We start from the raw sequence: 144,179 nt of genomic DNA on the forward strand, positions 1-144,179 counted from the left end.
CTCCCTCTCTGCCTCGGTGCTTTCATGCCGCAGTTACAATGCCCCGCCACTTCCCCATCACCGCCAAGTCTTCGCAGATTCATCAAGTCATCATCAACCTTACCAGTCTCAGCAGAAGTCATCATCCCCCACCAGAACCAGTGACTGGACTCCATGGGGGGATTTATCTTGCTGCTGCTCAGGACTGATGTCCCTCGATTACAAAATCTCCTTGTAGAGTCGAAGAGTCGAAAGACTTTTGACAAGACTTAATGATCAATCAATCAATATCAATATCATCTGTACAATAAATAATTCTTTTTGCTTCACTTGTCTCTCCTGATTGAAATAAGTGACAAAGGAGCCCAGAATCTGTATTTATACACATTTACTAATAAATTACTGTGATACTTATTTTATTGATTAATGCTTACATATATTAAAGGGACTTTGGAATCTTCAAAAGGAAACAAACACCAAACAGATAATATTAAAACCTAATACAGTTAAAACCTCCATTGTAATTTGATTGAACATGTTTATCAGCACTCCCAGACACCTCAATGTGTGCTTAATTAAAGCTAATTGGATTTTTTGTGACATGAGTAACAGGTTTTAGTAACTAAATGCGAGGGTGTGAGTATTTGTGGGCCTCCTTAACCACTTCTTCTAATGTCACATATCGTCATGTAAATAACATTTTGTTTTCTTTTGTGTAAGTTTTGGCAGCTCCTTCTTTAAAGCTTTATTTTATGAAGCTGTGAGGCTCAAACTTGTGGCCACATTTTAACCACTAACAGCCCCTACACACACAGACATGCTGCACAGTTATTTGTATTACTACCGCCATCATGTGGCTGTAGATGGAAACTACAAAGACCACACAAACATCACTGATGCATGCATTTGCGTAAACAAGAGTAAACTTTATTTATAAAGCACTTTTTTCAAGGACGAGAGACATTTCATCCCAACCATCAGCCACCCCTCCTTTTTTAGATTAAAGTTTTCAGCAGTCCTGAGTTGCAAGTTATGAGCTCTCTGAGAGGAGTCTAGAGTCACTGGCTTTCAAAAATCAAAAATAAAACAAGCATTGTGATTGGATAACAGCTCTGCAAAGTCAGTGAGAAGAACACCAGCATTTCAGGCATGTTTTTGGACCCCTACCCAGTTTAAATATCATTATAAAGCCGATGACAGGAAAGGCAGGCGACTGTTTGGAGCCTCAAAGGGTCAATGACTCAACTCCACAGCAACATCTCAAAACACAGATACCCTCCTCCCCAACAAAAAAACAACAAAAAACACTGTCGGAATAACATCATCGTGAGAACCTCCCTAAAGCGGCCTCATTATCTTCTACACTTCCTGTCGACTGTGACTGTGAGGCTGTTATTATGACAGAAGCCCAAAAGTCAGGAGGTGCTCTGCAGGAGGTTTGCATGTTTTGCAAGTTGGCATAACCTTCAAAAATTAAAAAAATTTCCAATAATTACATAAAATAATTACAGCCCAGTCACAGATTTAAGTCACTGTTTTATCAAAAATAAATATGCTGTTTTGAAATTCCCGAAAGAACGGATGATTCTTTTATTAATCACCTTGCCCAAGGCAGCATCCTGATGCAGTGCGTACTGATGCCTAGGTTTTGGGTGAGGGGTCAGAGGTCAGAGGTCAGGTCATGGAGGGTTTGGGTTGGTATTTCACTCTGTTGAAGTCGTCGACTGTTGTTTCTACTGGAGGTGTCTTCCAGTATTCCTCCAGACCCAACGCCAGGGACAGAGCTATGGCCGCCATCTTTAATTATTGAATTAAAAAGTCAAATCAGAAAATTTGCAACACATTCTCTAATCAAGGCAACTTCTACAAACTCAAGTCTTCAAGAACATCTGAAACTTGTTTTGAATCTAATTAACTATTCCAAAAACTCAGAACTCCTCTTGAAACTTTTAATAATTCTGGAAACTCATGTTCTTTTCAAGAAACTGATAATGCTTTCAGACATTTATAAACTACTCTAGAAATTCATTGTAAAACATGCAAACTTCTCTCTGTTCTTATCTTATATTATACTTCATCATAAACTCAGATACTTCTGGAAACTCATAATAAACTTTTCTACAAACTTGTAAACTAGAAAATATTGAAGAACTGAAGAAATAAATATGATATTTTTGTTTTTTAATTAATAAAATCTGCAGTGTGAAGACAAAATATTTCTCAACTTCAAAAAAAAGAAGATTATTAATTAAACAAAGAGAAGGTAACTAGAGTTCAACTGAGAATAGTGAATATTAGTGTACCGCAATGGTGGCGAAGGCTGAAATAATTCCTATCCTGAGTTTGATGGGGAAGCTCAGGTAGCTCTTCAGGATGGGACCACATGGCTGCAAGACACAGAGGTCAAAGGTCAACATTCAACATTAAGAAAAACAATGTTTCTTACCACAATAGATGGACATTAAGTGACCTGTCCTCTTGTAGAGAGAGGAGTGTTAAGACATCTATTGAAAGTAGAAAGGAAACAAGGAAAGATGAAAAAATAAAACAAAGAATGAAAGGAATGTGATAGTGTAATTACCTTGGAGTGAACCCACACTTTATTTGTGTTTTGTGGGGTCAGAGGTGAAAGGTCATTATCCACCAAAACACAGGGCTCCTGTGAGCTGGAGTTACCGGCCTGAGAGCTGTAAGACAAAGAGAAGGAGTGTATTTATAAGTCAAACCTATTCAGAAGCTCAAAAGCTCTTTGGGAATTTGATCAACTCCTCTATAAATCCAGAATGCCTCTTTGAGAAGCTAAAAAATGTTTCAAGAAAATCCAGACATTCTTCTAGAGCCTCAAAATCTCTTTGAGAAAATCAAAAAATCTTCTCCAAATCCAGATATTCTTCAAAAGATCAAAAGCTCTTCCAGAAGCAAACTGTTTTAGAAACACGTCGTCTTTTCTAGTGTTTTAAAAGCTTTAAGAGAAACTCTTCTAGAAATTAATTCTTTAAAAGGTCAAAAGCCATTTTTAAGAAACTTAAAAACTCTTCTAGAAATCCAGAAATTTTAGAAAATAAAAAGCTCTCCCAAAAACTCAAAAGCTTTGTAGAAATCTAGAATTTTCTCAAGAGCCTTGAAAGCTTTTTGAGAAAATAAAAAAATCTTCTTTAAATCCATAAATTCTTCTGGAGGTTCAAAAGCTTTAAGAGAAACTCAAACTTTTATAGAAATTCATAAATTCTTTAAGAAATTCAAAAGCTCTTTTTGAAATCTAGAAATTTGTCTAGAAACTAAAAAAGATTTTTGAGAAATTTAAAAAGTCTTCAAGAAATCTGGTTCCTCTAGAGTCTCAGATCAGCATTCTCAGATCCCTTTTCTGAGAAAGGTGAAACATATGTAAATGCCTGTATTTATTGACAATTGACGTAAAATGAACTCTTTCTGTTCTGTGTGATCATAAATATGTTTCTCATTCACATTTTTTTTTCTGTTTCTGTTGTCAGACAACAGAAGTATGAAATCTGATTGTGGCTCATGAGTACCATGTTAACCAGCAGTCATTACCAGGCTGCTGAGCTGCAGATATAATCATTATGTTTAGATCACAACATCATCAGACAAACAAAAACACAGGTTAATAAGCCTTATTGACGATCACAGAGAAAATTGAAAGCATCTGTTATCTCATCTAAATGAGCTGTAAAAGTGTGTTTACGCTTGTAAAACATCAGAAATGACAGCACAACTCTACTCTAAACTACACTACACTATATTGTAAACGTGGTTGCTGGAGAACAGACTTTTGGCTTCTGAAACGTTTCCAGTTACAATTGAAACCAACGGAGCAGTGATTGAACATTCACCACAAAATAAACCAGAAATATCAACATCTAACAGGGACATGATGTTTTTGTGTTTTTCTGTCTTACCTCAGCAGGGTGGACGGGTGGGATGAGGGAGGCGTGCAGATGCAGGAGGGAGGAAGATGAGTCTCCCAGTCATCAAAACTCCTCAAACCACAACAAGAATCCTGAGAAACAAATTGACAAAAACACAGACATAAGCTGCAGTTCCTCTGATCGCCACTAGATGCTGGCTGACAGAAAACTATATTGGAGTGAACAGGAAAACAACTTCTCTGTAGAAAAAACAAAAGTTAATATTTGTTTTGTCCACCACAAAACAGCAAATTTCAATCATTGTTGCATTAATAAGAAATCCTAAGAAGACGTGTTAAATCATCTTATTTGACAGATATCTACAATTCATTCATGAACTGCCAGAACAGTAAGATACCTCTAATAACAATTTTGACTGTCAAAATTCAAATTTAAGATATTAATAAATACACTATGGGAGGATCAAATTAAATATCTTACAACAATTACAAGTTTTTACCATATGAAATGTGAATCTCAGATATCTCAGATAATTATGAGTTGGCAAAACTTAAAGGAAAGGCTCACAATTTTTAAAGTTTGTCTTAAAACAGCAGTCAGGTGTCCAAATGAACAGTGAAAGAGGTTTTCCTCGCTGTAATCATTCCTCCTGTTCATACTGGATATTCAAAGATCCCCTTCAAATGTGCTTTTGATGTGAGTGATGGGTAAAATGTTTAGTCCAACAAACTGGAAGAAAACTCCTTGTGACACAACTTCCCTGATATTTTGTGATTCTCAACTAGTTGCTTATGTGTTTGTCTGTAAAATGCATTTGGTGCATCGTTTTCATGAATTGAACTTGCATTTCATCGTTCAGGTTAACATCGAGCAGCTGAGAATAACATGATGTAAGACCTCATAGAGAATATTAAAAATGCAAAGAAAAATCTTATGAATATTTAACAGAGCTAAGTGGGAGGGCTTCTCACACACAGACATGTTTCCTTCTGGATTAAATCAGATCCGGTTTCGTTTTTACTGCTTAAATCTTTATATTTCTCCGTCTCTCTTACCGAGTTCTGAAGTTTTATTAGTTCTTCCTGGATGCCAAGTTCTGCTCTGTGAAGAGGAGTGTTGTTGAGAAACACCTCCTCCACTTCGCTGTCCATCTGCAGAACAGAGTACCAAACAGTAGAAGAGTGATGGAGACAGTAATAGGAGTTAGTCTAAAGAGCAAAAAACTATTCTTTTTATGAACAAGTCATTTCTAATCATTGAATTTAATATGTGATGTGTTTCCTGTATCCACATGAAAAAACAATACTGTACTGAAATTTATAAATTGCTCATTTTGTTTGTTTGTGTTTGCTTAAAGATCCCAAAATGTTAAAAAGTTGACATTTCTTTTACAGATGGTCACTATTCTATATCAAAAATAAACAGAAACTCTTCAGTTAAAAATCAAACTTGGGGCTTTTACATAATCTAAAAGACCTGGATGTTTACCAGGGAGGGAGGGTTTTATGAAAGACACGGTTGAATTGCATTATGGGCATTCTTGGACCTTGACCTGTATAAGGGACTTATAAGTCAGGATATGTCAGACTCTGTTGCATCAGTTTTGGCCATTGCTTTTCTTTTTATTCATTCTGATTTTTGCAAGGCCCCCAATATTATCTGTTTAGAAGTAAATAGGCAAAATACAGGCATGTCATTATTTATATATAGGCCATAAAGGGCTCCTTTTATGCTATTTGTTGGGGCCATGAGGTTTTTGGCAGCTACAAATATGGGTGTGCCAACCATTTTTATACATTTTGACCTGACAAGGATCCAACTTGGATCAACATGTTGTCTATTTGAATACATTTTGTGGCTCAGAGTCAGTGTGCAGGTGTTTTTTTCATTGATGCTGCCTTTTAAACAGCCTTACAATTACACTTCTGCAGCTACAAATAAGGTCACAAGCAAGAAACGGGTGAGAAACTGCACTCTAGGAATATTTGTCCTATCTAAAACTTTCATAATTGCAGCCTCTAGGGGGCGACGTGGCAGCAGTGACAGACACACAGATGGGTAGAGAGAGACAGACAGGTAGATTCACCTGAGCTTGAACCTGAACCAGCGGTGAGGCAACAACCATCAGAGCCACAAACTCCACGAATATCAGAGCAGAAAACTGGAGAGGACAATCACAGGTTAGTATGTGTGTTTGTGTGTGTGTGGGTGTAATTTAAGTCACTTTCAGGGACACACCAGACTTAAGACCAGTTGATTGGGGACGGCTTGTGCAACTGAGTGTGTGTGTGTGTGTGTGTGTGTGTGTGTGTGTGTGTCTCACCACCAGCAGAAGAGGTTTGAGGTCCAAAGAAGCAGCGCAGACGCCCAGAACAGACAAAAGCACGGTGAGCGGGCCAAACACCTGCAGGACCAGTAAACCATCGCTGCTGGACAGCTGGTCGAACAGCTGAGAGAGAAACAGAGAGAGAAATGATCAAATACTTCACACATAACTGTAGCTTGAACACTCCTCTCACATATTAAAACATGTATATTTAGTTTAACACTTTAAACTTCACTAATGTTGGCTGCACACTTTCAATTTGTCTTTTTGAAGTAAAAAGAGTTGTGTATGAAAAGGATTTTGAGGAAAAAATATTTAAATGAGAACATTTTTTTGTTATATCGAGTAACTGAGAAAATATTTTATGTATTTTTTTGTATAATGAGAAATTTTTCTCTTTGTAATGAGAAAATGCATTTCCTCATTATGAAAGAGTGAACAATATCCTTAATAACAACCCCGTCTACCTCTGATTGGTGTGAAACAAAACGCTTGAAATGTATCTGAACTGCCATTAAATCCACCCTCTGGACATTAACTGTCAGGGCGTATAGGGGATGGGAATGTGACATCATCAGCAAGTCGGCCATTTTTGGAGGATACCGTCACCTGTACACCTTCACCACCCATCCAGCTGGGTAGTCTCAACCTGTTCAACTCTGTGTAAGTCTGTTAAACTTCAATTTGCTGCTGAGTCTCTCCAGATTTATTTACTTTATCATCTTGCTAGTTAACTTGGCACTATTTGTGAGCTTTATCAAGCTTTATTTGCCTCCTCCTCTCTTTCTACACAGCTAGTGAGCCAAAATAAACATCTGTGAATGTTCATTAGTTGTCAGATCCTGTGTTGTTATGTTGAACATCCTCACTGACAGTCAGAGCACAAAATTAAAGTGAAGTTAAAGTGAAAAGCAGTTAAAATAACTAAAAATATGATGATAAAGGCTCCTCTTCTTCATCCTGTCTGCTGTTAATATCATCATTTCATCAGGAGCTCTTGAGCACATTAAGAGCAGCATTGAGCTATAGATAACTTGCATAATATAACAAGTTGTTTTTCAAGTTATGAGAAAAATGAGAAAATGTTCTCATTATATCCAGTTGTGGGTAATGAAAGTTTTCTCCTAATAAGGAGAAACTAAGCAAATATTTTTTTGTCCTGGTGGCAGGAACACGCTGCTCTTGATTAATGAAATTGTAAAAATTTTATATTTAAAAGTACCGCCATATTTACAGTTGCAAAAAAAAAAAAAAAAATGATTTATGTCTTTGAATACACATTTCATTGCTTATTCTGTTTTCATTTGTTGTCAGTTTTACTTAATTTAATGAGAGATTTACAGTAATTTAATGATAATTTAAATAATTAAATAATACAGTCGTAATTTAGAGTTCATTAATCAGTGTTAATTAATTTATAATTTTACATTTATTTATTTAATTATTTTCTTATTGATATATATTTAAGCCTATCATGCATGAATTATTAAATCACAGAGTAACATTTTTTTTTATTGTTTAGTTTTACTCTTAAACAAGTGAAAAATCATGTCAGTAACTTTTTTTTTTAATATATTGAATTTTGAAATGTGTCGACTGTAGTGGACACCATGCATCAACGGAGTAAAAAGTGATTTATGGAAATCAATATAGTCAATATATATATATATACATGTTTATATATATATATTATTTTATTACTAAGAGCAAATGGTATGAATACACATAGGAACATTGGATAACAACAACAATAGAGAGGATATTTGAAAAACAAGACCTAGGCCCAATTGACAGAATGTACCCTTTGTTGCATGACGTCCACTGGAGCGGACAGATGTATTTTCAGTCACAGAAAATAATGTACAGGAAAAATATTATTAAAAACTTGATAAAAGTATTTCAAACATCTTATTTCGTTGAAAAATATACTTTTTACCTGTTTTTTTCTCTGAAAATAAAAGTATTTAACAGATATTCCTGAGCTACTTGGTCCCTTTTCTCCACTCTCCGCCATGTTGAATTTATGATTCAATATCTCAAAATCACAGAGAGAGTCAAAAATGATATTCAGATGGAATTGTAGACAACACTTTGGGGGTTCACCACCTGATAGTTGGGACATGGTACTACAACTTAAATGGTTCAAGATGGCTTCCAAATATCTGTCCACTGTAGTGGACACCATGCATGAAAGGGTTAATCACTTGTGTATTCACATTTTTCTAAATTTAAAGTAATGTAGTCACATCTGCTCTGGTGAAAAGTTTTAAATGGACGTTTAGTCTTCTGTGTGGTGACGTCAGAGTTACCTCTGGTATGCTGCTATGGATGGTGGAAAAGCCGACGCCGATCATGACCACACCAGACACCTGCAGAGATGATGATGAGTGGAAACATTAGGACAGGAGTTGGATCAAAGTGCTGTTTGTTGGGTTTGAGCCTGCGTAGGAGGAAGTCTGTAACAGCAGCGACATTCCTCTCAAACTACTGCACCTCCCCAGAGGGACGCTCATCAGACTCCCATCAGCTGGGAACTCTGACGGCTCGGAATCACAAACCTCCACTTTGAGAAACTCTGGCTGCAGTTTAAAGTTTCCAGTAGAAGCAGCTTCAACAAAGTTTCTCATGATGAAACATTTTCCTGCAGCTTCATCTGAGGATCATCAGTGTTTATAGTTTGATGCAACAGCAAATAAAATACTGATTAGATTTTTTAGTTTTGGTATGATTATCTTCTTATTATTTATTTTCTTTTCCTTTTCCTTCTTCTTCTTCTTCTTCTTCTTCTTCTTCTTCTTCTTCTTCTTCTTCTTATTATTATTATTAGTGATATTGTTGTGGTTGTTACAATGATGATGATGATGATGATGATGATGATGATTATTATTATTATTATTATTATTATTATTATTATTGTTTCTATTATAACATCTTTCAACAACAATGCAATTCAAAGTCAGAGTTTATTTGTCAGTTTTTTTGTTTTTGAAATAGTCATAATAAATATTATTATTTATTATTAATTATTATTATTATGTTAATCAATTTGATTGATTTTATATTTCTCATGTGCATGAGTCTCAAATTGTTTTAATGTTTACATTTGTTCCATTTTATTATTGACTTTCAATCGCACTAACCTGTATGAAAGGAACTCTACAAATAAAGTTTGACTGATTGATTGATTGATTGATTAATTGACAGTGTTAAGAAAAAATACTGATTTAATCCAACACTGACAGTATTTGTAACTTATTTGGGTTGAGTTCAACTACAGCTTACTAATTACTGTAATCAGCTGATGTAGTGCAAACAACAACAACAACAACAACAACAACAACAACAACAACAACAACAACACAGAAGCCAAAACAGGAAAACACCATAATGTAGCATTTAAGAGTTTGTGCAGAACTAAAACTGGCAATATTACAAATGAAACGCTGTTTTCAAGCTTATTGTAATAACATTGATCATTATCATTTCATTAGATAAAGTGAATTTTTGCACTTGATACTCTTTTGCTAAAGGCAAGAAACCAGGAGATGGATGAGGAAGAAAGGAGACGAGGAAGAGAGAAAACAGAGAGGAAGAAACAAAGAAAGGATTGAAGGGAGGAAGATAAAACAAAATATTATGCAGACTAATCACAACTAAACACATATTACTTAATAATATTTTATTCACTTTTTATTTCACAAAAACACTAACAGAAACAAATATTTTTGATGAGGATTTGTTGAAGTAGTATTAATAGATTATTTTGGTAACTTGGAGGCAGCAAACCTGAGCTGTCAACACAAACATGACTTAATAAAGCTAACATGTTAGCAAACAGTAAAGTTGTGAGCTATAAAAGCAAAACAATGAGCTGAAAGATGCTAAAAGCAGCCTGGTCTCACCAAATGGTGTATGAATAACTCGCCAGTTTATTAAGTTATCACTATGTGTTTTTTTTTGCTTTTGGTGTGGGTGGAGGGCTAGATGGTTACACAGCAAAATGGCAAAAAGTTACAAAAGTAGCAGGAGCCAATTTTTACATTTTTACCGCATTTTACTGAGCATTTTAACTCAAACCATGATCTTTCCCTATCCCCAACCAAGTGGATTTTGTGCCTAAACCTAACCAATGGTGTTAAATGACACACGAAATGTCCTTAAAAGTGGCGTGCTATTTATACGCCATCCCATTGGCTGAAAGAGAGCTGAAGGGGAACTGATACAATGTGTTGAACTTGTTAGCAAACAGTTGCTTATTTCCACATCCAGAAGTTACGGAGCAACATCATCATTCATTTGGAGTCGTGTTTCTGTCCAACTGTTGAATGTGAGTCCAATATTCACTCTCTTTTAGCTCTGTTTTTGGTCTCTACCAACTCCTGAGGGAAATATCTGGCTCTTAGCTGCTAAATGCTTCACAATGTTCACCAGCTAGTCTACAGCTAACTGTGTCTGTTTGCTGTTTGGTGCTGAGCAGGTAGTGTACAGCGGCTTTTTAGAGCTTTTACTCTGAAAGCGACACTATGAGAGCACTGAAAGCTAAAACTCACTATAAAGCTCCGTAAAGCCGAGAGAAGCTGCAGAGTCACTGATAATTCTCTGTAAGTTCATCACTATGAGCCACGACCAACACATTACACACTGAATATTACACTTTCAGTATAAACTCTATATGGTGGTTTCTAAATGACATCCAATAAATCTTTTGTATCTCTGTGATGCAAATTTTTGTTCATGTGCTGACATCGATATATCTGTGATAAGCTTATTTCCCAATTTATCACGCGGGCTCTATGTAATTGTCACTGATGTATCTTCATGTTGTAGCTGGTGAACGGGTCCCATGTCTCACATTCTGTCGAGTATATTAATCTATAACAGTGCATCATATTGTCTCAGTTGATGATGTAATTTGTTTTGTATGTAACTAATTACTTTGCAATGTTGTAACTATCTACAAGAACTCTTTTAAGCCTCTTCTTAAAACATACTTTTATCTGAGATCCTTTTGTGATTCACTAGAGTTTGTATTTTCTTTGAACTTTCTTTTATTTCTGTTTTTATTTCTTTTAAATTGTCTCTTTGTTTTATTTTATATTGAACTGGTTTTATCTGTTTTTTAAAACCTAATCATTTTATGATTTGTCTGTTTTATTTTGCTGCCTTTGTGAAGCACTTTTTAAAGCAGATTTTGAAAATCGCTCCTTAAATAAAGATTATTATTATATAGTGAAGTAAAAAATACATATAAATAAGTACATTGAATATTAAAATACCAGTTGCTCAAATATACACAAAACATTAGATAGAAGTAATGAAGCCTGGAGTTTGCTACCAGAAATATAATATATAATTATAAACATTTTCAATTGTTAATTATAATTGATTAATAAATAAAATCATTACAGATTAATTAATTAAGTATAAATTTACCGTATGAAGCCAACATGGACAAGAAGTCTTAAAAGTGCTCCCAAAAAAAAATGGAGATTTGAACATCTGCAACAACAGTTGGACAAACATCTGATGATGATCATGTGGTATGAGTGAAAGCTCCAGAACATCTACTGAATGGACTTTGTGGTAAGATTATTTTCTCAACTGCTGTTGTCAAAGTCTTAGTTTCACAAAACAGCAAATAAAAAAAGTTCAATTTGATTATACATATACATATATAAATATAGATATAAATATACTGGTATTTTTTGCATTTATGTATTTTTTTGTATTATTGTATTTATACTTTTTATACTTTTTTATTATACTTTATATACTTTTTATTTATACTTTTTATACTTTTATATTATACTTTATATACTTTTTATTTATACTTTTTATACTTTTTAATTTGTACAGCAAAGTCAAGAATAAACTTTGAAACTCAGTTTATGAAAGTATTGAATATATTTTCAGTTGTTAATCAAAGTTTTTTCTAAAATGATCAACAAATGTGTTAATATTCATGTAAAGAGAAGCATCATTGAGCTTCATTCAGATCCTCACATTCTGGTTATTTGGCTTATTTACACATTACATTTATTTTGTCCAAACTATAAATCTCCAACGATGGAAAGTAAAGACGGTGTTGAATAAAACTTAATACAATTTAAAAGACAAAAAAAAATCTGGTGTATTTTAAGGAATTATTACATTTTATTTTCCTTATTGTTATTTTCCTCAGTGATCAATCTAACGCCTCTGCCGCTGAAGTTTCCAGCTGCTCATCATCACATCCATCACAGCCCAACACAAACATGCTGCTAGCAGTTAGCAATTAGCGGTTAGCTTACCAGTAGCAGCACAGTGACACAGATGTCGAGTCCTCGCAAGTAACTCCTGCAGCGAGCCATGACCGCCGCCCGAGAGAGTCGAGCTAAAATAGAAACAGAGTAAAGACCAGAGCCGACTGTGTGTGTGTGTGTGTGTGTGTGTGTGTGTGTGAGTGTGAGTGTGAGTGTGTGTGATGGATGTTGTTTAAAGCTCAGAGTGTTTGGCTGCAGAACGAAGAACATGACCAAGTTTGGAAGATCAGCTGTAGGAGAGGAGAGGAGAGAAGAGGAGAGGAGAGGAGAGAAGAAGGAAGCAAGAGTGGAAAGGAAAGGAGGAAACAAGAGAAGAGAGGAAAAGAGACAAGAGGAAGGAAGGAAACGAGAGGAGAGAATGAAAGGAAACAAGACAGGAAAGGAGAGAGAAAGAAACAATGGAGGAAAGGAAAGAAGGAAACAAGAGAGGAAAGTAGAGGTTACTGCAGGTAACAATTATATCTAATTAAGAGGAGAGGGAGGAGAGGAAGAGGAGAGAGTGATTGAGACGGAGATATGAGGGGAAGTGAAGAAAAACAGAGACAAGAAAGATTGAAGGTAAACAAGTGCGAGAGAACCTGCAGAATATCTGCGGTACAACAACATGTTTATTCCTACAACACGTCTCATAAACACAGTGCCAAAGTTCCCCACAGAACAAAAACAATGTGTGCTAAAAAACATGGCAACAGCAGACTCAACAAAGCAGCTCAGACGCCCTTCTGCCTAACTACTTCCTCCAGCTTTTCCTGCTCCCCTCCCAACTGGACGTGACTGGAAAAACCACTGATCAGATGCCAGAATCACCACAACTGACTCCTTTCTAAGTGAGAGAGCCGAGGCTCAACTGTCAGCCGCTAACAGGTGTCTGAGCTCCTCATCCTCTCCTCAAAGGTGAGTTCTGACACCTTGTGGAGGAAGCTGATTTCAGAGGCTCGTATCTGTAGTTTCATTCACAACCTGAGTCACTACGAAGCAGCAACTACTACGGTTTGAGGCTGAAGCCAGTGTGAACACGGCAGTGGTGTGATGCTGGTTCCAGTGGTGGAAAGTAACTAAGTACATTTACTCAAGTACTGTATTTAACTTCTCACATGCTTTCATTTCAATAAATGTTCAAATGATCCAGTATTTCAGCAAAAATCAAAGTTTAGAGAAAAAGTCCAAAAACTGAAAACAGATTTGTGTATCAGAACTTTGTTTTTTCTTCTTTCCTCTCCCATTAATCATCTCACCACCCCTCAGATTTATCTGCTGACCCTTTGGAGGGGCCCGACCCCTAGGTTGGGAACCAGTGGACTAAACTAGCTAACTGTATATAAAGTAGTGTAAACTAGCTCCACCTCCAGCAGCTACAACAGTAACATGCTGCTCTAACACTGATGCTTCACTATTAATAATCTAATGATGTCATATATAATAATATATCAGTCAGAGGGACCAAACCACTACTTTTACTGCAATACTTTAACTACATCAAGCTCATAATACTTATGTACTTTGACTGCAATACTTTAACTACATCAAGCTCATAATACTTATGTACTTTTACTGCAATACTTTAACTAAATTTTGCTGCTATTTTTACTTAGGTGGGACTTTTCATAAAGGAATTTTACTTGTAAGGGAGTGTTTTTGCATTTCTATGTTGGTACTTTTACATAACTAAACAATTTGAGTACTTCTTCCATCAACCAAGGCGTGGCGCAACACAACATGGTCAAAGTTCCAAAACTTGAGGTGAACGTATGTAGAAATGCTGCCAGCCAATCAGAACAGAGCGGGCTCATCAGGAGGCGGGCCTTAAAGAGACGGCCTGTTTCAAACAGAGGCTGAACTGAGGGGCAAAAACAAGAGGTAGAAGAGAGTGAATATTGGACAGGTGGACAGAAACAAAAAATCAAAACATTAAGATAAATTAAAAATAAGCAAATAAAACATGAAAATACATTAAAATTTAGACATTTTAGTGCAATAAACATACATAGATGGATGTTAATTGAAGGCCAGTTTATGTACCGTGTCATGCCAGTGAACCCTGTTGGATAGATATATTAAGATAAAATAGAGCAGAGAGGAATTTAACCACAGTGCTGTGTTGACATTAGACTAAAAATAACCGAGGGGGACGGACCGACTGTCTGGGTGTGTGTTTATGTCCATATGTGTGCATGTGTGTGTGTGTGTGTGTGTGTGTGAGCAACAGTCATAAACAAAGTTCTTGCTCTCTGCTGGTTTCTCAACACATGTGGTGTTTCTGAAACTATCTTTAGAATCAGAGACATTAGCCCACACCGATAATGATCATACACAGTGACCGACTGGAACTATTTCATCCATCACTTTCCATCATACAGTATGCAACAAATGTGTAAGAACATAGTTACATAAACACTTCACAAGGCTTCAGCTCCAGCACTTACATTTGTTTCTATGTGAGTTACATTACAGCCTCCAGATGGCGCTTGTAAGACTTCATCCTGTTACCAACAGCCTTCAAACCATAAACAGTGTATAAACACAGACGTAGTAAGGTGTGACGTCACCCGTTGGTTTGCACACTGAAGCACAGAGTTGCAGTTTTTAGTCAGCATCTTCTTTTCTTTTTGGAGCCAGGACCCTCCAAATAAGGAGTGCAGGGTGTAGCTACTTTAGCTAAATGGCGCTAACAGGGCAGGTATTATAATCAAGTAAGATTAGACTTGACAGACAATGTCACTACAGTAATTTGACAGTTTTGTGTGTACATTTTCTTGTTGTTTTAAGTTGTTTTTTTTTACATTATCTTTGGTCTTTGCCCCCCAGTGTGACTATTTTCAAGTATTTTTTCAGGTAAGTTGTTCAGCTTTTTATTCTAAAGACATATTTCAATTAAGGTAAATACAGTACAGCACCTAACAATGTACTATTGTCCTACACTTTATAAGTATTTCATCACCTACAGAGGTCAGTGCAGCACTCTTTGTCCTCCATACAAGATTTAGTGTGAATTGGCTCTTTAACAATGAACAGAATATATAACATTATAATCTAAGCTAAAAGGACAACTTACTGGGAAAATGGAGCCGGCTCAGGTTTCCCTGAAGTGTGGAACGTTTGTTATGTGATCACAGGTGGTTGAATACGTCTCTGGTGTCGAATGTGAATATCCTCCTTGATCTTTCTCCGGTCGTCTACTGAGTCCTTGTCGATGACCTTTCACCCCTTCCCATGTTGTCTGCTTTTGGTGTTCATTTTTCTATTATGCCCAGGCGCCTTCCTCCAAAAGAAAGTAACCTTTGAGTTTATTTTGCGATATATAACAAGTAACTTGATTGACTACATGCTGAAGAGTGAACTTTAGTTACTTGAGCGTTTTTATTCCCGCAATAACAGAACAGCTTAGATTTATCTGAAGGAGGAGGAGGAAGGAGGGAACTGAGTCCTGGCATTTATCAGAATTTCAACATTTAACCACTTCACCTGTGACACAGACAGAGAGCCAGACAGCTGCAGGCAGAGCTTCCCTTCATCATTTATTGTATTTAGACAGCTGGAACAGTGATAAAACCATTTTAAACAGCAGGCTGCAGACGCTCACACAGGAACACATCAGGCTCAGTATGTCAAGATAGCGAACAAACAACATCCTCTGTTATATTTCATTACGACATGCAGATTAAGTCCTTCAAAGTTTGGTCCAGGGACCCTCGGAGGTCCTGCTTGGGGTAGAGGGGGTCCACAGCAGAGGTTTCTTTCCATCGGTAATTTCAGTATACTGTTTTTGAGTTTTCAAGTATACTTTTACATATACTTTTTTTTGAATATGGAAGTCCTTTAAAAATTCAAATAAAAATAGAAAAATAGAAATAAAAATTCAACTCAAGCATCCCAAAATTATGACTTAGCACCTTAAAATTTTAAAATATATATATGTTTATATTTTTTTAACTAACTAAATATAACATTAACATCATAATAATTATGAGATACTCACAGAAATTTCTATTTTAATTACTCTTAATCTGCTCAAATGTTTATTTCCCTGGAACAGTAGCAGTGGAAAAACAAAAAAGATATAAATGATGGAGAACCTCTTATGTAGTATGACACTTATCCCAAAAAGGTTAAAAAAAATACACAAAAATAAACACATACTGGAGGACTTCAACCAGTGCCAGTAAAAAAAAAACTAAAATCCAAAACTCATTAATAATTCATAAATGCGACAGCAACAAGATTCAGAGTGCAAAAAAAACAAGTTTTGTTGCACAAGATTAAACCACAGCTCTTACACAAAATATGATAGTAATAAAACAATGTGATCTCATATATTAAATCTGTGCAGCAGTGTCCCATTGAAGGCGTATTGATTTATAATATCAATATTCTGTATCTTTATTTCTGAGAAGTTTATGGAACAGCGAGTTTAAGATGAGAAAGTTGTACATTTTACAGAAACACCACAACTTCAGCTACCTGAGACGATGAGTATTTTTGAAATATTTTCCAGGCATCATGACAGACAGTTACAGCAATAAATGGTTATGTATAAAGTATGGAAGCCCATTCCTGCCAAAAAAGAAATTAAACATATACAAAAAAATGAAATAAAGCAGAAATACTTCAGAACTATGGCCTAGTATCCGAGTATCTTTTTTGTCATAATTAGGAGAAAATATGTAATTATATTGAGTTAATTAATAATTCATATGAGATTTCCAATATTATCACGAGATATTCATTTTTATACATTTCTAACTCTTCTGTTTTATTTTTGGGCAGTAATGGGCTTCCGTATATAATAAAAACCACACAATATGAAGAAGACAGAAACAGTGTTTCTAAATTTTGTTCCTTCAGGCCTCAATGTGAACGAAAACACTGAGTGCAAAGTAATCACAGGTTTATCTGTAATGTTAAAGGGACACTCTGATATTTTGATATTTAAATTCTGTAAATTTTAATTCACTAGAAGATCAGTATCAGTTTCATTTCTGTGCATGCAGTACGGAGATAATTAAAGCTTTCAGTTTCATTGATTAATCAGTTAATTAAAAATATATATTTATTTTACTCTCCCATTTATATTTTACAGCTTGATTTAAAACCTCCTCTTATCACTTTTCTTGTTTTCTCAATCCAGGAACACAATTAAAAATCATCTATATTCCTCATTTTGCACTTACCATGTTTGCCATAAACATTTATATATATATATATATATATATATATATATATGTATTTACATTTATTTGTCACTTCTAGGACTCCATACACATTAGGCTGTTTATTAATGGGATACAATTTTGGTGAAAAATCTGTTTATTGATAAAGCTGATCAGCCAAAATATCAGTGTGTTCCTTCTCCATAAAAGCGCAGGTTAAGCTACAGTAGCACTGAGGTTAGGTGGATGTTATATGGTGGGTCATTTGGACACTGCTGATTGGCCATTGCCAGACATGGAGGGGTCCTGGCCATGTTCAGGTGTTCAGGCAGTGGTGGCGGCGTCCTTCCTGCCGATCTGACAGTAGAGAATCATGGCGAAGACCATGCCGGCGATCTGCAGAGAGACGACACGTCAGATAACAGAACACTGAAACACTGAATATTATAATTATGTTTGTTTTGTATTAATCTACTTCTGTTTGATGGTTGTATGAGTGCTCATCATAAAGTGGTTCCCAACCACAGCCTCAAAAAATCACATAATGATGAAGTAGACGTTGCCTCTTAGTAGATGTTACCTTTTTGTCTTGGGTCACAAGACAAAAAGGGTGGGAAACTCTACTTAAAGCAACTGAAAAGATATTAGAAAATGTTTGATTAAAGAGTCAATAAATGTATGTCTGTGGACAAAAAAAACTTAAATAGAGAAGTTAACTACAACTCCCAAGGTGCATTTCAGGAAAAAACCATCAGACCTAAAAAAAAAAAAAAGCAGAAACCTGATCAAACAAACCTTTAAATATGTTTATTTTTGAATTTGGGGGCAATTAAGCATGAATTTGGTGACTATAGCGTCATGTTTTATTCCCATGGCAACTGACTGAGCCAAGACTTATTGGTATTGTAGTGATTAAAATCATTCAAAATGCCAAACTGACAGAAAAATCCTGATTTCTGGCAAAGTTTAAACATTGAAAATTTGTAGTCATAACATGAATCTGTATAAATTCTACGTTTCTACGTTAATTCAGGAGAACATTAAAGGGAAACTTTGCAGTGGGGAAATAATTCTTCCAGAACCACCAGCTCCCCCAATTTTATAATTCAGTAATTTATCATATAAACAGCTTCAATTTTGTAATCAACTCTAATGCTAGGCCCCGCTGTAAGACTAACCTGAACTGTCTCTAATGTAAAAAACGGCTTAAAAAACGAGTTTGTCTGCAACAATTAGTCGATTAATCGATCGGCAGAAAATTAATCAGCAACTATTTTGATGATCAAAGAATCCTTTCAGACATTTTTTTAAGGAAAAATACCAAAAATTTGCTCCTCCAGCGAGAGGATTTGAAGTTTTTCTGTGTCGTACATGATAGTAAACTAGTAAACTTTGGGCTTTTCACTGTTGATCAGACAAAACAAGACATTTGAAGACGGCTGTGAGAAACTGTAACGGCTGTTTTTCACTATTATCTGACATTTTATAGAGCCGAATAATCAAGGAAACAATCAGCACTTTAATAAGTAATGAAAATAACTGTTAGTTGCAAAATATATACTGTATGTACAAACATTTTTAGCAGTGTAAAACAGTGTTTGCATGTGTGTGTGTGTGCTGACCAGCAGGATGGCGATGGCGAATGCGATTCCCACCACCACCTCCATGTGTTTCTCCATCAGACGGATGATTTGGGTGGCGCAGGGCTGCAGGATGAGACCATGACATCATCATTACTGTGCATCACATGCTTGTACGTTTTGTCCACTTTAACATCATTTCATTAAATGTGATTAAAGAAATTCCATCTCTCTGCAGGTTTGAAACTTAAGGAAGGACATAAATCTAAAATATTCAAAAACATGAGAGACTGTAGTTGCAGTTTACAGATGGGTGTCTGTGGACTACAGTGATATTTCAGTCTCACCGTGGAGTAGACGCCAGACTTGCAGTCTGTATCGGTGGCGTTGCAGCGACAGGAGTTAGGGACTACGTCCCAGTCTGACGCTCCGTTCACAAGTCCACAACACTTCAGCTGCAGGGACAAAACAACACATGAGACTCAGCTGTTCAACAGACTCAACAGCAGCTACTCATCAGCTGTTCATGTATACAAATAAGGTCTTATGTGGTATTTTGTGTTTATGGACGTTACGCTGTTCAGTGAAATAGTGTTTTATTTATTGACTGCTCTACTTGAAGGAAGCGGTGGATACTGTAGGAATAATAAGCTCTGGCTTCAGTCTGCACCTTTTTGTTCTTATCTAAGAGGATTTATTGACATTTTTATGGTATGTATTCTGATTTGATAACATTTACATTTTTCTTTATGTGCTACAGACTGAAATAAAGCTTGATGATGATGTGTTAGTTCCTGATTTGCTTCCACATTTCTCAATAATTTTTTTTTTTAACTTATTTTATTTCTTTTTCTCAAGTGCAGTCGTACAGTACAATCAGCTTTTCAAATATTTACATTAATACAGGTGTAAATGAAGCAATGTTAAGGGTCCGTTCATCCATACAGCCATTATCAGTGCATAAGTGAATAAAATGAATAATAATAATAATAAAAAAGGTAAACAAAAAAAATAAATAAACAAACTTTAAAAAACAAAGCAAAACAAAAAAAGTTACAAATACATACATACGTATATATATACACCAAAAAAAGGAGTAAAACTTCAAGTAAAACTTCACATTTCTCCATAATGTTAAAAAACAGTTGTTTATCTGTTATCACATCTAAGTTAAAAGCCTATTTTAAAAGGCTTGTCTAGTTAAAAGTCTAGTCTGTTGTTTATCCTTTATTTATGTATATTATGTTTGAATTGATCTTGTGTACATATATATAAATTATATAATGTATAAATGTATAAATAAACTTGCTTTGACTGTGTTGAGGTACTTCTGTCTCCTGATTGGTTTGTTCACAACTAATGAAACAGCTGCACTTTTTCACTTGTAGATTTGATCAATGTGATGTATATTTATGTAGTATCTGTATTGTGTCAGTGTCTATGAGACAAACGTGGTGGCAGCCTGATGCATGTGCGCCCTCTAGTGGGTTTCCATGGTGACTACAGTCTGACTGATACACACATGACTCCCCCTAAAGCCACATATGTTTACGTTGACTGACAAGCTTTAGAGGTGCTGGTAGGTGTGTTACCTGACTCCAACTTTGCATTCACACAGAGATGAGAGCTGGTATCAATCTACTAATCTACTAATCTAATTGAATACGTGTATTATTATATTTCCCAAAAATGTTGAATTATCCCGTTAAGGTGCCAGAATCTAGTTTTATTTCATGTGATACTACAAGAGTATCTGTGACATCACAGGAGGGAAACATAAAATGTCCAAAGCACTGAATCTCCCTCAGAGTGAATCATAAAAAAGGGAAAAGAATTTATTTATAATACTATTAAAAATACATTTTTATAGAAACTATAATTCTGTCTGACACTGTCTGCACATGATGAACACTGCAGATAAATGAGTCACACAACTCACTGATTTATGCCCTTAAATAACAAATCAATCACTCGGGTTTCATATTTTGATTACTAGAGTCTCCAGGAAATTAATGTGAGTCAATGTAATGTCCCCTGAAGTGATGGAAACACGACTGCGTGTGTGTGTGTGCGTGTTTGTGTGTGTGTGTGTGTGTGTTACGTTCTGCTGCAGATTCTCCAGGTCTTTCTTCACATCGTCTGTTTGCTTGGACAACGGGGTCAGTTTTTCCAGACGCTCCTTCACCCAATCCTTCACCTGCATGACAAAAAGCAACGTAAAAGCTTCAAGCGGTCGTCTGAACAAACTGACGAGACCGCAGGTGACACGAGGACACTCAGCACTTCCTGTTTTACCTTCTTCTCGCCCACGGCTCCCAGGATGCCCGCCGCCAGCAGGAGGATGAAGATGACGAGGAGGCTGATGAAGAACTGAGGGATACAGACGGAAGACATTTTTCATAGTTCTGTTATCTTTGACAAAACAGCCTCTAAACACATTATTACATTATATTAACAGCATGAAAACACATACTAGGATGTTGTTTTAGAAAAATTATTACTGTAAATTCTCAGATTGTTGCTTTTCTTTAACTCAAATGTAGAGAGTTAGTGCCATAATGTTGGTTTAGCAACTAAAACTAAAACATTTCTAACTTTTGCTTAGTCTGTCTTTATTATGGGAAGTACAACTTCATCAAAATATGTTGCTACATTGATATAAATCTGCATTATTTCTGTAAGCGTAAGATTTCAGATCTAGTTACAGGTGAGACACAGTCCAGCAGGAGGAGCTGCCTGCAAGGCTAAACTCAGGGAAGAATATCAAGTTTTGGTTTCACTAATTTCAGCCAGAGACGAATATATATTTATATATATTTTTAAATACAGAAACTGGTTTCAGTCTCAATACTAAAACAAGACTTTTTTGTGACTTCTTACTTTGTTGTTTCTACAAAAACCTGAGAAAAACCTTCGCAAATGCATCTGTGTTTGTTATGTTGTCTGAACTAGAGCTGCAACAATAACTCAATTAATCAATTAGTCGACTGACATGAAATAAATATCCTTCTCGTAATTCTTTTAAGCAAAAAAAAAAAAAAGAAAGAAAGAAATGAAAGCAAACATTTGCGGGTTGCAACTTGTCAAATGTGAGGAATTGAAGCTTTTCTGTGTCGTACATGATGATAAACAGAAAATCAGGAAAAAAATGGAAGATGTCATCATGAGCTCTAAGAAATTATAAGAGACATTTCTCACTGTTTTCTGACATTTTGTGGACAAATTTTGTGGATCAATAGATGAAAATGATCGTTAGTTGTAGCCCTAGTCTGAACATGAAACTTTTTATAAGATAATTCAGTATGAAATGAAAACAAAATCATAATTTAAGTCAGAAAATATCCAAATAACAGATAAACAATAATGTGATGATCCTCACCAGCAGCAGCATGCAGCGGTTCTCTCTGATGGCGCCGCAGCAGCCGAGGAAGCCGAGCAGCATGATGATCACTCCGATGGCGATCATCAGGTCGATGCCGGGAAGAGATTCATTGGTGATCTGAAGGAGGGAGACGGTCAATCAATGTTGAAATAAGAGATTACTGAGAGACAGAAAGTTGGTTTCTTAAAAAATGTTTTTTTTTTCTGAGGTGTAGGTGAAGATTTATACGGGTTTAGAGGATGAAAAATCCTCCAATCAGGCAGAGTTTTGAGGTTTATATGCAAGCAGAAGGTGCATTCATTCAAATAAACTCTCACCCGGTTTCCATCCTTGCTGACTTTCAGGTAGATGGACACACCCAGGATGATGCAGCCACTCACCTGCAGAGAGACAGAGGAGATTTAAATTACAAAAAGGTGCAAGAAGCGTCAACATGAGTTTATTGGTGAAAATCTGGTGACACCTGGTGGAGAAAACCTGCATCAGCTGAATCTGGAAAAATGTCAACTTTCACATAAATAATGAATCCAAAATGTTCTAGTGTGTGAGACACTTTCAGCTGCACAGAAAGGAGGTTTCAGTTTCTACAACACGATGCACACGAGTTAATCTCTAAAACTCCAGATACATAGATTCTAAACAACATCAAATAAACTACATGGACAAAAGTATATGGACACATTCACATTCAACCTGGCCAGGGTTGTCCACATTTTTTTGGATGTCCACATTTAACCAACAACCATGAAAAACTACTGCACACTAAATGATTTAAACAGCGCACCAGATCTCACCTGAAGTGCACTAAAAGAAACTAGTGCTCACTATGACATCGTTTCTAGGGTTCACATGAAAATTTCTGCCTCACACAAGATTGTTTGTGGTGCCCTCTAGAAAAATAAAGAAGTGCAAACAACTCTACGGCACACAAGTAACCAGAGCTGCAACGATTAGTAATTAATGGGCAACTATCTTCATAATCACTTAATGATTTAAGTCATTTTCAAGCAAAAATTCAGAAGATTTGATGGTTCCAGATTCTTAAATGTGAGAATTTGCTGCTTTTCCTGCTTTTATATGATGGTAAACTGTATATTGTCTTTATCACACAAAACAACACATTTAATGACATCACCTTGTGCTCTTGGATATTGTGATGGGCAGTTTTCACTGTTTTCTTATGTTTTATAGGCCAAACAATTAATCCATTATGAAAACAATCATTAGTTGCAGCCCTACAGGTAACCTGCAAGACCACCAAGACTGTTCGTTCAGTAGTTTTTCTGACATGTTGTAGTTTCTAGCGTGAACAAGATAGTTTCCTGTTCAAAGGAAAATGCTTCCACAAACTGTTTTTGCACTTTATATTAGCAGCTCTGTAAAAGCCAACAGATGAAAAGTCACTGTTTTATATCGAAGAGCTTCTCTTATCATGTAACTAGATGTCTCAAATTTATTCCATTAATTTGAATTTTTGTTTTGTCCGATTTGTAAAATACCTAAATTATAAAATTTAATGAAATTAATTGTAAACTAGGTCAATTTTAACCCAGTGGTTTTCAGTGTGCAAGCCTGAAAAAACTTGAGATTACATTTTTTGGCCGTATCACCCCGATCACCCAGTCCCACATAGTTTTTGTATGTAATAGACAGAGAAGTGGAAAAAAAAACTTAAAACACTAAATTCTGCAGAACTTTCATTTTTCTGACCAGGTTCTTTGTCCAACAATAAACCAGTGATGGAAGAAGTACTCAGATGCATCAATGTAAAAATACTCCATTACAAGTAAAAGTCCTGCATGATAAATCCTCCTACAGTAAAAGTACATAAGTATTATGAGCTTGATGTAGTTAAAGTATTGCAGTAAAAGTACATAAGTATTATGAGCTTGATGTAGTTAAAGTATTGCAGTAAAAGTACATAAGTATTATGAGCTTGATGTAGTTAAAGTATTGCAGTAAAAGTAGTGGTTTGGTCCCTCTGACTGATATATTATTATATATGACATCATTAGATTATTAATAGTGAAGCATCAGTGTTAGAGCAGCATGTTACTGTTGTAGCTGCTGGAGATGGAGCTAGTTTTCACTACTTTATATACAGTTAGCTAGTTTAGTCCAGTGGTTCCCAACCTAGGGGTCGGGCCCCTCTAAAGGGTCAGCAGATAAATCTGAGGGGTCGTGAGATGATTAATGGGAGAGGAAAGAAGAAAAAACAAAGTTCTGATACACAAATCTGTTTTCAGTTTTTGGACTTTTTCTCTAATCTTTGATTTTTGCTGAAATATTGGATCATTTGAACATTTATTGAAATGAAAGCATGTGAGAAGTTTAGAGGGAAAAATCACTATTTGGTGGAGCTGTTAACAACTCATAGACATGTGAAATGTGACCCCGACTACACACTGCTTTTTGTAAGACGTCAAAAGACAAAAAGGTTGAAAACCACTGGTTTCATCTTTAACAATGTGTTGTATTTTAAAAGCTTGTTATATTATCCATTGTGCCAAATATTCATCTGAAAACTAAAGCTGTTAAATAAATGTAGTGGAGTAGAAAGTACAATATTTCCCTCTGAAATGTAGTGGAGTGGAAGTATAAAGTAGCATCAAATGGAAATACTCAAGTAAAGTACAAGTACATCAAAATTGTACTTAAGTACTTGAGTAAATGTACTTAGTTACTTTCCACCACTGCAATAAACCAAACTGAGAAGACAGAACCACCAGCTGATCCTGATCAGGACTCTGGTGGTTTACAGGAGGGCTGCTGAGTGACTTGCATTATTCAACACTCAGACAATTAGCCGACACAAACACGCTACTGTGTGTAATCGTCTGCCATCAATATTTCATCCTCTGAGCTGTTGACACGCAGGAGAGAAAAGACAGAGCCATAAAACAGAGACCAGACCACAGCGTTTCCATGGAGACTAAACTAGAGCTAATTACAAGCTGATGTTGATGACATGGATGAAGACAAATAGAGAGATACACTCCTCCGGCCTGAGCATACAGGCAGTTTTCTGTGTATTTATCAGAATATAAAAGATGTTTTTTTGTCATTATTTGTACAAATATACTTTTTAAATGTGTTTTATTGATTTTATATGTTTTTTAAATTAATTTAATTTTCAGTTTTTGCTGTTTTCTTTATGTTAAGGGTCCTTGGGTTACGTGAAAGGCACTTCAAATCAAATTTGTTATTATTTACAAAAAAGCTTTAAACTGCACATTACAATGCAATAAGAAAAATAATAATTCACCATAATTTTTTTTTAAAAACCTCTCTCTATATTTTATCATCTGGGTAAAATGAGATGAAAGTTTACAATTCAAAGTTAAATTTCTGACCTTTAACTTTCCTTCTGCTGTTTATCTTAATTATTTACTTAATTATGTAACAACATAATAATAGTTATTATATATATATAATTATAATAGTTATACAGCACTTATCAAAATCGAGCCATTATAAAAGCTGTACATGTTATAAGAAAACTAAGAAAAATCAAGTAAACAGTTAATATTTGAATCAAACAAAAAAGGCCAATAATATACCAATATACATGAATTCTTTTGTAAATGAGAGATTTCACTTATTGATTTTTAATAAATTTGAAAACATATCTAAAATCATTTTGTCATTATGCATTATTGAGTGTAGATTGATGGGTAAAAAAAATGGTAATTTTATCCATTTAAAATTAAATCAACTACAGAATAAAGTGTTGAGGGGTCTGAATCCATTGTAAATATATGTGAATGTATAGAAAGATACACATAGATATGTTTAAGAATTATATATTTTGTCCAGATTTTATTCCTTTTTTTTTTTTTTGTCTCATACGTCTAAAATTAAATTAAATATCTTTAGGTTTTGAAATGTGATGACAGCCCCTCAGGCTTTTAAACTTCTGACTTTAAGACAAAATTTGTACTATTGTGACACTTTTTATAAACCAATTAATCACCAGATCAATCGATAATGAAAACACTTGTGATTTACCTTAAACATTACCTCTCTATCATACTTTAAAATGTAAATCATGTTGTGCTGCAGTTGTACATGAAGTGTTTTATACTCTAAATAAACACTGAGGTTACATTTAAGGAAAAGTGATAAATCATTCATTCCACCTCTGAATGAACGGAAACCGATGTGATAAAGAAAAAATGGACATGACCTCTGTACTCTCAATGGTAACACACACACACACACACACATCATGCCACCACACCCTCAGACTATTTATACTCTTATTCAGGCTGAAAGGCTGATTGAGTAATGTGTTGAGGTTTTAACGTCCTGAGTCACACCTTCACATACACACACACACACACACACACACATGACCAATGAAAGTGTGCAGTCACAGTCTGATGATGTTTTTGACCACTCACTAAAGGTCTCCATCTAAATCCTCACACACAGTTTTCAGCATTTTCATTTAGATACATTTAGGAACTTTTATAGAGCAAATTTTACGGACATAAATAATGAATGAATAAAGCTAAAACTTCAAATAAAAAGTCATAAAAATATCAATTATTCAGTAATGACAGTTTCAGTAACACCCTGGCCTCTTATAAATGGGGTCAAGATTGACATTCTCTGCAGTTTTATTTAGAAATTGCATTTATATACAACTGATTCGCAGCAGAGAGCATGTTTTGTAAGGCATTTAATTCCATATATCCCATCATAATGAAAGGAAAAGTCGCAAAATGTTCATACTGACCAGATCCGAGGCTGGATTAACAAACATGCAAAACACAGGTTTACCTCAGATCATTTGGGTTTAAATAATAATCTGATTAATCACAATTTGTTGTAAATTAGCAGCACTGATGTCCAATCTGAACTCTGACAGGTCCTCCATTTTCCGTCTTGTGGTCCTGGTCTTGAAGAGGGATTCTGTGTCAGTATCTAGTTTGAAGACTTTAATAGTTTTAAGTTTCTATTGAGCTCATTTGTTGTGAAGTTGTGTTTTTACCAAATTGCACAAAGAAAACTGAGGGACAGAAGCGCTGTAAGGCTGCAACCAACTATTGATCCATTAAATGCTGATCGTTAGTCCCTAAAAGCTCAAGTGAACATATTCAGAAGTTTTGTCCGACCAACAGTTAAAAACACAAAAATGTTGAGTTTACTATCATGAAAAACTGGAAACAAGCAAATATTCACATCTGAGAAGCTGCTACCAGAGAATTTTTAGCATTTTGTGTTAAAAAAAAAAGACTTGAAGGATGAATCAGTTATCAAAATGGTTGTTTTGGCATAATTTCCTGTCATACATTGACTAATCACCTAATCATCTCAGCTCTAGAGTACTACCATGTGTAATGGGGGGTCAACAGGGGAACCAACAACAAACTTTTGCCTCAGGGCCTAATGAATGGATCAGAATAATTAATGATTTGTTTTCCTACAATATCCACTGTAGCGACTACTTTTCAAAAAAGGTTGCTAAGAGACTTAGTAGTCTCCCATATGTGACACGTCCATACAAAACCATCCCCAAGTCCAGATGACGTTTTACTGATGTTTTATTGAAAAAATAAACAAAAATGAAAGAGTCTGTCAATCAGCTATTGCACAAAAAATGCAATCTGACTGTGAAAATAAAGTGATGAACAGACGATGGTAATGATAGTAATGATGGTGACAATGGTGATGGTCAACAGAAAATATCAGAGCTCTACCAACTCCCTTTGTCCAAAAACTCCCGCCACCACCTAAGTGAACAGGTTAAATAATAGGAAACCACACCCATGTGTAAAGCAACATAAGTGACGCAATACGTGATGCCCACGTCAATATATAAACAGAAATAACAACATATTTTGGCTCCTACATCCACTCTTAATCAAAAATCTAGTCACAGCAACTGAAGTATGAATTTTTATGGCTCTGTTAATGTCCTCACAACAGGCCGGATAATAAAATAAAGTTGTCACAATATAAATGTCCTTTCTTGGAGGCGGTTGACTATTTTCACTTGAGAGAGAGAACTGCTGACATTCAGGTTGGTTGAACGACAAACACAAAGACAAACAGCTTGTTGGTGGTAACATCGCCTGAGAAAAAAAGACAACCCTCATAACTCTGCTCACACCAGCTTTGCTGCTGCTGAGACGTCGGCCCTCATACAGAGTTTAAAGATAACAGAGAAACTGCTCCGACTGCAGGATCAAACCTGTTTCACGACAAAGTAAACACAGCTTCTTTCTTTTTCTGTCAGTCATCTGTTAACACATGGCGAATTGTAAAGATATTAAATATATTAAAAAAAACAGGTAAATGAAAATGAGTGTCCTGTCTTTGACTGGAAACAGGAAACAGTCTATTACTGGACGTGGGAGGAGTGATTTCCTGCTTTGCTGCTATTACCTGCTAATATGTTGTACTATATTTTTAAACTCTAACAGCTCTTTTCATCACTTAAAATGTGTTTTTTTCCAGTTTTATTTATATATTTATGATCACTTGTTTTTTGTGTTTTTTTACCTTCCATTTTTTGATTGTAATGCACCACAACAACAAGATAAATTCCTTTTATGTGCAAACCTAAATGGCAATAAACCTGTTTCTGAATCTTTATCAGTGGAAATAAAAAAAACACACCCACGCAAAACGTTTTTCTTTCTCATTCAGAGTGGTTGCCAGCGGTTACAGGCGGGTCACGCCAGAGCGAAAAAGAGCAACGCAAACATTCAGAGTTCAGTACGGAGTTGTGGACCTTTGTTATCACCCAAACATCTGGCAGGTTTAAACTGAGAGATTAAAACCTGCATCACTGTATGGCTCAGAAACACAAACACACACAGAGCCAAACCTGCAGAGCTACATAGCAATCAGAGGTCAACGGGTGTGAAAAACAAACACACCCTTTTGCACTCACAGCAGTTTTATAGACTGAATCAGAGCAAATTATTAGAAAGCAGGATTATATCTGATCAGGATTATTTAAGATTACAAATAATCAGGATTAGAGTTATTTGGGACTACAGTAAATCTGGATTTCTGTTAATGACAATAACAGCTGATCTAGTTAGCCAGGATTACTTCTGATCAGAAGTTAAATTAACCGAGATTACGGTTAATCAAGATTTCATGTGATCAGGATTAAAACTAGTCAATATTACAACTGATCAGCAATACATTTATTTGGGATTACAGTTGTTTAGGACTACAGTGAATCAGGATTACAGTTAATTAGGATTCGGTTTCTAGTTTATAATCAGATTTACAGTTTATCATTCTTACAGTTGATCATGATAACAGCAGATGAGGATTAATCAGATTCACAGTTCATGGGAATTAAAGTTAATTTGAATCATGGTAAATCGAGGTTATATATAATCAGAATTTTAATTACTCAGGATTATAGTTCATCAGGATCACAGGTATCGAGATTACACATGATCACAGTTAATCAAGATTACACGTGATCGGGATTAAAACTAGTCAGGATTACACTTGATAATGACTACAGTTGTTCAAGATTACACCTGGTCAGGATTATAATTACAGTTGATCAGGATTATAATTACAGTTGGTCAGGATTATATTTACAATTGATCAGGAGCACTTTTGAGCAACATCACAAATTGATTAGGATTAGGTTGCAGTTAATCAGGATTACGTCTGATCAAGATTAAAGTTAATCAGGATCACAGCCAATCAAGATTTTACCTAATCAGGATTACATCTGAAAAACATCACAGTTAATCAGGATTACCTCTAAATACTGTTACAATTGATAAGGATTACATCTGATCAGGATTACAGTTAAAAAGCATCGCAGTTTATCAAGATTCCATATTATCAGGATTAAAACTCGTCAATATTACAATCGATCAGGATTACAGTGGAAAAGAATTATAGTTTAGTGGGATTACTTCTGAACAGAATCACAAATTGATCAGGATTAGGTTGCATTTAATCAAGATTATGTTTGATCAGGATTACATCTAATCAAAGTTAATCAGGATCAAAGCTCAAGATTCCAAGTGATCAGAATTAAAACTAATGTTCAGTATTATAATTTATCAAGATTACAGTTGACAGATCAGGATTACTTCTGAACAGTATTACAGTTAATCAGGATTAAGTCTGATTAGTATTACAGTTAATCAGGATTACACCTGATCAGGATCTGGTTGCAATTAATAATTTCTGATCAGGATTACGGCTAATTACAATAACAATTCATCAAGATTATGTAAATCTGGATTCCAGTTGATAAGAATAACAATACATTAAATCAAGATCACATCTAATTAGAATTACAGCTGATAAAAAATGTTTATAGTGTTTCAATATATGGGAAATTGGGAAACAATTTATAAATACCATAGTAACAATAATGATCACAAAAGTCAATCAGATCAGATCAAACCGGTTCTGGGCAGTTCGTTCCTCAGCAGTGACTCACAGGCAGTCAGTTGTAACTGAGATACAAACTGATCTACTGGATTAACTTGAAATCCACCAAGCAAGCGAGCTGACGAGATGGTGTCATTACACAATCACCCCCCCCCCCCACACACACACACACACACACACACACACACACACACACACACACACACACACACACACACACACACACACACACACAATTACAGCAGAGACGCAGGTAATAACCAGTTAGGTGTGTACAGTCACAAACCCACCAAACCTTACAAAGTCATCCCACAGTGTTTGTGCCCTTGTTGAAGTCTGGTTGACTCATCAGGTATTAACATCATTCAGTAGGTTGTACAACCTACACAAATATGCACTTTTCCTTCACCTGACACACACTAGCTGGGCTCTAATGTTCAAACTGGAAGAACGGAGCAGGACTTCTTTATTTAATCAGCACCCTGTTGCATCAAAGCTCAACGTTTCGACTTACGCCTTCATCAGAGGCTAAACAGGGTTGAAAACCACATTTTATACATTTCCAAATGTCACAAAGCATCCTGTTGGATAATCAAGCCATCATCTGTGTAACCTGCTTTGCCACCTGTGTTTGCTTTACACCAATCCAGCAAGAAAGAACAAACCAAAAATCAAATTCCAATATAATTTCCAACAAACTGTATCAAAACTAAATAATAACAGTTAAACTCAGCTTGAAAGGAAACACCTCAAGTCTTGCTCTTCATTCAGTCCATGTGGCAATAGTGTGTTTAATTTTTGTATCCAAAATAGATCCAGATTGCCACCTAATATTCTGGAAATGTTGTCTTTCTCTTAAACTATCCACCAAAATCAGTTTATGAATCAATCTAAGGTGATACAGGCCATGCAGCTGATGAGTCAGGCTTCATTTTACATCTAAACCATCTCACATAAATAGTTTCCGACGAGGTTCAACAGTTTGAAGATGCAGCAAGTTACATAATCACGGAAAGGTTCTCTATCTGGTTTGTTTCTGTGCTGAATCCGTAGAAGGAGTTATGTTATAGGGTGTTTTCAAACTTATAGTTCAGTTGCTCTTGGTAAACTTGTTGGTTTGGTTCATTTTCACACAGCTTCTGGCTATGGGAGCCTTTTAGCTCAAACTTGCAGTCTTGTAGTCGGTCAGATGGAGGTCAAATCATGTTCCCACCACAAACAAACCTCTCCAGGGCTCATTTGTGACTGGACCTCTAAAGGGTCTCTGTGCAGTTGTTTTGGTCTGAGTATAATTGTTCTGTTCAGATCTACCCAAATGAATCATACAGAGGATGAAAACCAACCAGAACGTCAAAAAGTCAAAACCAATTTACTGATAAGGCGCCAAAAAACAAGTTTTTGAAGTCTGCTAATCTTTTGATATGTTTAAGTATTTTCATCAAAATTGGTTTCTGACAGGAACAACCACAACATACATGGACCACGTCAGTCCTGTACTGCTACTTCAACTATAGTAAATGTATTTAGTTACTGTCCACTGTGGTTTGCTGCAGAGCTAAAACATGCTTTCTTTCTGTTTGTATCATCTCTTTCCTCTGCTGGGATGGTCCCTGAACACAGCATCTATTATTCATGGAGGATATGAGCACTCTGCACTCTAACAGGCGTTAATGTACAGAGGAAGAGCTGCAGATAATTGGTTATCTCTCTTCTCTCGCAGGATGTAAATCAACACTGTTTGTTTGTCTGTATAGTGCCACAGAGACCACTGATGGTGAGGCCATAAAGATGCCAAGGATGGAGCTTTATATCGAGTTTCAGCTAATTGTTTAGCTGTCCAGCTGCAACTTTACTGTTCTGGTTCACTCTCAATGCTCTCATAGCGTCATTTTCAGCTCTAAAAAGCCACTGTACACTACCTGCTCAGCACCAAACGGCAAACACACACAGTTAGCTGTAGATTAGCTGGTGAACATAGTGGAGCATTTAGCTGCTAAAGAGCTAGATATTTCCCTCAGGAGTTGGTAGAGAGTAAAAACAGAGCTAAAAGAGAGTGAATATTGGACTTACATTCACCAGGTGGACAGAAACACGACTCCAAATGAATGATAATGTTGCTCCGTAACTGCTGGATGTGGAAATAAGCAACTGTTTGCTAACAAGTTCAACATATCAGCTTAAAAGCTGATGATATGTCAGTGTTGCATCTTGTTTCTGCTGTGCCCAAGTGGCCAAAAAATCTGTGATTGCACATTTAAGCATACAGTTAACAAAGGAAAATAGATTTTAAGCATAAACAGTCATTTTTCTGCTGTTTTTAATTCAAAAATCCACCAAATTCACATGATCTTCTTCACAGCATTCGCATTTGATTCCTGTTCATCTTTTAGGTTCATGACCATGTATTTCAGCAGATGGGAAGCATCACTTAGCAACTAAAAGCTACTGTAGAGTCACAAGTTAAAAACTATGGTAAACAGGCTTTATAGTAAACAACAACCCTACTCCACCCTCACTATCATCATCATCATCATTAGGTAAATGCATCATGTCCACCATGTCCACTGAGTGGTTAGAATCAAGTTAACATTGATCTAACAGCACTTTTGGGAACATGAGACGGACTGAGATGATCTCAGCAGGCAGGAGGGCTGACTTTATTTTAAACAGAAGACAGAGCTAAAGCTGGACTTTTGATTTGTTTGAATTATTTCTGGCACACTCCCTCCTGACAGAAAAACAGGAAGGATGTCATTTGGTATTTTGGAGAATGTTTTGAAGGCTAGAGTTTGGGTTTTACAGCCTCACCTCCATCTCTGTCAGTTACAAATTTTAATTTTGGGTGGTCAGGGAGGTGAGATGAGAAGATCAGCAGAACCCCAATTAGAGAGCTAACATGAACCAGGACTTTCCAGGTTTTGTTCCAGGAGTATGAAAACCTAATTTTAAATTAATGTAATTTATGAATGAACCTTGTAATCAGTGGAATTTGTCTCTGGTGTGTTGTGGTCCAGATTTTGCAGTACATGTAAATGCTGGTGTAGAGTCTTGAAATCACAAGTCTGAACCACACCCAACAAATTTCAGCACCCATAACTGCTGAACAAAGACATGTATCTGTGATGAAAAGTCCTCCTCCATCCATTCAGAAATGGAGGAGAATGATGATTGTACAGAGACACTAGAAGGCTGTTTACACATCCATCTGCTGAAAGTGGTTTCCAATCTTTTTCCTTAAGGGACCCCTATTTTACCATTGAGTAAACTGATGATCCCTGACAAACTAACATATTTTTTGAATGTTTTAATATTATGTTCAATGCATAACAACAACTGTACAGAAAAACTGTAAAATTAACCCAAATAGTGAACTTAATAACTGCAGGAAGTTTGTGTAAAACTAGTAATTTAGATGAATTTTGAGAAGATTATTTCCTGTGAATGTTGCAGCGCATCACGGATGAATTTTCCTTATATTTTAGCAACTTTCTATACAATTCTCTGTCTGTATTATTTATTTATTTTATTTTTAACTAACATACATAATTAATAGGCTTCTTTCGGACACATTTGCTGTTCTCTTCCCCCTGATGCTTGGCCATTGATCTATTAGCTTTTGGGTGTTTTAACTGCGTACCTTTTCTGATGTAAGACGAGGCTATTTAGCAGAGAGTGGAGGCTCTGTGAATACGCTGCCTGTCTACACCACGCCCTGAACCTTGTGGGAGCTTTTAAAGTTTATATCTTAAATAACAATATAAACTTTAAAAGTAACAATTACATATTTAAAACCCCTTAACATCAAGAATGCCTCCCGTGAAGCATTAGCGGTCAGGACCCCCAGGTTGGGAACCAGTGGTTTAAAATAACGCTATTTTGTCTTTGAAGGAGAAATAATATGAACAACAATATATAACTTCACGCCGGGTTCGGGTCCCAGTTTTAGGCCTGTGCAGAACTCTAAGACACACTCACTGAATGTTCCTACATTTCCCAGGATGCTCTCAGTTCAGTTGCTTTAATGATGTCATCATCAGGTGCATTATTTGACTAAGAGCGAGCCAAACAAGACCAAAAGCAGGAAACGACAACATCTCCTGTGGTGAGCTACGGTATTTAGTTCCTCTTTTACTCCAGTAATAAAACCACTGGTATGTGCATGTTTGATGCTCAAACATTGTGTAATACTAGTCAGCTGCCTCAGTAATGTCACTTACTCAGCAATATGTAGCCAAATATGGGTAACGTTTGCTATTAGTCACTATTATCTCTGGGTTTTTTTTTATTAATTCATTTTTATCAGTAAGGGAAAGAATATGCTATTTCAATACTATCATCAATACGCAAATTTTACACTTTTACACTCAGATGCATCAAGATGAGATGACAGATATCGAGTTCATCTCAGTATGTTCCGTATAGAAGGAGGTCATCCAGGAAGTGTTTCAACAGAAACTAGGCAGCACGGCCACATCTAAAGGCCAAAGTGAAGTCATCCTGTTCTGAAAGTTCAATATCAGATTCAGCAGAGTGAAACCAGGCTGCATCACAACTGCTTCCCTGATCTCACCAACAACTCTGTCTTTGTTGTCTCGTACAATGTGAGTCAGTAAAAACACTCCATTACAAGTCCTGCATGAAAAATCTTACTACAGTAAAAGTACATAAGTATTATGAGCTTGATGTAGTTAAAGTATTGCAGTAAAAGTACATAAGTATTATGAGCTTGATGTAGTTAAAGTATTGCAGTAAAAGTACATAAGTATTATGAGCTTGATGTAGTTAAAGTATTGCAGTAAAAGTAGTGGTTTGGTCCCTCTGACTGATATATTATTATATATGACATCATTAGATTATTAATAGTGAAGCATCAGTGTTAGAGCAGCATGTTACTGTTGTAGCTGCTGGAGGTGGAGCTAGTTTACACTACTTTATATACAGTTAGCTAGTTTAGTCCAGTGGTTATCAACCTAGGGGTCGGGCCCCTCCAAAGGGTCAGCAGATAAATCTGAGGGGTCGTGAGATGATTAATGGGAGAGGAAAGAAGAAAAAACAAAGTTCTGATACACAAATCTGTTTTCAGTTTTTGGACTTTTTCTCTAATCTTTGATTTTTGCTGAAATATTGGATCATTTGAACATTTATTGAAATGAAAGCATGTGAGAAGTTTAGAGGGAAAAATCACTATTTGGTGGAGCTGTTAACAACTCATAGACTTGTGAAATGTGACCCCGACTACACACTGCTTTTTGTAAGACGTCAAAAGCCAAAAAGGTTGCAAACCACTGGTTTCATCTTTAACAATGTGTTGTATTTTAAAAGCTTGTTATATTATCCATTGTGTCAAATCTTCATCTGAAAACTAAAGCTGTTAAATAAATGTAGTGGAGTAGAAAGTACAATATTTCTCTCTGAAATGTAGTGGAGTGGAAGTATAAAGTAGCATCACATGGAAATACTCAAGTACAAGTACATCAAAATTGTACTTAAGTACTTAAGTAAATGTTCTTAGTTTGATATGTGCTATACAAATAAAGTTATTATTATTATTATTAGTATTCAGGGTCAAGACAGTACAAGGCACCTTCCTGCAACTCAACAGTTGTGTAATTGAGGATCTCTTAAGCGGTTATTGGGGAACAAATACTCCATGAAACAAATAAAACCACCATGTTTCATTTGGTAAACTCCCTGCAGCACCTCCACCTTTTATTATAACAACAACGATATGTGCATTTCTATTCAACTGTTCTGCCCTCCCTCAAGAAGAAGCACCATGAGGTTTGTGTTGAGCAAAAGCTGAATCCAAAATGACCAAGCAGAGCTACTGATTGACCGACCTGGAACATTTGGTTAATGGGGAACCTCCCAACATGAAGCCAACTCAAACTAATGCAAATACTGACTACATTAGGAAATACTCCAAACAAAATGTTTGTTGATTTTGTCCAACAATGACGTTTACTGCAACCTGAACTCTAAACACAGGTGGAGGAGTGCTATGAGTGATATGATGCGTAGGACGAGGCCGAGTGGTCGACCACGCCCTGAAACTGAGACCTGAGTGTTTGTTTGTGGAGGGAGAGGCAGAGAAGAGAATAAGAAGCCGACACAACCTGTTCTACACTTCTGACAGGATTACAGAAACAAAAAAAAGTGCAGGAGGGAGACAGATGGTGGTCATACCAGAGCAGCTGCTCACAGAAACAACTAAATTAAATACAATTAAAGTAGTTTAAATAACTAAACACACATATTAAAAAAGATAAAATACAGAAACACCTGTTTACCATAGACAGACAGATAGAAAAATGCATAAAAGAGAAAAAAAGATGTCAAATGTAAAAAAAAAACTGAATCAAAAACATGTGGCACAAAAACAGACAAAAAGGTAGAAAATAACAAAAAAGAATTAAAAATAGAATTACCAATGACACTAATATGTCACTTCTGCAATTAACCCTCATAATTAGCCTAAAATCTACTTTTCATTTACTAAATGGGTGATTAATCCATAATGAAACTTTAAGAGAGCAGAGAGAGTATTCTTTAGGGTTTACACAATTTGTTTATGGAGTGAAATATTCACAATCAAACTATATTATGGTTCTTTGTTACCTAAAACAGGCGAACATAACAGCCATGATGATTTAAATGAATTTTACTAAATATGAAGGATGCAACAACAGTGATTTTATAATGTTTGAATATATATATAAGGGTCAAATTTAACCCAGACTAAAAAAGCTTACATATTTCATTTTTTCTATATTCTGGGTCACTTTAGGAAAAGTTTCAGGCTAAGGAAAGGTAGAGACACCTCTCAAATGTACAAAATTATTCAAATGCAAGGATAAAACACTGAACAAGAGTGAAATAAATGAACTCTGCATCAAACTGTGGCAAAATTAAAACAATTTAAGTGAGAAAATAAACAGATTCAGACTCAAACATAACCTCACAGTCAGAAACATTCCTAATAATGACACTATTAGACATTTCTGTGTGACTTTAATACTTGTGTTAAGTAATAGAAATACATTGTTATAGTGATGTGTTTTTGTTTTTTTTTTCAGACTCACCCAGAAAAGGAAATTGAAGAAGAAGAGAAGGTATTTGATGCACTTATTAACAGCCATGGTTTTCTTTTTCCTTTATTCGCTCCTGCTCAGCAGCTTCTAGCACTCGCCTCGCTGTCCTCTGCTGATGGAGGCCTCCTGCAGAATGAAGGCAGACAGAAACCAGCTGCCTCAGGCTAGTGAACAGACCAGCCTGCTCCTCCTGTTTCCATTCATGGAGGGTGTAGGACACACCCTCCTTTTTCTTCTCTACTTTCTGTTTCCCTGTCACTAAATTTTCCTACCCCTCCTTCCTCTTTTCCCTTTTTATTTCTTCCTTTTCTTACCTACATTTTATCTCTAGAGTCTCTTGTTTTAATTGTATGACACTTCATATTTGATATTTAACTGTCCAAATGGGTGATCACTTGTTGCATTTACATGTTGTATTTTTATCCTTAACCTCTCTTGCTTTCTGTGAGGTTTGTTCCTTAGAGTTCAGATTAAGCAATTTAACTCTTAACTGCACAAACTTATTGTAAATCTCTGGTTTCAGCCTCATAAATGTCACCTGTTCTCACATTTGCGAGGTTTTACTATTTTTGTGGTCACAAACATAGGCTACATAGGCTTTTAAAACACATAACTTTTGCTACGTTTACATCTAGCGCCCATACTACTTCGGCATGTTCAAATCCCTAAAATGGAGACGTTTGAAAACACTGCTGACTCATTTTAGGTTGAAATTTTGGTCTGGACAGGCGGAAACTAAGACTTTTGAAAACCATGCAGACACCCCACATTCTTCGTGATTGGGTCTTGTCAGTCATGATGATTTGTCACACCCTTATCACGTGACCCATCTCTGGAAGAAAACAAACAACATCAGCCTTACAACCAGTGATTAATTCAACATGCATAACGAATTACAGGCGTCGCTGACCTTGTTTTCTATGCTAGCAGCTGTCTGTGCAGTTAAATTCTGCATTTTATAATGCTACTACTGCCTACATGCGAAGGAGGCAAGTTATCATTTGAGCGTTTCGTGACAATAAACCTCAAGAAGAAGAAGAAGTGCCACTCAGCTGTAGTGATAACAGTGTCAAAACATTGAAAAGTGCAGTCGTGTCAACCACAGTTTGAGGTATGAATAATTTATCCAAGCTCACGCCAAATAGTTTGACTTTATTGCAATTAATTTGTAAATGACTCAGAGCTTCAGAATTTTCGCATCAGTAGTTTTAACAGTTACAAGTATGAAGCCAAATGTTTTGTCAATTTGAAAGACAAAATGTTAAACAAAAAGATAACATTTTAAACTGAAAGATGAAGTATTAAACCCTGAAAAGAACAGCAACATAACCAAACTTTTGTTTGATTCTTGGGAGATTTTGTTCAATTATTGTGATACAAATTTGGCCCCATATAATTAGGGGAGAATGGGGTAACATGAGTCACTTTTTACATTTGATGATTTCACCACAAAATAAAAGTGTATTTGTTTCAAATAATAGTTACTATAAATGCCTCAGGTTGTTGTGTGTCCATGGAAATTAAAACAAGTTATCTAATTATTATGGTTTTAGAACAATGACCCCTCAAAAAAAGTGTAAAATGAAAAATAAATAAATTGAGCGCTCTAGGTGTAAATTGTGCCACCGTTAAATACTGATATAAAAATTACACAAAATCAAACAATTTTGAGATAATTTTGAACTTTATTAATACCATCAATTTAACAAAGGCAAACACTCAGACTTTTAAGTAAAATCCTACCTAAACATTTTCAGTAAAGATTAAACTGTGTGTGCGCTACAGAAATTATGTGTGTAAATGTGCTTTTGTGTAAACAGACAGGTGACAAATTAAAGGAAAAACTGCTCCAGGTCTGAATGTTTCACCCCTACAGTCAATCATCTGTATGTACAGCATGTTTGTGTTTGGCTTAAACTTAACATTAGTCAACAATTAGGTATTTATTCATCAACATTCTAACATTTGTAACAGTGATCAAACATTAACATGAACAGAGTCTCTAGAATGTCAGAAAATAATACTTAAACACACAGGTTACTCTGTTCATATGTAGCCATTTTAAACTTTTAGCGGTAAATTGAACCATCGACTCAACTTGCCCCAACATTACAGGCATGTTTTACCCCACAACCTCCATTTTGACAAAACTGGGAGCTCAGATCCACAATTATGCTTAGTTCATGACCTTGTTTTGTAGCTTACATTGCCTTAAATTAACGTGTAATAATGTCCAAAATGTATCTGTTTTAATTAAGATACAAGACTGAGAACTTTCGTAACTCTCTCACTCTCTCCATGTGCTTGAGTCCAAGATGTACTGAGCAATGTGAACTACACTTCCTTAATTTGTGGTCACATGATTACTTTTGTTTATGGTTACCTAGATACAGGGGGTGGCTCATTTTACCAACTGGCTCGACTCACCCCGTTCTCCCCTACTGCTGACATCTTGGTTTGGTGTGAACATGAGCAGCATTATTCCCCTCAATTGAATGCATGACACCCCCTCTTTTATCCAAAGTGTTTTACAATTTACCATGCAGGGCACTTCACCATGTGGACAGGAGGAAATGGGGATCGAATCACCGACTATGTGATTTATAGACAAGCAGCCCCATGAAGCACCATGACACTATGATCATCAGACTATACATTTACTGTCTTTTCAACTTGTCACAGAATATGAGCACATTATGTAAACATGTATGAAAGATCAACTGGTAAAAACAACAGCATCAACACAATGCCATGTAACATTACAATCTGTGAAATATGACTCTCTGTCACCATCTAGTGACACTTGTATGAAACTACAAGACAATCAGCAAACATCTCCTCCCCTTTACAGTCCCTTCCTTATTTTTTATTGCTTTATGGTCTGACATGCAAAGTTTCCATCTTACCACCTGTTAGCTGTTAACAGAGAAAACCAGCTGAGCATATGTTTCTACCTGACATCTTATTCAACACAGGTAAGTCTCCACATCTCTTATCACAGTCACTGAAGCAATCAGCGGTGACTTACTGACATTAAAACCCAGCTTGTTAAAACATTATTTGTGGCAGGTCTTATTTTTACACTGTTTGTCCAGCCAGTGATTATGAAACTAACTTGAGCCAATTGTTTGAACAGCTTTACTGTTTGTTCTCCATTTGCTTGTGAGTTTTAAGTCACACGTTGTCGAGCATAGCAAAATTACGCAAAGCAGCTTTTTAAGTTTTAACATCTTTCCAAACTTAAACAGTTGTTGTGTCACTATAACATTATACCTGCAGTATAGAAATGACAAGCACACTTTGACTGTAGAAAGAGTTCAAAACAGACATAAAAGAACCTTGTCATGCATTTTATAACTAAAGATATATAATTACAACTGTTTTACTATGCTAACATGAATTCATTAACTGTTTATACACCAGTTATCAATGCTTCATAGGAGGAGTTATAATTGTTAACAAAGACATTAACACTTAAAAACGTCCTTATATCTGTTTACAACTACACTATAATGTGTTATAGTGTGTTAAAAAAACAATTATTAATTGATTATATAGTGTTAATAAAGTATAAATAGGTGAGGGATGGTTGCTCTGATTAATGACCACAAAGCAAACATGTGCTGAGATCGATCTAGAGCTTCAATGATTAGTTGATTGACAGACAATTAATCACAAACTATTTTTACATGATTCTTTGACAAAAAAACCTAAAATTCTCTGATTCCAGCGTCTTAAATGTGAATATTTTCTGGTTTCTTTAGTCGTCTATGACAGTGAACTGAATATCTCTGGGTTGTGGACTGTTGGTCGGGACAAAACAAGACATTTTATGTTGCACCTTGGGCTTCGAGAAACAGTGATCAATATTTTCAACAATATTCTGATATTAGTAGGATAGGATAATTGCTAGATTAATTGATGATGAAAATAAACATTAGTTGCAGCCCTAGATTGGTTAATTATCGTCACCTGCTGATGCATCTCGGCTCTTCTCAATTTTTCAAGTCTGTCTTAAATCAACAGTCAGGTGTCCATATGAACAGTGAAAGAGGTTTTCCTCGCTGTGATCATTCCTCCTGTTCATACTGGATATTAAAAGATTAAAAGTGATGGAGGCCAAAATCCAGTGTGTCCAGTGTGTCCAGTGTGTCCACATAGTCATTTAAAAGTTGATGTGAAGCTTATATGAGGCTTCAGCAGTCTGAGTTAGTCATATCAAGTGGATATCTGACACATTTACAGTCTTTTTAGCATCAAATTCCCTCTTTGTGTGTCCTTGGACAGTGTTTCCCGGTTGAGCTGTGGTGGAAGTATAGTAACAAAAAGAGGAACTTTGGTACTAAAAAGACTGTAACATTGAAATATATCTACTTGATTTGACTCATTTGGATGCTGAAGCTTCATATTAGCTTCAGATAAACTTTTAAATACATTTTTGCACAGAAGGAGGACTGTGGATTTTGTCCCCCTCCACTTATATTGAAAGTCCATCATGAAGGGATCTTCTAATGGTCAGTATGAACAGGAGGAATGATTACAGCAAGAAAAATGTGTCAGTGTTCATATAGGCATTTGACTCTAAGACTCTACTTCCTTTAATCCTCGATGCCACTGTGTTCAGCCATTCATGTCTGTCAATATTCTGTTGTATCCTGTCAGCCTGTGACCTGCTTCCTGCTACCTGCCTTTGAATAGTTGCTGAACTGTAAGCCGTTTTTGATCATAGTTTCCAGTAAAGTCCTTTTAATTCAACCTGCTTGGCCTACATTTGTTTTGTGGGTCCACTACCCTGTTGCTATTTAAAGTTGCAATGATTAGACAATTAGTCAAACTAAAGAAAATTAATCTGCAACTATTTTGAAAAATGAATAATGGTAAGTCATCAACAAGTCATCTTTAAATCAATAATGCCACAGATTTGATAGTTCCAGGTTGTTAGAACACTGAGAATGTATTACTTTTACTACATGATAGTTAATTGAATATTTTTGGGTTTTGGGGCTGTGTGTTGAAGACGTCACTTTGTGGACATCCTGATAGAAGTTTTCCACTGTTTTCTGATGTTTAATAGACTAAAAGATTCATTGAGAAAATAATCTAAGGGATTAATCGATTATGAAAATAATTGTTGCAGCTATATTGTCTTTTGTACCTGAACACTGACATTTTAAGGTGGACCCAGTTTTTCATTATCAAATTATTTAGTTTAAATATTGACTCTATCAAAATTACTATCAGCCTCAAAACTTCAAACCCAACTGGCTGTCTGCTCCACACAGCTCCATCCATGCTTTATCATCACTCTTTTGTAATTTAATTTCCATGCTATTATTATGGAAGCACAGCTCATAGGTCAGTCTGGTCTGATGTCATACTGACGTTTTAGGTTGTGAAGGTTTGAGGACTCAACTGCAGTAGGACACCTAACGCCTGAGAAGCCGCAACGTCTGTCGGAAGAAGGAAGAAAGTTGCTGTGACCTCATCTGGACGAGTTTAACAAGTAAGATTACCTCAAGGAAACTAGACACTGTTGAAGAAATGTCATAATTCATTCTGAGTATAAAACATTCTCCTATATGAACACTGATGAATTTCAAATGTTTATTAATTATTAAGTTAATTGTGCTATAGTGTGTGAGCAAAAACAGAGCTGATCTTAAAGGTTTGTGTATTAGATTTTTTCATTCTGATCTCACCACAACTATTTTCTTGGGTGGGATCTGGCATGTCAGAACTGGTCTCAGAATCCTTTTAAAGCGGAGATTTTTTCGTTTCTTTTGACTAAAGTTGGTCCAGTTTTCAACTTTTTGCTCAGTCTGCATACAAAACATTACATAGACCTTTGATTTATAACCACTTCCAAATGTATTTGGTCACTTACTGGATTAATAGATGTCAGACATGAGGCTGCTGTTGTATAGTACATCTTTTCATTTGTCAGACTAATGTCAGAACTAATGACTCATTTTGTGATAATTAAATAAAAGTGAGTTCTGTAAACGTCATTCAATCACATGTCTTAACCTGTTTTTTACACAACTGAAAGTTTTCTCAAGACACCTCATCAGGGTTACTTTATGTTTAGTTGGCAAGCTTAATTAAATCTTTATAAATATTTTTCATTGGATTTTTTATTTCAATGTTTATGGATAATTTGGAATTACTTTACTGAAATTTTTTATGTTTACAAGCATATTTAATATACGTTTCCACCATATTTACGATCGATATGGTAACATAACTTGTTGGCTGTTCTTTACTGGTTTAAAATACTGTATTACAGAATGCCTTCTGTAATGACTTCATAACTCATTTTGCTTTACAAATGCAAAGACAAACTCAGTCTGGTTGGTTTTTCCTTTAATTTGTTTCCAGTCCGTACATGTAAACATCACCGCACTGATGATATTGATATGCAATGTAAATCTCCAACTGAACAAACTGAATATATCAGTATTCCGTAATTTAACCAGGGAACCAAGATGACAACACTTAAAGAAGACCTTTGGAAAACTCTGGAGGATTTGACAGATGAGCAATTCAAGCAGTTCAAGTGGTGCCTAAAGGAGAATGACATCCCCAAAGGCTTCTTAGCCATCCCAGTGGCCCAGCTGGAGAGGGCAGACAGGCAGGATACAGTGGATCTGATGGTACAAAAATACAGCTGCCCTGGAGCCCTGGAGATTACCATAAGGATTTTAGAGAAGATCAGCAGGAATGATCTGGTGCAACATTTGTCAAGCGCCAACACAAGAATGAATGGTAAGCTGAGGGAAGGTAAAATCAGGAGTATCTGAACAGCAAAGATGTTTCATCTAATAAATTCCTGTTGTGCTTTGTTTCAGGCCTAAAGACCACTGACTCTGTTCTTCTCAAAAATCAATATGAAAGCGAGAAGGCCGTGCTGGTGGAGACAGAGGCTGAAATTAAGCTGATGATCCAGGAGAGACAGATGAAGATCTTGGAGGTCAAACACTCAGCAGAGCTCAGCAAGAAATCTGCACACAAACAGATCGCAGATAGTGTGCGGGTCTTTACTATTTTGCAGCAGTCTGTAGAGAGTAGTCTGGCCAATCTCATCGATATTATTGAAGAAAAGCAGAAGAAGACAGAGAAACAGGCCGAAGGATTCATCCAAGGGCTGGAGCAGGAAATCTCTGACCTAACCAAGAGAAGCACTGAGATGGAGCGGCTCTCACGCGTCAAAGACCACCTTGACTTCCTCCAAAACTTCTCGTCACTGAATGCTATCCCACCAACAAAGAGCTGGACAAAAGTCAGCATCCCTCCTCCATCATATAAGGGAAATGTTAGGACAGCTGTGGATCAGCTGCAGGAAAAATTCAGCAAAGAGACAAAGAAGTTCCTTGCTAAATCTGAGCTAATCAGGGTCCAGCAGTTTGCAGTGGATGTGACTCTAGATCCTGATACAGCAAATCCCTACCTCATCTTGTCTGATGATGGGAAACAAGTATACTGTGGTAATAATGTAGTAAATCGAAAGACACCAGACAAGCCAGAAAGATTTAATCCTGCTACCAATGTCTTGGGAAAGCAGGGTTTCTCTTCAGGTAGATTTTATTATGAGGTTCAGGTGAAAGGGAAGACTGCCTGGGATTTAGGTGTTGTCAAAGCGTCAGTCGCTAGGAAGGGATCAATCAATGCAAGCCCTGAGCATGGCTACTGGACTATATGTTTAAGGAATGGAGATAAGTACAAAGCTTCTGCTGTCTATCTTAGTGTAAAATGTCAGCCAAAGAAGGTTGGCGTGTTTGTGAATTATGAGAAAGGTTCAGTCTCCTTTTATGACGTAGACACCGGAGAACGTATCCACTGCTTTACTGACTGTTCCTTCAATGAGAAACTCTACCCATTCCTCAGTCCCAGTGTTCATCATGGTGGTAAAAACTCCACCCCTCTGATCATCTCTCCTGTCAATTACACTGTTTAGATTTGATGCATCATCTCAAAAATGTTATGCGGTAATTTAAGAATTTAAGTAATGTTAGTGTCTGCTAATGATCTGACTGGCAAAAATAATGTTTACCAACAACAAAGGAGATGAGGGACATACTTTACCTGTTTTTCCACTTAATGAACTTAACTCCATAACCTGGAGCCTCCCATACCCTAAACCTAATGGAACTTAAAGGGCTTTGATGGTTGCTTGTGTGTTGCTTTTCCATTTTATTTTACAAACCAGGAAGGATCGGGAGTCATTGTTAGTCAGTGTTAGACATTGTAAAAGACATATCAACTTTATCCATAATTACAGTTCATGGGGGAAATAACAAGATCATGAAGAGGAAAAATCTTTTAAATAAATGAAGAAAGTTGTTTCTGGTTCTTTTGTTGATCAGACCAACAATTAACACATATTTTTAACTAGATGATGAATCAGAAAACAAATAATTTATAAAACTTGCAAGTGATATGCTTAAATTTAATCTGTTATCTGTCTCCATGTTGGTATGAAACTGCAGCGATGTTGTGATGTATTAGATCAGTCCGGTCAGCTGCAGTGTCCAATCAATCACTGATATCCAATAAGGAGGCATGTCAGCCAGCGTGAAGGCTGCTCTAGTGTTTCCTCGCTCCTCGATCCTCGGAGCAGAAATGAAAAACTTGGGATGCCCGTCAAAATGATGGACCAGAACAGCTTCTGGTTCAGGCAAGGAGAAACGAGCAAGGAAAGATCAAATGAGAAACTTGGGATGTACCCATAGCCTTGGTGGAGGCCTACCCAGGTGTCACCATATTACCTTAACGACCCTCCCTGACTGCCAGCTCCTGCAGGAAGTGGCCAGTTGAACCACTGCAGGCAGAAAGGGAGGGGTCGTAACAGTAGGTTTTCCAAGTTAGCTAGCTAATGCTATACTACCAGCTGCAACCTAACAAGCCCAAAACAGGTCCCAATACATGCATCCAAATTTTGGCAAATAACACAAAAACCTTTTTAAAAATAATTCTAGAAAAGAGAAAAATAGTACAAATAATACAGCACATCCCAAAATAGTACAAAAAGGTGGGTGAGTTTTTTTTTTTGTTTTTTATTTACATGTCTAGTAACTGGTGGTCTTTAAGGTAAACACTTAGTCCTCCATGTCTCTGCCTCATCTCTGTCAGTGAAGTTGGTTTTTTTCCTATATTTTGGGAAGATTACTTTTTTCAGTTGTCTCTGTAATATTGTGTGAGTTTTAAACAGTTCTCAGTAATAAGTCATGCTACAAAAACAAAAATGAAAGTGAAGAATCGTTAGAAATGTTTACACATCAGCTGCTGGTTTCTTGCGGTGTAGATCAGGGTTTGTCTTCAGATCATTACTGATAAAGCCATAGTTTCTACCATGTTACTGCCAAAATGGGCCCACAAGTCACAGCTAGCACTATACCCAGTTTAACCAGTTTGAAAGAGTACACATAAAAGAAACTTTAATCACAATTAATGAAAAGACATAAACAGCATTTTGTTCTTTATCTATGGGTCTATATATTTGTAATACTTTCTCTCTTTTATTGTGTGTAACACTCCTATAGCTTGCTTATTCTCCCTCACACTGATATCTGTTCATGCTTTGTACTAGTGGAACATGTTGCCACACTTTCTTCCCCCTGTGTACATTATGTTCCCGTCAATCTTTGTGGTGGCTGATTGATCCCTGAGTGACCTGGCTATGAAATGAGGGATCTTGTTCCTCTGCAAATGTGATTCACATTCAGGCCCTCCACACCCAGCTGTTATCTTTGCTCCAAAACCAAATACATGTCAAATGTGTGGCATGCAAAGTGTGTTTTAGTAGAGAGCTGTTAAGTAATGAAAGTTTGCCGCTTTGAACAGTGGTTCAAAGTTCCATTAAATGACTGTAGTTTCAGCTATTATTTTATGAGCTGTTGACTGTGTGAGGTTTTAGTAATTATTATTATTGAAAACTTATGGGGTTTTATTTATGTCTTTGCTTTTTGCTGGCAATATTCTGGGTCTCTTAAATTCACATGTAGACCGAATAGAGTAAACTTAGTCACTAAGTTTCACTAAGAATATGAAAGAAAGAAGGCCGATCTGAAGAGCGTCCAGCAGTTTGCAGTGGAGGTGACTCTGGATCCTGATACAGCACATCCCAATCTCATCCTGTCTGACGATGGGAAACAAGTACATCATGGAGATGTGAGGAAGAACTTACCAAACAACCGTGAGAGATTTAACAGTTGTGTTAATGTCTTAGGGAAGCAGAGTTTTTCCTCAGGAAAATTTTACTTTGAGGTTCAGGTCAAAGGGAAGACTGCCTGGACTTTAGGAGTGGCCAAAGAGTCAATCGACTGGAAGGGACAAATCACACTGAACCCTGACGATGGCTACTGGACTTTATGGTTGAGGAATGGAGATGAGTACGTGCTAATGATGAGCCTTCAGTCAGTCTCTCTCTGAAGAAATACCCTCAGAGGGTGGGAGTTTTTGTCAATTATGAGAAAGGTCTCATTTGTTTTTATGACATAGATGCTGCAGATCCACAGTACTGTAGTACAGGAGATGTAGAGGGAGGAGCAGCTCTGAAGGGAGGAAACACTGGAAGTGAAAGTATGCAATCATTCAGTTCAGACTTCATTTAACAGCCAACAGAGCAAAAGGAGGAAAACAGGACATATATGACAGGGTGAGTGTTAATACTACATTACTATTAATATTCAAAGTGTCTGAGTCAGTGTCTCCCTGAGGACTGTAGAGAGAAGACGTCTGTTGGAGACATTTTTGTGTTTGATTCAAAGAACATTTTCAACATTTGCCACGCTGTTGAGAGAATGTAAAACTTTCTTTTGACTCATGAATTAATACAAAATTTAAAAAAAATCTATTTTGTGCTTCATGTTTGAGTCAAGATGGCAGAGTTTAAAAGCTGTTTAAAGCCAAAGAGAACTTCCTGTTCTCTCACTACTGGGTGTGACACTGTGACACAGACTTGTTTGTCTTGAATCTTGTGTTCTGAGTTCAAAGTCAGGATTACTGGTTTACTTGTGCTGTTAGTATTACTGTTACTATTATATCGCTGTTAGTGTTACTAGTGTCACTGCAACTGTTGCTATTACTGCCAGTATTATTCTTACTGCTACTGTTAATATTACCACACAACTGGGGCTATTTAAAACAATACCACAGTGTATAATTAAATGAGGCGCCAATTGATGTTCCTATCGCGCAATGAACGCATCAGATTTGAAATGCCAACACCACAGAAGCAACACGGGTTTGTCCTTTTGTTCTTTGAATTGAATCAACCGCTGCATTTTAGTTGGATGTGATGAATGAATGTGCAGAGGAGGGAAATGAAAGTGAAACTTTGATGTCACTCCCGCTCGCTCTCCCGGCACGACCACCGGGAGAGCGCCCTCCTTCTCTCTCTCTCTCGTATCTTGCACTAGCTCTCTCTTTTTCGGCTGCAGAGAAAAACAGCTTTGGTCGCTGGGTCCGCATTTGACGCTCCAAAATCGAAGCAAAGTCGGAATTGGGGCGTCGAGACAGTTTGACGCGCCTCATAACGCTTTTTGTGCGAATGACAATAGTGAAGTTTAGTATCTCATCATTATTATTTTCCCTTCAGGTTTTCGCAGGACAAACAGCTCCTCTCAGCGTCCAACGTTATCAGCTGAACATTCATGAACTCCTGTAGAGGTATGTGAGGTAAAAATAGAAAAGTTTATCCTTAAATGTGCTGTAATACCAGCAGAGGGCAGCACTTCATAAAAACATGACACTGTCCATCGATAGTGCAACAATAAAAATGAGATATACTCATTTGATATGAAATACAGACACCAAAAGCCTCACACTTTGAACGTGGCTGCAGAAAGTTAATTATTTTCTTACTCACTGAGGATGAAAATGTATTCAGCTGGAATTCATGTGATAATGTTTGAATGAAACTATGAAAATAACCAAAGTGGTGTGATCTGTTTGTTCAAGCAGTAGATGATTTACATTTAACATGCACATGTACAAAAGTCATACTGGTAAAGTGTCATGAGATGAGAACTGAATAAATGTCCTTCCTATTTAATAAAATCTCTTATTTTTAGCAGGAGGCCATAATGGCAAAACTTATAGAGAAGCTCTGGAAAACTCTTCAGGAATTAAATAAAGATGAGTTCAAGGCTTTCAAGTGGTTCCTGAAGCAGGATGACATCCTGGAGGGCTCTGAAGGCATCCCGGTTGCTCAGCTGGAGAAAGCAGAAAGGCAGGACACAGTGGATCTAATGGTACAGAAATATCCAGGTCGTGGAGCTCTGCAGGTAACCATCAAGGTTTTAGAAAAGATCCACAGGAATGACCTGGTGCAGCGTTTACAAAACTTCCACTCAGGACCAAAAGGTAATTAGGGGAAGGAATCTGAAAAGCAGTGTCACATACATTTCATAAACTATTACATGAGTTATGAGTTACAGTATTCTATTAAAAGTAATGTGTTAACACAAAATAATAATAATAATGTTAGAGATTGATTTGTCATTCTTTATGGTACCACCTTCATCAAAAAGAAAAAGAAGCAGGACAAATAATATTTCTTTAATGATTCACAAGCTAAAATAAATTTGGTTAACTGGCTCACAACACGAAAAAACTACCACTCCATTCCCCTTTTTTTTACCTGCCACATCCTTGTTGCTCGCTGCAATCAGTCATCTGTTAGTCTCTCTCCATCTTACCCTTACTGGGAAACAAGACCCCAAGATACTTGCACCTCCTCACTGGGGAAACTCCAGACCCAGAAGTGTCCCTGTCACTGGTGGAACCATGCCACTAGATGTTTAGAAATCAATTTCTAAACATCTAGTGGTCTGACACCAGCAGACCAAAGGTACCAGTCAAAATTTTTGGACACAGATTATGTGTTACCACATGTAACATGTTGCACATGTTAACATATAACATTATAACAGCTGTTTTGCAAAACTAACCATGTGTGCTCTACCTTGTTTTAGACCTCAAGATACAATTTTTTTGTGCTCAGAAAGAAGAAGATACCAGAAAGAAGATACCAAAGCTAAAGTGGGTCCAGCAGTTTGCAGTGGAGGTGACTCTGGATCCTGATACAGCACATCCTAATCTTATCCTGTCTGATGATGGGAAACAAGTACATCACGGAGATGTGCGGAAGAAACTACCAAACAACTCAGAGAGGTTTTACAGATGTTTTAATGTCTTAGGGCAGCAGAGTATCTCCATTGGTAGATTTTACTATGAGGTTCAGGTTGAAGGGAAAACTGCTTGGTATTTGGGAGTGGCCAAAGGGTCAATCAAGAGGAAAGGAGATATTACACCAAGACCCGAGAATGGCTACTGGAGTATAAGGTTGAGGAATGAAGATGAGTATGAAGCTAATGATTATAATCATCCGGTCTGTCTCTCTTTGAATCAGCCTCCTCAGAAGGTGGGAGTGTTTGTGGATTATGAGGAGGGTCTGGTTTGTTTTTATGATGTAGATGCAGCAGCTCTTCTCTACTGCTTTTCTGGTTGCACCTTCACTGAGAAACTCTACCCTTTCTTTAGTCCCTGTACTAATAAGGGTGGTACAAACTCTGCACCTCTGATTATCTCTCCTGTTAATCATACGCTGAACCTCAAGAGGCATGAATCTGGTGATCAGAATGAAAACTATGAAAGAAAGAAGGCTGCACTAGAGAGTGTCCAGCAGTTTGCAGTAGAGGTGACTCTGGATCCTGATACAGCACATCCTGCTCTCATCCTGTCTGATGATAGAAAACAAGTACATTGTAGTGAAATATTGAAGAAACTCCCAGACAGCCCTAAGAGATTCAATAATTGTGTTAATATCTTAGGAAAGCAGGGTTTCTCATCAGGAAGATTTTACTTTGAGGTTCAGGTCAAAGGGAAGACTGCCTGGACTTTAGGAGTGGCCAAAGAGTCGATCAACCGGAAGGGACAAATTACACTGAGCCTTGACAACGGCTACTGGACTTTATGTTTGAGGAATGGAGATGAGTACCTGGCTAATGATGAACCTTCAGTCAGTCTCTCCCTGAAGACACACCCTGAGAAGGTGGGGGTGTTTGTAAATTATGAGGCGGGTCTTGTTTGCTTTTATGATGTAGATGCTGCAGATCTTCTCTACACCTTTACTGACTGTTCCTTCACTGAGAAACTCTACCCATTCTTCAGTCCCTGTACTAAAGACAGTGGTGGAAATTCTGCTCCTCTGATCATCTCTCCTGTCAATCACCCACTGAACCTCAAGACACATGACTCTGGTAAGCAGTAAGAAGAATATGAAAGAAAGAAGGCCAATCTGAAGAGCATCCAGCAGTTTGCAGTAGAGGTAACTCTGGATCCTGATACAGCACATCCCAATCTCATCCTGTCTGACGATGGGAAACAAGTACGTCATGGAGATGTGAGGAAGGAATTACCAGAGAACCCTGAGAGGTTTAACAGTTGTGTTAATGTATTAGGAAAGCAGAGTTTTTCCTCAGGAAAATTTTACTTTGAGGTTCAGGTCAAAGGGAAGACTGCCTGGACTTTAGGAGTGGCCAAAGAGTCAATCGACTGGAAGGGACAAATCACACTGAACTCTGACAACACTGACAACGACTACTGGACTTTATGGTTGAGGAATGGAGAAGAGTACGTGGCTAATGATGAAAATCCAGTCGATCTCTATCTGAAGAAACACCCTCAGGAGGTGGGAGTGTTTGTGGATTATGAGGAGGGTCTTGTTTGCTTTTATGACATAGATTCTGCAGATCTTCTCTACGCCTTTACTGACTGTTCCTTCACTGAGAAGCTTGTTCCATACTTAAGTCCCTGTACTAATGACAATGGTAGAAACTCCACCCCCTTGATCATCTCCCCTGTCAATCACACAGATTAGATTAATTGTACTTTTTCTCATCAAAAGATGCTATAAACATTCATACAGACTATTGAAATGAAAGGGGGTCTGTGGCATATAACATAAACAATCCTGGTAACAAAGACTGAATTTAAACATAAGTGTCTTTCTGTGCAAGAAAACTACTTTGACATGTGCAACAGGAGATTGAAGGAGATGTCAAACATGCAGTTTGTTCACACCAATATAGCCTCAAGAAGAGTTAAACCAGGCAACAGTGGAAGAGAAAACACCTCTTGGAGTGCACCATGGGTGAGTAAGTCCTTTAAAATAGAATTTGTGGTAATGAACACTATTTACTGTATTTCAAATTCTGATTAATTTTGTTATTGTCTCATTTATTTTCCATTTCTGATGTATTTTATTACTACTATTACGATTGCAAAGCATTACTTTATCAACTCTGACTCATTAACAGAACCACCAATGAATCAAGACCCAAAACAGGAAGCACTCAAACTTATTGAAAATGATTTTTATCTTTTCTTTTGTCTTTGCTTTATCTTTTATAGTTTTCTAATGTGGAGTTCAAATGCTATTACATGAAAAAGCCGATTGATTGATGGATTGATTAATTGTTTTGTTTTTTACATCAGTAATGTTAAAAAGCAGAGTAACCTGCTAATATTTTGACATGACCTTTTAGGTTATTTTTTCTATTGCAATGTTCTAAAACCAATGTAAATTTAGCAAGTTGTGCACAAGTATCAATACATTAAAAATGTATTACCGTTCTCTCAAATGAAATGTAAAAATCATGAAAAATATTTGTTGATGTAAAGTTTATTATTTTCTTACTTTCTGTAAATTAAAGAATTGTTGGAGTCAGTTTTGGAGGAATCTCATTCCACCATGTGTTTGTCATTTAAATGTAAGTAATTAAATGAAATTCATGAACACAAATACTGAAACAAAATGTGAGTTGAAACTTAACATTCAGTGTTTTCTGCAACAGCAATCTATCATCATTGATAAGAATTTACATTACAGCTTTGACCACTTGTTACTTTATTAACAATGAGACACTGGGTGCATTATGAACAAATTACGAATAAAGAGTTTGAGGGTTGTCATTCAAAATTAAATTTATGGTATTATTTTTCTAGCAAAAATAGCCTCAACTTCTCGGATTGACACATTAACACTAGTCTTGTATAACAAATATATTAAATAAAAAAATTACAAAGCAGGACATGTTTGCCTGTTAAAACTGAATTCCCTAAATGTTGTCACTGCCTTGTATTACACCAAATTTCAGGGTTAATATCGTACACTGCACTGTAACTTTTATTCTCCTGTTTTATCTGTCTTATTCTATTTTAGCTTCCAGTGGATCCCAGTGGATCTAATGGTACAGAAATATCAGGATCGTGAAGCTCTGCAGGTAACAATGAAGGTTTTAGAAATGATCAGCAGGAATGATCTGGTGCAGCATTTACAAAACTCCAACTCTGGACCAAAAGGTAAGTTAGGGGAAGGAATCTGAAAAGCTGCTTGCATTTCATAAATTATTACGTGAGTTATGAGTTACAGTATTCTATTAATAGTAATGTGTTAACAAAAAAGAATATAAAAATAATGTAAGAGATTGATTTGTCATTCTTTATGGTATACAACGTTTATCAAAACACCAGGATTTTTGTGTTTCAATGTCACCACCATATGTTTAGAAATCACCACAGTACTTGCAAAAGATCATGGTTCAATGAGACCAGCAGACTTACAGTACTAGTCAAAAGATTGGATACACTTTCTCATTCAAGTCAATGGGGAGGTGGTCTGAGGTCTGCACACCAAGGCCTTTACCTTCATCCACCATCTGACTGGCAATGCAACAAACCCCAGTGAGCCAGCAAAGAAAGTTGGCATGTTTGTGGATTATGAAAATGGTTCAGTCTCCTTTAATGATGTAGACACTGCTGTACTGACTGTTCCTTCAATGAAAAACTCTACCCATTCCTCAGTCCCAGTGTTCATCATGGTGGTAAAAACTCCACCCCTCTCATCATCTCTCCTGTCACTTACACTGTTTAGATTGGATGCATCATCTTGAAAAAATTATTTGGCAATTTAAGAATCATCACAATAGTAATGTTAGTGTCTGCTAATGATCTGACTGACAAAAATAATGTTTACTAACAACAAAGAAGATGAGGGACATACTTTACCTGCTTTTTCACTTCAGGAACTTAACGAACTCCATAACCTGGAGCCTCCCATACCCTAAACCTAATGGAACTTAAAAGGCTAAGGTGGTTGGATCTGCGTTGCTTTTCCATTGTATTTTACAAACCGGGAAGGATCAGAAGTCTAAGTTAGACATGAATGTAAAATTAAATTACAATCAAGTTTGTTAAAGACAAATAGAAAGGACCTTGATAATAAGAGGAAGAATAAAATAACACATTAAAATAAAATAAAGTAAAAGAGGATTAAGTTATAAATGTTTTCAAAAATGTAATTATAGTAATTAATTGTGCATACACTCTTTTTGTTTTGAGGAAATTTTAGAGAGTTTTGTAAAAGTGTACAAAATCATGAAGGAAAAATTGGTTATCTTTTTGGGGAAAAAAGACATTTGTGAATAAAAACTGTTCCCATGATAACCATTACATTTACAAGAAAATTCATCTTAAGGTGTTTACATTTAAAATATGTTCTAACATCTTTAATAGAAAGTTTGAAATTATGTTTATGTTGAAAATGACTCAACTAAATTGACCAAAATTTGTCTGTAAGGTCACAATTGAAAAAGTATTGAAAGAGTTATTTTCTTTTCTACAAAAAGTACAGATAATATCAACATCAGCAAAATGTGAAAAATGTTTGTTATGTAGCGAGTACCTGGAATGTGATTTAGTACCAGTCCTGAGGGGAGACAAAATTTAATTCCAGAAACTTGTCTCCAAAGGGACAATGGGTACAAGTTCAGTTACTGGTAGGTAAGTTTCTGCAGTGGAAAAGCCTATTTTCCTAACAGTCAGAAAATGTACTGTGGTTTGTTTGTAGTACCAGGTTGGACCACTAGATGGTGCCACTTTCTCTTTAATGGGATGGAGTTAGACTGTAGATGTGTGTTGCATTGCTTTGCCGCTTGCCACATTCTCTAGAGTCACCTCAAAGAGGGGAGACTTGTCAGGCTAAAGTGCAAATTATATGTTTTATTGGAAATAAAACAACATAAATATTTACAAAAGGCATGAGGTGTGATGAGTAACTGCATCAGTAATGAATGGAATGTATGGATGAGTGAGAAATGTGTTTACTGTTGAATGCAGAAAAAAATGTCAAAACAAACTGAAAACCTAGAGCGATGTGAAGCCTAGAAGGGAGAAAGACAGTATTCCTATTAAGCTGTTTACATGGCTAATGAAAATGAATATTCTACTAATATTCCTGTTTACATGCAGAGGGGTTTTCAGGGTTTCCCTCTATTCCGGTGGGAATCACAAGATCTCCACAGTAAAGTAAACCAGCAAGGTGAAAATCATGAGTGAGCTGCTGCCTGATATTTATAAGTGATATTGATCTGACTGATAATATAAATGTATAGTTACATGCACATCCAGTACCAAGGTTGTCCCATGACGTTTACTACACTGCTGAGTGTTTTTGGTGCATCACACCGAGTCATAACCATCAGTCAGGATAATAACCAAACTTTTCCGTCCCCGTCTTGGAGAAGGTGTGTTCTGTTTTTCAGCCCACCCTGAACAGCTCTCCACTCCATTCTCTTTCCTCTGTCTGCCTTCCTGCTCTAGTATGTGTCATTTTGCCTGCGCAAGGGTAAACAGGCAAGAGTCTGTGTGTCGCAAACTGCAGTAAAAACCCCGGATGAAGTACGTATTTGTGACAAAAACCCATTCAATATATAGGTCATGAATGCGCTATGTCTGGATGAGTCACAAGTCAAGTGATTGGTAATTACGACATGAGCTAATGTTTTATTTTCTCACATTCTTTAGTTTTACACTTAAAATCAAAATGTCAGATCACTGGTTTTCCTTCAGTCAACACCACAACCTCACAGGTACACGTCTGCCTGTTTTCGCTATCAGGAGAGCACAGACTGGATCATGTAGTGGTAGTAAAAAAAACGATAAAGTCATAAACACTGATTTACAAGGTATTGTTACATGGCATTTGCCCGAGTACAAAGTCATTCATTAACAAAGCATTAAACATACAGAATACATCTCAATATAGAAAATAGTTGCTTCCCTCAGTAGATCAACATTTAATGAATTCTTATATTGGTGTTATATTATAATAATTATTATTTTAGAATATGAAAACTAATATAAAGAGTGATTTCCTCCATTATTAAACTGAATTTGTTTATTTGAACTTAAAAAGGGTAGTATTGAGTATAAGTGAGAATATGTGTTATGTGTTAGTTATGTTGGTGCTTCAAGTGCTTATTCAAATGATGGTTTGTGTGAACAATATTGATGAAAAAACACAAATTCTTAAAAGAGTTTGAAGAGGTTTGCAAGACTTCTTTGGTATTGCAAAAGATTTGTAATGTTTAATTGGTTTGGTGTAAGGTTTTGTGGTTAGTGTGTAGAGTTTTGCAACAATAGTCACAAAGATGGTGCCTCAGCAATCTGAAAAAACTATAATATGGCCACTTTTGGTGTTTGAATAATAACAATGTTTTGCTAATCTTTCTACATTTTAAGGACTCTGTGCTGAATTCGTCTGGGTGAGTTTTTGTTTTGTTTTTAAACAAATCAGATAACATATTTTTCTGTGCTAAAGTATTTACAGTTTGATATTACATGTCTAGTAACTGGTGGTCTTTAGGGTGAACACTTAGTCCTCCATGTCTCTGCCTCATCTCTGTCAGTGAAGTTGGTTTTTTTCTGTATTTTGGGAAGATTACTTTTTTCAGTTGTCTCTGTCCAGGAACCAGCAGTGTTAAATCAACCAAGTCTACAAAACGTGCAATACTGTAATATTGTGTGAGTTTTGAACAGTTCTCAGTAATAAGTCATGATACAAAAACAAAAATGAAAGTGAAGAATCGTTAGAAATGTTTTACACATCAGCTGCTGGTTTCTAGTTGTGTACAGCAGGGTTTGTCTTCAGATCATTACTGATAAAGCCATAGTTTCTCTCATGTTACTGTTGAATTGTCAGAGCTAGCACTATATCCAGTTTAACCAGTTTGAAAGAGTACACATAAAATAAACTTTAATATCAATGAATAAAAAAAACTTAAACAGCATTTTGTTCTTAATTTATGGGTCTATACATATTTGTAATTCTTCCTTTTATTTTGCAGAGTGTGTAACACTCCTATAGCTTGTTTCTTCTCCCTCACACTGATATCTGCTCATGTTTTGTATTAGTGGAACATTTTTCCAAGTTTTCTTTCACTTGCTTACATTATGTTCCTGTCAATCTTCTTGGTGGCTGATTGATCCCTGAGTGACCTGGCTATGAAATGAGTGATGTTGTTCCTCTGTTAATGTGATTCATATTCAGGCCCTCCACACAAGTGTTAACTTTGTACCTGTGGTGGAAGTTGACTGAATAAGGGAGACTAACAAAAAGAAATTTGTCTTTGTATATTTATTTAGCTTTTGCACAAAAGGACCGAAACCAACAAAGTGACAGTCAGCGACTGTCGAGGAATCGATCCCGAGTGCATCCTCACCAGGGCTTTTATATGCATAAGAACAAAGAGTCAATAGTTACATTCAATTAAGGGATGGACATCAATGATTAACCACAGCATTTCCCAAATGAAGGCACACTCTTGTCTCAGACTGATAAAAAAAGGTTAATGTGCAGGCTAGGCTATATTACAACCTTACATCATTTAGCACATAAATGTGGTAAACAGATCAGGCATTGTATTAAGAAAGACAGTTCATTTATAGTATCAGGGATTTGAGTAAAGTTCAGTGGAAATGGAGCCAGTCATGCTTTCTACAAAACAGTATAACACAGAGAGTCACACTTAATACAAAGGTTATTCACTAAATGATCATTTTTCCTCTACAGCACCTAAACCATTTCAACATTTATTTTAAATGATATCCTGAATATTAATGAATGTAGAAACATAGGATTCTCATGGATGATGTAACGACCCTATAGGTTTATATTCTGACCACCACTTTCAATTAGTTCAACTTTCTGAGAAATCATGTTTTGTCTGTGGTTTTGGCAGACGGCTATGAATACTACAATACCCATGAGCTTCGGCCACCATTGCAATGAGAAGCCAGTCAGAGGCATGAATCAGATGAATGCAAAGCGCTTCATCATTGAAGCACCGTGGTTGCTGAATTAACTCAAAAGTGACCCAGAAATTAAAACTGAACTGATTCATGCTGCAGATTGTAAAATCTGTTTTTTCAACATCTTAAGCTTTAGTACGTATTTGTGACAAAAACCCATTCAATATATACGTCATGAAGGCGCTATGTCTGGATGAGTCACAATTCAACTAAATGGTGATTATGACATAAGCTAATTTTTATTTTTTCACATTCTTTAGTTTTACACTTAAAATCAAAATTTCAGATCACTGGTTTTCCTTCAGTCAACACCACAACCTCACAGGTACACGTCTGCCTGTTTTCACTATCAGGACAGTTGGGTATTGTTACATGGAATTTGCCCAAGTACAAAGTCATTCATTAACAAAGTATTACACTCTTAGGGAATCGAGGTCAATAGAGGGAATTGAGATCAAGACAGTATATTAACCACTCTCTGACTGAGTATCATAACCTTAATTTGGCAACTCTGGTGTTTGAATAATAACATTTTTTTTCTAATCTTTCTACATTTTAATGACTCTGCTCTGAATTCTTCTGGGTGAGTTTTTGTTTTGTTTTTAAAAAAATCATTTAACATATTTTTCTGTGTTAAAGTATTTACAGTTTGATTTTACAAGTCTAGTAACTGGTGGTCTTTAAGGTGAACACTTAGTTCTCCATGTCTCTGCCTCATCTCTTTCACTGAAGTTGTTTTTTTATATATATTTTGGGAAGATTACTTTTTTCAGTTGTCTCTGTCCAGGAACCAGCAGTGTTAAATCAACCCAGTCTATAAAACTTGCAATACTGTAATATTGTGTGAGTTTTAAACAGTTCTCAGTAATAAGTCATGATACAAAAGCAAAACTTCCAAGTAAAGAGGCGTTAGAAATGTTTACACATTAACTGCTGGTTTCTAGCTGTATACAACAAGGTTTGTCTTCAGATCATTACTGATAAAGCCATAGTTTCTCTCATGTTACTGTTGAATTGGGCACACGAGTCAGAGCTAGCACTATACCCAGTTTAACCAGTTTGAAACACATCAAAGAAACTTTAATCACAATGAATGAAAAAACCATACACAGCATTTTGTTCTTAATCTATAGGTACTACATATTTGTAATTCTCTCTTTTATTTTGCAGTGTGTAACACTCCTATAGTTTGCTTCTTCTCCCTCACACTGATATCTGCTCATATTTATATTAGTGGGACATTTTTCCACATTTTCTTCTACTTGCTTTCATTATATTCCTGTCAATCTTCTTGGTGTCTGATTGATCCCTGAGTGACCTGGCTATGAAATGAGTGGTGTTGGTTCTCTGTAAATGTGATTCTCATTCAGGCCCTCCATACCCAGCTGTTATCTTTGCACCCAAACCAAACACGTCAAATGTGCAGCATGCAAAGTGTGTTTTAGTAGAGAGCTGTTAAGTAATGAAAGTTTTTAAACAGTGGTTCAAAGCCCCATTAAATGACTGTAGTTCCAGTTAAATTATATTATGAGCTGTTGACTGTGTGATATTTTCATGATTACTGTTATTGAAAACTTATGGGGTTTTATTTATGTCTTTGCTTTTTGCTGACAATATTCACATGTAGACCAAGTAGAGTAAACTTCACTAACGAGTGCTGTAGGTTCAAAAACATAGAACAAGGTTTGTGACATGTAAGATGAGTAGGCCTATTTTAATTAATGTTTCTGCCTTAATTGATAGAAGGTTAATGTAGATATCATGGAGGTTAAAGGAGAACTACAGCGATTTTACACATCATAGTGTGTTGGAGAGTCCTACTGCAAAAAAAAAAAAGAAAAAGAAAAAAAGTTTTGTGTCTCCAGAGTGAGCAGCGTGAAATTGGATAAATCGTCTCGAGTGGGGTCAAAAAGCGATTCTGGCCAAAAAAATACTTCCTGTGAGCTGTAGCCACAGTTGCTTCCTTTGCTGGTGTTCATCCGAATAGAAGTTGAGCAGACTCCAGGAAATGTGAAAACAGGAGGCAGTCATAATGCTCTGCTTCAATACATCGTGTAAAACACTTTAAAATGCCTTTGTGTATGGAGCCCCAGAAGGGCCATAGAGAGAAAACAATTTATATATCGAGGCCACATTTTACTGCATCAAACACTTGAAATGCTACTGCGTGCGCACAAGATAAGTGAGAGCCAACACACTGAATTACTTAAATAATTTTATATACCAGGAATTTATACTCTGCATCTTATCCTTACCCATCCTATTATACTGTTATATTATATACCCATCCTAACTATTTAGGAGCAGTGGGCAGCCACAGTCTGACACCCAATAGTTGAAGCACGTGCACTGCACTGGATGGTTCAGGGAGAAAGGCTGGTCTGTTGTGTTGGCTCTCTGTATATACATTTACCTTGTGCACATGAATTAACCAAAAAGTGGGAATTAATTGTATCTCGTATGCACACAATACATTTTGAGTGCTTGATGTAGTAAAACGTGGCCTCGATATATATGTTTATATTTTTGTCCATGAGTGTTTATCACCAACAACTGTAGCAGCACTAGTAGGTGATACAGGAGGTTCAGTGGTTCCTCAGATCATAATGTTGACAAGCATCTTTCCTTCTGAGTTGTCCTTGAGAAAGACACTGTATGCTTGTTGATCAGCAGCTGACCTCTGACCTCCCAGTCTAAGCATCAGGAATGACAATGGTGAAGTGTAGTATCTCATCATTATTATTTTCCCTTCAGGTTTTCACAGGACAAACAGCTCCTCTCAGCATCCAACGTTATCAGCTGAACATTCATGAACTCCTGTAGAGGTATGTGAGGTAAAAATATAAAAGTTTATCCTTAAATGTGCTGTAATACCAGCAGAGGGCAGCACTTCATAAAAACATGATACTGTCCACTGAAAGTGCAACAATAAAAATGAGATATACTCATTTGATATGAAATACAGACACCAAAAGCCTCACACTTGGAACGTGGCAGCAAAAAGTCTGTTGTTTGCTTCCTCACAAAGGATGTAAATGTATTCAGCTGGAATTCATGTGATAATGTGGATTGTCATGAGTTTTGCAGTGGTGAAAGACTGAAACTATGAAAATAACCAAAGTTGTGTGACCTGTTTGTTCAAACAGTAGATGTTTTACATTTAAAATGCACATGTACAAAAGTCATACTGGTAAAGTGTCATGAGATGAGAACTGAATACATGTCCTTCCTATTTAACATTTCTCTTATTTTTAGCAGGAGGCCATAATGGCGAAACTTAAAGAGGAGCTCCTTATATTTCTGGAAAAATTAAAAGAAGATGAGTTTGAAAAGTTCAAGTGGTACCTGGAGCAGGATGACATCCTGGAGGGCTCTAAAGGCATCCCAGTGGCTCAGCTGGAGAAAGCAGCAAGGACACGTACAGTGGATCTAATAGTACAGAAATATCCAGGTCGTGGAGCTCTGCAGGTAACCATGAAGGTTTTAGAAAAGATCGGCAGGAATGATCTGGTGCAGCGTTTACAAAACTCCCACTCACGACCAAAAGGTAAGTTAGGAGAAGGAATCTGAGAAGCAGTGTCACATGCATTTCATAAATTGTTACATAAGTTATGAGTTATAGTATTCAATTAAAAGTAATGTGTTCACAAAAACAAAATTAAAAATAATGTCACAGGTTGATTTGTCATTCTTCATGGTACCACATTCATCAAAAAGAAAAAGTAGTTTGGCATGTGTTTGTTTTGCATGTGACTTCCCCCTGAGGTGTTTATCCTCCTTTTTATCATTTGAGTGCCACCTTCTTCTTGAAATTGCTTAAGAAAGAGGAACAGTCCTGCTTTGTATTAAGTAAATTGTAAACTGTTACAAGAGTTGTAATTATAACCCTAAAGTAACCTTTTAAGTTGCTTTATAGAAAATATAAAATTGAATTATAAATATGCAATATGTTGCATGTGTTAACAAATATCTTTGTAACAGCCGTTTTGCAAAACTGACCGTGTGTGCTCTACCTTGTTTTAGACCTCAAGACACGAAAGAAGCCAAAGCTAAAGTGGGTCCAGCAGTTTGCAGTGGAGGTGACTCTGGATCATGATACAGCTCATCCTAATCTTATCCTGTCTAATGATGGGAAACAAGTACATCATGGAGATGTGAGGAAGAAACTGCCAAACAACCCTGAGAGGTTTAACAGTTGTGTTAATGTCTTAGGGCAGCAGAGTATCTCCACTGGAAGATTTTACTATGAGGTTCAGGTTAAAGGGAAAACTGCCTGGGATTTGGGAGTGGCCAAAGAGTCGATCAAGAGGAAACAAAGTATTAAAACAAGACCTGAGAATGGCTACTGGACTTTAATGCTGAGGAACGAGGATGACTATGTTGCTAATGATGATGATCATCCGGTCTGTCTCTCTCTGAATCAGCCTCCTCAGAAGGTGGGAGTGTTTGTGTATTATGAGGGGGGTCTGATCTGTTTTTATGATGTAGATGCTGCAGATCTTCTCTACTGCTTTACTGACTGCTCCTTCACTGAGAAACTCTACCCTTTCTTTAGTCCTTGTACTAATAATGATGGTACAAACTCTGCACCTCTGATCATTTCTCCTGTTAAGAAGGCTGAACTAGAGAGTGACCAGCAGTTTGCAGTAGAGGTGACTCTGGATCCTGATACAGCACATCCCAATCTTATCCTGTCTAATGATGGGAAACAAGTACATCATGGAGATGTGAGGAAGAACTTTCCAAACAACCCTGAGAGATTTAACAGTTGTGTTAATGTCTTAGGAAAGCAGAGTTTCTCCCCAGGAAGATTTTACTATGAGGTTCAGGTCAAAGAGAAGACTGCCTGGACTTTAGGAGTGGCCAAAGAGTCCATTGACAGGAAGGGACAAATCACACTGAGCCCTGACAACGGCTACTGGACTTTATGGTTGAGGGATGGAGATGAGTATGTGGCTAATGATGACCCACCAGTCGATCTTTCTCTGAAGAAACATCCTCAGAAGGTGGGAGTGTCTGTAAATTATGAGGAAGGTCTTGTTTGCTTTTATGACGTAGATGCTGCAGATCTTCTCTACACCTTTACTGACTGTTCCTTCACTGAGAAACTCTACCCATTCTTCAGTCCCTGTACTAAAGACGGTGGTAGAAACTCTGCTCCTCTGATCATCTCTCCTGTCAGTCACACAGATTAGATTAATCATACCTCTTCTTTCTTATCAAAAGATGCTATAAACATTCATGCAGACTGTTGAAATGAAAGGGGGTCTGTGGAGTATAACAAACACCTTTGATAACAAAGACTGAATTTAAATATAAGTGTCTTTCTGTGCAAGAAAACTACTTTGACATGTACAACAGGAGATTGAAGGAGATGTCAAACAAGAACAGTTTGTTCACACCAACATAGCCTCAAGAAGAGTTAAACCAGGCAACAGTGGAAGAAAAAACACCTCTTGTAATGCACCATGGGTGTTTAAGTGTGTAAAATAGAATTTGTGGTAAAGAATGCTATTCACTTTCAAGTTGTGATGAATTTTGCTTTTGCTTCATTTATTTTCCATTTCTGATGTATTTTATTACTACTATTATGATTGCAGCACATCACTTTCTCTACTCTGACTCATTAACAGAACCACCAATGAATCAAGACACAAAACTGGAAGCTGCAACATTCAAACTTATTGAAAATAATTTGTATCTTTTCTTTTGTCTTTGTTTTATCTTTTATATTTTTTTAATGCGGACTTCAAATGCTATAACATGAAAAAGTTTATTTATTGATGGATTGATTAATTGTTTTGTTTTTTACATCAGTAATGTTAAAAAGCAGAAAAACCTGCTAATATTTTGATTAGTTATGTTGAGAAACAACACGTCACATTTGTCTTTTAGAAGTTTGACCTTTTACTTGTGTAGCTTATTTTTTCTATTGCAATCTCATGTTATAAAATCATGTAATGTAATCAAATGTGATTCAGTTGTGTACAAACATCAATACATTAAAAATGTATTATTGATCTCATAACTTGGATTCAAAAATCCTGAAAAATCTTGGTGACATAAAGTGTTTTATCATTTTCTGTTATTTTCTAATTTTCTGTATATAAAAGAATTGTTGGAATGAATTTTGGATGAATATCTTTCTGTCATGTGTCTGTCACTTAACATTCAGTGTTTTCTGCAACAGCATCCAATCTGTCAACATTGATAAGAATTTACATTACAGCTTGGACCACTTGTTACTTTATTAACAATGAGACACTGGGTGCATTATGAACAAATTACAAACAAAGAATTTTTAGAAGTTTTTCTTTCAAAATTAAAGCTTTCAAGCTATTGTTTTTCTAGCAAAAAAATGTCTAAACTCCTGTGATCGACACATCAACAATGATGTTGTCTATTAAATGTATTCAACAAAAAAATGACAAAGTAGGACATGTTGGCGGGTTTCCTGTTAAAATTGGAATTTTCTCTGAACTTAAAGAGTTGATAACAGTATTACTGGTTTTCTGAATTGGCTTTTAAAATAAAATGTTTACAAATTGATAATTTATTCAACAAATCGGCTTATTTTTAAAAAATGTATTTTAAAAAGTAGAAATGAATTGAACATTTGCTCTTAAACTTTAGAGTATCCAACTCTTCAATAATAATTTACACCTATATTATATGTTTGTTAACTCTGATTGTTGCTTATGCAGTCAAATTTGCTCTAAATTCCAACAAATCATCATATAATGTACATCCAGCCTCAGTCTGTGGATTCATCTGTTTGTTAATTTTATGCACTCTTGCCTCTCAGACAAGAATCGTAATATAAATAAAGATTGCCTTTGCTGTTACAGGAAATATAGGCCCCTAACAAGAATGATAAGGTGAGAGGCAGGAAGTACAACATGTACTAAACATTTCTTCATTTGTTCTTTGTTTTTCACCTGCGAAACTTTCTCATGAGAATGTTTCACTCTGCAAAAGGGAAGTCAGATCTTTCTCTGCACATTATCAGCATCAGTTGTGTGGTTTTCACAATGAGATGTAGTCGACCATTTGATCCATCAAGGATGAGATGTAGGCATAAAAATTAGATGAACTTTCTAACTTTTTGGTTCTATAATTGTAGTAATAACTAAGTTGAAGAAGGTTTATCTTGCTGAAGCAGAAGGAAACACATCTCCCACCATAGATGTGAATGTTTTGTGTGTCTGTGCTCATGTAGAGTCCCTGAATGACGGAACTAGGCAAGGGAGAAGGGAGGGTACCTGTACAAAACAAGAAGTGGTGGTTTGTGGAAAAACGTGAGTAACTTTATAAGGGAGGGACTGGAAATTCAACAGGAAGAAGAGCGAGCTGCGGTCAAAACAGCATCTACCTCTGCTTGACTGAAGATTAGAAACTTAATCTGGAAACTCAAAGGCAACTTTTAGTTTGGGTTTATGATAGAATAATTTAACTGTATCGTTCATCTTTCTACATTTGAAGAACTTTTTGCTGAATCCTGCTTGGCGAGTTTTATTGAATATAAAGTATAAAATCTCTCGACACTGGTGGTTTTTAAATAGCATATGTTATTCTCTTTGTTTATACATTTTGGTGAGGTTGAATTTGGGAAGATTACTTTTTCCAGTCTTGTCTGACCAATCCTTGCTGTTCATTCCTTGTGAAGTTTATTTGAAATTAATATTATTATCCACAAGTTTTTTTTACATCTGTGGCAATAATATGTAAAAAGAAACTAGTCAATAAATGAGTATGTTCATCTAGTACTAAGGATACTTAGGCCATAATTAAATCATATTGTGTAAGTTAAGAAGAAGGAGCAAGTTTGAGATGCATTTTGTTAACGGCAGGAAAAAGGTTTTAAAATCTTTGATAAATATTTTTTAAAGTATCAAAACAACAGAAAATCCTCAAGCTTTTTATCGTCTTTTATCATTAAATCCATATCTGTATAATTCATATTTTTATATTGATAAAGGATCAGATGAGTACTGTACATGTAATATGAAAGGGGTTGCACGTAGCAGTTCCCCTCAGGTCCAGTGATCCTTTTAGAGTGTTTTAACTCATTATTTTGGTTTTACATATTCAGGGACTTCCCTTTGAATAAAGTTTAACAGCTTAAGATATTTATACGGAAGACCTGAGAGGCAAGTGAGAAAAAAAAATCAGTTTTCTAAGTTTGATCTAAATTGTTTTCTCTCCTGTGATATGAAAAAGAAGGTTTTGCCTGGTAATACTCATTTCAGCCACACAAGGCTGAAGTGCAGCACTACCCCGTGTTCTAAATAGGACTAAAAGCATTCATGTTTTCTTCCAGTTTTAATTTCTCCATGCACTCTAAACACAAGGTACATATATTGTGTGTTAGCAAGTTATGTAACATTACTGTCATGTCTTTCATTTGGCTAGAAATGTATTTTAATTAAGCAAAATTACACTCGAGGGTTTGCGTTTTAGTCTGGATGAGTGGAGACACCCACGTTTGCTCCCTGATTGGGTATTATCAGTCAAGACATCAACCTTGATCCTTCCATCAGTGTATGAATGTGTTTGTGAATGGGTGAGTGTTGGCATGGAGTGTTAAGTGCTTTCATAGGTCAGAAGACTAGAAAGGTGCTATATAAGTGAAGTCCATTGACCATTTACGGAACCTCCTGTATAGAAGCCTGAACCAGACATGAGTTGTAGTGAAAGGCACTGCTGGTTTCCAGAAGTGTTTCGCCACATTCTGTATTCCCATTATTATTATTGATAATAACAATCATAATAATAATTATAATAATTATAATAATAATATATTTTAGAATATTAAAACCAATATGAAAAGTGATTTTCTCCATTATTGAACTGAATTTGTTTAACTTAACTGTGTGTTAAAATGGGTAGTATTGAATATATGTGAGGATATGTATGAGGTAAAACTTATGTGTCCCTACTGTATTCTGTACACTGACACTTGTTTACTACACCTTGAGCTGGTCTGACGCTGTGGCCACAGAGTTGCCTATGTAAACACAAAAGATGAGAAGAAGCGCTGGCCAGGTGCCAGAAAACTTTTCAGGGGGTGAGGAGACCCACTGAACTCAAGGTATATAAACACCTCTCTGAGTATCATAACCTTAATATGGCAACTCTTGGTGTTTGAATAATAACAATATTTTGCTAATCTTTCTACATTTTAGGGACTCTGCTCTGAATTCTTCTGGGTGAGTTTTGTTTTGTTTTTTAAAAAATCATTTAACATATTTTTCTGTGCTAAAGTATTTACAGTTTGATATTACGAGTCTAGTAACTGGTGGTCTTTAAGGTGAACACTTAGTTCTCCATGTCTCTGCCTCATCTCTTTCACTGAAGTTGTTTTTTTTATATATTTTGGGAAGATTACTTTTTTCAGTTGTCTCTGTCCAGGAACCAGCAGTGTTAAATCAACCCAGTCTATAAAACTTGCAATACTGTAATATTGTGTTAGTTTTAAACAGTTCTCAGTAATAAGTCATGATACAAAAGCAAAACTTCCAAGTAAAGAGGCGTTAGAAATGTTTTCACATTAACTGCTGGTTTCTAGCTGTATACAACAAGGTTTGTCTTCAGATCATTACTGATAAAGCCATAGTTTCTCTCATGTTACTGTTGAATTGGGACAACAAGTCAGAGCTAGCACTATATTCAGTTTAACCAGTTTGAAACACATGAAAGAAACTTTAATCACAATGAATGAAAAAAACCATACACAGCATTTTGTTCTTAATCTATAGGTACTACATATTTGTAATTCTCTCTTTTATTTTGCAGTGTATAACACTCCTATAGTTTGCTTCTTCTCCCTCACACTGATATCTGCTCATGCTTTGTATTAGTGGAACATTTTTCCACATTTTCTTCTATTTGCTTTCATTATGTTCCTGTCAATCTTTTTGGTGTCTGATTGATACCTGAGTGACCTGGCTATGAAATGAGTGATGTTGATTCTCTGTAAATGTGATTCACATTCAGGCCCTCCACACCCAGCTGTTATCCTTGCACCCAAACCAAACACATCAAATGTGCAGCATGCAAAATGTGTTTTAGTAGAGAGCTGTTAAGTAATGAAAGTTTTTAAACAGTGGTTCAAAGCCCCATTAAATGACTGTAGTTCCAGTTAAATTATATTATGAGCTGTTGACTGTGTGAGGTTTTCGTAATTACTGTTTATTTATGTTTGTTATTCACATGTAGACCAAGTAGAGTAAACTCAGTCACTAACGAGTGCTGTTGGTTCAAAAACATAGAACAAGGTTTGTGACATGTAAGATGAGTAGGCCTATTTAATGAATGTTTTGCCTTAATTGATACCAGGCTAATGTAGACATCATAGAGGTTAAAGGAGAACTTCAGCGATTTTACACATCATAGTGTGTTTCCAGGTGTTGAAGAGTCGTACTGCAAAAAGTTGTTGTTGTATGAAAAAGCACTTCTTGTCAAAAAAATACTTCCTGTGAGTTATAGCCACAGTTGCTTCTTTTCTGGTGTGTGGCTGAATTGAAGTCAAGTGGACTCCAAGAAATGTGAACACAGGAAGCAGTCATTATGCTCTGCTTCAATACATTGTGCAAAGCACTTTAAAATGCCTTTGTACGTAAATATTTGCTGTAAAAATAAACAGGATGAGAGTTTAACACCAACAACTGCAGCAGCACTAGTAGGTGATACAGGAGGTTCAGTGTTTCCTCAAATCATAATGTTGACAAGCGTCTTTCCTTCTGAGTTGTCCTTGACAAAGACACTGTATGTGTGTTGGCTCATAATCAGCAGCTGACCTCTGACCTCCCAGTTTAAGCATCAGGAATGACAATGGTGAAGTGTAGTATCTCATCATTATTATTTTCCCCTCAGGTTTTCATAAGACAAACAGCTCCCCTCAGCGTCCAACGTCATCAGCTGACCATTCATGACCTTGTGTAGAGGTATGTGAGGTAAAAATATAAAAGTTTATCCTTAAATGTGCTGTAATACCAGCAGAGGGCAGCACGTCATAAAAACTAGATACAGTCATTGACTGTATAAAATATGGACGTAGTCACCGTGACGTCACCCATTGGTTTGCAAACTGCCGTTTTGAAGCCTCCAGTGTAGTGATTTGACTGTCGCCATCTTGGATTTGGCCGTTGCCATGTTTGATTTTTGGAGCCAGAAGTGACCATATTTGGACGAGAGGGTGGAGCTGACCATAGCACTAGCTGTTAGCTTGGTTAGCACGGTGCATTTACAATCTATGGTTAACAGTGATAGTGATAATGCTAATGCTAATTTTCGCTAGTGAAAAACAGGCCTAAAAACGTTAAAACAAAATGTAATCACCGGAAAAACTGATGATCATCCAACTCATTGGTGGGTCTTTTATAACAACCAAACGCTGAACAAGACTTTTTTGGGTGACCAAAATGTTACAATAAACTTTAGTGAACTGAAAACACACTGTGAAATAGCAGCAGCTACTCCCATACACCATGGTTACGTTACGTAAGCAACACTGTCACTGTGGTAGCAACTTGTCAATCACAACGTAGCCACGCCCTAAAGCATACGCTGCTTTATCATGTATTTAACTCTAAATCGGGCCATAATTTACAAAATGAACATCACGCTGTATTGAAGAAGACTTGAGTTGCCCCCTGATGGCTATTAGATAGAATGCAGGTTTTTGGCACTCTCTCTATATATATACATATACATATATATGAAATATATATAGAACTATAGTTATACTCATTTGATATGAAATACAGACACAAAAACTTTTCTTCACTTCTGTTTTTTGCTCATACAGCCCTTATGAGCAAGATTGTAGAGTTTAGAGCATCCAACTCTTTATAATTCACACCTAAATCACATGCATGTTAATTTGCTTTTCAAGCAACTCAGTCAACTTTGCTCTACATTGCAACAAATCATTGTTAAACGTGCATCCAGCCTCAGTCTGTGGATTTGCTTGTTAACTTTGTGCATGTGCATGTCTGTTAACTTTCCACTCTTGCCTCTCAGACAAGAATCTTAATTTGCTTGCTTTGCTTTTACGGGAAATATAGTCCCCTGACAATAATGATAACAATAGAGGCAGGAAGTACATCTTCATTTGTGGTAAACACCTGCTAAAATTCTCAGGAGCATGTTTCACTCTGCAAAAGGGAAGTCAGATCTTTCTCTGCAAATCTTTAGCATTAGCCGTGTGGTTTTCACAGTGTGCTGTCATTGACTTTTTGACCTATCAAGGATGAGATTAAGGCATAAAAATTAGATTAACTCTCTAACTTTTTTTTTCTATAATTGTAGTAATAATTAAATTGAAGAAGGTTTATTTTGCTGAAGCAGAAGGAAGCACATCTCCCACCATAGATGTGAATTGTGTTATGTTTTGTTTTCTACTTTTATATCTTTTTGGAGGTGGTCTGATGCTTTGTGTCTGTGCTCACGTAGAGTGAGAGAGAAGGGAGGGTACAAAACTGAAAGATGACAAGAAGTGGTGGTTTGTGACAGATACAAGCTTCATAAGGGGGGAGGAGGCTGGAAATTCAACAGGACGAAGAAAGAGCAAGCTGAGGTCAAAACAGCATCTACTTCTCCTTGACTGAAAATCAGAAACTTAATCTGGAAACTCAAAGGCAAATTTTAGTTGAGGTTTAATAATTTAATAATTTAACTTTATTGTTCATCTTTCTACATTTGAAGAATTTTGTGCTGAATCCTGCTTGGTGAGTTTTTTTTTTAAATATAAATTACAAAACACATTTATCTGTGCTCAAGTATAAAATCTCTCAACACTGGTGGATGTAAAATTGTATGTGTAAGAAACGCTATCTCCTCCTAGGGCGTTAATGGTATCAGCTTCAAACTTGAATACATGACTTATGACACTGTGCTGAACAGAAGTTGTTAAAAACTTTGTAATAACTCAAACGGTTTAGATATAATAAGCCCTGAAAGTTGTAGTGCCACATCACACCTTACAATGTAAACCAAAGGGGAGGCAATCTCTAGGCATGGATGGACTTTGTGTCAAACAAATGGTTCTGATGTCTAAATTATAAGTCTGACCACTTTGAAACCTGTATCAATGGATTTGCAACGAAATGTCCTACAAAAAAATGTGATTTTTAATGTAAGCTTTGGCCAAAGTCATGGGATTTATGAGGTGATTTCACAAGAAGAGTGACATTCTCCTCTCCAACTGAGAGAGAGAGAGAGAGAATAGGAGGAGGGGGGGATGGGTGTGGGGGTTGAATGGAGCTCATTGAGTGAGAGTGACAGTTTAGTGACAGTTTAGCAGAAAGGTCTATATACTTACAGTACATTATATACAAACTTTGTATGAAGTTTGGGGTTATTATAATTTATTTTACAATAATTATAGGTCTTATATGTATAATTCAGTAGTGGGGATGACCTATGAGGGGAAAGGAAAAAATGGAGTGAAGGTGACTGTTAAGTGATAAAGTGCTGCAGAAAAATAAAATCAAAACTAAAATTTGTAGCTCTGTACTGCAGTTTTTCCTTTATTAGAGCCCAGCACCTAGCGGTACACTCACACTCTCCATTCAAATATATGAGTATTTTTCTGTGTCCAGCTGCAGTTACTTATCGTCTCTACACATCTGACAGTACACATTTCAATCAAACTTTGACCAGGTCATGTGGGTTAAAAGTCTTTACTTTTCTAAAAATAGACTTGAAAATTAGTAAATTAATTTGTTTTACACACAAACTCATCAAGAGTTTTGTTTACTAATTGAAATTCAAGTGAATGGGCCCAAAACTTGCATAATTTTGATGCCACAGGTGTGAGCAAGACAGACATGTCTCACCCTGCAGAAAATTCTCATCCTCACACTGTTGAGATTTGATGCTTCGCCATGACAGAGGAAGTTGCTATAACTTTATTGTAAATGCTCCAGTCTGCACCAAACTTTACATGTTTGATAAGAGTCCCAGCCTGAACACGTCCTAATGACAATATTCCATCAGTGATGCAAACTGGCATAATAGCGCCCCCTACGAATTTCAGCAAAGCAGCCCCAGCAGCAGGCAAAACAGTGGACAAAGGAAGTGATGTTTATCTACTTCTTGTACTGTCTGAAAACAGCCCGGGTCTGAAGACATCTACACGGCCGTGACAGAAGCCCTTCGACTGCGCCGTGGCCCGATGTGCGCAAAGGCGCGAGGGCCCATTCAACGCTGCTTGCAGCTTTAATTTTTCTGTATTTTGGGAAGATTACTTTTTTCAGTTGTCTCTGTCCAGGAACCAGCAGTGTTAAATCAACCCAGTCTACAAAACTTGCAATACTGTAATATTGTGTGAGTTTTAAACAGTTCTCAGTAATAAATCATGTTACAAAAACAAAAATGAAAGTGAGGAAGCGTTAGAAATGTATACACATTAACTGCTGGTTTCTAGCTGTGTACAGCAGGGTTTGTCTTCAGATCATTACTGATAAAGCCATAGTTTCTCTCATGTTACTTTGGGCCTACGAGTCAGAGCTAACACTATATCCAGTTTAATCAGTTTAAAAGAGTACACATAAAAGAAAATGAAAAACACATACACAGCATTTTGTTCTTAATCTATGGGTCTATGTATTTGTAATTCTTTCTTTCTTTCTTTCTTTTATTTTACAGTGTGTAACACTCCTATAGCTTGTTTCCTCTCCCTCGCACTGATATCTGCTCATGCTTTGTACTAGTGTGACATTTTTTTGCCCTCCACACCCAGCTGTTATCCTCGTGCCCAAACCAAACACATGTCAAAATGCAAAGATTAATATTTTTCCTATCCTTCTGTCACAGCACTTCAAAACAATGTGGAGCACCCAAAGTGTGTTTTAGCAGAGAGCTGTTGAATAATGAAAGTTTTTAAATGGGTTCAAAGCCCCATTAAATGACTGTAGTCTCAGTTAAATTATGTGGTGACCTTTTGACTGTGTGAGGTTTTTGCAATTATTGCTATTGAAAACTTATGGGGTTTTATTTATGTCTGTGGTTTTTGCTGAAAATATTCTGGACCTCTTTAATTCACATGTAGTCCGAGTAAAGTAAACTTCACTAACGAGTGCTGTTGGTTCAAAAAAACATAAAACAAGTTTTGTGACATGTAAGATGAGTAGGCCTATTTTGATTGATGTTTCTGCCTTTATTGATACCAGGTTAATGCAGATATCATGGAGGTTAAAGGAGAACAACATTGATTTTACACATCATAGTGTGTTTCCAGGTGTTGGGAGTGTCCAGCCAAGACGGCATCAGATTCATCATTATTATTTTGCCTTCAGGTTTTCGCAGGCCAAACAGCTCCTCTCAGCGTCCAACGTTATCAGCTGACCATTCATGAACTCCTGTAGAGGTATGTGAGGTAAAAATATAAAAGTTTATCCTTAAATGTGCTGTAATACCAGCAGAGGGCAGCACTTCATAAAAACATGATACTGTCCACTGAAAGTGCAACAATAAAAATGAGATATACTCATTTGATATGAAATACAGACACCAAAAGCCTCACACTTGGAACGTGGCAGCAAAAAGTCTGTTGTTTGCTTCCTCACAAAGGATGTAAATGTATTCAGCTAGAATTCATGTGATAATGTGGATTGCCATGAGTTTTGCAGTGGTGAAAGACTGAAACTATGAAAATAATCAAAGTTGTGACCTGTTTGTTCAAACAGTAGATGTTTTACATTTAAAATGCACATGTACAAAAGTCATACTGGTAAAGTGTCATGAGATGAGAACTGAATACATGTCCTTCCTATTTAACATTTCTCTTATTTTTAGCAGGAGGCCATAATGGCGAAACTTAAAGAGGAGCTCCTTATATTTCTGGAAAAATTAAAAGAAGATGAGTTTGAAAAGTTCAAGTGGTACCTGGAGCAGGATGACATCCTGGAGGGCTCTAAAGGCATCCCAGTGGCTCAGCTGGAGAAAGCAGCAAGGACACGTACAGTGGATCTAATAGTACAGAAATATCCAGGTCGTGGAGCTCTGCAGGTAACCATGAAGGTTTTAGAAAAGATCGGCAGGAATGATCTGGTGCAGCATTTACAAAACTCCCACTCAGGACCAAAAGGTAAGTTAGGAGAAGGAATCTGAGAAGCAGTGTCACATGCATTTCATAAATTGTTACATAAGTTATGAGTTATAGCATTCAATTAAAAGTAATGTGTTCACAAAAACAAAATTAAAAATAATGTCACAGGTTGATTTGTCATTCTTCATGGTACCACCTTCATCAAAAAGAAAAAGTAGTTTGGCATGTGTTTGTTTGGCATGTGACTTCCCCCTGAGGTGTTGATCCTCCTTTTTATCATTTGAGTGCCACCTTCTTCTTGAAATTGCTTAAGAAAGAGGAACAGTCCTGCTTTCAATTAAGTAAATTGTAAACTGTTACAAGAGTTGTAATTATAACCCTAAAGTAACCTTTTAAGTTGCCTTATAGAAAATATAAAATTGAATTATAAATATGCAACATGTTGCATGTGTTAACAAATATCTTTGTAACAGCCGTTTTGCAAAACTGACCGTGTGTGCTCTACCTTGTTTTAGACCTTTCAGTGGATCCAATGGGACAGAAATATCAGGATCCTGAAGCTCTGGAGGTAACCATGAAGGTTTTAGAAATGATCAGCGAGAATAATCTGGTGCAGCATTTACAAAACTTCCACTCCGGATCCAAAGGTAAGTTAGCGGAAGGAATCTGAAAAGCAGTGTCACATGCATTTCATAAATTATTAAATAAGTTATGAGTTACAGCATTCAATTAAAAGTAATGTGTTCACAAAAACAAAATAATAATAAAAATAATGTCACAGATTATTTGTCATTCTTTATGGTACCACCTTCATCAAAAAGAAAAAGTGGCAGGACAAAGAATATCTCTATATTGATTCACAAGCTAAAATAAATTTGGTTAACTGGCTCACAACATGAAAAAACATCTCTGTTCCCCTTTTTTTTACCTTCCACATCCTTGTTGCTCTCTGCAACCAGTCACCTGTTAGTCTCACTCCATCTTACCCTTACTGGGAAACAAGACCCCAAGATAGAAGAGGTAATTTAACTTTTTACAAGTGAATGAGAAAGTGGTCTGGGGTCTGAACGCTAAGGCCTTTACCTGCATCCACAATCCGACTAGCAATGCAACAAACCCCAATTAACCAGCATGTTTTTTGGGTCAAGTTTGACTGAGCCAGATAGGTGCTGGTGTGGCCTCCAGGTCCCTCTCAGGGCTTGCACTAGAAGAGGGTCCCGGTCAATAAGGATATTTTAGTCACACTTGGTCTGGTCCTTGGAAACTCTACCAGGACCTATTGCCCCCCACTAACATAACCCCTTGAATACAGGGACATTAAACTCTGCCACCAGGATCTCTTTGGCAATTCTTTTATGGTTTACAGAATCACACTGTCAGTTTTCGATATAAATCTGATCAATTTTATAATCAGGTGTTGATCAACTGACAGCTTTTTAAGTTGAGTCTATGACACACACAAATCCAATGATACCACTTCACATGGATTACCATTCCTGTGGAACTTTATAGTCCACAGGTAAAGATCTCTGTAAGACCCCTCCAAGAAAGATAAGTACTCCAAACAGCTGTTTGGCATATGCCTCCCCCCCCGAGGTGTTCATCCTCCCTTTTATCATTTGAGTGCCACCTTCCTCTTGAAATTGCTTAAGAAAAAATAAACAGTCCTGCTTTTCAAGTAAGTAAATTACAAACTGTTACAAAAGTTGTAACAATAACCCCAGAGTAACCATTTAAGTTGCTTCATCGAAAATATAAAATTGAATTATAAATATGCAACATATTGTATATGCTAACACATAACATTATAACAGCTGTTTTGCAAAACTGTGTGTACTCCACCTTGTTTTAGACCTCAAGACACGAAAGAAGCCAAAGCTGAAGTGGGTCCAGCAGTTTGCAGTAGAGGTGACTCTGGATCATGATACAGCTCATCCTAATCTTATCCTGTCTAATGATGGGAAACAAGTACATCATGGAGATGTGAGGAAGAAACTACCAAACAAACCTGAGAGGTTTTACAGATGTGTTAATGTCTTAGGGCAGCAGAGTATCTCCACTGGAAGATTTTACTATGAGGTTCAGGTTAAATGGAAGACTGCCTGGGATTTGGGAGTGGCCAAAGAGTCGATCAAGAGGAAACAAAGTATTACAACAAGACCTGAGAATGGCTACTGGACTTTAATGCTGAGGAACGAGGATGACTATGTTGCTAATGATTATGATCATCCGGTCCGTCTCTCTCTGAATCAGCCTCCTCAGAAGGTGGGAGTGTTTGTGGATTATGAGGAGGGTCTGATTTGTTTTTATGATGTAGATGCTGCAGATCTTCTCTACTACTTTACTGACTGCTCCTTCACTGAGAAACTCTACCCTTTCTTTAGCCCCTGTACTAATAATGGTGGTAAAAACTCTGCACCTCTGATTATCTCTCCAGTTAATCATACGCTGAACCTCAAGACACATGAATTTGGTGATCAGAATGAAGACTATGAAAGAAGGAAGGCTGAACTAGAGAGTGTCCAGCAGTTTGCAGTAGAGGTGACTCTGGATCCTGATACAGCACATCCTGCTCTCTTCTTGTCTGATGATAGAAAACAAGTACATGATGGTGATGTATGGGAGAAACTCCCAGACAACCTTAGAAGGTTTAAGAGATGTGTTAATGTATTAGGAAAGCAGAGTTTCTCCTCAGGAAGATTTTACTATGAGGTTCAGGTCAAAGGGAAGACTGCCTGGACTTTAGGAGTGGCCAAAGAGTCCATCAACAGGAAGGGACAAATCACACTGAGCCCTGACAACGGCTACTGGACTTTATGGTTGAGGGATGGAGATGAGTATGTGGCTAATGATCACCCACCAGTCGATCTTTCTCTGAAGAAACACCCTCAGAAGGTGGGGGTGTCTGTAAATTATGAGGAAGGTCTTGTTTGCTTTTATGACGTAGATGCTGCAGATCTTCTCTACGCCTTTACTGACTGTTCCTTCACTGAGAAACTCTACCCATTCTTCAGTCCCTGTACTCAAGACAGTGGTACAAACTCAGCCCCTCTCATCATCTCTCCTGTCAATCACCCACTGAACCTCAAGACACATGATGTTGGGGAACAGAAAGAACAATATGAAAGAAAGAAGGCCGATCTGAAGAGCATCCAGCAGTTTGCAGTAGAGGTAACTCTGGATCCTGATACAGCACATCCCAGTCTTATCCTGTCTGACGATGGGAAACAAGTACGTCATGGAGATGTGAGGAAGAACTTACCAAACAACCCTGAGAGATTTAACAGTTGTGTTAATGTCTTAGGAAAGCAGAGATTTTCCTCAGGAAAATTTTACTATGAGGTTCAGGTCAAAGGGAAGACTGCCTGGACTTTAGGAGTGGCCAAAGAGTCAATTGACAGGAAGGGAGATATTACACTGAGCCCTGAGAAGGGTTTCTGGACTATGTGGTTGAGGAATGGAGACAAGTATGAGGCTATTGATGAACCTTCAGTCAGTCTCTCTCTGCAGACACACCCTGAGAAGGTGGGAGTGTTTGTCGATTATGAGGCGGGTCTCATTTGTTTTTATGACGTAGATGCTGCAGATCTTCTCTACGCCTTCACTGACTGTTCCTTCACTGAGAAGCTTGTTCCATACTTAAGTCCCTGTACTAATGATGATGGTAGAAACTCTGCTCCTCTGATCATCTCTCCTGTCAGTCACACAGATTAGATTAATCATACTTCTTCTTTCTTATCAAAAGATGCTATAAACATTCAGCAGACTGTTGAAATGAAAGGGGGTCTGTGGAGTATAACAAACACCTTTGATAACAAAGACTGAATTTAAATATAAGTGTCTTTCTGTGCAAGAAAACTACTTTGACATGTACAACAGGAGATTGAAGGAGATGTCAAACAAGAAAAGTTTGTTCACACCAATATAGCCTCAAGAAGAGTTAAACCAGGCAACAGTGGAAGAAAAAACACCTCTTGTAATGCACCATGGGTGTTTAAGTGTGTAAAATAGCATTTGTGGTAAAGAATACTATTCACTTTCAAATTGTGATGAATTTTGCTTTTGCTTCATTTATTTTCCATTTCTGATGTATTTTATTACTACTATTATGATTGCAGCACATCGCTTTCTTTACTCTGACTCATTAACAGAACCACCAATGAATCAAGACACAAAACTGGAAGCTGCAACATTCAAACTTATTGAAAATAATTTTTATCTTTTCTTTTGTCTTTGTTTTATCTTTTATATTTTTTTAATGCGGACTTCAAATGCTATAACATGAAAAAGTTTATTTATTGATGGATTGATGAATTGTTTTGTTTTTTACATCAGTAATGTTAAAAAGCAGAAAAACCTGCTAATATTTTGATCAGTTATGTTGAGAAACAACACGTCACATTTGTCTTTTAGAAGTTTGACCTTTTACTTGTGTAGCTTATTTTTTCTATTGCAATCTCATGTTATAAAATCATGTAATGTAATCAAATGTGATTCAGTTGTGGATGAACATCAATACATTAAAAATGTATTATTGATCTCATAACTTGGATGCAAAAATCCTGAAAAATCTTGGTGACATAAAGTGTTTTATCATTTTCTGTTATTTTCTAATTTTCTGTATATAAAAGAATTGTTGGAATGAATTTTGGGTGAATATCTTTCTGTCATGTGTCTGTCACTTAACATTCAGTGTTTTCTGCAACAGCACCCAATCTGTCAACATTGATAAGAATTTACATTACAGCTTGGACCACTTGTTACTTTATTAACAATGAGACACTGGGTGCATTATGAACAAATTACAAACAAGTTTTTCTTTCAAAATTAAAGTTTTCAAGCTATTGTTTTTCTAGCAAAAAAATGTCTAAACTCCTGTGATCGACACATCAACAATGATGTCGTCTATTAAATGTATTCAACAAAAAAATGACAAAGTAGGACATGTGGGCGGGTTTCCTGTTAAAATTGGAATTTTCTCTGAACTTAAAGAGTTGATAACAGTATTACTGGTTTTCTGAATTGGCTTTTAAAATAAAATGTTTACAAATTGATAATTTATTCAATAAATCAGCTTATTTTTAAAAAATATATTTTAAAAAGTAGAAATGAATTGAACATTTGCTCTTAAACTTTAGAGTATCCAACTCTTCAATAATAATTTACACCTATATTATATGTTTGTTAATTCTGATTGTTGCTTATGCAGTCAAATTTGCTCTAAATTCCAACAAATCATCATATAATGTACATCCAGCCTCAGTCTGTGGATTCATCTGTTTGTTAATTTTATGCACTCTTGCTTCTCAGACAAGAATCGTAATATAAATAAAGTTTGCCTTTGCCATTACAGGAAATATAGGCCCCTAACAAGAATGATAAGGTGAGAGGCAGGAAGTACAACATGTACTAAACATTTCTTCATTTGTTCTTTGTTTTTCACTTGCGAATCTTTCTCATGAGAATGTTTCACTCTGCAAAAGGGAAGTCAGATCTTTCTCTGCACATTATCAGCATCAGTTGTGTGGTTTTCACAATGAGATGTAGTCGACCATTTGATCCATCAAGGATGAGATGTAGGCATAAAAATTAGATGAACTCTCTAACTTTTTGGTTCTATAATTGTAGTAATAATTAAGTTGAAGAAGGTTTATCTTGCTGAAGCAGAAGGAAACACATCTCCCACCATAGATGTGAATGTTTTGTGTGTCTGTGCTCATGTAGAGTCCCTGAATGACGGAACTAGGCAAGGGAGAAGGGAGGGTTCCTGTACAAAACAAGAAGTGGTGGTTTGTAGAAAAACGTGAGTAACTTTATAAGGGAGGGACTGGAAATTCAACAGGAAGAAGAGCGAGCTGCGGTCAAAACAGCATCTACCTCTGCTTGACTGAAGATTAGAAACTTAATCTGGAAACTCAAAGGGAACTTTTAGTTTGGGTTTATGATAGAATAATTTAACTGTATCGTTCATCTTTCTACATTTGAAGAACTTTTTGCTGAGTCCTGCTTGGCGAGTTTTATTGAATATAAAGTATAAAATCTCTCGACACTGGTGGTTTTTAAATAGTATATGTTATTCTCTTTGTTTATACATTTTGGTGAGGTTGAATTTGGGAAGATTACTTTTTCCAGTCTTGTCTGACCAATCCTTGCTGTTCATTCCTTGTGAAGTTTATTTGAAATTAATATTATTATCCACAAGTTTTTTTTTTACATCTGTGGCAATAATATGTAAAAAGAAACTAGTCAATAAATGAGCCTAAGGATACTTAGGCCATAATTAAATCATATTGTGTAAGTTAAGAAGAAGGAGCAAGTTTGAGATGCATTTTGTTAATGGCAGGAAAAAGGTTTTAAAATCTTTGATAAATATTTTTTAAAGTATCAAAACAACAGAAAATCCTCAAGCTTTTTATCGTCTTTTAGGTTTTGCCTGGTAATACTCATTTCAGCCACACAAGGCTGAAGTGCAGCACTACCCCGTGTTCTAAATAGGACTAAAAGCATTCATGTTTTCTTCCAGTTTTAATTTCTCCATGCACTCTAAACACAAGGTACATATATTGTGTGTTAGCAAGTTATATAACATTACTGTCATGTCTTTCATTTGGCTAGAAATGTATTTTAATTAAGCAAAATTACACTCAAGGGTTTGCGTTTTAGTCTGGATGAGTGGAGACACCCACGTTTGCTCCCTGATTGGGTCTTATCAGTCAAGACATCAACCTTGATCCTGCCATCAGTGTATGAATGTGTTTGTGAATGGGTGAGTGTTGGCATGGAGTGTTAAGTGCTTTCATAGGTCAGAAGACTAGAAAGGTGCTATATAAGTGAAGTCCATTGACCATTTACGGAACCTCCTGTATAGAAGCCTGAACCAGACATGAGGTATAGTGAAAGGCACTGCTGGTTTCCAGAAGTGTTTCGCCACATTCTGTATTCCCATTATTATGATTGATAATAACAATCATAATAATAATTATGATAATTATAATAATAATATATTTTAGAATATTAAAACCAATATGAAAAGTGATTTTCTCCATTATTGAACTGAATTTGTTTAACTTAACTGTGTGTTAAAATGGGTAGTATTGAATATATGTGAGGATATGTATGAGGTAAAACTTATGTGTCCCTACTGTATTCTGTACACTGACACTTGTTTACTACACCTTGAGCTGGTCTGACGCTGTGGCCACAGAGTTGCCTATGTAAAGTGTCAGTGAAGTTGGTTTGGGAAGATTACTTTTTTTCAGTTGTCTCTGTCCAGGAACCAGCAGTGTTAAATCAACTCAGTCTACAAAACTTGTAATACTGTAATATTGTGTCAGTTTTAAACAGTTCTCAGTAATAAATCATGTTACAAAAACAAAAATGAAAGTGAAGAAGCGTTAGAAATGTTTACACATTAACTGCTGGTTTCTAGCTGTATACAACAAGGTTTGTCTTCAGATCATTACTGATAAAGCCATAGTTTCTCTCATGTTACTGTTGAATTGGGGCAACAAGTCAGAGCTAGCACTATATCCAGTTTAACCAGTTTGAAACACATGAAAGAAACTTTAATCACAATGAATGAAAAAACATAAACAGCATTTTGTTATTAATCTATAGGTACTACATATTTGTAATTCTCTCTTTTATTTTGCAGTGTATAACACTCCTATAGTTTGCTTCTTCTCCCACACTGATATCTGCTCATGCTTTGTATTAGTGGAACATTTTTCCACATTTTCTTCTATTTGCTTTCATTATGTTCCTGTCAATCTTTTTGGTGTCTGATTGATCCCTGAGTGACCTGGCTATGAAATGAGTGGTGTTCGTTCTCTGTAAATGTGATTCACATTCAGGCCCTCCACACCCAGCTGTTATCCTTGTACCCAAACCAAACACATCAAATGTGCAGCATGCAAAGTGTGTTTTAGTAGAGAGCTGTTAAGTAATGAAAGTTTTTAAACAGTGGTTCCAAGCCCCATTAAATGACTGTAGTTCCAGTTAAATTATATTATGAGCTGTTGACTGTGTGAGGTTTTCGTAATTACTGTTTATTTATGTTTGTTATTCACATGTAGACCAAGTAGAGTAAACTCAGTCACTAACGAGTGCTGTTGGTTCAAAAACATAGAACAAGGTTTGTGACATGTAAGATGAGTAGGCCTATTTAATGAATGTTTCTGCCTTAATTGATACCAGGCTAATGTAGATATCATGGAGGTTAAAGGAGAACTTCAGCGATTTTACACATCATAGTGTGTTTACAGGTGTTGAAGGGTCGTACTGCAAAAAGTTGTTGTTGTATGAAAAAGCACTTCTTGTCAAAAAATACTTCCTGTGAGTTGTAGCCACAGTTGCTTCCTTTTCTGGTGTGTGGCTGAATTGAAGTCAAGTGGACTCCAAGAAATGTGAACACAGGAAGCAGTCATTATGCTCTGCTTCAATACATTGTGTAAATCACTTTAAAATGCCTTTGTATGTAAATATTTGCTGTAAAAATAAACAGGATGAGTGTTTAACACCAACAACTGCAGCAGCACTAGTAGGTGATACAGGAGGTTCAGTGGTTCATCAAATTGTAATGTTGACAAGCATCTTTCCCTCTGAGTTGTCCTTGACAAAGACACTGTATGTGTGTTGGCTCATGATCAGCAGCTGACCTCTGACCTCCCAGTTTAAGCATCAGGAATGACAATGGTGAAGTGTAGTATCTCATCATTATTATTTTCCCCTCAGGTTTTCCTAAGACAAACAGCTCCCCTCAGCGTCCAACGTCATCAGCTGACCTCATGACCTCGTGTAGAGGTATGTGAGGTAAAAATATAAAAGTTTATCCTTAAATGTGCTGAGGGCAGCACGTCATAAAAACTAGATACAGTCATTGACTGTATAAAATATGGACGTAGTCACCGTGACGTCACCCATTGGTTTGCAAACTGCCATTTTGAAGCCTCCAGTGTAGTGATTTGACTGTCGCCATCTTGGATTTGGCCGTTGCCATGTTTGATTTTTGGAGCCAGAAGTGACCATATTTGGACGAGAGGGTGGAGCTGACCATAGCACAAGCTGTTAGCTTGGTTAGCACAGTGCATTTACAATCTATGGTTAACAGTGATAGTGATAATGCTAATGCTAATTTCGCTAGTGAAAAACAGGCCTAAAAACGTTAAAACAAAATGTAATCACCGGAAAAACTGATGATCATCCAACCCATTGGTGGGTCTTTTATGTATCCACGCCCTAAAGCATACGCTGCTTTATCATGTATTTAACTCTAAATGGGGCCATAATTTTCAAAATGAACATCATGCTGTATTGAAGAAGACTTGAGTTGCTCCCTGATGGCTATTAGATAGAATGCAGGTTTTTGGCACTATATATATATATGAAATATATATAGAACTATAGTTATACTCATTTGATATGAAATACAGACACAAAAACTTTTCTTCACTTCTGTTTTTTGCTCATACAGTCCTTATGAGCAAGATTGTAGAGTTTAGAGCATCCAACTCTTTATAATTCACACCTAAATCACATGCATGTTAATTTGCTTTTCAAGCAACTCAGTCAACTTTGCTCTACATTGCAACAAATCATTGTTAAACGTGCATCCAGCCTCAGTCTGTGGATTTGCTTGTTAACTTTGTGCATGTGCATGTCTGTTAACTTTCCACTCTTGCCTCTCAGACAAGAATCTTAATTTGCTTTTACGGGAAATATAGTCCCCTGACAATAATGATAAGAATAGAGGCAGGAAGTACAACATGTACTATACATTTCTTCATTTGTGGTTAACACCTGCTAAAATTCTTATGAGCATGTTTCACTCTGCAAAAGGGAAGTCAGATCTTTCTCTGCAAATCTTTAGCATTAGCCGTGTGGTTTTCACAGTGTGCTGTCATTGACTTTTTGAGGCATAAAAATTAGATTAACTCTCTAACTTTTTTTTCTATAATTGTAGTAATAACAAAATTGAAGAAGGTTTATTTTGCTGAAGCAGAAGGAAGCACATCTCCCACCATAGATGTGAATTGTGTTATGTTTTGTTTTCTACTTTTATATCTTTTTGGAGGTGGTCTGATGCTTTGTGTCTGTGCTCACGTAGAGTGTCCCTGAAAGAGGAAACTAAGCAAGAGAGAAGGGAGGGTACCTGTACAAAACTGAAAGATGACAAGAAGTGGTGGTTTGTGACAGATACAAGCTTCATAAGGGGGGAGGAGGCTGGAAATTCAACAGGACGAAGAAAGAGCAAGCTGAGGTCAAAACAGCATCTACTTCTCCTTGACTGAAAATCAGAAACTTAATCTGGAAACTCAAAGGCAAATTTTAGTTGAGGTTTAATAATTTAATAATTCAACTTTATTGTTCATCTTTCTACATTTGAAGAATTTTGTGCTGAATCCTGCTTGGTGAGTTTTTTTTTAAATATAAATTACAAAACACATTTATCTGTGCTCAAGTATAAAATCTCTCAACACTGGTGGACGTAAAATTGTATGTGTAATTCTCTTTGTCTCTACATTTTTGGTGAGGTTGAAATTGGGAAGATTACCTTGCAGTGAGTGCACTACTTGTCCAACTTCCTTGGACAAGTAGTACAGTTGAGGGAATCGAGGCCAATACGGTATATTAACCTTAATATGGCCACTTTTGGTGTTTGAATAATAACAATGTTTTGCTAATCTTTCTACATTTTAATGACTCTCCTCTGAATTCTTCTGGGTGAGTTTTTGTTTTGTTTTTAAAAAAAATCATTTAACATATTTTTCTGTGCTAAATTATTTACGGTCTGATATTACATGTCTAGTAACTGGTGGTCTTTAAGGTGAACACTTAGTCCTCCATGTCTCTGCCTCATCTCTTTCACGGAAGTTGTTTTTAGGGCCTGAGCCCCAAAGGGGCGAAGACCCTATTGTATTTCGTGTGTTTGTTTCTTTCTTCTTCTTCTTTCTTTATTATTATTTCACTTCAACACTTAAGTTGACCCCCTAAACATGCTCAAAAACTCACCAAATTTGGCACACACATCAGGTCTGGTGAAAAATTTGATAAAATGTAAAAATTATCCCCCAAAGTGCCAAAATGTGCTCTATAGCGCCACCTATGTATCTAATATGGCCGCCACAGCCCGTAGGAATATCGTAGAGAGATCGAACCAAAACTCAATTATTCGTCTCATCAAGACCTACAAATCATACGCTGACACCCCTGACCTAAATCCAACAGGAAGTCCGCAATATGCCCATCAAAGTACGACTTTGCGCCAATTTTAGACCCCCAAGAAACGCTATCTCCTCCTAGGGCGTTAATGGTATCAGCTTCAAACTTGAATACATGACTTATGACACTGTGCTGAACAACAGTTGTTAAAAACTTTGTAATAACTCAAACGGTTTAGATATAATAAGCCCTGAAAGTTGTAGTGCCACATCACACCTTACAATGTAAACCAATGGGGAGGCAATCTCTAGGCATGGATGGACTTTGTGTCAAACAAATGGTTCTGATGTCTAAATTATAAGTCTGACCACTTTGAAACCTGTATCAATGGATTTGCAACGAAATGTCCTACAAAAAAATGTGATTTTTAATGTAAGCTTTGGCCAAAGTCATGGGATTTATGAGGTGATTTCACAAGAAGAGTGACATTCTCCTCTCCAACTGAGAGAGAGAGAGAGAGAATAGGAGGAGGGGGGGATGGGTGTGGGGGTTGAATGGAGCTCATTGAGTGAGAGTGACAGTTTAGTGACAGTTTAGCAGAAAGGTCTATATACTTACAGTACATTATATACAAACTTTGTATGAAGTTTGGGGTTATTATAATTTATTTTACAATAATTGTAGGTCTTATATGTATAATCAGAAGTGGGGATGACCTATGAGGGGAAAGGAAAAAATGGAGTGAGGGTGACTGTTAAGTGATTAAGTGCTGCAGAAAAATAAAATCAAAACTAAAATTTGTAGCTCTGTACTGCAGTTTTTCCTTTTTTAGAGCCCAGCACCTAGCGGTACACTCACACTCTCCATTCAAATATATGAGTATTTTTCTGTGTCCAGCTGCAGTTAGTTATCGTCTCTACACATCTGACAGTACACATGTCAATCAAACTTTGACCAGGTCATGTGGGTTATAAGTCTTTACTTTTCTAAAAATAGACTTGATGAAAATTAGTAAATTAATTTGTTTTACACACAAACTCATCAAGAGTTTTGTTTACTAATTGAAATTCAAGTAAATGGGCCCAAAACTTGCATAATTTTGATGCCACAGGTGTGAGCAAGACAGACATGTCTCACCCTGCAGAAAATTCTCATCCTCACACTGTTGAGATTTGATGCTTCGCCATGACAGAGGAAGTTGCTATAACTTTATTGTAAATGCTCCAGTCTGCACCAAACTTTACATGTTTGATAAGAGTCCCGGCCTGAACACGTCCTAATGACAATATTCCATCAGTGATGCAAACTGGCTGAATAGCGCCCCCTACGAAATTTCAGCAAAGCATCCCCAGCAGCAGGCAAAACAGTGGACAAAGGAAGTGATGTTTATCTCCTTCTTGCACTGTCTGAAAACAGCCCGGGTCTGAAGACATCTACATGCCCATGACAGAAGCCCTTCGACTGCGCGGTGGCCCGATGTGCGCAAAGGCGCGAGGGCCCGTTCAACGCTGCTTGCAGCTTTAGTTTTTCTGTATTTTGGGAAGATTACTTTTTTCAGTTGTCTCTGTCCAGGAACCAGCAGTGTTAAATCAACCCAGTCTACAAAACTTGCAATACTGTAATATTGTGTGAGTTTTAAACAGTTCTCAGTAATAAATCATGTTACAAAAACAAAAATGAAAGTGAAGAAGTGTTAGAAATGTTTACACATTAACTCCTGGTTTCTAGCTGTGTACAGTAGGGTTTGTCTTCAGATCATTACTGATAAAGCCATAGTTTCTCTCATGTTACTTTGGGCCTATGAGTCAGAGCTAGCACTATATCCAGTTTAATCAGTTTAAAAGAGTACACATAAAAGAAAATGAAAAAAACATACACAGCATTTTGTTCTTAATCTATGGGTCTATGTATTTGTAATTCTTTCTTTCTTTCTTTCTTTCTTTTATTTTACAGTGTGTAACACTCCTATAGCTTGTTTCCTCTCCCTCGCACTGATATCTGCTCATGCTTTGTACTAGTGTGACATTTTTTTGCCCTCCACACCCAGCTGTTATCCTTGTGCCCAAACCAAACACATGTCAAAATGCAAAGATGAATATTTTTCCTATCCTTCTGTCAGAGCACTTAAAAAACAATGTGGAGTACCCAAAGTGATTTTAGCAGAGAGCTGTTGAATAATGAAAGTTTTTAAATGGGTTCAAAGCCCCATTAAATGACTGTAGTCTCAGTTAAATTATGTTGTGAGCTTTTGACTGTGTGAGGTTTTTGCAATTATTGTTATTGAAAACTTATGGGGTTTTATTTATGTCTGTGGTTTTTGCTGACAATATTCTGGACCTCTTTAATTCACATGTAGTCCGGGTAAAGTAAACTTCACTTACGAGTGCTGTTGGTTCAAAAAAACATAAAACAAGTTTTGTGACATGTAAGATGAGTAGGCCTATTTTGATTGATGTTTCTGCCTTTATTGATACCAGGTTAATGTAGATATCATGGAGGTTAAAGGAGAACAACATCGATTTTACACATCATAGTGTGTTTCCAGGTGTTGGGAGTGTCCAAATGCAAAACGTTGTAAAAAAAAAAAAAAAAAAAAAAGGTAATGTCAAAATGCCAAGACGGCATCAGATGTATATGGAAAATGCCAGACGGAGCAGTGTGAAATCGGATAAGTTGCCGCAAGTGACATCACTTGAGTCAGCGTCGGTTGGGGCTGAAGACTACAAGTTTGAAAATCTGTGGGTGTGGACTTAGAATGAAGTGAGGTTACCAGACCTCTGTAGCTCCTCATCTCTGCTGGAGGCTAGCAGCTCCAGGCTACATCAGCCACTACCAGCATAACACACCTGAATCTGTACAGTGGATTGAATCGAGTTCTGTTGCATTGTGGGGAATGTAGGCACCAAGTTCTGACAGGAAAGAAGAATGTGTGGAGTAAAAAATATATCATCTCTGGTTCTGCTGCATTGATTTCAGTCCTGTTATTTAAACTATCCATCGTGAATCCAGCAATATTATAGGAAAGCAATGCTGAATTGGTGAAGTCCTCTTTTAGTTATGCATTCATGACACCAGATATATTACAGATTGTATGTCTGAAGGGGTCATAGTGATGAGATTGGATAGTTAGAAAATAGTTCCTATGTTGGGCCAACTGTGAGCAAGGGCACACAAAATTATAATTATGCCCATTTTAAAAAATTGTAGAATGGAAGATCATTTCAAGAAAGGCGATAAGAGGGCACATCCCTTCAACAATGTCTTGTTCAGAGACATTTCAGTTATAGAGCAAAAATACTTGCTGTGAGCTGTAGCCACAGTTGCTTCCTTTGCTGGTGTTCAGCCGAATAGAAGTCAAGCGGACTCCAGGAAATGTGAACACAGGAGGCAGTCATAATGCTCTGCTTCAATACATTGTGTAAAGCACTTTAAACTGCCTTTGTGTATGGAGCCCTGGAAGGGCCATAGAGAGAAAACAATTTATATATTGAGGCCTAATTTTACTGCATCAAGCACTCAAAATGCTTTTGTGTGATACAATTCGTTTCCACATTTTGGATCATTCATGCGCAGAAGATAAGTAAAAGCCAACATAATTTTATATGCCAGGAATTTATACTCTGCATCTTATCCTTACCCATCCTATTATACTGTTATATTATATACCCATCCTGACTATTTAGGAGCAGTGGGCAGCCACAGTCTGACACCCAATAGTTGAAGCAGGTGCACTGAACTGGATGGTTCAGGGAGAAAGGCTGGTCTGTTGTGTTGGCTCTCTGTATATACATTTACCTTGTGCACATGAATTAATCAAAATGTGGGAATGAATTGTATCTCGTATGCACACAATACATTTTGAGTGCTTGATGTAGTAAAATGTGGCCTCGATATATATATATATATATATATATTTTTGTCCATGAGTGTTTATCACCAACAATTGTAGCAGCACTAGTAGGTGATACAGGAGGTTCAGTGGTTCCTCAAATCATAATGTTGACAAGCATCTTTCCTTCTGAGTTGTCCTTGAGAAAGACACTGTATGCTTGTTGGCTCATGATCAGCAGCTGACCTCTGACCTCCCAGTCTAAGCATCAGGAATGACAATGGTGAAGTGTAGTATCTCATCATTATTATTTTGCCTTCAGGTTTTCGCAGGCCAAACAGCTCCTCTCAGCGTCCAACGTTATCAGCTGACCATTCATGAACTCCTGTAGAGGTATGTGAGGTAAAAATATAAAAGTTTATCCTTAAATGTGCTGTAATACCAGCAGAGGGCAGCACTTCATAAAAACATGATACTGCCCACCGAAAGTACAACAATAAAAATGAGATGTAGTCATTTGATATGAAATACAGACACCAAAAGCCTCACACTTGGAACGTGGCTTCAAAAAGTTTGTTGTTTGCTTCCTCACAGAGGATGTAAATGTATTCAGCTGGAATTCATGTGATAATGTGGATTGTCATGAGTTTTCAGTGGTGAAAGACTATGAAAATAACCAAAGTTGTGACCTGTTTGTTCAAGCAGTAGATGATTTACATTTAAAATGCACATGTACAAAAGTCATAGCGGTAAAGTGTCATGAGATGAGAATTGAATACATGTCCTTCCTAATTAAAATTTCTCTTATTTTTAGCAGGAGGCCATAATGACGAATCTTCAAGAGAAGCTCTTTAATACTCTGGAAGAATTAAAAAAAAAAGATTTTAAAAACTTCAAGTGGTTCCTGAAGCAGGATGGCATCCTGAAGGGCTTTAAAGGCATCCCAGTGGCTCAGCTGGAGAATGCAGAAAGGCAGGACACAGTGGATCTAATGGTACAGAAATATCCAGGTCGTGGAGCTCTGCAGGTAACCATGAAGATTTTAGAAAAGATCGGCAGGAATGATCTGGTGCAAAGTTTACAAAACTTCCACTCAGGACCAAAAGGTAAGTTAGGAGAAGGAATCTGAGAAGCAGTGTCACATGCATTTCATAAATTATTACATAAGTTATGAGTTACAGCATTCAATTAAAAGTAATGTGTTCACAAAAACAAAATAATAATAATAATAATGTCACAGATTGATTTGTCATTTGTCATGGTAACACCTTCATCAAAAAGAAAAAGTACCAGGACAAAGAATATCTCTTTATTGATTCACAAGCTAAAATAAATTTGGTTAACTGGCTCACAACATGAAAAAACAACAACTCTGTTCCCCTTTTTTACCTGCCACATCCTTGTTGCTCTCTGTAACCAGTCATCTGTTATTCTCTCTCTTCATCTTACCCTTACTGGGAAGCAAGATCCAAGACACTTGAACTTCCTTACTAGGGAAACCTCAGACCCAGAAGAGATCATTTAACTTTTCACAGCCTCTTGGACTTATCTCAACCACTTCACACTTGAATACAAAAAAGATAAGTCTTTATTGTCCCAGAGAGAAATTTGCCTTGGACACACAATGCTGCTGTTGTACAGTACCAAATAATTCAACATTACAACACATCATACATCTCAAAAATACTGTGATAAAAAGTACTCAGGATAAAAACTAAAAATCAGTAAATATTCCGAATTCTGAGATCCTGAAAATAAGTACATCACTTAAAAAAAACATACAGCAGCTTGTTTGTATGTCCGTGTCACTGGAGGAACTGTGCCAGTGGACGTTTAGAAATAAACCAAGTACTTGGAGAAGGTCATGGTTTAATGAGACCAGCAGACCTACAGTACCACTCAAATGTTTGGACACACTTTCTCATTCAAGTGAATGGGAAGGTGGTCTGGGGTCTGAACACCAAGGCCTTTACCTTCATTCACGATCCGACTGGCAATGCAACAAACCCCAGTGAACCCATGTTGCTTGCTCAAGTTTGACTGGGCCAGATAGGTGCTGGTGTGGCCTGCAGGTCCCTGCTTTATAGAAAATATAAAACTGAATTATAAATATGCAACACGTTGCATGTGCTAACAAATAACTTTATAACAGCTGTTTTGCAAAACTGACCGTGTGTGCTCTACCTTGTTTTAGACCTCACAGTGGATCCAATGGGACAGAAATATCAGGATCCTGGAGCTCTGCAGGTAACCATGAAGGTTTTAGAAATGATCAGCAGGAATGATCTGGTGCAGCGTTCACAAAACTTCCACTCAGGATCAAAAGGTAAGTTAGCGGAAGGAATCTGAAAAGCAGTGTCACATGCATTTCATAAATTATTACCTCAGTTATGAGTTACAGTATTCTCTTAAAAGTAATGTATTAACAAAAAAATATTTAAAAATAATGTTAGAGATTAATTTGTCATTCTTCATGGTACCACCTTCATCAAAAAGAAAAAGTAGAAAAATAAATTTGGTTAACTGGCTCACAATATGAAAAAAACAACAACTCTGTTCCCCTTTTTTTTTTTTTTACCTACCACATCCTTGTTGCTCACTGCAACCAGTCATCTGTTAGTCTAACAAGACCCCAAGATACTTGAACCTCCTCACTGGGGAAACTCCAGACCCAGAAGAGATAATTTAGCGTTTTACAGCCTCTTGGACTCTCAACCACCACACTTGGCTACAAATAAGATAAGTCTTTATTGTCCCAGAGAGAAATTTGCCTTGGACACACAATGCTGCTGTTGTACAGTACCAAATAATTCAACATTACAACACATCATACATCTCAAAAATACTGTGATAAAAAGTACTCAGGATAAAAACTAAAAATCAGTAAATATTCCGAATTCTGAGATCCTGAAAATAAGTACATCACTTAAAAAAAACATACAGCAGCTTGTTTGTATGTCCGTGTCACTGGAGGAACTGTGCCAGTGGACGTTTAGAAATAAACCAAGTACTTGGAGAAGGTCATGGTTTAATGAGACCAGCAGACCTACAGTACCACTCAAATGTTTGGACACACTTTCTCATTCAAGTGAATGGGAAGGTGGTCTGGGATCTGAACGCCAAGGCCTTTACCTGCATCCACTATCCGACTGGCAATGCTGGGCCAGATAGGTACTGATGTGGCCTCCAGGCCCCTCTCAGGGCTTGCACTAGAAGAGGGTCCCGGTTTTCCTTTTCCACACAAAATTGCTCTCTCACTTATTGGCCAATCAATAAGGATTTTTTTAGTCACTCCTGGTCTGGTCCTTGGAAACCCTACCAGGACCTATTGCCCCCCACTAACATAACTCCTAGAATACAGGCACATCAAACTCTGCCACCACTATAAGGGTGCAATTCTCTTTGGCAATTCTTTTATGGTTTACAGAATCTCTCAGTTTTCCATATACATCTGATCCACTTTATAATCAGGTGTTGATCAACTGACAGCTGTTTAAGTCGAGTCTATAAGACACACAAATCCAATGAAACTAGGGATACACGATATTTGATTTTTTGCCGATATCCGATATGCCGATATTTCCAACTCACCGTGGCAGATTGCCGATGCCGATACCGATATATGCACATATTTTTTCCCAGATGGCTGAGGAGACTATTATGCATGCAAGCATAGATTGTACTAAGTATGATCAAGAAAGACAATATATGAAGGAAGAATTTAGGAAGCCTTAAAACTTTAATGAACCTGCCAAGTGGGTGGAGCAGTAGAGTTCATTAGACAGACAGGATTGATGTGTAGGATTTTATCTCTGGTCCACACTCCGGAGCAGAAGGTGGCAGTAATGCACCTAATACGCTGGTTGCCAATCGCCATTATAAACCAAAAAGATTTTTTTTTCCAAACAGAGTGGTACATCCTGTCAGTCAAGGTGTTTCCTATCTGTGCAGCCGAACTTAGCAGCTACTCAATGGACTGTTTCTCCCTGATGGTCCCGGTGCTTCCTCCGCAGGCTCCACTTCACTCAAGCTGCCCGTCAGAGCCGCTGCTTCTTCCCACTTTAACTTGAATAACAAACCGGGGCTTGGTGCTCTGGTTGGATCCACATGCAGAACCGGGGCTAATATTAGCTGGGAGGCTAGCAGAGGCTAGCTGGCTGTGCTTCACTCCAGTAATGCTGCGGCTAACGCTCCGCTAGCCTCGAAACTAACGTTAGTCCCGGCTCTCCATGTGGATCCAACCAGAGCACCAAGCCCCGGTCTGTTATTCAAGTTAAAGTGGGAAGAAGCAGCGGGTCTGATGGGCAGCTTGATTGAAGTGGAGCCTGCGGAGGAAGCACCGGGACCGTCAGGGTGAAACAGTCCATGGAGGAAAGCACAGATAGGTGGCGGAGGAGATGGCAACAAATCGGCCTCTCATAATTGGCAGAAATGGACGATGCCGATATTTCATTTTAGAGCTTTTATCATCCGATACTGATGACGTGCCGATAATATTGTGCATCCCTAAATGGAACCACTTCATATGGATTCTCATTCCAGTGGAACTTCATAGTCCACAGGTAGAGATCTCTGTAAGACCCCTCCAAGAAAGATGATCACTCCAAACAGCTGTTTGGCATATGCCTTCCCCCTGAGGTGTTTATCCTGCTTTTTTATCATTTGAGTACCACCTTCTTCCTGAAATTGATTTGGGAAAAGAAACAGTCCTGCTTTTCAATCAAGTAAATTGTAAACTGTTACAAGAGCTATAACTATAACCCTACAGTAAACTTTTGAGTTACTTTAGAGAAAATATAAAATTGAATGGTAAACATTCAACATGTTGCTCATGTTAACACATAACATTATAAAAGCTGTTTTGCAAAACTGACGTGTGTGCTCTGCCTTATTTTAGATGTCAGGCCACGTTATTTTGGTGCTCAGAAAGAAGAAGATACCAGAAAGAAGCCAAAGCTAAAGTGGGTCCAGCAGTTTGCAGTAGAGGTGACTCTGGATCACAACACAGCTCATCCTAATCTTATCCTGTCTAATGATGGGAAACAAGTACATCACGGAGATGTGAGGAAGAAACTACCAAGCAACCCTGAGAGGTTTTACAAATGTGTTAATGTCTTAGGGCAGCAAAGTATCTCCAATGGTAGATTTTACTATGAGGTTCAGGTTAAAGGGAAAACTGCCTGGTATTTAGGAGTGGCCAAAGAGTCAATCAAGAGGAAAGGAAGTATTACAACAAGACCCGAGAATGGCTACTGGACTATAATGTTAAGAAATGAGGGTGAATACGAAGCAAATGATGATGATCCAGAAGGTCTCTCTGTGAATCAGCCTCCTCAGAAGGTGGGAGTGTTTGTGGATTATGAGGAGGGTCTGGTATGTTTTTATGATGTAGATGCTGCAGCTCTTCTCTACAGCTTTACTGGCTGCTCCTTCACTGAGAAACTCTACCCTTTCTTTAGCCCCTGTACTAATAAGGGTGGTACAAACTCTGCACCTCTGATTATCTCTCCTGTTAATCATACACTAAACCACAAGACACATGAATCTGGTGATCAGAATGAACACTATGAAAGAAAGAAGGCTGAGCTGGAGAGCATCCAGCAGTTTGCAGTAGAGGTGACTCTAGATCCTGATACAGCACATCCTGCTCTCATCCTGTCTGATGATAGAAAACAAGTACGTTGTAGTGACGTGTATAAGGAACTCCAAGACAACCCTAAGAGATTTATTAAATGTGTTAATATCTTAGGAGAGCAGCATTTCTCTTCAGGTAGATTTTACTTTCAGGTTCAGGTTAAAGGGAAAACTTCCTGGTATTTGGGAGTGGCCAAAGAGTCAATCAAGAGGAAAGGAGATATTACAACAAGCCCCGAGAATGGCTATTGGACTATAATGTTGAGGAATGAAGATGAGTATGTTGCTAATGATGATGATTGGGCCAGTCTCTCTCTGAATCAGCCTCCTCAGAAGGTGGGGGTGTTTGTAGATTATGAGGAGGGTCTTGTTTGCTTTTATGATGTAGATGCTGCAGATCTTCTCTACGCCTTTACTGACTGTTCCTTCACTGAGAAACTCTACCCATTCTTCAGTCCCTGTACTAGAGACGGTGGTACAAACTCTGCACCTCTGATTATCTCTCCTGCCAATCACCCACTGAACCTCAAGACATTTGATGTTGGGGAACAGAAAGAACAATATGAAAGAAAGAAGGCTGAACTGGAGAGTGTCCAGCAGTTTGCAGTAGAGGTGACTCTTGATTCTGATACAGCACATCCCAATCTTATCCTGTCTGACGATGGGAAACAAGTACATCATGGAGATGTGAGGAAGAAATTACAAGACAACCCTGAGAGGTTTAACAGTCGTGTTAATGTATTAGGAAAGCAGAGTTTTTCCTCAGGAAAATTTTACTTTGAGGTTCAGGTCAAAGGGAAGACTGCCTGGACTTTAGGAGTGGCCAAAGAGTCGATCGGCAGGAAGGGACAAATCACACTGTGCCCTGACAACGGCTACTGGACTTTATGGTTGAGGAATGGAGATGAGTATGAGGCTATTGATAACCAATCAGTCTGTCTCTCTCTGAAGAGACACCCTCAGAAGGTGGGGGTGTTTGTGAATTATGAGGAGGGTCTTGTTTGTTTTTATGACGTAGATGCTGCGGATCTTCTCTATGCCTTTACTGACTGTTCCTTCACTGAGAAGCTTGTTCCATACTTAAGTCCCTGTACTAATGACGATGGTAGAAACTCCACCCCCTTGGTCATCTCTCCTGTCAATCACACAGATTAGATTAATCATACCTTTTCTTATCAAAAGATGCTATAAACATTCATGCAGACTGTTGAACTGAAAGGGGGTCTGTGGAGTATAATAAACAATTTTGATAACAAAGACTGAATTTAAATATAAGTGTCTTTCTGTGCAAGAAAAGTACTTTGACATGTGCAACAGGAGATTGAAGGAGATGTCAAACATGCAGTTTGTTCACACCAATATAGCCCTAAGAAGAGTTAAACCAGGCAACAGTGAAGGAGAAAACACCTCTTGTAATGCACCATGGGTGTGTAAGTCCTTTAAAACAGGATTTGTGGTGATGAATACTATTTACTGTATTTGAAATTTTGATTCATTTTGTTATTTCTTCATTTTTTTTCCATTCCTGATGTATTTTATGACTACTATTATGATTGCAACACAGTACTTTGTCAACTCTGACTCATTAACAGAACAAACAATGAATCAAGACAAAACTGGAAGCTGCAACACTCAAACTTATTGAAGATTATTTTTAGCCTGTAATTTTTCTTTGTCTTATCTTTTATACTTTTCTAGCGTGGCCTTCAAATGCTATTACATGAAAAAGTTTATTGATTGATGGGTTGATTAATTGTTGATAAATTGTTGTTGTTAATTGTTTTTTACATCAGTAATGTTAAAAACAACACAGGTTACATTTTTGTTTTACAAGTTTGAACTTTTCCTTATGTGGCTTATTTTTTCTATTGCAATCTCATATTATAAAATCATGTAATGTAATCAAATTTAGAAACAGTTGTGTACAAGCATCAATACATTGAAAATGTATTATTGTTCTCACAAATGGGATGCGAAAATCCTGAAAAATCTTGGTGACGTAAAGTGTGTTATCATTTTTTTTATTTTGGTATTTTCTGTAAATAAAAGAAATGTTGGAGTGAATTTGGGATGAATCTCATTCTGCCATGTGTTCGTTATTTAAACATAAATAATTAAATGAAACTAATAAACAAATACAGAAATAAAAAGTGAATTGACATTTAACATTCAGTGCATTATGAACAAAAGAATTTGTGGTATTCTATTATATATATCTAAACTTCTGGGATTGACACAACACTAATGTTGTCTAATGAATATATTAAATTAAAAAAATTACATAGTAAGACATGTTTGGCGGGTTGTCTGTTGAAACGGTAATTTTCTCTGAACTTTAAGAGTTGATAACAATATCACTGATTTGCTTTAAAAATAAAATGTTTACAGATTGATCATTTACTTCATAAATTTGCTAAATTTTTTGAAATTATTTAAAAAAAATATAACTGAATTGGTCATTTGCTCTTAAACTCAAAACTGAGTAGGCAAAATTTGCTCTAAAATTTAACATAGTAAATTAAACCAGAAATATTTGCTGAGGAAAATGTGTTGCTGTAAGACCTGATGCTAATTGGCATAATTTTTTGAATTACTTTATAATCATGAAAATGAATTGATTTGTGGAAGTCAAACATATCATCTAACAAAAGCATCTAACATTGGGCTTTAGTGTATTTCCGTCATCATAATGAGCTTTGTGCTCTTTATTATTATAATTGCGCATAAGTTGACATACAAATCATCTTGGTAGCATTATGTGGGAGGAGATACAAATCAAAGTGGGTTTTAGAGGATGTAACTCTGGATCCTGATACAGCACATCCCAATCTCATCCTGTGAGGAAGTAACTACCAGGCAACCCTGAGAGATTTTCTTCTTCTGTTCATGTCTTAGGAAAGCAGAGTTTCTCTTCAGGCAGACTTTACTTTGAGGTTCCGGTTAAAGGGAAGACTGACTGGGATTTAGGAGTGGTCAAAGAGTCCATCAGCAGGAAGACAAAAATCACACTCAGTCCTCAGAATGGTTACTGGACTTTATGGTTGAGGAATGGAGACGTGTACAAGGCTAATGACAAAATCCAGTTCCTCTCTCTCTGAAGAAACACCCTCAGAAGGTCAGAGTGTTTGTAGATTATGAGGAAGGTCTCATTTGCTTTTATGATGTAGATGCTGCAGCTCTTCTCTACACCTTTACTGACTGCTCCTTCACTGAGAAACTCCCATCCTTCAGTCCTAGTCATAATAACAATGATAACAATGGTAGAAACTCTGCCCCTCTGATCGTCTCTCTGATTGATCACACTGATTAGATTCATCATTTGTTTTCTCAGAAGTTATAAAAAAAAAAAAAAAAAAAGATCAGTTGAAATTCTGCTTAATGCGGTTACATTAAATTGTAATTCAACTTTTATTCACACATGAATGAGAAGCATTTTCAAGAAACAGGGCAAAATATTTTTGAAAAAATATTTATGATTTACCGAGCATGTAAATAAAAGATGTTTGAAGCATTTTATGAATCACATTAAATTCTTGATTTAAATTAATGGAGTACCCAGTAAATACTGAAATTCAAAATAAAGTTGATCTATTATGTTATATTTACACATTACATATTGTACTATGTAAAGAAAAAAAACAACAGTGACACACTGGCTGTATTATGAACCAAATATAAATAAAGACTTTAAGAAGCTTTCCTTCCAAAATTAAATTAGTGATACTATTTGTCTATTGAAAACAGTTCAACACATAAAGCTTCAACAGTATAAGCTTTTCTTTCTACATTCTTACAGAATGTGAATTGTTTTGTATAACAAATACATTAACAATAAACTACAAAGTAGGACACTTTATGAACAACTGATTCAACACTGGAAAAAAAGACACTGCATCAAAACTGTAAAAATTATTAACTAAACTGCGGTCCAGTTCCACTTCAGTACTCTGTGCTAAAATGCTTGTTGACTTTGAAAACAGAAACATAGATGGTGAGACTGATGAGGAAGAACTGCTTCTGCTCCTTCAACCAGACCAGCTTCATCTTCACCTGACCGTCGGGGTTCCGGTACTCCATCAGAAAGTGCTCACCGCTGTAGTCGAAGGACAGCGGGTTCTTCGCCATTTTGATGCAAATGGGTGAGCTGACACACCAGAAAGGTTTCTGGAACTCGTCCAGCAGAGTCAGCGTCATGATGCAACAGTTCTACCCAGCACAAGAAAGAACCATCAGAGCTGAAAACAAATAGATGTGACCTTTCTTTTCCAGCAGCTGACGAAAACCGAAATTCATTTTGCGGAGTCGTCAGTCAAAACAGACGTTGACAACCACAACGTGTGCAGATTGGCTGGTTTAATTGTTATCACAGGCTCAGTATACTGTTACGTCATGTGATTGTTTGTGGTGTATAAACTTCCTTATTTCCACAGAGTTATACTAATTTGAATGTTTTCTTATTAGTTTGAGTGCAGGTAAGCAGTTGGCGTATTTAAGTAATACTGCAAATTCAGAAATCTCCATGACATATAAATACAGAAATCCACTGATGAGTGTGTGGAGAGCGTGGAGCTCTAACATTCAAAGACATGGACAGACTGAAGCTGAAATCATAATTTCCGCATCTGTAAGTACGCATGGGTCCGCTAGGGTCCATGTGACGTCCATGTACGCGTAGGCTCTGTGCAGATATCCATGTACCTCCAATGGCTTGTGACCATGCGGACTTGTCTGCCCTGGTCTGTGCGGTCACAACACTGTCTTCCTGTAGATGCCGATCTACTGCGCATGTGTGGGACGCGTCCTCAAAGCGGACAGAAAGAGTATAAACTAGTACTACGAAGAAGTACTACATGTCTGTAGTGTTTGCAGCTGTCCACGTACGCCTCCGCATCAGCTCGGGAGTATAATATAAACAACATAAAATCACAAAAAACATGATACCTCGCTTTTAAGGTAATTGGCCAAATTTCAAAACATTCTTCAAATTTGTGAAAATATTGGTATATATTGTTAACCTGAACCTGACCAAATACTTGGCAGGTGACTGGATGAACCATCTGTCTTACCTTGCAAGACAGGTGGATTCACAAGATCACGCAAGAATCCTCATAGGACACTGATTGGTCCAAACCACTGGTGGTTCGGACAGAAGTGCATAACCCCAGGCCTGAAAAAATGGATTCTCGCCTGATCTTGTGATGCTGTGATCTCGCGAACCCAGCTGCCTCACAAGGTAAATATATTATAGAAGCATTGGACAACATTGCTAAATCTTACCACTACTTGGATTGGTCCAGTGTGTGTTAATTAGTGGACGGGGTATGAAATGTCCTGAGTGTTTTGGACAGATGTACCTCCACTGAGCCCTCCAGCACCTCGCTCTTCCAGGGCAGTTTGATGTTTCCAGACAGCGATCTGTGCTGGGACAAGTTGGTCCTGTTGATGGCCTTCAGCTCCACCTGTCCATCCCGAATCTGAACTGATTGCAGCAGCACAACAAACTTTAGGTTTTTACACATGTAATCAAGACAGTTCCTTCTGTCAGGACAGTGCCAGTTCAATAAATCAAACCTCTGCAAAAACTAATTCTGATGTTACAGTCAAAGTCAAGATTCAGTTTTATGTCAGAATTAAAAGAAATTGTTCAAAAACCTTACAAACAAAACCTGATCAGATGTTTTTCTTAATTAATTTAAATTTAAAAAGGTTTGATAAAGTATTAGGATGATGTGTTAGTCAGATTGTCTGTACCTGTACGACAGAAGAGCTGGCGGAAGTGTCCTGACATGATCTCAGTGCCGGTGTTGTGCAGAACAAAGTGCAAAGTGTAGCCGTGCAGCCCAAACTCAGGGTCCGAGTTGTCCACAGGCGGTCTGTCCACAGGCTCAGAGAACGGGCTTCATGAGGGGACAAAAAGGACAAAGACCACCCCTACTACTGTTTATTAAGCTTCATTAAGCTTCAGGGAAGATTAATGTTTAATAAAAATATAATACCTAAATAAAAAAAATATAATAATGGGAACATTTAACCTAATTAATACATTTGCTTAAATAAAGAACAAATAAAAGCACAACTGAACTGATACATTTTTTCTGAAAATAATCAGGTGTTCAAAAGTTTATTTTAAGCGATGAAATTTTCTCATTAAGTTCAAAATTTTTAAGATATTTAAGATTAAAAATATTATTTTTATGTCTTCAGCTGGGTTGATAATGCTGTAGTAATGTGTTAAGACCAGCAGAGGGAGATCTGTCTACCAAAATGAACCTAAAGATTTAACTTTGCTGAACTAGTTTGAAAAATTGAACAATATTAATCTGTTCACTTTTGGATCTGGTGATGTGTTTTGTTATTTTCTGAATATAAACTGGAGTTTATCAGTGTAACAGTTAAAGCAGCAGAGTTTATAGAACTGAACCCACCAGACAGGAGATCCCAGCAGACTCTTTTCAACCAGCCTGTGGAAGTGAAGGCTGACCATGATGAAGGCAACACTGCTCTGACCCTACACACATAAAAACACTGACATGTTAAATTGTTCTTTTGTTGATGTTCACATTATAAAAACAGATGCACAATGTCAAGACTTTCTGGGACACCTAAACAGATCGGAGCTGTTGTTAATGTAATTAGTAACACTTGTGTTTTTCCTACTATGATGAGTCAAAATGTTTGCTGTGAAAAATGAAATTTTACAATTTCATGCCTGTGCCTGAGTCAAACATTTCCATTTCATCACTGCATAATTCTAAATTTAATGCAGCCACATTAATGTACATACACAGAGAGAGATTTAAAATGCCTTTCACTATGTTATAATAATCAATTAATCATCATTTCTGATGAACAAAGAAAATGATATCAGTTTAATAATCCAGAAAGTACTGAATGAGTCTATCTAAATGTTTTTTCCCCTCAGTGTGGGGGGAAAAAATTGGTAAAAACCCTCATACACCCACAATAGTTAACAGACCTCCCATTTCCCTCACTATATTACAGAGTTGCCACTAACTATTATTTTCACTATTGATCAATGTGTTGATTTTTTAACTTTCCAAAGATATAAGATGTGTCAGGCTGAATTTTTACAAAATAGGAAAAACAGAATGTGTAAAAAATGACACACAAGAAATGTAGAATATTTCCATTTGATGCAATGGTGCAGCCATGAAAGAAGCATCATATTTACCCTCCAGATGCCAATGATGAAGCCCGGCGACAGAAGGATCAGTTTGATCAATCTGTCTTTTCCAATGAAACGAGCAGGATGAGTCTTCATGTCCAGCTTCAAAATCAGAGAGCGCCAGTCAGGCCTGACAGAGGAGAAAGGATTGTAAAGGAGTGGTGGTGGATGAATTGAAAAGGAGGTGTGAAGGAGGAAGAGGAGGTGTCTCTTACTTCCTGACTTTGGGGCTCTTCAGTGCGTCCTTCCTGACTCCGTGCAGCTGGATGTTGCCGATATGATGGTATCTGGGGAAGTTGCCTCCGCTCCAACGGACGATCACAGACGACTCGAAGAAGTACGCTCGGCTCTGCTCCAGCCTGCTCTCCCGTCCCAAACAATCACACACTGTCAGCTCCCAGCTCACATTCAGGTTCCTAGAAAAAACTCAATGTAATCAGTTTGTTTACAAGGCTCACAATATTTTAAACCGAAAGCTTCTCATCCAAAGTTTAGTCATCTTTACCTTCAAAGTTATTATTGTGTGTAAAGGCTCGGCCACACTAACATTTAAATATCGGTTCATTTCAATAGAAGTGTTACAGTCAGTGCATTTGCTCACATGAGTGAAGAAAAATCCACAAAAAAAAATGTATTTTCAAGACAAGTTCAATTTTAGTGGTATGTGAATTTGCGCTGTTGACAAATGGCACACTGTTATGATCGTGTTGAGGGAACGGAGAGCCTGAGAGTTCGAAATGGAGGAAGCTAACGTAGCTTATTAGTTGTGTTGCAAAATCTACTTTTATTTAATCTCCTGTGTCACATTATAAACTGCACCATGAAGGAGACATGGTTTACAGCGGGGGTCAGCAATCAAGTTCAACCATGGACCAGATTTTTTCAGTACTATTTATTTCTTCAGGTGCAGTAAAAACACATTTTTTATATGTTTCTGTTTGTCTAAAACAGTTTTAGGATTTTATATGAGGGTGCATGTCATCATTCCCATAAGCAATACACACACAATAAACAGTGGCCTGCTTTATTTATGGTCTTAGCTGAAGTACTGTTATTGACACATCTGTTCTGGTCACATAAGAGAGGTTATGTTGTGTACCTTTAAATGTATAAGCAGTTAAAAGCTCATATTTATTGGGATTTAGATGAGCCCTGTGTTTATATCATTATCTACTGTAGATTTATGAAGAGTCATGTAAAATATTTGATGCAATCTATAAAAAAGGGAAAACTAGCTTTTGTTAGGGGGCCAAATATTTTTGTTGGAGCGTCAGATTTGGCCCATGTTTGCTATTTGCCGACCACTGGTTTACAGACAGTCAATAAATATGTCTTTCCAATAACTATGAGAACTTATTCTTTGTTAGCAACTAAGCTTATGAGCTCGCTAACTGACTGTTAATGCTAGTTAAGTAACAGTTTTAGTTCCAGTTTTGGAAACTCTTTTTGCTCACAACTGGACACTGGAAAAATGTGATAAAGGTGCCAAAAAGGTTGCAAACCACTGTTTCCAAAAAGGAAAGCCTAGATAACCATCCTCAACTGTATTACAACACAGAACAAAAAAATTAAGTTGACTAAATATGACTATGATGTATTGTTCATCTACAGCAAGTTTTAAGTCTCTATATGAAATAAAACCAGTGGCTGCTGCCTGGAAAGTTGGAAATTAATCTATTTGAAGTTTTGTTATGAAAAACTGTCAACAAGAGTAGAAAATATATTTGATTGTTGTCACTGAATAACACATGAAAAAAGCAGCACAATGACAGCTAGTAGCTTTAAAGCGACACTTTAAAAAGGAAGGAATGATACCTCCTATATACAGTGTTAAAAATCACATTTTCATCCGTCCCGTACCTGAGGACCCACTCTGTCTGCCTGGGCAGCCCCGTGTACGGACTGATGTCTCTCAGCTCTCTCCTCCACTTGTTCAGCTCTTGTCCGGCCATAGTTCTGAAGTACATCTTCTTCCAATGACCTGCTGAACGATCCTCCATCTCCACCGGATCCTCCTTCAGCGCAGCATCGTCCACCGACTTCGGCTTCCATGTTTGACCTCCAAACTCTGACACGTAAATCTTATGCCACATGACACTACAGTGAGAGAAGGTCACAGCTGAACACTGGTTGCAGAGAAGTAGTGAGAGCTACTGATTATTTGATCAAGACCAAATTTTCCTCTAGTTTGTTCAACAAAAGACAATAATTAAAAAACTTATATAGGCATTCAGTAATATCCTGTTCCAATCTGCTGACTAAAAATACACAAATACAGATTTTGGGCTGCTGAGGCTCAGAGGCAGAGCGGGTCGTCCACTAATCCGAATTCAGACAGCACATTATAAGAACCAGTTCTGAGTGAGAAAGATGTAGTTAAAGTATTGCAGTAAAAGTAGTGGTTTGGTCCCTCTGACTGATATATTATTATATATAACATCATTAGATTATTAATAGTGAAGTATCAGTGTTAAAGCAGCATGTTACTGTTGTAGCTGCTGGAGGTGGAGCTAGTTTACACTACTTTATATACAACAGCTGTCAGCAGGTGTCCTGACTCCTTGCAAGAAACAGAAAGGTTGTTTTTCTTTTACAGTAATAGTTGCGGCCAATGAGCCATTGTTGGATGCTAACACTTTTCTAAAGACCCAAATGTTATTTTCTGTTTTTTTTTTCCTGCTCTACCGAAATCAGACCGAACCATGAACTGTATGTACCGTTACACCCCTACTTAGCCTGCAAAGCTAACTTGCTGTTACAGATTTTCTACAACTACATCTGCATATTTTATTGGATAAATAAGATAACGCCTAATGATCTGACCTAGCTAAAGGAAATACAAGCATTAACAGCACTGTCTGCAACTTCTTGATTAAAATGAAATGAGGAACTGTTTCACACTTACTCGTCATTGGCAAGCTGGTGGAAAAGCTTACTGACGTGGCTGATGCAGAACAGCGAGGACGCGTCCAGGTACGACAGGATCTTAATCAGAATCTCAGACGGCAGCCTGACAAAAAGGTAATCACTGGCGTCATTTATTCAAAGTAATAACCAAGTGATTTAATCTACCAACTAGTGCTGAAGCCGGTGTCGTGCAGTTCCTCTAACAGGGATGCAAACGGGTAAGGGGAGCATTATATGGAGAGAGAAAACCTACCACAACTAGGGGGGGTTCAGGGGCCCCTGGGAGAAAATTTGGAAAGATATTTGCTTTACATGGTCATCTATAGTTACTTTTAAGTATATTTGCATCTGCCTGTAAACTAATTCTAACAGCTGTTATGAGGTAAAACAACCCTACATAAAACACATAAAGGAATCAATAGATGTGAGGGCTGAATACATCAACAAAACAAAAACAAGACGACAAGATAAAAAAGTATGTTGGAAATCAGCTGATAGTAGCTTCTTCCACTATCAGGCATGTTATTGTTAAAATTCATAAAAAGCTCACATCTAGTCTATATGCATCATTACACATGACATGTAACATAAATGCAAACGTGAATTCAAACATTTGTCTTTGTTTACTTTAATAAAATAATGAAATAATGATACGCCCAGTCCAGAGCTGACTCAAAACTCAATGTATATGCATATAAATGCATCAATATGGCATAATTTGGAGACAAAATTGAGTTAAAATGAACCAATTCTGCATCTAAATCAGTGTTAATCTTTCCTGCTTCAGTGTTCAGACCGCAGTCAGGAAGCACAGGTGAGACTTTGTAACCCCTTCACTTTAATCAGCCGGTGGCAAACAAGATGCAGGTACTTGGCTTACGTCTTGAGGAGTTGTGGCATTTATTCATTGACAAATAGCCTAAACTGTATGCACACCACACTGCTACGTTCACAGCTATACTGCTATCTTCATACTCTCCGCTCCGGTCGACAGCCTCACCATCACACACACGCTCTCTCTCAACTGCACACTCGCTACACACTGAGCTAGCTAATGGAGCTACGCTATTGTATAATCAGCCTGACAGACCCCAACCCCCCCCCCAGATCTCCTAGAGTTTGCATCTCTGCTCTAATGACAACTAGGAGAGGCTGGCCACCCTCTATAGGTAGCCACCTATACAGGAAGTGATGTTACGCTCGGAGCACACATCTCGACACAGTATCGGCTTTTCAAAACAAAAGTATCACAGTACGATGTTTTGAAGTGATCAGTTTAAATTGTTTAGACTTTACTGAACAAAATAACAATGACAAAACAAGAAAAAACTCCTAACATTCTGTGATTAAAGGCTCTCAAATGTGAAAATGTGCGGCTTTTCTTGGTCTAACAAAACTGTAAATTTTATATTTTGGGGTTTGGGGCTGTTGAGTGGATAATTGTTTGTTTGTTAGTTGCAGCCCTAAAAAATAAGCATTAAAACCAATTAGATTCTGACTAAGTGTTTCAACATGGTCTCAGATGTAATTCATCCATACAGATGAAATACTAACAGTTGTCCAGCAGATGTCGCCATTTCAACTGTATCTAATGCTCTGAAACAGTAAACCATGTCAATACACTTGCCTCATATTGAGTCAGTACTTCAGAAAGCTTTGTTTCTCTTATCACTGTGTACATACAGGTAAAATCTCTGAACATTATACTGTCCAACTAACTCCTATCAATTAGACCTGCAATATAAGACATATTATCTTATCTATATTTAGCAGAACTGGAAAATAAAGCATTAATATAAAAGTCATTAGAGTCCTCGTCTGAAATAAAAATAAATTAAATCCTATGTAAACATGGGACTGGCACTGCTTAATGTAAATTCATCTTTTGGCTACTTTTTAATTAATGAATCTTTCACTCTTTAAAATGACCAAAAATAGTTTTTAAAAAAATCATTCTAAGGGGGCAACTGACTCAATTACAGTTTAGTTGTTTGGTCTGTAAAATGTCCGAAAATTGTGAAAAATGTTGATCTATGTTTACCAAAGCCCAAGATGACGTCCTCAGATGTCTTGTTTTGATCCCAACCCAAAGATATTCAGTTTATTGTCATATAGGACTACCTGAAAATATTCACATTCAAGAAGCTGGAACCAGAGAATCTGGGATTTTTTTTTTTTTTAAATGACTCAAAAGAATCATTTGATAGTCAAAATAGTTGGTGATAAATTTTCTGTCAATCGACTCATTGATTTATCAACTAATTGTTGCAGCTCTAAAAAATCTTTTTAGCATTTCCTCAAGTCCAAGTTGACATATTGAAACGTTTTGTTTTGTCCAAGGGTCCAAAACCCCAAAACATTCAGTCTAATGTCATAGAAGACCAGAAAATATTTATATATGAAAAGCTGAAATCATTTTTTTTTCCAATTATTAAATTTGTTTCAATTTCTTTACTTTGATTGACTAATTGCTTAAGTAATAATTTTAGCTTAAAGTAAAGCAGTTATTTTACTTCTCATATATAAACTACCTGCAACAATAAGAAAATAGATCAATTAGTCAATCAGTGTAAAATTAACTGATTTTAATCAGTTTATTGATTGTTTTAGTCAATTATCAAGTAAAAAATGTTTTTGTCTCATTATGACAGGTTTAATTGGTTAATAGGCTAAGTATGAAAAATAACACTGTGTAACACAGTTTTTGTTCCTGGGTAGTAAGTGTTACTTCCTAATTTCTTATGCCTAAAATGTATGAAAAAATGGCTATTACTCCCTTCAAACTTTGCTCTTGTGACCTGGACAGTGATGAAATTGAAATTTCCACATTTTCATTCACATAAAGTCAGAAAAACAACATATGAATCAAAATTAACATGTATATATACTAAAGTTATATAATAATGACAAAAAAAGATTTAGAAGTGAGTAGTTTTTTCGAGATTTACAATGATACTGTAAAATCACTTTTAAGAATCAGCCTCCCATCCTCTATCTGCGGATTCATGTTGTTTTTTCTGACTTTATGTGTATGAATATGTGCAAATTCACCCATTTTCCCAATGGTACATTTCAAATCATCACTGTCCAGGTCAGAAAAGTAAAAATTGAAGGGAATAATAACCATTTTCTGTACTTTTAAGACATAAGCAATTAGGAAATTAGCCTACACTTACTACCCAGGAACAAAAAACAAGTAAAAATTTGTTACCAGGTGTAATTAACAATGTCTTTAAAACATATTTTTTCATGGGAAAATGAAATTAACACTTAAAACAGATGTGACAGTAAATGATAAAAAATTTGGTCAAACATTTGTGATTAGCTAGCTTAACTTACCTTTCCACTAAGTTTTCCTTTGGTGGAGAAGATTTCACTTTGGTAAAATGTTCTCTGGTTTCCTCAGTTTTTACTTCTGGGAAGCTGGGATACAAATTTTGAAAAATATTAACATGTTTTTGTCAAGTAAAGTTCTTAATGAAAGTGTAATGGCCTCTGTGTGGCAGAAGTTACCTGTGATCCATCCCGCTAACCGGGTTCGGTGCTACCTTTGGCCGCCTTTTCTTCCTCTTCCCGCCCGCCGGTCCTTGACACGGTCCCGCCTGTCCTCCGCCAGAACCCGGCTTACCTCTACCACGAACCGGCTGACGTCTACCCGGAGCCGGCCGGCCAGGTTGTCTATCCAAACCCTCCAAGAAACTGCGGAAAAACTCACCTCGTCCGGCCGCCATCACACCTTGATGAAGATGCCACCACTCACCATCATTAACGCGAGGACACACCACTTCCTGTCCACTGTACATGTGACGTCAGTAGAGCAGCCAGACCGCCAGGTGGCAGCAGAGTGACGTACAAAAACATGACAGGTTCATTATTATCCGTGTTTGTAATTTATCCTGAAGTTTAAATTGGAATGATAAAAACATATTGTATAAACACAAATCTTTATTTTGAAAATCTTGGTTTAGAGATGCACATTATTTACTTATGAGGAGTTTTTATCACAATACAACATCCTGTGACACCTGGGGATTATGCAAAGGGTTTTGGTTCTGGTATAGTCTACATATGCTATTTAGGCAATAACCAGGGGTTAGTCATCCATTTTTACCATCTCTTACTCTAATTCACTCTCCTGTAGGGAAAACTTGTCTTTCTATTGAAGAGTTTTCCTAATATTATCACCTTTCTGACATTGTCATCAAAAACTGAAAATGTGTAAGCTTCATAAAAGTAGCCTAAAACTTATGGCAGAGCTGTTGTATTAGATTGCATTCAATTGTACAGGTGTTCCTAATAAAGTGAGTGCAGGTAAGAAAAGAAATCTAAAACACTTTTTTGGTCTAACTCTCAACTCCAGGAATCTGTTGTGTCACAACACAACTTCCTCCTAAAAAGTCCAAACATGTCCAAACTTTTTTTTGTCCGTTATACTGGATGCAGATCTGGTGGAGACAGATGCAACATCCACCCTGTTCCAAACAGAGTCTCTTGATTGAAAAGCTTTTAACGCAGCAGATCAGTATGTCAAACCAGTTTTGGGTTAATTTACAGCCCCATTCAATCATGGGACTGTTCCAAGAAGCAAATTTACAGCAGTAGTTATTTGTAGCTGCAGAGCCCAACAATCCACCACACCCATGTGAGCCACATCCCTTAACATGGTGTTTTTCAGCAACATTTTGCAGGTTTGCAACATATTTAACTTGCTTTTCTAATTTCTTTTCAGTTTATGCCATTTTTCTCTGAGCTTTATTCACTTTTCAACTCCTGGTGTTGTGCACAATACGTCTGTTTGGTAATACATCCACTGTTATCTGGAAGTAAAACCTTGAACCCCCTCAAGTCTGGAACATTGACTGATGTATTAAAAAAAGGCGTGTTACAAGTTTTAACAAGCAATTTTATCCAAACCTTCTTGGAAGAGACCGCAAGTATTGCTCTCTTACCTTGAACAAGTTTAAAAAGAAGATGAGGTGGTGCTCTTTTCTCTGCTCACACTGTCAAGAATAAATAAAATAAAGAAAGTTATATACAATATGTGGTAAAATTTCATCATTTTACATGCATTTCACATTTCTTAAGAATATTGCATGAGGGTAAATTTTCATTTTAATGGCTGTTTCTAGATTTTCTGCCATTAAATTCTATAATTCCCCCAAAAAGTCAACACTCATAATTCTACAGCATGACTGTATTTGTAAGTTTTCTTAAAAAGAAAAAGCACACCAAGAAATTAATTTTACATTCAAACTTCCTGCAAATCTTTCTGTTTATGAAAAAAAGTGACAGGTCTTTATTTTGAAAAATAAAGTCAAATGATGGAGATTCTATGAAATGGCTGTATTTTTACAAGATTATGTTAGCAGGAAATACACTGAAATTAAATGTCACTGTTAAATTACATAACAACAAAAGTGGTCTATCTTTTCCAAACAATGTGACACGATGGTGATTCCACAACACAGCTGTATTTTTACAAGGTTGCTCTGCAAGTGTGTGCGTTACATAAGCGCGCTCCGCTCTGTAATTTAACTAAAAGCTGTGAAACTTGAGAGCACATGAATGAACAAACACGAACAGCTACACAGAGAACCTACAGCTCTCGGCTCTGTCTGTGATGTAAACATGCTGTTGGTCTCCAAGCAGCATGATAAACAATTACACACCATGTAATTGATAATGTCCTCATATGGGAAATACAGGAGCAGGCAGAGATGGTGAACATCACTCTGCTCCGCTGCCAGCCTGAGCATCACTGGTAGTTTTCTGGTATTTTGTATAGCAAAGAAAAAACACCTGCATAGTTTAAACTTCAATATTTTCCTTCAAAAGAGAGAAGTCATCCTCTGAACCTCCTTTCGGTGAGTATATTTGGTTTATCATTTAGTTTAACTGATAAAGCATGCTTAAATAGTGTGAAGCCTCTGTATTGTTGCAGTATAATATTCCTTGGACACTTATTCCAAACTGTTTAACTGCTAATAGCTACTAGTTTACTAGAACAGTGTTATTACTGAAGCATTTGTCTTATTCTGCTCCCTGCTGGGTCTCTGCACAAAAGCTTTTACATTTTATAATGTTTTTCAATTCCTGCACTTCTGTGCTTTTAATCCTTCACTTAAAGGACGGGTTCACAATCTTTCAAGTGTGTCTTAAAACAACAGTCAGGAGCCCAAATGAACATTGAAACATGTTTTTCTTGCTGTAATCATTCCTCCTGTTCATACTGACCATTAGAAGATCCCTTCATGATGCACTTACAATGGAAGTGATGGAGGAAAAAATCCACAGTCCTCCTTCTGTGCAAAAATGAATAATATGAAGCTTCAGCATCCAAATGAGTCAAATCAAGTAGATATCTTTCAACGTTACAGTCTTTTTAGTGCCAAAGTCACTCTTTTTGTTACTATACTTCCACCTGCAGCTCAACAGGGAAACACTGTCCGAGGAAACACAAAGAGGGAATTTGATGCTAAAAAGACTGTAAATGTGTCAGATATCCACTCGATATGACTAACTCAGACTGCTGAAGCCTCATATAAGGTTCACATCAACTTTTAAATGACTGTGTGGACACACTGTGGATTTTGGCCTCCATCACTTACACTGAAAGCACATTTGAAGGATCTTTTAATATCCAGTATGAACAGGAGGAATGATTACAGCGAGGAAAACCTCTTTCACTGTCCATATGGACACCTGACTGTCCTGACTGTGTTGTACTTGAGCTTTGACCATAAATGAAGCAGGCTGCTGTTTATTGTGTGTGGATTACTAATGAGGATGATGACATGTCTCCTCAGATACAACCCTGAAACTGTTTTATACCCTCACTTACTTATGTGAAAAACTACATCTGCCCTCAGATACTATCCTAAACAGTGTTATGAATCAATTTTATTCTTTAATGAATTAAAAGATTTAAACAAAACACATGGGTTTCCACTGTGCAGGTTTGTGGCCCCCCAATGAAAACTCCTAATAAAAACTGGCCCAACTGAGCCTCATCGACTAATTGACCCCTGTACTAGTCTTTGGTCTGAGGGAGTTATATAATATGTTTAATAACATGTTTAAGTTATTTCAAACATGGTCCAACATAACAACATAAAAACTAAACAACACAATCATGAAATCCAAAAAAAAACAACACATCGCCATAATTTAAGAAATGAATAAATAATAACTCCCACATCAAAGGACAACACAAGGACAATTTGATAGCTGAAGTAACAATGTCATTGCTGATGTCATTATTGCGGGGCCCCTAAAGTCATAAAAGGTGATAATTTACTATAAATTTGTACGCGTCAACCTGCCAACTTGTAATGCAGGCTGCATGTTTTGCTAGACTTGCACATAAAGGAAGAAAGAAAGGGCATACAGACGAAAATCCATTCATTAACAGTTTGTCAACATTTATAACTGCAGAGTTAAATTATTTTCATTAATGACCTAATAAGTATATATACAGCAGACCTGATGATGACTTAGAACATGTGAAACACTAACCCTTTATGAATAGCTTATAATCATTTATAACTGCAGACCTGATGACTTAATAGAGAGTGTGAAACATTAAACCCTTTATTAATGATTGCTAATCATTTATGATGATGATTTATGAAGGTCTACTTCCTTGTTCAGGTACAAAACGCAAAGCCTGTGCAGTGTGAATGCAGTCTCAGCATTTTACAGCCTGTTCAAAAAACTTTTTTATAACAGTTTGTGGTAATATGAAAGTGGTATTATTACAGATGTTTTACTTTATCCCACTGAAACATTCAACCTTTGAACATATTACCTTTGTTGTCTTCTAGCTGCTGATGCTGTAAATAGTGAATAATTACCTGATAGTCACTGATTAGTCATCAGGCCTGCAGTTATAAATTATGACAAGTCATTAATTAAGGGTTAAGTGGTTCACACACATGAATTTATGGCAAATTATCTTGTCTTTAATGGCTCCGTACGTTATAAATCTGTGACCCTGTTCAATAAGTAAATCCTAACCTGACTCCAATAAGCCCCTCTATCTTTTTACAGGGGATTAGAAAGAGGAGGAGGAGGAAGAGGAGGAGTAGGAGGAGGAAGAGGAGGAGCTGCACATGGAGGAAGAGGAGGCGTCCTGTCTATCTGTGTCCAGAGGAGAGGAGCGGCCGCCATGTTAACCAAGAAGCCCGGAGCCTCGGTCCTCCCGACGGGTGAGCACAGCCTCTGTAGCCGGCCAAAGGGCGCCTGAGCCCGGCCAGTCAAGCGGAGACACACCGCTGACTGTCCGCTTCCGCTAACCTCCCTTTAATCCGGCGTAAATGAGAGTATAATGAGTCAGAAACGGAGGAAAACACTGAGGGAAGGGCTGCAGGGCTCTGCTAGCTATCTGGCAGGATAGAAACAGACCCTGACTCGCCCTTTAGTGCTCATTAAATTAACTGTAATCTCATAAAAATGGAGACAGAAGGGAAGCTGCGACGTTATCTTAACGGTAGAAACTAAACCGGTAAAAAGGAATAAACGTGAAAGCAGCTTCAGACGTCTTCTTTCTCTTGTCTGTCAGGTTTATTTTTAGCTAGCTAACCAGCAGATGAGATGTGACAGCAGCAGTAAAGAAACAGGTTTCCCCTGCTCTTGTTTACTGCCTGATTATTTCTGATTTTGACTGTTTGTAAAGCCTTTTAAAGCATCTCTGTTACTGTGTTTGGCGTCTTTAACGTATTTCTCGGTGTATCCGGTGTGTGTGTGTGTGGCGTTAGCTAGATATGGTATTCGGTGGTGTTTTGTGTGTTTTTTTCGGTTGCTGGGTAATTTTCGGCCTTCAACTCGGCAGACAGAAATAAAGCTTCGGTTCAGTTCAGTCAGAGGTCAGTTGGTTCCACTTTGGTATTTTAACGTCTGTATAATGTCTTTTTTTCTTGCTGTCAGCACTAAAATAGACAAGAATGAGACATTTTTCTCATTTAACTAGCTTAAGAAACACAAAATGGGCTCTTAAAACTGAAACATGAATGTTAAAGTGGTTGCTGTAGATTTGTGTTAACCTGAAACTGTTGGGAGTGATTGTGTTATAGCTTTATAAACGGCTAATGTCACTGTAAATACCATTAGAGGACATTATTTTATTCTCTGGAAGTTTTATAGGCTAATTCCTGTTCATAGAATTCTATAATGATATCTATAAATTCAAATGTAAATATTAATGTAAAAGTAAAGTTTCTTTAGTTACAGAGAGTTGCCATGTAATTAAACTGTAAAGTTGTGAATTGGGAGGAGATATTTTGGGCACCTTTTGGTTACTGAAGTAAAAATCGCATTCATTTTTCCTGTTTTGTGGAATGTTATGTGATTCTTAAGGAGAGCAGGATGGGCAATGGAGAAAGAAATGACTAATTTGTGCTCGGAGGAGATATTTCTGGCACATTTGGTTACGGAAGTAAAAATGGCACTCATTTTTCCCCATAGACAATGTTAGGTGATTCTTACGGAGCCCGGGTGGGGCTATGGAGAAAAACAAACAAGTTTGTGCTCTCGGTTTAGTAATTCATGCTTGGAGGAAGTATTTCAGGCACCTTCGGTTGCGGAAGAAAAAAATCGTGATTCTTACCGTAGACCAGAAGGGGGAATGCAGAAAGAAATAACTACTTTGCGCTCTCGATCTATCTATTTTGCATCTTCCCCTCTTTTAAAGGGAACCGAAAGCATTCAGTCAGCCAGAAGTTTGAAGAACAAAGACGACATTTCCCCTGTAACGTCACTTACTGATCCAAGCTAGATCCAAGGCAGCCGGGAAGCGCTCCACAACCATGGATGTATTAATAGAATATAAAATATACTGTAAACATATTTATGTCAACAACCCTGAAGCTGAGTTTTTATGAACTGGATAACGTCCGCAGGAGCATGAAAGTGTTTTTGGCAAAAAGGTCCATTATCCCGTACAGTATGTTTATAAATGTATTCTACGGGATATTATAAGGGATGTCAAGGATAACACAGTGTTGTGCTTTAAGTATATCTACACACTGTAGTCCAAGATAAAAATAAACGTACTTAAATCCAAGCGGTCCATAGTGAGGGTGTACGCCGGACGTGTGACTTACTTGCGGGGGAATTCAGTTAAACTGAGAGCACAAATTAGTTATTGTTTTTCTCCGTGGCCTCTATCTGGGCTCCGTAGGGTTAGCTGTGTGAGATAGCACCGCAGTTCTAGTCGCTATGTTCAGTTTAAGGTCAGTTTTGTTTTATAAGCCTGTTTTTATTTTCAGTTATCTTAGCAGGGATGGTCTTTGTTTCAGGTGAGGTGGCTCACCGACATTATAAAACACTTAAGGAGATCCTGTTTATTCTTAAAACAGTGAATATGAGCAGGGCTACAGCTAACGATTACTTCCATTAGCAATTCATCTGCCAATTATCTTCTTGATTAATCATTTTAGCCTATAAAATGATGCCTTCAAATGTCTTGTTTTGTCTGATACTCAGTTTGAAAAACAGAGAAAAATGGCGCATCTGGCTAGAACCAGCAAATGTTTGGTATTTTTGCTCAAAAAATGGATGAAACAATTAGATTAATATGCTGGCCATTGATTAATCGACTAGTTGTTGCAGCTGTAAATATGAGTTGACAGATGTTTTAACTTTCAAATTGGTTGGGCTAAAGTAGCTGTAATAACATACATAATCTGGTGGATCATTTAATTACAACAAGGTGTGATCACAGAAAGTATTCAAGACTAAATATTACGGATTCATTGAATATTGTTGTAAACATTCTTAGCTGTTCAGTCTAGTGTATCACATTTCCTCCGGCTGAAAATGATAGGTTTTACTCTACATCGTTAAGTAGCCACATGGTCACTACAAGCCCCCCCTGCAAGACCTTTGAATATCACTTTAAACACAGGCTGCTATTACAGGCCTTCAATTAGCAGTGCGGCTACTTCCATTCTACCGTTAGCCGGCTTCAGTATCAGCGTTAGTGGAGTCTGGATGCTGATTATCTTAATGTAAACAGGTAGCTTTGTGGTTACAAGCCCAGTGTTTGCACGGCAGCGTCAGTGTGTAGACATAAATATAGTCACGTTAATGTAAACACTGGCAATTAGCCGATTATGTCAACATTAATGCTCGTCATCGTCTCGTCATTTTTATAGTAGTTTTTAGGGGCTGATGATATCCTGTTTGTCATATTGAAGTTTGTTTTGTAATAGCAGTGTGCAGGGATCCTGTGCAAATCACTGTCTGCAATCTCTATCTTTAATCCCTCTTATTTTACTGTATGCATTCATCATATTGGCGGTTTTATAACCAGTTCATCACTGATTTGTCTTTGTAGAGCAGTGTTTTTTTCCCTGCAGGCTGTGTGGTGACAGTTTGTGCTGCTTCAGGCTGCTTTTTCAGTCGTGCTCCGTTTTGGATCCCAGTTTCATACTATAAAGCAGAAAGCGTACGTTATATGTGTGCGTGTAATATATATAGTCAATGAAACTGTGACTTTGGAACAATACAGCCGATTTCTAAACTTTCACACATTAATAATGTTTTTCCACTGATGATTTATAAGTGGATGTTTTTTTTTGTCTCCAGAAGCATTTGACCGCCGTCCAACAATTTTTGACTTTTGTCCAGCTGTGAGCGGCCTCTCTATATCTGTGTCCACTACAACATTCGCCACAAATTACAGTGATTTTTTTTTTCAGTGTGCTTCAAAGGAACTAGTTTAAATGATGTTTTGGTTGTCTTTGTAGTCCTGACGCAGTAAAACGTAGATGGTGCACTTTTTATGGACGGTTTCTTCAAAGGCATTCATGATGCTGCGCTCGGGTCAAATTCAAACCCTGCTTACTGTTTTTTTTGTTTTATCTAACATTACTAGGATTTGTTTTGTGTGTTTTATAATAAATAATGATTTTATAAGTTGTCGATTTGCTGCCTTTTGTGCAGCACTTTGTAACATGGTTGTTGGATTTCCTGTTTGGGGAAAATTACAAAAATTATCGGATGCAACTTCTGCAAATCTGCCATCGAAAAGGGCATTTCAGACACTGTTTGACGATTTGACCGGCACTTTGTTTGAACCATACTGAGGCCTTTAAAATGAACTGATATTGACCTTCTAATCATACTCAGTGTAGTTGTTTTTACAGCGTGAACTCACTACAGTGCAAAAATGTTGCTAGAATTAGTAGAGTATGCAACTGGGATCCAAATAAAGTCACCTACAGTGACCCATGAGGGACAAAAGTAAAAATGTCAGCAGGTAGAAAAGTAAAAAAAAAAAAAAGGGAGCCTTTTGTCTTTGCATCTGTAATTTCCAGTTTTTTTTTTTTGTTTTTTGTTTCCTCAGCACCTCTGTTAGTTTGTGACCCTGCTGGGCGTCCCAGCGCTGCATGTGTGCGGTCACGTTGCTGCAGATTTTCCCACTCGTCCTGTCGAGCAGCATGCCGAGCGTGCTCGCCGGCGCTCTGGCATTTTCAGCGCGGTGTCGAGTTCACATTCAGCACGCTGCTGTTCCACTCTGTTAGTATGCATCCATCAGGCTCGCAGCATGGAATACTGTATGTTCTCTCAGATATAGATCCCTGGTACATTATCAGTATGTACTGTAGAGTTAAAGCACATTATGGTTACACACTGTAGAGCTGCTGAAGGGCTGAGAGGCCGGCAGGAAACTCCATAGATGATGTAAATTAGAGCCTAATGAGGCCATATTAACAATACAATCATGTGATATTGGCTGGTAATAAGAGCTGCAATGATTAGTCGATGGACAGAAAGAAGTATTTTGATAATCGAATAATTGTTTTGAGTCACTTTTTCAAGAAAAAATACCCAAATTCTTTGATTCCAGCTTCTTAAATGTGACTATTTTCTGGTTTCTTTAGTCTCTATGACAGTAAACTGAATATCTTTGAGTTGTCAACTGTCGGTCGGAACAAAACAACATTTAAGGACGTCACCTTGGGCTTTGGGAAACGGTGATTTCCATTTTTCACCTTTCACTGACATTTTATGGACCAAACAACTAATCAGTTTATGGAGAAAAACAATGTTAACAATAACAACAAATAAACAAATTAATCGATGATGAAAGTAATGGTTAATTGCAGCCCTACTGGTAATTATTTTTCTTATAAAAAAAAAGGTTCCTTCAAATCTGCCAATTAAAAGTAAAACATTCAGTGCTGCTATTGACTACACTACATATCTACTCTTGCATATCTTCCAACACATACACTGACCAATGATCAATATGTTTGTAATAAGCCGATATTTTATGATAATATCAGCCATGATTTATTGGTCGAGCTCTAGTTTAACTGGAGGTTTTGTTTTGTTGGGTATATTTGGTGTGCTACACTATAATATACTCAATTAAATAAGTAAAAATGATCAATCGTTTCAGCTGTAGTCTGCAGGAGAGGAAGAAGAAGTGCCTGTGCATTGATAAAATTGCAACAGACAGCATCAGAATGTATTGTGATATAGATTATTGGTTTGAGCCTCTACTCGTTAGCAGGATTGCAGTGAAGATGCATCAGAGGTTGCATTGTGTTTGTGCTGTGTCGGCAGCTGATTACAGTAACGATGCACGTCAGGCGCGGTATTGTTTGCGAGTACTGTAGCGGTAGTTTTTTTGTCACGTACTAGTTTTACAGCATGTTGGCAGCGTGGATCTGTACAGTTGTTAAATGTGGTTTGTGTCTCCGAGTCGTCCTCATTAGCAGGATTACAGCGAGTGTTCAGATTAGAGGCAGAGAGCAGCAGCAGAGACCATCTGTCCGCTTGAACCTGCACATCGCTGCACGAACACAGGAAGCCGCCAAGACCTGGACAGCAGCAACAAAGTCTCCGTCTGCATGCGCTGGTTTTATATCGGTTTATTCCTCCGGTGGATGACCGGCCAGTCGCAGACGTCGTCGCATCACGTTGACATATTTCCAGCAGCCGCAATATCAGAAAAAAATGTGTCAGTGATCTCCAAAACATTTAGTTTAGCTCATATCCAACTGCAGTAACTGTAAAGTAACGGCAGATGTAGACATGCTGATGTGCATCAACTATAAGCAAAGAAAGTATGTTTCTGATGCTGTTAGGAAGCAGCCAGAAATACCAGAAGAAGAATATTTTGTGCACTTTAGCAGTTTAACGAAGTAGCTAACAATTATTCACAACATTATTGTTATTACACAGATTTACATAGATTTTGTCAATTAATCAATTAATTGCTCGGTCTATTAAATGTCATCACAGTTTCCTGAAACCAAGATCTTTAGGTTGCTTATTATGTCTGACCAACAGTCTAAAAGCCAAAGATATTCAGTTCACTACTATGTATGACAAAGAAAAGACAATTAAGAAGGTATGACTTAGCAATTAAGCTGTTATCAAAATAATTTTCTAATGGACTAGTTGTGTCAGCTCTACCTACATGCACGGACTATGATCAAGACAAAGGTTTTTATTGTCTTTACGAGCTCTCATGCTGCTCCCTCACCCACATACAGCAGATCAGTCGTCGACGGTTGAACCGATCAGATAAGGACAACAACAGCGTGTTCTGTGCGATCGTATGTGTGTTGAAATCACTGGAGCTGCGTTCCTGCTGTCAGTCGAGAAAGAAAAAAACAAAACATCTCATTCAGTTTCACATTGACAGACCCCGGAGAAGCTACTTTCACACTGATAGTAAAGATGACGTATGCGTCTTTAGAAAGAGACGGATGCATGACCTTTATTTATTTCACTGAGAGGAAGCCTCTCTCTCTCTCTCTTCGCAGGAACGCCCTGATTATCATTCATGCAGTTACACACATTCACTCCTGGAAGCTGCCCAGTATAACCACCACAGTCCACTGGAGCAGTTGGGGGGGGGGGGGGGGGGGGGGGGGTTAAGGGCCTTGCTCAAGGGCACCTCAGTGGTGGTAATGAGGGAGGGCGCTTATTCTCCAGTCCAGGGATTGAACTGGTGACAGGTCACAAGCTTGCTTCTCTAACCTTTAGGTCATCACTGCAAGACTGCAACTAACCAGTCTGACAGTTATTTTCTTGATTAATTGATTAGTTGATCAGTTTCCCACAGCTAGAGCTGCAACGATTAGCCAATTAACCGATTAGTTGTCAACTAACAACTATTTTGATAATCGATTAATCGTTTGTAGTCATTTTTTTTAAAGAAAGAAGTGCAAATTCTCTGATTCCAGCTTCTCACATATGACTGAATGAGTGAATATTTTCTAGTTTCTTTAGTCCTCTATGACAGGAAACAAAATATCTTCGGGCTCTGGACTGTTGTGGACCAAAACGAAACATTTGAAGTTGCATCCTGGACTTCATCCACATGTTTCAACATCATTAATCAATAATGAAAATAATCGTTAGTAAGAGCTCTACCCACAACTCAAGCTGCAACCTCAGTTGTCTTTTCTTTGTCCCGACTGACAGTCGACAACCCAAATATATTCAATTTACTGTCATTTAACCAGAAAATATTCACATTTGAGAAGCTGGAATCAGAGAATTTGTTTCTTTTTTTCTTAAAAAAAATTAACCCAAAGCGATGAATTGATTATCAAATACTTAATGTTGAGTTAACAGATTAATTTTCTGTCGACTATGTTGCATTTCTAGTCTGCTGCTTCTTAGCTTCTTGGATTTTCACTCTCAGCTCTCTGATCCACCAATGACCCATAATGTGGTGAAGTATTTGTCCTAAAAACGAGATGAGCTCAGAATGAAATAAGGCAGCATCAGTGGACTCAAAGTGTCGTGACAAGTTTGGTTTTCTGGATGTTGCCCCGTTTCATTCTGCTGTTTTTACTGGGAAATACAGGAAACCACAGGAACAGCAAAGCCAGTCAACACTTTTTAACCCTCAGTATTAAGATAGTGGTCTCCTGTGACCTCTGACCTTTGACCTGTCTTGTGTTGCTGCTGTTGTTATGTTGCCATTAAAGGAGGTGAAACTGCAGAGAGAGAGAGAGACACAAGAGGTGAGCGAGGTAGAGAGAGGTAGGTGGTGTATTGGGGATTATCAGACTATATTAAAACCTTCATCCTCCTTATACCGAGTCAACCTGCAGGACCTGCGCAGCCTGCAGACGGACTCCAGGTCACCGCAGCCCCGGTCAGCCCGGTCCAAGGCTGTTTAAGACTGTTCAGGTCAGATGTTCCTCCAGACATCAGGTCACGGTTCATACAGTGACCAACTTAACAACCGCTCAGTATGTTTCCATCCGTCTACTCAAACAGAGACTGAGCCAACTAGAGCTGCAATGATTAGTCAGTTATTTTGATAACTGAATAATAGTTTTAATCCATTTTTATGCAAAAATGCCAAACATTGGCCGGTTTCAGCTTTTCAAATGTGACGATTTAATGATTTACAACTGATGGACAAAACAAGACATGAAGACGTCTGCTCAGTTCCACATAGTTACTGTACACTTTGTAGGGCTGCAGCAAGATTACTTTCTAGATTAATAGATTAGTTGATTGGTTTATATCGTTGAAAACTTATGGCTCTAATGTTGTAGCACCACTGCTAACAAGGAAACAGGAAATTATACAAAATATATTTCAAACTTGTTGTTTTTTTTGTTTGTTTTTTCCTAAATTTGCTCCTGACGTGTACGACCGACTCAGACTGAACCTTCAGTTGGGAATCACTTTGTTTTTGTCGACTTCAACACCGGAGCTGAGAGTGGGCCTGCTCTGAGTCACACTGTCCTCAGTTTCCCTCACAATTATGTATTTATAGGTAATTTTGAGACAAGACTGTTAAAGTTTACAGCCTGTAATGTTGTTATCCTGCATTACTCTGTGTCGACCTAAAAAAAGGCAATGATTCGACTCACAAAATGCGAGTTGACTGATAATTCGTCATAAAAAGGCCGCTCCTATCCATATGTCTCTCTCTCTGTCTGTTCATTTCTAAACATACTGAATCTAAAACCGATCGGCTTTCTAGCTTCCTGTCAGTGTAAACATCTCCTCCACCAGTGTGGAAGGACCCACCTTTATGTTATTGGAGAGATTCACAGACACATGTTCCGAATACGTGACTTACATAAGAAGCTGTTTTGGCGGCGGTCGTGTCATGTGATATTCGGTATGTTAAAGAGAGGCATCGATACATCTTGTACTTTGAAAGGGCTATACTCTGCTCGCGGTATAACATCACTACTAAGTGTAGAGTTCAAACCTGGCAACCTCACTGCGAGGACAGGACTTCAGAGATGCTGCGTTCAGTCACAACAAGTAGCTCCGACGCTAACTGCTGCTAAAACTACGACATCCTCTGTTTACGTTTCTGTTTCTGCATCGGTTCAACTGATATTGATCTTCTTGTTTGAATGAGAATTCAACAAAATCTCTTTTGTTTTTTGTCTCTCAGGCAAAGTGGGCGAGCCGGTCTACTCTCCTGGTCACAGCGGCTCTCAGACAACGTCACCCATCGCCCTGCCGCCGCTTCGCAACATCAACCACAACCCCCTGACGGTACAAACACACACTCACACGTATTATTAGACTTTACTGTCATTTATTTACCACATGCTGAGTTCATCAATTCATCACGTTTCATCACAGACTGTGTGTCACATGTGTTGTGCGTAACTTGTAGCAACGAACCTATCAGTGACTCTGCAGCTCCTCTCGGCTTTACGGAGCTTTATAGTGAGTTTCAGCTCATTGTTTATCTGTCCGGCTGCAACTTTACTGTTTTGGTTCACTCTCAGCGCTCTCATAGTGTCGTTTTGGGCCACGGCAGGCAGCTGTTTTCAGAGAAAAATCTCTAAAAAGCCACAGACACAGTTAGCTGTAGACTAGCTGGTGAACATAGTGGAGCATTTGGCAGCTAAAGAGCCAGATATTTCCCTCAGGAGTTGGTAGAGAGCAAAAACAGAGCTAAAAGAGAGTGAATATTGGACTTACATTCACCAGATGGACAGAAACACGACTCCACATGAATGATAATGTTGCTCCGTAACTGCTGGATGTGGAAATAAGCAACTGTTTGCTAACAAGTTCAACATATCAACTGTAAAGCTGATGATGTGTCAGTGTTGTGTTCAGTTGCTCAGTTATATTATTCTTGTTATTTTCCTGCTTTGACTGACAAGTGTCCACAGTATGAAAAACTGTCAAGTATCCAAAGTTCATTGTCAAGTAGTTCCTGATCTAATATGGATAACTTTTGTAACTTTAGATTTCAGGCAAAGTTCTTTATTTAACACTGATGCTTTGAGTAGTTTCTCAAATTTTGTTAAATGGAAAAAAAATGTGTTTATATTCTCCAAAGTAAAACGACAAACTCAGATACTGAATTGGCACTGATGTCTGACCGGCTCGTTCAATCACTGCATCACATCTACAGCACGAGAAGAAAACTGCTTCTCGTTAACACACAGTATTTTAAACATTCAAATGAAAGTCTTGATATTTCATAATTACCCATAACTTGCATTTTAAACTTACATATTACATACTGAAATACAATGTAGTGAGTCTCTTCTTTGCCATTTTCACATGATTAGTTCACTGAGAGACTGAGCTTAAAGAAAATGAGAATAAAGAAAACATTTACTTGATAAACTCAAACTCAATTAAATATTGTATCAATATCAAAACTGAATTGTTTTATGTGTAAACATAAATATGTGTTTGTGTCTTTTGTGCTTGCGTGTTTATTTTGTGGGCTCTCAGTTGGAAAATCGAGCATCAGCTGACAAACATCAGTAAACTAAATCAGTCCCTGACTTACATGTGCTTCCTTTGTGCAGCTGAGAGTTTTATTTACACTAATAGGAAAATTGTGTTTGCTTGATTCCTCTGATCACTTGCTGTGCTTGCTGTTGATGCTAACCATTTAATTTAATTCATTCAACCATTTCTGGAGGCATCAGACTCTACGTTTCAAACTGTTGGTGTATCAGTTTGACTAATCGTCATGTGTTTGGATATAAAATGTCAACCCAACACTGTATCAGAACCACGCTGACTGAAGTAAACCATAGTTTGAGCAGCGAGCTGCTGTTAGCGTGTTAGCCGGCTGTTAGCTCTGTGAAGCAATGAGCCTGAGCAGCAGTTCTCTGGAACGGTCAGCTGTAGCCACGTGGCTAATAATAGCCCGCTGCTCCGGGATGCTTTAAACAGCTGATTGGTTTATAGGCTGGTGTGAAGGACACACACACACACACACACACACACACACACACACACACACACACAGGACTAATGGTATAAAGGAACCGACACCATCCTCGGAGTGGTATCGTTGCTTTTTATTATATCACTTCTACTGTTAGCAATAGCAAGGTTTGCAGTAGCATATTATAGTAGATGCTTTTGTGTCTTGTAATATTAACTTCCAGAGAAAAACGTTAGATGCATATTTATCGAGTGAGGCTACGGTTTATTGTCTAGGCCAGATGAGATTTTATGATATCCAATAACCAATTTAAGGAGGAAACCCCAGAATATCTGTAATATAAACATGAGTAGCTGCAGCAGTGGTGTTGTAAACTATTAATAATGATAGTTGTACTCATAGTCATAGTTCAGGCTGCAACTACACAGTCCAGTGTGGGGGCGAGGGGGTGTAACTATTAGAGCTGGGACAATTAGTCTGTTAATTGATAAGGTGATAGACAGAAAAATGATATGCGTGTTTTGATAAATAATTGATGTTAATAAACATGTGATATGAAGATTAAATGTGAAGATTTGCTGAATATCTTTGGATTTTGAAAAACAAACAAGACATCTGTGCTGGGAATGGTGGTGGGTTTTTTCATGATTTGACCAAACTGACCAAACAGTTAATCTCCAAAATAATTGACATTATAATGATTTTTGCACATAGCAAGACAAAAACACAGAGTTGATTTATTTGTGTGTGTGTGTGTGTGTACTTGTATGTGTGTCTTTGTGAGGACCAATTGGACATTTAGATCTTGGGATTGAGGACATTTTTTTGAAAGAATTCGGGACAGACCTTCAAAAGGACTGATTGACGGTTCCAACGTGGTTTTAGGGTTTAGAGATGGATTCGAGTTCAGTCTGAGGTTGGGGACTGCATTATGTCAGTGATGGTCCTCACAAGTATAGAAGTACAAATGTTTGTTTCTCAAGGTGTTGCCAGGTGAGGGAGGAGTCAACAGAGCCAAACATTTTGCTCTCAGATGTCACTGAAACTACTGACAACACATACTCATGCTAGCGTGTGTGTGTGTGGGTGTGTTATTGTTTCGATTTCATCTCTTGATTCACTTCCTTATTTTTACACCACAGTTCCCCTCACAAAATACCTACACAATGAGATTTTTGATAAATGATCATGAGTAATGTGGATATAATGACTAAGTGGGTAAAGGTGAATAATAGAACAGCTAAACAGTCTGGTGAGTTCAGACAGTTACATCACCTGACTGTAACGCAGCCTTTAAAACCAGGAAAAGACACTTCTACCATATCACTATATTACAATATCCAAAATCTAAGACGTTATCTAGTCTCAATCGTGATATCAATTCATTGGCCAGCACTAACTCACATTATTATCATTAGGTCTTTGAACTGAGCTGTGTGTGTGTGTGTGTGTGTGTGTGTACACACCGAAACCAAACGCACCTCTGTTATCTGAAAGGACCCAGGTGTGCTGGTCACCACAGCAACAGGGAGTGACTCACAGAGCGAGAGACAAAGAGACAGAATGAGAGAGAGAGAGTGTGTCTGTTTATTTGTCCATCAGTCACAGTCAGACAGTACGAACATTAATTTATGAGCATGAATTATCCACATTTTTACCCCTGATATCTTCCAGGATCCATATGGTGGAGAAAAGTCTCTCCTGTTGATGCATTCAAGGACGCTCTGACATCTGCTTTGAGAATCAGCTGTTGAACTGCTTACTAAAAGATAAACATCTTTAGTTAGTCACTTAGTATGGTGAATTTATTAAATAGCTGCACTTCAGTCAGGCGAGCTTCGTCGTCTTTTGTCTCCTACTCACATGTCAGTTTATAGGTGTCCCTCGCCCCTTTTCTTTGTCTATAATAAGTCTGAAAATGGTGAAAATGGTCCATTATAATTTCTAAAATGTCAGTCGAAGCGTAAGAGATGAAAGCAACTGAAATGTCAGTCAGTGTGGTTCCAAACCTTTGTCTGAAACAGCTGGTCTGAACTCAACTATCACGTCATCAACACCACCCGTCATTGTTTTAAACTGGATATTGCATTTGTATCACTACCACTTTGAGTGATAGAAGTCAGACATTTCAGCAACATTTTAATTTATCCATTAGTTTTAGATAACTATTTCAATTATTTATCAATTACCAAAAGTTATTACAACCTTTCATGCATTCATTTGAGCTATTCCAACCATTTATCCATTAGTTTTAGCTAACAGACTTTTCTGCTTGCTTTGGTAACTCGTTTTCATGCGCTCTCGTTTGCAACATGTGGTGGGCAGGTGTTACAGCCTAAAATCTAATCATATTTTCGTGTTTTTCATAGTAGTAGAGCTACTCCACAATATTTCCACATACCCCCTTTCAACTGCAAAAGTACCCCTGGTTAGCAATCAGCGGTTTAAGCCTTAAAAACAACTGAAATGTTGGTCGACTTCTAAGCACTGAAAGCATTTGAACTGTTAATTGAAGTTGAAGAGATGAAGTTGAACTTGACAAAACCACCCGGATGGTCCTTCGAGTGAAATCTAAAATTATATTATACTTAAAAGATATAACAAATAATAAATTACTGAAAAATATCCAAAACTGTACAAGTGCAGTAACTGTAGTGAATGTAATCTGTTGCTTCCAGATGATGCCCGGGCTTTCTCTCATCTGACATCTTTGTGTGTTTTTCTTCAGGGAGGCTCTAAAGCCACCATGTCGGACGCTGTCCAGCTATCGTCGCAGTCGCAGGTCCACGTCACCCAGCTGTATGAGGAGAACACCAACAAGCGTCCGGTCCTGACCTCCCAGCCCAACGGCCTGGCACCACTCAGCTCCACCCGGCCAGGCCTGCCCCTGCCGGACCGCCAGACCTCGGCCTCAGATGGCCCCCATCACTGCCGCCAGGGCAGCGCTGCCTCTAACAAGTCCGCGGACAGCAAGCCAAAGCCTACCGCGCTGACGCCGGAGCAGTCCATGAAGCAGTTCATGGCCAAAATGTCGTCGTTCGAACACCACGAGGTTTTCAGCTACCCTGAGGGTGAGTGGGTTTAATATTGATAATGACAAACCAATAATTTAGAGCTGAAAGAATTAATTCATTCATCGATAAGTTGATCAACAGACAAAGATCTCAATGTTCCCTCATTCTAACGCCTTAATTTTGAGGAATTAATGCTTTACTCTTGTTTTCTATGGTAGCAAGTAGAATATTTTTGAGTTTTGGACTGTTGGTCAGACAAGACAAGACATTTGATGTTACCTCGGGGACATGATGGGACATTTATATTTTATAGACGAAATTGATTAATTAAGACAAAAACAAATTAAACAAAAATTAAAATTATCATTAGTTGCAGCCCTAGAATTATCTGTAGTCGTTGGGGTACAATCCATAATCACCACACCCGTTAAAATGACCCAAGATAAAATAAAACAGATTGTTAGCCTCTATTGACGGTATTGTAAACAACGGATATTTGATTAATCTTATTCTTTCCCCTTTCTCCAGTGTATTTTGTTGGTCCAAATGCTAAGAAGAGGTCAGGAGTCATGGGCGGAGCCAACAACGGCGGCTATGACGATGATCAGGGATCCTACATCCACGTCCCACATGACCACATCGCATACCGCTACGAAGTCCTGAAGGTCATCGGCAAGGGCAGCTTTGGACAGGTACGACTGTTTTAATGAACTACTTAACTACTACTGCTGCTAACTGCGACTAGGCAAGGCAAGTTTATTTATATAGCGAATTTCAACCCAGCAGCATCCTGGATGAGTTGAATGTGTCTGATCGCTGTCTTGTCCAGCCTGCTAGGAATGAAAGCATCTGCAAGTTTCTCTTTCTGTTGCTTTGACATCAAGTATCTGATCCTTGTGACATTCTTAAGATGGTAGAAGGCTGATCTTGTTATTGATTTTAATGTGACTACTGAAGTTTAGTTCTGAATCTAGGATAACACCTCGGTTTCTAGCTTGATTTTTAACTCTTCCAGGACTACCACCACTAATACTGCTTTTATGAAAACCTTTAAAACAAGTTATACTTTCAGTTTCACAATCTTTTTACATTTCCAACATCGCCTCATGATCTTAACATGGATGTCAGGTCACCTTCACAAAAAAAAAAAGCATTTTTTACATGAGCCATCTGAAACTCCTGCAGGTTAAACCGGACAAACTAAACGCTGACTGACTGAAAAACAATGTAAAGAGACTTAAAGAAACTCACTTGCCTAGCAACAATAAGACTACTAACAACCCATAATGCAACACTCTCTGTAGGTACCCTCCATTAAAAAAAAGAATCTCTCATCTTATGAACATGTAATTGTCACGCCCTCGAATATGAGATGACTCCATAAAATATGGACCAATACAGTAGCGTGATATATAACGTTTATCCATACAAACACTAAAAGTTCTCTGTCACACTCTTTTGTTTTTTGACTCCACATCACAAACTGTGAACCACCACTTGTTGTTTTCTCCTCTATCAGCTCATCGTAGTGAGTATCCTCTGTGTCTAATAGATGAAAGACTAATCAGAGTAGGGATGGGCATGATTAATCGATAATCGATAATTGATCATTAAGAATTTTTTCGATCACGTGGACTTAAATCGATTTAACGTTCGTATCAAAGTATGTTATGTATGTATGTGTCTTGAAGTTGCAATGAATTTCACTACGTGCTGCAACCAGCTGGGGGCGCAATTTAAATTCAAGAGGGAAAATGAATACTCAGTTGCCGGCGGGCTGCCGTAGGAATTAGACGAAAGTAAACATGAAGAGAGCAAGGTGAAGTTTGGTTTGGGACCATTTTGAGCTAAAAAACAACGAAGCTCATTGTAAACATTGCAATGCCGTGTATACCCACAACACAACAATGACCTCAGTGATGTACCACTTGAACAACGTACACCTGACACTGGTTAATGAATCCTCTTCCTCCTCTCAACCTACCATCACCTCAGTGTTAGCACGGAGGAGCTAGTGTTTTGTTTTCTGTTTAACAGTTTAACTGCCTTGTATAAGAGGACTGGTGTTGGTCTATAATTTCTTCTTGGAATAAAGATTTCATTGAGGAAAAACATGCTTTCTTTAATATTTTCTGCCATAGGCATTTTTAATGCATATAAAAAAAAAAGATAAATCGATAATTGATCATTAATTTTCCAAATGATCGATTAAGGAAATTTCGTCAAATGCCCATCCCTAAATCAGAGCATTGTTTATTCCTCTCCCTGCAGGTGGTGAAGGCCTTCGACCACAAGTCTCAGAGCCACGTGGCTCTGAAGATGGTCCGCAACGAGAAGCGGTTCCACCGGCAGGCGGCGGAGGAGATCCGCATCCTGGAGCACCTGAGGAAACAGGACAAAGACTCGAGCATGAACGTCATCCACATGCTGGAGAACTTCACCTTCCGAAACCACATCTGCATGACCTTCGAGCTGCTCAGTATGAACCTGTACGAGCTCATCAAGAAGAACAAGTTCCAGGGCTTCAGCCTCCCGCTGGTCAGGAAGTTCGCCCACTCCATCCTGCAGTGTCTGGACTCGCTGCACAAGAACCGCATCATCCACTGCGACCTCAAGCCCGAGAACATTTTACTCAAGCAGCAGGGACGCAGCGGAATCAAGGTGAAACAACACCTCAGTCTGCAGAAACATCTTCTAAAAAAGCCACTAAAAGCTGCTAGAGGCGCGTTATTTCATGTATGAAACTTCTTGTTTTCTCTCTGTCTGTTTGTCTCCAGGTCATAGATTTTGGTTCCAGCTGTTACGAACATCAGAGAGTTTATACCTACATCCAGTCCAGGTTCTACAGAGCGCCAGAGGTCATTCTAGGTAAGAAAATGAAGGAACATGAAGGAAAACTGAAAGCAGCAGTTTGGTTTGGTGTTAGTCACAGGTTTCAGCTCATTTCAGCCATAAAAATCAACTTGTAGAGACTTAATACTTGCAGCAGATGATAATTAATCACATTAAACATTTAGACAACTTTAGATTTTTTGTCAAAGTTGCATTAGACAATACAGATCTCCAATTCAACTATTAATCCATTAATCAATGAGTGGAATGACAGAAAATTAATCAACATCAGTTTTGGAATTTGTTTTGATATTTACTGTAAATTATGTATTTTCTTGTTTTCACATTTTTTTTATAGTGAATCAAAATAATAATGGATAGATTAATTGATAAAGAAAATAATTAGATTATTTTTTTTCCTGGATGTTGACTGGTTGGCCTCTGCTCTGTCCTCCAGGCTCCAGGTATGGGATGCCTATCGACATGTGGTCTCTGGGTTGCATCCTGGCTGAGCTGCTGACCGGTTACCCGCTGTTGCCGGGTGAAGATGAAGCAGATCAGCTGGCCTGCATCATCGAGCTACTGGGCATGCCCAGTCAGAAGCTCCTTGACGCCTCCAAGCGAGCAAAGAACTTTGTGTCATCCAAAGGCTACCCGCGGTACTGCACTGTTACGACACTGCCCGACGGCACCACTGTGCTGAATGGCGGGCGCTCGCGTCGGGGGAAGGTACGCGGCCCGCCGGGCAGCAAGGACTGGAGTGCAGCACTGAAGGGCTGTGATGACCCACTGTTCCTGGACTTCCTCAAACAGTGTCTGGAGTGGGACCCGGCGCTCAGGATGACGCCCAGTCAGGCGCTGCGCCACCCGTGGCTGAGGAGGCGACTCCCCAAACCGCCGGCAGGAACCACCACGGGGGAGAAGACCTCCTCGTCCAAAAGGGGAACCACCGACGGCGCCATCACCTCCATCTCCAAACTCGCGACAACCTCCACAACCACAACATCCTCCTCCTCCAAAACCAGGACTAACTTGGCAGCAATCACCGACGCCAACGGAAACATCCAACCTAGGACGGTTCTGCCAAAGTTGGTCAGCTGAGAGTGAACGCACCCCGCTTGCTGTGGTGGGAAACGAGACAAGCAACCGTGGGCAACCAGCTGGACCTGAATAAAACTGGTTTGCCCAGTTTTGAAGAGCATTTGGTTTTTTTAAAGCTGGTTTTCACAGCGTTGGGGTGCGTTCAGGACAAATGCGGTCATGGAAACTTGGCATTGGGGTGGTAAAATGAGCAGAAGGGCCAGGCTGGGATGTGTTCATGTAAGTGAGCTGAAGGAAAACCGATGACGATAAATTGTGGTGCATTCAGACTCCTCAAATTCTCAGTCCTGTCTGAAAACGACAGCAGTTGGTTTATAATGTGAGCAGCGAGAAGTGACCACATTAACATTTAAACAGACTGTTGAGCTGCTCAGACAATCAAAACACACCACAACACTCTGTAGCTCCAAACACATCTTAATCAGAAATACATGGTGCTGATGGAGGGAACAAGGCTTTTTTATGTTTTTAACACATAATTTATATAACTTAGCTAAAAGTCAATTAATTGATTAAATACCAAAAACTGTTTATGACTTAGTATTACAAGGTTATATCTGGGAGACAACAGTAGACCCTGCTAACTGACAAATAAGTCAGATATATCTTTATAATTCTAAGGTCATGATTTTCTGACTACAGCAAAGACTAGCTTGATAGTCTTTGTTATGTATCACTATGAAACAACTAATTTTTGTGTTATGTGTCAGTTTGGGGAATGTTGGTGGTCATTTGTCATTATTTTTTTACTTAAATGACCCCATATTCAAAAAAGAAATCAAATCCAGCTACCCTAACTGAACCAACTACCTGTTAGCTCTGTGCCTGAGCTTTGGCTAACTGTTAACTGGCTAATTAGCACTGGTTAGTTGTTAGACAGCTATCTGTTTGTGCGTAGCTGTCGTTTACCTTTTAACTGGCTAGCAGTTAGCCTAGCAAACTTTGAATCAGTCAGCTAGCTATAGCTGGCTCACTATTTGCCTTTTTTTTGGCAGTCTGGTGGCTAGCCTTAGCCTTTTTTTTAGCCATAGCCTGTTAGCTCTCCACTGCCCGGCCTTACAAAGCACAGACAGAATGATTTCATGTAACTTCTCAGATTTAGAGTTTTTAAGTGTTTTCAGAAGGTAAGCAGACAAAATAGAGGCAAAGAAAGAAATAAAAACAAGAAGAGTAGTATGTTTGGGTCGAGATAAATAGCACCATTTTGTTCCCTATTTAATTAAACAGATGTAATTATTAAGGACACAAAATGGCAGCTGAAGGAGCTGTGAAAAGAGAGGAAGGTGGACTGAAGGCAGTTTTATGGACAAGTTATAAATAACGTTCAAATCAAAGGGCTCTGATATTAAAAAAAAAAAAAAAGTGAATTTTAGAAACTTAAGTATTTTCTGTTTGAAAAGAGAAAAAACAATGTGGCTGCTGTATCACCTGAAACAGCAAACAGAAGATTAGAGCATTAAATAAAAGCAAAATCAGGTTATAGATATACCATATTTTCTCTAATAGTGGCCGGTATTCAATTAATAGCTGGGTCTCCAATAATGGCAAGTGTGTTGCCTGTTATATAATGTGTATGCCAGTTAAATAGTAGTTACCTTGATGTAACTCAAGCTCTATGAGTATTTGCAGAGTGCTCCAATGTAGGCTATATTCCACCACTTAATTTAATAAATTCAACAATATACCTGCTATTTTCACTCAAAGCCGACAGTCAGAGAGGAGGGGGGGAAGGAGGGGACGTGATATCCTTTTAAATAGGGAGATAACAGCGCATATTTTAATACGAGCATATATCCATGAGTATGCTACCTGCATGCTGCAGCTAAGTGGTTCTCTGCTAAAACGTTCCGGGTTGAACTCAAGCACTAGAACTTAAGTAGATTACCATATTACCATAATGCAATAACAAAATTTTAACAGCAAATGGAAGCAGATCAGAAAACAAGAAGGCTTTGCACTAAAATATGAGCAAATATACTTGTTAAACAGAGGAAATTAGAAATAAAGGCCTCTCTCTAATATAAGCCTGCTTCCGATAAAATCCTGGTACTATCTGCAGTTGAGGTAAATAAATGCCCCGACCACTATTAGAGAAAATAGGGTACCTGTACAATTTATATTTGGCCAGTCATCATGAAAAGATAAGATCAGAAAGCTGTGATGCCCTAACTCAAGTCTTGCTTCCTGAAATCTGAATTTTAGTAGCATTTTACAGACTGTATTTTAGGAATAGCCATTTTAAATAATTCCTTTTATCAATTAATCTATATTGTGAGGAACAAAAAAAATTATAATTTTTATGTCAAATTCATTTTTACTATGCTAGTAAAAATTCCAGGCTTTAGAAAAAAAGGGTTTAAGCCACCACATGACAGCAAATATGTCCTTTTAATGTCATAGCATAGAGCAGTATTTGTTCAGATGACAGTTAAATTGGGAGGAACAGGCAACATAGCATAGAGAACTGAATGTGTCTTCCTTCTGGCTGTTTGGAAAACACAGTAACTCTCTGAGAGCAGCGTTACATCCTCGATTAAAACAGTCTACAGGATAGAAGAAGTCTGTGTCTGGAATAATAAAAGACATTTGTATATGACAGCTGATAAACTTTTTTTTTGTAAGATGAAGCAGCGATAGCCTGAAGGTAACCAGTACAGAGAAGTGTGTCGTCAGTCACATTTCAGGACTACAAACTGTAACTCTGTGTTACTGCGGGGTTAGTCTGGAGGGATCAGCAATATGTAGAAATATGTCCTTCTGGGTTTGAACGCCTCATGAAGACTTAGCTCACAGAGAGAGAGTTTAAATAGTCACTAAATGTCGCCACTAAAACATGAAAAAAATTAATATTAATAAAAAAGGGTCCAGTCACACCAGCATGTGTACAAACCTGCCACATAGGTTGCAATCAGTTGTGGTACCAGTTAAATCTAGAGCTGCAACGATTTTGATCGCTCATTTTAGTCTTTTCTTATTATTTTTTTAAACAAAAATACCAAACATTTGCTGCTTCCAGCTTCTCAAATGTACGATCTTTGTTAACATGATAGTAAACTCAAAATCTTTGAGTTTTGGACTGTTAAGACTGGTCGGACGAAACAAGACATCAGAAGACGTCAACTTGGTCTGTGGGGATATTTTAATGGACGTTTTTCAGTATTTACTGACCTTTCATAGACCGAACAATTAATCGATAATGAAAATAATCATTAGTTGCTTCCCTAGTTACAGTAAATGTTTCTTGAGCTGGTTAGCAGAATGTTGTGGTGGCTACATGGCTTTACTCCCACAGTCCAAAGATATGCAGGCTATGATAAATTGCCCACAAGAGTGAATATGAGCTTAAATGTGTTCATTCATCTAATATAGTGTTTACATGTACTTAAATTGCAGTAAACTATCTACATTAATTAGATTTTCAACATCATATGTACACAATAATGCTTCCTGAAAGCTGATATCCCCAGCTAAAAAATTTCGTGAGTATTTTTGTAATTGCGTGTGCTTCACAAAAACGTGGACGATATAACTAAATATACCTTTAGACAATATGAATTCATCTTCAGATACCCTGCGATACCGTTTATATCATGGTCTGTCCCCTTAATATCTCTGTGTATTAAGACCTTATGAACAATAATACAAGTCAATGAGCAGAACTGATGTATGGAAATGTTGGTTTTCCACATCAATGTTATGATGAAGAACCCTGATTTTTCAGGTATTTCAAAAATACATTAATCTCCGTGGTTACTGTATCCAGTACCAGTCAAAAGTTTGGACACGCTTTCTCATTCAAGGGATTGGGAAGGTTTTGACTGGTACTGTATTAATATCATGATATAATATTGTAATCTTAATTTATGGAGCAATTTGTAGGTTGCAAAAGAGCTAATTCGAACCAACAATCTATTAAAATGTGGAGCATTTCGGTAACAAAAGACCAGGCTAGATTCCGGTTCCAGTTATAAAACACAAAAGAACAAAAGAAACAATTTCAGTTAAATAAAAAAAATTACAAAAAAAGGTACTTTTTTTTTTCTGAAGAACATCACATCAATTCACATAAAGACTGAATCTTAATTTTTCAATACAAAGAAACAAATTCTGCTTTCTTTTAAACTAATTTTTCAAAACATAGTATACTGAAATCTCTTGTATCTCTCAATTTTTATTATTTTTTTTATTGCATATCCATCACCACCAGTTCGAGTAATACTTTGTCTGATATATTCCCTAAAATGTCTTAAAAGCGTTCCTTATCTTTTAGAACAAGCATAATCCAGCGGACCCTTCAAAATGTAGACTTTACTGGAGAAGAGTTATGCGACATTTTTTAATTCTGATGGACTTGCATTGAATTGTCCTCGCACCTCCAATGTGTGTGCGTGTTTTCAAAGATAAAAATCGTCTGTAATCTCAACATTTTATGAAGATATCACCGCTACTTACTGGTGTGACTGGTCCCAAACTATCAAACAAGCTTGATTCTTGTATAAAGTGTTCAAAGTAACACAACTGAGATACAGATTGAAATAGTATGAAATAAAAAAAAATAAACAAGTAAAATAGAGCCAAAACATAAAAATAACCAGTTAAAATGATGTATAGACGAGCAGTGGAGTATTGACTGACCAGTGATAGATATTGATCAGAGGTCAGTATTGGTAAAAAATCATCTATCAATCTAATGTGATGTGTGGGTGGGGGGTGTAGAAGATGCTTCTTATTTATTTACTACACTTTAATTAATATTTATTAATCTAATCTACATATTTACTATGATGTGCAGTTTATACCGTATACTTGAATGTGTGTGTGTGCGTGTGTGTGTGTGTGTGTGTGTGTGTGAGTTGTATGTAGCAGTTTGTATGTGCAATGTTATGAGAAGTTTTCTTTGTTGTTGTTTTTTTTTTTTTTTAAAGCTTGTTCCCTCACCCAAACACTCGTATGTACACACACAACTGTATCTGAACACACTCTGCAGTTTGGCTCCACCCACTAAAAGTCGAGTCACACCTGGACGAGGATGAAGAGGACTAGGAATAGGAGGAGGATGACCATGGTCGTGTGTGCCGTCGGCCTGGCAACTGTGATGTAATGTAGCACACAGGAGGTGGACGACAACGACGACGACGTAATGCACAGAAGAAACTGAAAATGTAAAACACACAGACACTACCTGCTCCGCCCATCTCAGGGTAAGCCCCGCCCTCTCCTGGACCTAGACAGGAAACAGGAAGTGACTGACGGAGGAGGAGGAGGAGGAGGAGGAGGAAGATGTGTGTGTGTGTGTGGGGGAGGGGGGGAGGGGGGTCCTCTCTGATGTTTTTGTTTTCTAAAGATTTGATTGGTCGGTTGGTTGATTGTGTTTTTTATTTTTTTATGTTTTTTAGTGAGACGGAGTGCTGAGAGTCGTAACTTTGTGCCTTCAGTATCTCATTGCCATGCCACGTCCACCCAACACGCGCACGCACACACACACACACACACACTGATGCACACACATTTACAGTGGCGACGCCATGGCAACAATCACTACGTTAGGCAGAAAACTTGTTTTTTAGGAAATCTTAGTATCCTTAGGTGCAACTCACTATGATGTCATAGAGACTTGTGTCGAGTGAGTTTGGCGGCCAAAGTCTGCGTGCTGATTGGCTCCCGGTTTGTTTCAGCAATGCCCAAAGACACCATGTGAACCCCTTTTGACCTCTGACCTCTAACTTCCAACCCCTGATAGAAGTGGGAACATGGAGACCAAGAGTAATGGAGTGCAGTTAGTGCAGAAATGTTTTTGTTTTTGCCCTGAACTGAGTCTCTCCGGCAGCATTGCCCCCAGAAGGTGCCACCAATCAAATGCATTAGATTGTGGATGGTTAACAATGACACTATAAAAGTATATATTTACACCAGCGCCATGTAGAATACTGGATTTCAATTGACACAAAGTTGTGTAAAAATTGTACTAACACTGGTTCTGTTTAAAAAACAAAAAAAAAAAACAACATGAATTTGAACCTAAAACTAAAAAAATAAAACCGTTAAGAAATTGGAAGCAGAGAAAGAGTTTGAAAATTGCAGTAATATTAATGATAAAAGACATTATAAGCATGAAAAAAGTAATATTTATCTGAACATTGGTTAAGACAGTGCCAACACTAAGTTTCTGTTGATGGAAAATGAACAGACATGTGACCATGGATACATCGTGAAATAGAGGCCAGTATAACTATGTTTGGCTCTCTATTGAACCTTTCTTAGCAGAAGGTTGGATACTCAACTATCCCAGTTGTTTTGAATGCACCGTTAATAAATAAAAAATGCTAAATGACAGTGCTTTGTGGAAGCCCTTGTCTGCCAGAAAAAGAAAAAAATGAAGGAAGTTGGGAAAAATAAAAATACTCACAGTGAATCAAAATTGACTGTAAGTCAGTATGAAAGTTTTGTTTTAAATCCAAATCCAAGATTTTATGTTAGTTTTTTTTTGGGTTTGTTTTGTTTTTTATTTTATTTACACTCGATCGATAAATCCCATTGAGGTCAGCAATGTCATAAAAACTTGCAGACAGGACAATACAAATAAAACTACTAAAAAAACAAGTAACAATGTTATGAAGACTGAAATAAGCTAAGAGGAGACAAAAACATATATACTAAAAGGATCAAGTTAAATAAAAACAAAAGTCAGAAATTTCACCAAATGTCTCAAAATTTATTTTGACATCAGTTGTAATTTTGACTTAGTTTTTGACTTATCATATCTATCTCATATTTTGGGCTTTAAAAGATCATGTTTTTTACATTACTATCATAATTTTGACTTAATAGCTCATATTCTGGACTTAAAAATCATGGTTTTTACTTAGTATCTCATAATTTTGTCATATCTCAAATTTTGGACTTCAAAAAAATCATGTTTTTTACTTCATACCCCATAATTTTGATTTACTGCGAGTATTTTTTATTGTTATAGTCTTTAACATTTCATCTACTTGTTTATTCTTTCCTGGCAGAAATGGTCTTCTATAATGTTTACAGAGCCAGCAGAGCAGGCCAACGCACCAACCACAGATTGTAGCTTTAAACTGATTAGCACTGACATCTACAAGTGTTTGTGTGTGTGCGTTGGGCCGAGGAGGGGTCGTAAAACATGGCTGCACAATGTACAGACACATATCAGCCAACTGTCGTCGCTCGCCGCCTCGGGTAAGACGGGCGACGCCTGCTGACGACAGGGCTAAGCTAACACTAGCCAATCGACCGCTAGCGTCCGACCGCTAGCTGCTGCACTGATGTTTGTTTTCTCTACAGTGAAGCTAACACTAGCCTACTGCTAACTGACCGCTAGTAGCACATAGCAAGTTTTTACCTGCTAGCTGTGCTGTACAGTTGTGCTAGCATTAGCATTAATGTGGTTTTAAAGCGTTGTTTTTTTTCATGTTGGTACCTCAGACTGCTCAGTTATCATTATTATGATTATTACTGTTGTCATTGTTGTGACTAACACCCAGGGCATTTGGTTGATTCTACCAAAGTGCATTCCTTTACAAAGCTAGTGCATAGCTAGCTGCTCAAACAGATGGACAGGAAGATAGAAAGTAAGACGTGAAGTGTAAAGCAAGTGAATAGAGGCAATCAGACAAGAAGCAGCGGCCGCCTTTCAAACAATAAGGAGGGAATAGAATATTAATGGTGTTTTTGTTTTTGTTTTGTTTTTTAATTAAAAAATTATTGTTAAAAGGCTGCAGTCACATGAAAACATGAAGTCTGGTTTATCTGACCTCTTGGTAGCATTCACAAAATAAAATATTTTGTTTTTCTTCTCATGTGTGAAAGCAGCTGTAGTCTAGCTAGCCTGTTGGCTCGTTGCAAGCGAGTTAGCCAGCTAGCTCATTTAGCCATTTAGCTTCTATCGAAAGGTCTCTGCAGATGGAGGTTAGCCGCTGTTAGCGTGAAGCTGCGCTGAATTTCTGTGATGTTTGCCAGCTGGGTTTTAATGTGGATTTTATCTGTACATAATGTGGAAAAAATGTTTGAATAATAATTTTTTTTGAGTTTGAATGCGCTGCTGTGCCACGCCGCGGCCAGTTTTACAACGTACTGTATCTACTGTACAGAACACAGAAGTCGACACTTTTCTAGTGAGCCTTTGTTACATTTTATTGTGGTGGAAAAATTATTATTATTATTAATAAAACAGTTTTATTGATCATTGTACGTATTGTTCTTTCAGTGAGTCTGTGTGTTAAATAAATTATGGTTTGACATTATTAAGATTCAATTTGAATTGCCTTATACTCAGTTTTATATATTTGTATTTTTTTTTATTTTCAATTCATTTTTAGATAGATATTTATCTAAGTTTCTACCTCTTATGTTAGCTTGGTAGCTTTATATGAAATACAGTTTCTGTCAAGACCAGGGTATAAAAACTGCCAAAATATGGAAACCTGAGCGAAATAAAGACCTTAGTGTATGGCTTGCTAGCTAACATTACCTTTCATATGCCAGTCAATGAAGGACAGGGAATATTTTAAATGATACAACTTTACCATCCCCCATAATGAGATGGTTTCAATATGATATACCTCTAATGACTGGCATATGAAAGGCAGCTTTGGCTAGCTTATGCTTACGCTTTCTTTTAGGACCAGTGTATAAAACAAATAGACTTGAGTTTATAGCTTGCTAGCTAACATTACCTTTTATATGCCAACCAATGGAGGACAGGGAATAGTATTTACAAAAATACAACTTTACCACCCCCCAAAAATGAGATAGTCTAAATATGATATACTTTTTCTCATATTAATGAGATAAATATTGCAAAAGTACAAGATAAAGGTTTTATTCCCCCTAATTATTAGATGTAGAATGAAGTGTAAGCTGATTATTAGTTGTTGAAGGATACTCAGTGATTTCAGTATAATAACAGTGTAATAACAGTTATTGTATTAACCAGTTTCTGACTTGTAAATGATGTTCATGTCAACATCGAAGTTGAAATTACAGCAAAGTTCTGATATATAAATAAAAGTATCTGATAATTAAAAAATATGTCTGGAGTTAAAGATAATTAAAACTGAACTTTGAATGCACAGAATTTTTAACTCTCACATGACCAATTCTGCTCTTTCCCATCTTTACCATCCATCTGATATGACGGTAATACTGATATCAAAGCTGTTGAGACAGATTTTTTTCCCCTCTCTAGTGTGCGCATTAAAGATAATTTACTATAAATTCATATGTGTCTCTAACATGCAGCCTGCCAACTTCAGATGCACACAGCCACCATATAATGGAGAGAACTCAGCTAATCGAGTTTTTTCACCTCCGAATGTCATACGGTGAAATTCATGCTGTTCTTGCACATAAAGGAAGAAGGAAAATCTATTTACAAGACCTGTACTATTACAGATGTTTGAAAAAACCATCCCAGCTAGAAATACATCCAATCCCATCAAACATCTTTACTTAGAAGGATGGGGGGGTGTTTTTACTAAACTGAACTTTACAGTTCTGAGGATCTTGGATAAGTACGTGGGGTTACCATGACAACACAGGCCCACAGGTGCTAATGAATGCAGCGTTGACAAGGAGGAGGAGGATGTGACATCATAGCTCGATGACAAGGAGCCAGGAAACACCTCCTTCTCATCACGCTGCCATGACAACCAGCACACACAGCAGAATGTGCTGAGTCCAACACACACACACACACACACACACAGAGGAAGTGCCGTCTAGTAAAAATAACTTATTTCTAAAGAATTTAAGTTTAAAAATTTAGTTGCAAACACCCCCAGAGATATCATCTTTTTTATTTCATTTTACTTATTGTCAAAATCTGCCCTTCTACATTACCCACAATGCAACTTGACCACCGACAGTTCAGTCAGAGATGAGGAGTGGGCTACAGAGGTCTGGAAACCTCACCTCTTTCTAACTGTCTCTGTCTCCAGAGAGTAGTTCTGTGTAAGGTAAACGTCACTGAGCATGTGCGGGAACGTGGTTCTGTTTACAGCATCACTAGCTTGTTGTGCTACATAACACAACCTCTGGACTTTGTGCTACATTGTAAATAGCTTAAGTATAAAGAACTACTCTCCAGAGTCTTTGGAGCCATTTCTAAACAAACTAACATGACCAAACTCTTCATAATGAAGGAACATGTCACTCAGTGCAACAGTGTGGCTCACTGATGTGTTTTTAATACTTTTTGGACAACAACGGAGGTCCACAGCACAGAGGAATAAGATATATCAGGCTTTGATACACACACAATACTTGTTAGTAGATCAGTGCATTGTTGGTTTGACTCTTTACATGAGATTTGTTGACAATAAGAAAAATATAGATAGAGTCTGCCGAGGTGTTAACACACACAGTGAGCCATCATGTACTGCTGTCAGCTCCCACTGGTTTCTTTACATAGAGATGTCAGGCTGTCAGCACACACACACACACACACACACAGTTTCTCACCCCTGCACATCTGCTCTCATTCATGCACATTTTCTCCCTCACACTCTTTCTTCCTCTCCCGTCATTGACAAGATAATTAGTTTGCCATGGTAACGAGGAGCAGCCATGTGATTGGAGCAGCTGTGGTCCATATTAGGCAGCGGGGAGATTAGCAGGAAGGACACGGCTACTAATTATAGAAGCTAGCATGAGGCTAACAGGCTAACCACTCACAGCAGGTCTGCTGCCTGGCTCAAGGGCAGGTGATGTGAGTGTGGTGTGACTGACAGTTTCAGGTACAGAAAGCACAAACTAAAAACTAATTATTTGTCAATTTAAAGGGGCATTCCACTGATTTAGGCATGAACTTCAGTTTACTGGTAATGGTTAATAAATATAACTCAGCCTGTAAAAACAGTCAAGTTTCCATCCAAGACACTTATCAGTTTATTTATGGGAAATGGAGGATCCACAGTTATTGCAGCTTTAACCATACTAAGGAGGTAAAAAGTCACCATTCTTTGTTAAATGTCTCTCATAGATCCTAAAATACTATATTGCTGAAATGTAGTGCCCCTTCTATCTCCTCCCACTGTCTGCAGTTCATTCTTGCACATACTATATACCAAACAACACACTGTCTATTCTTTTTTTATTTTATATTAAATTCTTTATTTTATTCTACATTTTATTTTATTTTTAGTATTTTTCAATGTACTCTCACTCAGCTGCTGTACCACCTGAATTTCCCCCATGGGGCTCAACAAAGAGTTTATTTAAGTAGTTTATTACTCAGTTCATTAAAGCAAATATGATATTTACAGAGTTAAAGATTCAAACACAATATGTCATTTGAGTTTCTAAGTTAACTCTTTGAAAACAGCAGTAAGTTGAAAAAAACATTTTTATGCTTCAAGGTCTATAAAGTAAAGGAGCTTTCCATCATATCAAATGGCCTTCATCAGCAGGTGTAGTTTGCCCTTGTAGATGTTCAAATTTACATTTTTATTGAGCATTTTTAATAAGGACTTCTTTTCCATGTTGGCTTAAAAGGTACGTTTCAAAGTCCATTCTTGACCTTGAAAACAGTTGACGAAACAAAGTGCTGAAAGTGCAGAATATATCTGCTGATGAAGACCATGTAATATGATGGAAAGTGGCAGAACAGCTACAGTACTAAATGGACCTTGATTTTTTTATTATTTTGTCAATGTAACAGTTTGTGACCTTTCCAATAGGTTTGAATATTCTAAATGTCTTTTGCACCATTTTATGCACATTTCCACATTCGGTGTGAAACATTTGGTACCTTTAAAAATGTCGGTATCTCCCCTAAACAACATATTGCAACTATGGTAAATATTTTGTTAGGTTGAGCCCTCACTTGTTTGGAGAGGAGCAGAGGAAGAGACTCAACGTCTCATCTGTCACGGATTAAACTCCTAAATAAACCTGACAGTGTTTACCTTTAGCTCAGAGGAGTACAGGTGACTCAGCAGGTGCGGCAGGTTCAGTACTAAGCTGCATCATGGCTCCAGAATAAAGCAGACAACCATAAAGACATCACAGTGTTCAGAAAACTCCCAGACTTCTCTGGAGAGTTAATT

The 144,179-nt window shown here is 37.4% G+C and overlaps 7 protein-coding genes and 2 long non-coding RNA genes across 23 annotated transcripts; 5 read left to right on the forward strand and 4 right to left on the reverse strand.

Moving 5' to 3' along the window:
- Window positions 1-880: 880 nt before the first annotated feature.
- Window positions 881-12,794, reverse strand: LOC121890409. Its single transcript, XM_042402638.1, has 9 exons — window positions 12,483-12,794; window positions 8,502-8,561; window positions 6,190-6,315; window positions 5,953-6,027; window positions 4,922-5,017; window positions 3,897-3,997; window positions 2,561-2,666; window positions 2,283-2,366; window positions 881-1,776 (listed from the first exon to the last, which is right to left on the reverse strand). The coding sequence occupies exons 1-9, from the start codon at window positions 12,702-12,704 to the stop codon at window positions 1,654-1,656; spliced, it is 993 nt and encodes a 330-aa protein (XP_042258572.1). The 5' UTR covers window positions 12,705-12,794; the 3' UTR covers window positions 881-1,653.
- A 76-nt stretch (window positions 12,795-12,870) lies between these two features.
- On the forward strand, window positions 12,871-19,642 carry LOC121890416. Its single transcript, XR_006093774.1, has 4 exons — window positions 12,871-13,388; window positions 15,300-15,326; window positions 19,270-19,394; window positions 19,552-19,642. It is a non-coding gene; the product is annotated as an uncharacterized LOC121890416 (long non-coding RNA).
- Window positions 17,751-38,148, reverse strand: LOC121890411 (tetraspanin-8-like). The gene is made up of 8 exons (XM_042402640.1): window positions 38,077-38,148; window positions 22,921-22,983; window positions 22,601-22,720; window positions 21,517-21,591; window positions 21,323-21,418; window positions 19,569-19,676; window positions 19,264-19,347; window positions 17,751-18,037 (listed from the first exon to the last, which is right to left on the reverse strand). Exons 1-8 carry the CDS (start codon window positions 38,131-38,133, stop codon window positions 17,966-17,968), a joined length of 675 nt encoding a protein of 224 aa, XP_042258574.1. The 5' UTR covers window positions 38,134-38,148; the 3' UTR covers window positions 17,751-17,965.
- A 5,280-nt stretch (window positions 38,149-43,428) lies between these two features.
- Window positions 43,429-46,466, forward strand: LOC121890408 (E3 ubiquitin-protein ligase TRIM39-like). The gene is made up of 3 exons (XM_042402637.1): window positions 43,429-43,588; window positions 44,562-44,850; window positions 44,934-46,466. Exons 2-3 carry the CDS (start codon window positions 44,571-44,573, stop codon window positions 46,037-46,039), a joined length of 1,386 nt encoding a protein of 461 aa, XP_042258571.1. The 5' UTR covers window positions 43,429-43,588; window positions 44,562-44,570; the 3' UTR covers window positions 46,040-46,466.
- Window positions 46,467-70,129: 23,663 nt separating this feature from the next.
- On the forward strand, window positions 70,130-79,475 carry LOC121890403. 3 transcript variants are annotated; one of them, XM_042402618.1, is made up of 5 exons: window positions 70,130-70,184; window positions 74,541-74,611; window positions 75,040-75,331; window positions 75,808-75,939; window positions 77,145-79,475. In XM_042402618.1, exons 3-5 carry the CDS (start codon window positions 75,052-75,054, stop codon window positions 79,004-79,006), a joined length of 2,274 nt encoding a protein of 757 aa, XP_042258552.1. In that variant the 5' UTR covers window positions 70,130-70,184; window positions 74,541-74,611; window positions 75,040-75,051; the 3' UTR covers window positions 79,007-79,475. The 3 variants fall into 3 exon arrangements, with proteins under 3 accessions (XP_042258552.1, XP_042258550.1, XP_042258551.1); XM_042402616.1 differs by lacking the exon at window positions 70,130-70,184 and adding an exon at window positions 71,790-71,969; XM_042402617.1 differs by lacking the exon at window positions 70,130-70,184 and having other exon boundaries at window positions 74,540-74,611; window positions 75,043-75,331.
- LOC121890417 lies at window positions 74,524-93,890 on the reverse strand. Of its 2 annotated transcripts, none has more exons than XR_006093776.1 (3): window positions 92,466-93,890; window positions 75,130-75,213; window positions 74,524-74,603 (listed from the first exon to the last, which is right to left on the reverse strand). It is a non-coding gene; the product is annotated as an uncharacterized LOC121890417 (long non-coding RNA). The 2 variants fall into 2 exon arrangements; XR_006093775.1 differs by having other exon boundaries at window positions 75,130-75,246; window positions 92,466-92,528.
- Window positions 85,509-97,947, forward strand: LOC121890402. 2 transcript variants are annotated; one of them, XM_042402614.1, is made up of 5 exons: window positions 85,509-85,701; window positions 90,604-90,674; window positions 91,096-91,387; window positions 92,476-92,607; window positions 95,179-97,947. In XM_042402614.1, the coding sequence occupies exons 3-5, from the start codon at window positions 91,108-91,110 to the stop codon at window positions 97,068-97,070; spliced, it is 2,304 nt and encodes a 767-aa protein (XP_042258548.1). In that variant the 5' UTR covers window positions 85,509-85,701; window positions 90,604-90,674; window positions 91,096-91,107; the 3' UTR covers window positions 97,071-97,947. The 2 variants fall into 2 exon arrangements, with proteins under 2 accessions (XP_042258548.1, XP_042258549.1); XM_042402615.1 differs by having other exon boundaries at window positions 91,099-91,387.
- A 1,343-nt stretch (window positions 97,948-99,290) lies between these two features.
- LOC121890407 (F-box only protein 15-like) lies at window positions 99,291-109,825 on the reverse strand. Of its 8 annotated transcripts, none has more exons than XM_042402633.1 (12): window positions 109,522-109,824; window positions 109,348-109,431; window positions 106,007-106,111; window positions 104,962-105,198; window positions 103,317-103,517; window positions 103,108-103,231; window positions 102,341-102,423; window positions 101,667-101,812; window positions 101,270-101,389; window positions 101,124-101,136; window positions 100,982-101,072; window positions 100,055-100,121 (listed from the first exon to the last, which is right to left on the reverse strand). In XM_042402633.1, exons 1-11 carry the CDS (start codon window positions 109,809-109,811, stop codon window positions 101,000-101,002), a joined length of 1,476 nt encoding a protein of 491 aa, XP_042258567.1. In that variant the 5' UTR covers window positions 109,812-109,824; the 3' UTR covers window positions 100,055-100,121; window positions 100,982-100,999. The 8 variants fall into 8 exon arrangements, with proteins under 8 accessions (XP_042258562.1, XP_042258565.1, XP_042258563.1 ...); XM_042402634.1 differs by having other exon boundaries at window positions 100,059-100,121; window positions 101,270-101,394; window positions 109,522-109,823; XM_042402629.1 differs by having other exon boundaries at window positions 100,053-100,121; window positions 100,982-101,136; window positions 109,522-109,825.
- Window positions 109,826-113,169: 3,344 nt separating this feature from the next.
- On the forward strand, window positions 113,170-133,548 carry dyrk2 (dual-specificity tyrosine-(Y)-phosphorylation regulated kinase 2). 4 transcript variants are annotated; one of them, XM_042402625.1, is made up of 7 exons: window positions 113,170-114,215; window positions 123,404-123,507; window positions 127,887-128,229; window positions 128,701-128,864; window positions 130,444-130,833; window positions 130,950-131,040; window positions 131,462-133,548. In XM_042402625.1, exons 1-7 carry the CDS (start codon window positions 114,176-114,178, stop codon window positions 132,103-132,105), a joined length of 1,776 nt encoding a protein of 591 aa, XP_042258559.1. In that variant the 5' UTR covers window positions 113,170-114,175; the 3' UTR covers window positions 132,106-133,548. The 4 variants fall into 4 exon arrangements, with proteins under 4 accessions (XP_042258559.1, XP_042258561.1, XP_042258558.1 ...); XM_042402627.1 differs by lacking the exon at window positions 113,170-114,215 and adding an exon at window positions 114,683-114,872; XM_042402624.1 differs by lacking the exon at window positions 113,170-114,215 and adding an exon at window positions 121,626-122,019.
- The last annotated feature ends 10,631 nt before the right edge of the window (window positions 133,549-144,179 follow it).

This window comes from Thunnus maccoyii, chromosome 23 (genome assembly GCF_910596095.1).
Source record: "Thunnus maccoyii chromosome 23, fThuMac1.1, whole genome shotgun sequence".
Taxonomy (NCBI): Eukaryota; Metazoa; Chordata; class Actinopteri; order Scombriformes; family Scombridae; genus Thunnus; species Thunnus maccoyii.

Excerpts from the sequence above, each read along its gene's own strand:
- dyrk2 (XM_042402624.1), top strand. The coding sequence starts at position 121,950 with ATGTTGCCATTAAAGGAGGTGAAACTGCAGAGAGAGAGAGAGACACAA. Across the intron at positions 130,834-130,949 it reads AGGGACGCAGCGGAATCAAG|GTCATAGATTTTGGTTCCAG; the intron begins GTGAAACAACAC and ends GTTTGTCTCCAG. Across the intron at positions 131,041-131,461 it reads AGCGCCAGAGGTCATTCTAG|GCTCCAGGTATGGGATGCCT; the intron begins GTAAGAAAATGA and ends TCTGTCCTCCAG.
- LOC121890407 (XM_042402628.1), bottom strand. The coding sequence starts at position 109,811 with ATGTACAGTGGACAGGAAGTGGTGTGTCCTCGCGTTAATGATGGTGAG. Across the intron at positions 109,432-109,521 it reads GTTAGCGGGATGGATCACAG|CTTCCCAGAAGTAAAAACTG; the intron begins GTAACTTCTGCC and ends TTTGTATCCCAG. Across the intron at positions 101,395-101,666 it reads CCAGCTCTTCTGTCGTACAG|TTCAGATTCGGGATGGACAG; the intron begins GTACAGACAATC and ends TGCTGCAATCAG.
- LOC121890403 (XM_042402618.1), top strand. The coding sequence starts at position 75,052 with ATGGCGAAACTTAAAGAGGAGCTCCTTATATTTCTGGAAAAATTAAAA. Across the intron at positions 75,332-75,807 it reads CTCCCACTCAGGACCAAAAG|ACCTTTCAGTGGATCCAATG; the intron begins GTAAGTTAGGAG and ends ACCTTGTTTTAG. Across the intron at positions 75,940-77,144 it reads CTTCCACTCCGGATCCAAAG|ACCTCAAGACACGAAAGAAG; the intron begins GTAAGTTAGCGG and ends ACCTTGTTTTAG.
- LOC121890409 (XM_042402638.1), bottom strand. The coding sequence starts at position 12,704 with ATGTTCTTCGTTCTGCAGCCAAACACTCTGAGCTTTAAACAACATCCA. Across the intron at positions 8,562-12,482 it reads GTGTCACTGTGCTGCTACTG|GTGTCTGGTGTGGTCATGAT; the intron begins GTAAGCTAACCG and ends TCATCTCTGCAG. Across the intron at positions 2,367-2,560 it reads AAGTGTGGGTTCACTCCAAG|CCATGTGGTCCCATCCTGAA; the intron begins GTAATTACACTA and ends TGTGTCTTGCAG.
- LOC121890402 (XM_042402614.1), top strand. The coding sequence starts at position 91,108 with ATGACGAATCTTCAAGAGAAGCTCTTTAATACTCTGGAAGAATTAAAA. Across the intron at positions 91,388-92,475 it reads CTTCCACTCAGGACCAAAAG|ACCTCACAGTGGATCCAATG; the intron begins GTAAGTTAGGAG and ends ACCTTGTTTTAG. Across the intron at positions 92,608-95,178 it reads CTTCCACTCAGGATCAAAAG|ATGTCAGGCCACGTTATTTT; the intron begins GTAAGTTAGCGG and ends GCCTTATTTTAG.
- LOC121890411 (XM_042402640.1), bottom strand. The coding sequence starts at position 38,133 with ATGGCTGTTAATAAGTGCATCAAATACCTTCTCTTCTTCTTCAATTTC. Across the intron at positions 21,592-22,600 it reads ACCGCTGCATGCTGCTGCTG|TTCTTCATCAGCCTCCTCGT; the intron begins GTGAGGATCATC and ends TGTATCCCTCAG. Across the intron at positions 18,038-19,263 it reads TCGCCATCGCCATCCTGCTG|ATCGCCGGCATGGTCTTCGC; the intron begins GTCAGCACACAC and ends GTCTCTCTGCAG.
- LOC121890408 (XM_042402637.1), top strand. The coding sequence starts at position 44,571 with ATGACAACACTTAAAGAAGACCTTTGGAAAACTCTGGAGGATTTGACA. Across the intron at positions 44,851-44,933 it reads CGCCAACACAAGAATGAATG|GCCTAAAGACCACTGACTCT; the intron begins GTAAGCTGAGGG and ends GCTTTGTTTCAG.